General features: G+C 39.0%; 2 protein-coding genes across 15 annotated transcripts; one reads left to right on the top strand and one right to left on the bottom strand.

Moving 5' to 3' along the window:
• Positions 1-2,414: 2,414 nt before the first annotated feature.
• On the bottom strand, positions 2,415-80,608 carry si:ch211-285f17.1 (sickle tail protein homolog). 14 transcript variants are annotated; one of them, XM_058402809.1, is made up of 22 exons: positions 80,456-80,608; positions 70,325-70,620; positions 53,268-53,472; positions 49,317-49,515; positions 48,735-48,828; positions 37,889-37,981; positions 34,281-34,957; positions 32,186-32,293; positions 31,940-31,989; positions 25,430-25,596; positions 25,140-25,315; positions 22,866-23,002; positions 18,909-19,056; positions 16,987-17,389; positions 16,083-16,305; positions 14,930-15,255; positions 11,096-11,248; positions 9,264-9,368; positions 8,073-8,147; positions 5,334-6,893; positions 4,121-4,258; positions 2,415-3,210 (listed from the first exon to the last, which is right to left on the bottom strand). In XM_058402809.1, the coding sequence occupies exons 2-22, from the start codon at positions 70,496-70,498 to the stop codon at positions 2,725-2,727; spliced, it is 5,697 nt and encodes a 1,898-aa protein (XP_058258792.1). In that variant the 5' UTR covers positions 70,499-70,620; positions 80,456-80,608; the 3' UTR covers positions 2,415-2,724. The 14 variants fall into 14 exon arrangements, with proteins under 14 accessions (XP_058258792.1, XP_058258751.1, XP_058258743.1 ...); XM_058402768.1 differs by lacking the exon at positions 80,456-80,608 and adding an exon at positions 73,846-74,085 and having other exon boundaries at positions 37,937-37,981; XM_058402760.1 differs by lacking the exon at positions 80,456-80,608 and adding an exon at positions 73,846-74,084.
• A 14,266-nt stretch (positions 80,609-94,874) lies between these two features.
• Positions 94,875-97,669, top strand: LOC131361545 (OTU domain-containing protein 1). The gene has a single exon (XM_058402735.1). It carries the CDS (start codon positions 95,109-95,111, stop codon positions 96,396-96,398), a length of 1,290 nt encoding a protein of 429 aa, XP_058258718.1. The 5' UTR covers positions 94,875-95,108; the 3' UTR covers positions 96,399-97,669.
• Positions 97,670-103,392: the final 5,723 nt, after the last annotated feature.

Genomic DNA, 103,392 nt, shown 5'->3' with positions numbered 1-103,392 from the left:
TGTTGGACTCCGGCAGGGTTGTCCTTTGTCACCGGTTCTGTTCATTATTTTTATGGACAGAATTTCTAGGCGCAGCCAGGTGGTGGAGGGAGTCCGGTTTGGGGATCATAGGATTTCGTCTCTGCTTTTTGCAGATGATGTTGTCCTGTTGGCTCCTTTGAGCCAGGACTTACGGCATGCGCTGGGGCAGTTCGCAGCCGAGTGCGAAGCGGCTGGGATGAGGATCAGCACCTCCAAATCCATGGCCATGGTTCTCGACCGGAAAAAGGTGGTTTGTCCCCTCCAGGTTGGAGGGGTGTTCCTTCCTCAAGTGGAGGAGTTTAAGTATCTCGGGGTTTTGTTTACAAGTGAGGGAAGGATGGAGCATGAGATTGACAAACGGATTGGTGCAGCGGCAGCAGCAATGCGGTCTATGTACTGGTCTGTTGTGGTGAAGAAGGAGCTGAGCCGAAAGGCGAAGCTCTCAATTTACCAGTCAATCTACGTTCCTACTCTTACTTATGGTCATGAGCTCTGGGTCATGACCGAAAGGACAAGATCCCGGATACAGGCGGCCGAAATGAGTTTTCTTCGTAAGGTGGCGGGGCGTTCTCTTAGAGATAGGGTAAGGAGCTCTGTCACCCGGGAGGAGCTCGGAGTAGAGCCGCTGCTCCTCTACATCGAAAGGGGCCAGTTGAGGTGGTTTGGGCATCTGTTTCGGATGCCTCCTGGATGTCTCCCAGGGGAGGTGTTCCGGGCATGCCCAACCAGGAAGAGACCCCGGGGAAGACCCAGGACACGCTGGAGGGACTATGTCTCTCGGCTGACCTGGGAACACCTTGGAATTCCCCCGGAAGAGCTGGAGGAAGTGGCTAGGGAGAAGGAAGTCTGCTGCCCCCGTGACCCGGCTACGGATAAGCGGGAGACAATGAATTTAATGAATGAATGAATGAATGAATGAATTTCTACACTGTAAAACCTTCTGCTGTAAATTTAGTGGCATCTAGATTGCAAGTCACTTACTGTATTTTCACAAGACTATTGTAATCAGCTTTTACAGTATAGTGCAGTTATTACCCAAAAGTCCTACTGCAACATCACTTCATTTTACAGCATTTAATCATATTGTCTACAGCAACACATTAGATTTTTATAAGGCATACTGTAATTACTGTTTTTTAATACTGACTGAAGTACAGATCATTAAATAATAAAAAAAAGACCACATTTTCTTATTTGTCATAACATTAGTGGCAACAGAAAATTGAAAATCATTCTCTTGTATGAGGTTTACAACATTTGTAAAGCAAATGGCAAAAAAAATTGCATTTGTCAGTATTTTTTTTTTAAATAAAGTGCAATTAAAGTAGAATTAACAAAAACAAACAATGCTGTAATGTTAAAATTCTCCCTTAACCACAAATGTTTATTCTGAACAACAAACGTGAATAGTATAACAATTGAACTGAAAGATTTTCAGAAATATATTTTAACCAAGAAACTGAAAAGAGGCTGAAACACACTTACTTTTTGAATCTGGTTCCTTTCAATGTTTTTTCGGGTTATTTAAGGCAGTTTTTTTTTTGCCACTTTCTCATATCTAAAACTATATCTGGTTGCCTCAGATACGAAGTTTAGTAAACATTTTGAGAAGTACATTACATCAAGATTCTGAACTCAATCATCTGTAAAAAATAATTACAAGACAAAATGTTTTGCAGGTTTTGGATTAATGATTTTTTTTGGTCAGTCCTAAAGGGTGACAATTATGGAAGCGACTATTAAGCGACTACGACTAATCAGTCTACTACGTATGTTTCTAAGCACATGAAGAGAATTTATAACAAAATACAAAAACAGACAATGCAGATGACACACATGCAGATGTTTAATGTTTTCATACAGAATCTTGCCCAAATTTTTAAAGCTGTTTGGTTTTTAAAGCTCTACACAAACTAAAAAATCTATTTACAAAATCTGTGCAGGTATGCTTTTTCCTTTACATGGTATTGCATTATGTTTCTACAGATTCAGGATGACACAGAAATAAACTATGGTGCAGTATGCAAACTAAACTCAACTCAATCTCTGAGCAACAGTTACTATATACAGGGGTAGTACACTATTTATAAGAGCACATTTATTAACTTAAAAGCCACATTCTTATGGCAAAGATAGAGAATATTATATAGGTAGGTTCTGTTGGAGTATATTCATTCATTCTGAATAACAAGGATAGAAAATGAAACAACTTTGGCAAACAGGAATAATCACTATTGACATAACATCTTAAATACACTGGCAGTAATCTGAAAACACCAAAAAAACAAAACAAAAACAAAACAGGTACACTACTAGTAGCATAAACCAAACAAATTACCATTATTGCTGCATCCATCTGTCAAACTAAAAAGACCAACAGGTCAATATATATATAATATGAGCATCCAGTTCTATCTTGTATTTATTTAGGAATACTTTTGAGTATATAAGTATTCTGGTACCATGACTTAAAACACTTAAAATGGAGTGAGGATCCAAAAAAAATGTAATGTATGAATAAGCAAGAGCAACAGGTCTAAGTGGAAAAAATTAACACACTGAAAGTATACAGAACTGGATGTAATGTAACTGCAAAATAATCAGAATAAAACAAGAAAAAGGGTATACTGTATTTGAGCAAATTAGGAGCAGCACTACCTCATTAGGACAGAAGCAGAAATGATGGCAGAGCAGTTGAGCATTCTATGACGTGTCCTTGGTGCTTGTTGCTGTGGGAATAGCTGATTTCCCAGCACTCCCATTGTGTGGCCGACTGTAACTGATGAAGCTGGGCGTGTGAATAGTTCGGATACTCTTTGAAACCTGTGACAACATGGTAGGGGACAGAGCAGAGTGGGAAGAGGAAGAGGAGGAATATCTTCCATTTTGGGTCTGTGTGGATAAGGACAAGCTTTTAGTGTTGTGAGTGGACTGTGCAAGCTTAAGAGAACCATTAGAAAAGGAGGGAATCTGTGAGGAAGAGTTTGGGATTGAGCGAGGGTTGGGGATGGAAGACTTAGAAGAGGAGGAGGATGAAGTGAGAACAGCAGAGTGGTTAATGGAGTTAGTAGCATCAGACTGAGAAGCAGCTTTTCCTGTACTAGTGGAAAAAGCAGGGATTTTAGAGGCAGATATTGTAGGGGAAGTGGATTTTGGATCTCCTCCAGATCTTTTAGCAATTCCATTAGCCTGTAAACAAAGATGTCAGAAAACATGGATTTTCATCCCTAAGTTTAATTGTGATGAAGATGTTCAAAAACATTTAAATTACTCTCACAGGAGTTAACAGTTAATTTCACACATTATTAGAGACAGAAAAATACAAACAATCAACTGAAAGTCACACACACACACACTCTCTCAAAGGTAAGTACATTATCATCCTTTTGTTCAGGGCTGTAAGTAAAGGCTAAGTGTGAAAATTAGGGGAAAGTAAGAACATTCCTGTTTTAAGATCATTCATATTTTAAACTCAGGAATCCAAAGTGTGATGGAAACCAACCAGTTATACAAGACCAGAGGAGGCTCCAAGAAGAGTGGGAAGGTTTCCAGAAAGGATGGAGGTTTAGTAGGGGGTTGATCCTGGAATTGGGAATGTGGACTCATCCCGTGAGTGGTGAACAGGGGAAAGTGTCTGGGTTTAGTGGAGGAGCACCTTGACTAGCACAGAAATTAGTGTTATGGGAAACAATTATATTTGTAGTGTTGGGTGCAAAAGTGAAATGTACAATGTGATACAGTTTAAGGTAATAGTTCAAGCAGCATTTACGCAAAGCACAGTATAGGGTGAGAGTTAATAGAGTAAAAAATTTTACTCTAGTTAATAGTAAGGGTTTTTTTTCTTGTCACCCAAATAGCATCACAACCGCAAGCAAAATAAGCAAAAGCATTCCATTAATGTTATAACACATGCATCATGCCTTCAGCCACAGCCAACGAAAGCAGTCATGAACATCTCATCCAACATGACTGTCAGCACTGAGCTGATCACACAACGTACATGTCCCAGTTTCAGACTTTCTTTATTACTCTAATGCCTATTTTAGATATTGGTTTTGATCACTGGCTAGGTGGACCAATGGTCCTAGGATAAGGCTACCTGGCGAAACTGCCTCTGTGAATCTTGCAGCTTTAGCTGTTTTGTTGCCCTCTCTCTGTCTGAGGTGCCTGGTTGCTGCCTGGTTTTGGCAGACATGGGCACTGGCATCCGACTAGTAGGAGAGGCCACGTTGACATTCTGCAAGAGGGATTCAAACCAAACAGGAGAAAAAAAGATAAAATTAAAGAAACTCAAAATGTGGTGTATTGGAGGGTTTGTAGAAGAGAAACAATGTCTGCACAAAATCTCTTTGATATTCCATAACATTTAAATGGATATACATCAGGGGCCATGTTCACAAAGAATCAAACCACTAAGACTTCTTCTAAGTGCATCTAAAAGAGTCTAATTAAGAGTTACTCATTCATTCATCTTCAGTAACTGCTTTATCCTGATCACAGATGCAGTGGATCTGCAGTCTATCCAAAGAACACCATGCATGAGGGAATACACCCATCATAAGGCACCACACACACACACACACACACACCCTGACCAGGAAAAAGTGGTTAATGAAGTTGAATGACTATTAGGATTAACACACCCATTTTTTCTTAGCCCATTTTCTCAATTTGACCCTTTCTCAATTCCCACTTACTATCTAGCGCTCACCTATCACACAGCAGCTACCAACCAGGAAGGTTGAAGGCTAGCTTCTGCTTCCTGCATGTTTTACATGAAGCCAAACATCTTATTTTAAGTTACTGCTCATGCTACATCACAGGGAAGCTAAACGCACTTGGGGGAAAGTGCTAACTGCAAGTAACTACTTCTAGCCTTAGGATTTATGAATATGGCCCCAGGAGAGGAAATGATGCATGCAAACCTCTACACCAACAGAAAAATGTTGCTTGTGAACCTTAGGACCCATTTAAAAGAATGAGGGAAAAAGACAAAGTGATATAGTGTGCTTCTTAGTCTGTGAGTAATCTCTTTGGCTGTTTGAACCCAGTTAGAAACTCATCAGTGAATATATAAAGTGAGGGGTATAGGATCTTATAAAGTCACCCAAAAAACACCATATTAGACATATAAAGACATTATATTTACATATAGGGTTAAAAAGTATAGATCCCATAGTCATGAACTCTGAAAAAGAAGAGGAAGTTAGGGATCTGTGAAAGCCAATGGTTAGATTGCGATTACTGTGAGGAATAGGAGATGAAGAAACCCATAGTCTTCACTACCAAGGCGGTCAGAGCTAGAGAGAGACCTGCTGAGGAGGAGCTCTGGTGACAGACACTCCTGTTGTAGTGGTCACAGCAGGCCGAGGAAGAACATGTGGTTTGGGCTTCTTCCGAAGACTAGGGCGCTTGCTGGAGTTGGAAGTTTTGGTGGCCAAAGTTTTCTGAGGAGCTACTTTGTCTAAAGCCTCTGCTCCCTGGCTGCTATGGAGTTTAGAGCATTCATTGGGCAGCAGATCATTAGAAGACATTGGTCCCATTTCAATGATTGTGGTTTCAAGCTGTTTGATAGTCTGTTCAAGGCTATCAAGTGTCTTGTAAGTGCTCTTTCGGATCTCTTCTGTCCTTCCATGTGATTCTTGGGCAACAGAATCTGATTTTGTGTTATCCTGCTTAGAGCAAGAAATTTCAAATCTCTTTGTCTCTTTGTGTTGTTTAATCGTACCATCTGTTTCCTCCTCATCTTCATACACCACCACTTGTAAAGTCTTCTTGCCTGTCTTAGTACCAGTGCGGATGGCCTGTGTTAGAGCTGCCAACTGCTTTTTAGGGAATTTAAACTTGAACTTCTTCTTAGCATCCTGTTTGGCATCACTAGTAGCCAGTGTCACAGTCCCCCCATCAGATATCTGTGATGAAGAAACAGGGTTTGCCCCTTTTTGTGTTTTTTCACAATTCCTCTTAACCCTATCTTGTGCTACTTGTACTCCCCCATTTCTTTTATCCTCATCCTCTGTTTCCTCACTTTCTTCCTCTATCCTTTCTTCAGCCAACATTCTTTCTAGCTCCTCTTCACACTCAAAAATGGTGGAAAGGCGTTTGTAGGCTGAGCGTATATCCATTGGTTCATCAAAAATGATGATGACTGGCTTTTTACTGAATTCACTTTTTTCAGCAATATCACTCCCATGTTTATTCTGTGGTTTGCTGCCTACAGTCACAGTTTGCACATTTCCTTTTTTAGCATTTACAAGCTCCTGGTACTCGCCAGTGGACAAAGCCTGCACTTTGGTGTTGGTGATCATGAAGGCAATATTATCAGGTGGAGGAGGAGGGGGAGGTTCTTCTTCTGGTGAGTCAGGATTGAGGAACATTTCACTTTCAACTTCTTCATACTTGCCCTCCCTAGTCTTGGGCAAACTAAACACCTCCTGCTGATTTGCTGAACTCAACTCACCATGATGTGCAGGTACTTTAGAGTGAATGAGGTTAGGGCCACCCAGTGAGACTGGTGTACAAATTGCTGCTGGAGACTCCACTGTCTCCTCTATGCTAAGCTGCACCTGCGGAACCTTGACTATATGGACTTTCCCCTGTGTAGGGCTACCTGGGCCCTGTTCCTTTGCCTTGATTGGGCTTGAACAAGTCAGTGGTTTATATGGTAGATCACTAGGAAGGCTCCAAATGTTGTCTTGGCCATGGCCTGGGATACCAGATAGGCCATCTGAGGATACCAGCTGCTTGTTTTTGGATTTCTCATAAGTAGTGACATGTGACACCTGTGATGGGGATGACAGAGATGCAACTCTTTGGTCAGATGACTCCTCAGGAGGCTCCTTGGTGATCTGTGCTGTGACATAATAGATGACCTTTAAGGGTTTAAAGGTCACAGAAGGAAAGAATGAAAGTATTAACAGGGAGCTTCATACTCATGTAAGCATTTTTTAAATAATAGTTTAGTTATAATAATGAGTAAAATGACTGCCACTGAATTTACACAGGCAAAGAGTTGTAAGTAGACCTATGATAGTGACATACTATCATAGTGTATATACTATAATATACATAGTGTACACTGATCAGCCATAACATTATGACCGCCTGCCTAATATTGTGTTGGTCCCCCTTTTGCTGCCAAAACAGCCCAGTGTGCTGTGGTATCTGGCACCAAGTTGTTAACAGCAGATCCTTCAAGTCCTGTAAGATGTGAGGTGAGGCTTCCATGGATCGGACTTGTTTGTCCAGCACATCCCACAGATGCTCGATGCTGGATTGAGATCTGGGGAATTTGGAGACCAAGTCAACACCTCAAACTCGTTGTTGCACTCATCAAACCATTCCTGATCCATTTTTGTTTTGTAGCACAGTGCATTATCCTGTTGAAAGAAGCCACAGCCATCAGGGAACACTGTTTCCATGAAAGGGTGTACATGGACTGCAACAATGCTTAGGTAGATGGTACGTGTCAAAGTAACACCCACATGGATGGCAGGACCCAAGGTTTCCCAGCAGAACATTGCCCAAAGCATGACACTGCCTCCGGCATTCCTTCTATCCACAGTGCATCTTGGTGCCATGTGTTCCCCAGGTAAGCGACACACAAGCACCAGGCCATCCACATGATGTAAAAGAAAACGTGATTCGTCACATCACTTTTGATAGACACTGACCACTGCAGACCGGGAACACCCCACAAGAGCTGCAGTTTTGGAGATGCTCTGATCCAGTGGTCTAGCCATCACAATTTGGCCCTTCATCAAACTCGCTTAAATCCTTACGCTTGCCCATTTTTCCTGCTTCTAACACATCAACTTTGAGGACAAAATGTTGACTTGCTGCATAATATATCCCACCCACTAACAGGTGCCATGATAGATAATCATAATCAGTGAGATAATCAGTGTTATTCACTTCACCTGTGCTCATAATGTTATGGCTGATCGGTGTATATATAACACTGTTAAAGTATGTGATTATAATCTTCTGCCTGTTGACATTGAATGAAGGACAAAAGTAAACATGACAAATCAAGACTTGTAGATGCTTACCCCTGTATTTTGACGTACTGTGTTGTTGCCATTTTCATCCATGACAAGATCTTTGTTATCCTGGATTTCTGTATTCTGTTAGAGGTTTATGAGGAATAACATTATGTCAAAAAACCCATTCACTAAAAATAAACTACCTGGTGATATCTAGCATTTTTGTTTTTTAAATGACATCTTACATCATTCTGAACAAATAAATTACTGTTACCATTAATATAATATATCTGGTAACTTAAACATTTCTCTCTGATCTTTTGTGAATGCTTGTGTTAAGGGAAAAGGACACAACATTTCCAGAGCTATATTTCTCCATCTCGTAACCAGGTACCTTTCATATTTATTTTGACACAGTTACTGGATAATTCATAGTGGTTACTGTAAAATAAGTGTGCAATCTCAAAATCCTTAAACTTTAAAAGCCTTAAACTTTCAAAATATTACACCCTTTTAAACTTTATCATCGTATCTGAAAATGCAGTAATATATATTTAGTAAACGAGCAGAAATGCAGAGAAAAAGGCAATAAACTCAGAAGATTAAATAAGAAGGTGTACAGTAGGTCATGCTCCAGGTGAGAAGATCAGAGCAACTTACAGTAGAAGCAACTCTCCAGCAATTGCAATTTGCCCTAAATTTAATTTTTCTACTTACACAGTACTGATGTTCCGATAATATTAAATCAGTCAAATTGTCTATGAAAATTATGATTAATTAATATTTTATGGGTAAAATAACAATAACAAAAAAGGCCATAAACATGGTCAAACTGATCACTTCCAAATGTTCCAGTTTTGAGTATATAAACATGTATTTATGTTTTGAGATGTGTATATCTAAAAGTCTAAAAGAAAGAGAAAGTTTTTGTTTTCTTGAATGGTTTTATACACAAAGCCAATCTAGTTTCAAAAAAGTAATAAAAACATGCAAGTAAAAGAGATGCAAGAGATGAGAAAAGGTCTAATTTGATTATATGCTAAAAGTATAATTCACATTTTCATTTTGAATTAAATAAGTTAAAATCAGTCTTTGAACAGAAAGTCTGGTTTTGGTAAAGATATCCATCATAAGCGTGTACAATACAGTATGTATAAGGAAAACGGCAATAGGAAATTTTAAAGGCAGCCATCAGGGACAAGTAACAGATAGGAAGAAGCAGCTAGTGGGAGAGCTAAAAGATGGCATGCCCATTACCTTCTTATCTTTGAGAGGCAGTAAGGCCCCAGATCTTAGCTCTTTGACCTGTGGCTCTACCATACCTTTAGGCTCTATGTCCTTAACCAAACACTTCTGGAAAGCCTGAGAGGGGGAGAATATATGCAGGATGTTAGGGCCCTGTTCCTATACTGTAGTAACCTATAGTATATGGTCTGCCACCATGACAAACACCAGTCCTACCAACTCATTATTGTGCACAAACCAACTTTCTGTGGAAAACAGTTGTGTCCTTCATGCACACAAGCAATGCCACCATTTTGAATGAGATTTACATCTTGTCTGCATCCAGACCAGTTTAAGCTCTTAAATGAGGCAATGAAAACTTCTGGAACCACTGCTTGCTATCTTCAGAGATCTATTTTACTTCAACTGAAGTCGACCTGACTGTGTTTTTTGCCACAAAACAAATAAAACACACATTTCAGTGGTAAGTGGCCCCAATTAATTTCAAGATGCTCAAGAGTGACTCTGTGTATGTGTGTATATACAGTTGAGTGCAAAAGTTTGCATCCCCCTTACACCTTAAGTGAATAATCAAAACATCTGCCTCTGTTGCACAGTTCATCTTCAAAATAACCTTCCATAATCATTTATGACTATTATGTATGTATGGCCTCAATGTTAAAAGTCCAAAGTCCAGAGTCCAAGTCCAAATTTATCTTTAATAGCAAGCTCAAAAGTTTATATCCCCTTTGATAAACCCTCTAGGTATTTAACTTTAATATGTTAATTGGGTGCCTGATCCTTTAGAAAACATCAACAACACTTAATACTTGATGAGTGGCACCGGGTTAAATTAGGCATGAATTTTATATTTGCAAGTGGGTAGATCTCCAGGAGCAGTCTCAAACAACAATGGGATCAGGGAAACAGCTGTCAGAAGACCTAAAAATTAAATTGGTAAACTTTCATAAAGCTGGAGAGGGTTATAAAAAAATTTCAAAGCATTTAGGGATACCAGTGCCAACTGTGAAGACCATAATCCAGAAATGGAAGAAATTTGGACACACTAAGACTCTACTAAGGAGCGGAAGATCAAGAAAAATAACAAAGAGCTGCTAGGCAACTTGTGCGAGAGCTACGTAAGAATCCAAAACAAATAACAGGGGGCCTGAAAAAGTTCTTAGAAGCAAGTGGAATAAAAGTCCACATCTCCACCGTCAAGCGCAGTCTGCACAAGTCTGGAATGTTTGGGAGAAAAGCAGGCAGGAAGCCATTGCTTTCTTCTAGACACAAGGCAGCATGCTTAGAGTATGCTAAAGAGCATGTGAACAAACCAAATGAGTTTTGGAATAAAATTATGTGGTCTGATGAGACCAAAGTCAAATTATTTGGTCATCATTTGCACAGGTATGTGTGGCGTGAAAAAGAATACCATTCCCACAGTCAAACACGGTGGAGGCTCGCTGATGTTTTGGGGTTGTATATCTGCATCAGGCACTGGAGCTCTGCATAAAGTGGAAGGGAAAATGAATGTAGCCCAATATCAAAAGATTTTAAAGCAAAGCCTTCCACCATCAGTGAAAAAGCTAAAAATGAAGAGGCAGTGGATCCTTCAACAAGATCCAATGATCCAAAACACAAAGCAAAGTCAGCTCGGGAATGGTTTAAAAAGAATAAGGTGAATGTTTTGCCATGGCCTTCCCAGTCTCCAGACTTGAATATAATAGAAAACTTTAGATAGATTTGAAGAAGGCTATGCATGACAGACAGCCAAGCAATCTGGTAGATTGCATGTATATGCATGCGTGCACACACACGTACACACATGCACGCTCACACACGCACATGCACGCACACACACACACCTGCAGTTCTGCCACAATCTTGTCCCCATCATCTTCCTCTTCTAGAATGGCAGAAGGTGTGACAGGAAGAGAAGTGCACAGCTTGGGCTTTACGTCTGGAGAGCTTTTTGGTTTGTGCTGAGGTGCTGGATTTGGAGACTCAAATTCACCTTCCTGTGGAGTGAAATATTATTCTTTAAGCAACCATCTTGTCAGAATTAAATGTTAGTCTGCAAGACCTAGCCAAAAACATCCTAAAAAAACCCACCATAATTTAACACAATGGCCCCTCCCTAACACACAATTAGTCCTATTCAAGCATGAGAAAATGGTTGTAAAATAATGAAACTGTAAACCATGTAACATAGTTTAGCTACTGCCAAAAACAAGCACACAAACCAGGGATTATTGTCTATTAGTATATTTCAAGTATTCTCAAGTAATCTTATTAGTAAATATACCTGCCAGGTACACATGCACATACCAGCTACCGACACTCAAGTCAGATGATCCACCAAGTCTGACACGTTTTAAGTTATAATTTATTAAACATGCTTTTTTTCTGAAATACCCTGTTGTAGAGGAGGCATGGTCAAGCATCAGCTGCAAATGAAGAGGAAGCTTCTTGAACTGGAAAGCAACCGTAACGATAAATCTCACCTGTGTGTGATCATGGTCAGTTTACTTGTGTGTGCTTCCTTTCAGACAAAAAAAAAAAGAGTGAATCCAAGAGCAAGCTAAGAGGCTGCGTGTATACACACACCCCAAACATGCCAGTGCATAAGCTTGGTAAGTACTGATGAGGTGAATGCCCTGAAATACTAGAATGGTTTGAGTGTTGAAAGTGCACTGAAATGTGCTAGTTGGAAAAATGTAACCAGTTGGCACAAGTGTTCACCCATGGGTATGTGGCACTTTTCCCAATTCTAAGCTTTGTTGTGAACAATCATATTTTCAGGAGTATCATGCAAGCCTCCATGGGGTTCTCATCATTCAAACTATTGTATGAACAAAACCCTACAAAGTGTAAGATGTCCTGAGGAATCATTGAGAGGAGCAATCTAACATCAAAAATGTAAACCAGTACATTCTAGATCTAAAAGCAAAACTCCACACCTTGAGTCGCCAGAGAGGAGAATTTGTATCAGGCTCAAGAGCAGCAGTCCTGAATGTGAGATGGGTGCTCAGCTATGGGAAATGCTCTTTATTTCCAAAGTTATCTGGTTGCATACCACTTCCCTAATTGTTTTGCCAAAGCATAAGAAAAATGTAGACTGGCCTTATCAAATAGGGAGTACCTGATCTGGTCTAGTGGACAGAGGCATGTGAGAATGATTTTTATCAGGTAAAGTGATTTTATGTGGGTCAGTTGCATTCTCCTGGACTCTCTCTTTCATTTTGAAGGCTAATGCTTCAGACAGATAGCCAGGGTGTTATCCCTGATGGTGGAGGTGCTGTACATCAGCTAAAAGCTCTCTGTGAGTGAGAGCAAATACAGCATAGTGGAGAAAGAGTCTTGGCCATCAAGTGGGTGGTCCTCACCCTCCTGTACTACCTACTGGGACACCTCTTTACTCTCTGCTCAGATCTGAGTGTGGTGATGGGGGTATATCGGCAGCGGGGCATGGTCAAGTGTCAGCTGCAGACAGTGAGCAGCTGATTCTTACCTGTGTGTGAGATAAAGAGAAGGCAGTAAACCAGAGAGAGAGGGGGACAAAGCTGGCAGAGGTCTTGGGCTATCAAAATGATGAAGATCAGATTTTTTTTCAATCATCCTCTTTCTTTTTCAGACTTATCTTGTGTTTTATTGTGATATGTCCAGTTTTCAGTCTGGAATGAAGCACACTGCTCAAAAGCTATGTATGGGTGCTTGTTGATGGTGACAGATGTGTATAATATGTTTAATGGTTGTTTTGGTAACTTCCAGTTTATTCACAGCTTGTTACCAAGAGAGATCTGATCTGAAACTGTGGTGCTGAGATTTGCAACCATAACATAGTGTGATGGATTTTTTTATACTCATCTGCTAAAGAAACTATGAACTTATAAGGTGCTTATTGCCATTTAAACATTTTTTGAGAAAGACTTTCAGTCCAAATATAGAGAAAAGGTAACTATTACGGTTGATACATTTGCTTTTCTTTATGTCTTGAAAAGTCATATAATAGCACAGGATGCCCTGCTAGCAAAGTGTGAAAAGCTCACAAGCATTTTGTGGCTAGTGTTTTTTTAATAGGGGAAGGAAAGCTGTAAATCATGTCAGCAGTGTGCAGCGGTGTGCAGTTGGTCACAGAACTACCAGTCAGACCTGACAACTTCTTTTTCTTGTGTTTAATTATCACAAGAGCATCAAAAGACTTTTCCAAATTCAGGTGGACAGAATTAGCAGTGTCTGCCATGTTGCAACAAAAAGCAGCTAAGTTGCTAGCTAAGCCAACAAAGTTCCACTGAAGAATTTACTAACAGCTAGCTATTTAACACCCAAGAATTCAACGATACTAGTAAAACTGCTGCAGCTCCTCCAGCTCCAAACACTCTTCTAGTCTGAATGGCACTGATATTTTTGTTTGATATATCAGTAAAGTTCATAACCATAAGGTTCATCCCCTATGAGAGATGTTAATCATCATATGGAGAAGCCATGCATCCAGACAGGACAAAAAAGCATTTATGCAAATAAATGTTAAGAGTGAAATAAAATAGACACATTGCTAAAAATTTCATTGTTGCATATTAATAATATTTTAGAGTTTGCCCTTCCCATGTAGTCTTAAAGCAATTGCCTGCACAGTTAAGATAAAACATTTAGAACATTCAGGACTGTAGTTTGAGTTGGTAACTTAAGTCACATCAATATGTTCCTATGCTCACATGCCCACTGCAGGTGTTTTCTCTGGTGTACTGGGTTCAGAATGGGACTTCAGCTACGCAGCTCCATACACAGAAAGCAGTGACTGTTAGCACTTTTAACTTTTAAAGGTTAATGAGCAACTTTTTCAGCAATTTGTGCTTCAGTATCCTCTGTATCACACCAGACGGGATAACCTTTACTCCCCACTCACAGTAATGAGCCTTGGGAGCCTATGTTTGTACTTCCATGGATCACTTTTGTTACTAATCACTGCCTCCTGGGAATACCCAAAAAGATGGAGATGCCCTGACCCAGTCATCTAGCTGTTACAATTCGGCGCTCATCAAGTCACTAAGATCCACACTTGTCCATTTTTCATGCTTACAACGCAGTAATTTTGAAAACTGATTGTTCACTTGCTGCCTAATATATCCCACCTCTTTAAATGTGCCACTGTGATAAGATAATCAAACATTATTCACTTCATCTTTCATTGTTTTCATTGGCTTTTATGGCTGCTCAGTGTATTGCTTCATGAATAATCCTAGTTGTAATATGGTTTAATTTGACAGTATAAAAACTGAATAATTATAAGGTGTTCAGGTCGGTATCCTATGTTGTGCAAACCCTTTAATCTGCCTTCCTCTAACTTATTCAGGTTGTTCCATTGGAATGCAAGAGACTTGTTATACTATATTCTCATTTAATAAGTAATACCCATGCCCATCTTAGACTAATTCTTTGCCATAAAAAAATCTGAAAAATCCCAAACTGCTTCCTGTCTGCTCAGACATAATAAAAATCCATCAGCTATTTTGGAAGTAAGATGTATTGATCTACTTTAGTTTTTTTAATTTTCTGCTCCTTGGCTCCTGTGTGCACTAGGTTATGTGCAAGAATGAAGGCAGATACAAGTGACTACCATGTATGATGCATTCCCAGTTCACAAACACTGTCACCCAATTAAAAGCCAGAATACCCACATACACAAAAACAAACAAAACCTGTGTAGATCCAGACTCCTTCTTGCAGGAGTATACGACCTCTCCTGAGCGGGTGCTGATGACCCCTGTGCTGTTGATGTAGTTCCTGCGTGGGGGAGGTGGAGGGGGAGATTTGTTGGTCTTCTCTGAGCTCTGAATTGTTTTAGTGGCTTTATCCTGAGACTTTGGTGGTCTCTCCAAGCTTGTTTTGATTGACAGGTTTGGTTTCACAGGTTTACCTAACACTGCTGCTGCTTTAGCAGCCTTTTCAAATTGAGGTTTTAAAGCTTTATCCGGTCCAGTTTTAGTGGGCATCTCAGAGCTGGGCATATCGGGCAGCTTGTCTTCTGCAACACAGACAATACAAACATAATGTAGTATGGCACACGGGCACTTACTGACTACGGACGAATCCCCTTTAAATTTTTTTCAAGTAAAATTTTTGCACCAGTGCAAACACTGTCTGAACAATAAAACACTCTTTGCTAACATTTAACTAAATAGGAGGACAAATCTGTTCGTTGGTCTGAATGAGCAAAATGTGTAGAATGTGTTTTTGAGCACAACTGAGTGCTGGATAGATGGTATTATTAATTATAAAAATCTGTATTTAAAAAGAAATACTGTCTAATCTAAAGATACTATCAGATATATGTACTTAAAATAATTTAAGAAGATTGATCTCAAACACTTGCAAGTAAACTAAGCAAGCAAAAGTATTAACAGAAATAAATAACACATATATACATATTTGATTGCATGCCACTTGTTTGCAATAACTATCAATTGGATGAGCCACTGACATCAACTACCCCCTGAATGACCTGAACAGTCTAAAACCACCCAGTTTTTTCCCCTGATTAAATCTTTGGTTGTGTCAGAAATGTGTTTGAGTCACTGTCTACCAGCACAATGAATACACTCTATATGCAAATATCAGGAAATGAAACAAAAATTAGAGTTAGATCTATCATCCAATATTCACCTTTTAATCTCAAACCCAAATGCCTACAGTGTATAGCAAAAAAAAAAAAAATTAATTAAAAATAAAAAATTACAACTGGTCTCTCTTGAACACTCTCGAAGGGGATTGTATATTGGGTGAAAGTATATTAAGTACAAAATAGAAGAAGACCAAAGTGCAAGTGAGAAGTAAGTGGAGGATCTGACCGACCTTGTGTTGGAGGTGCAGAAGGCTTGGGTTTTTCCTCTCGCTCTTCTCTGGCAGAAGCAGGCACTACAGCAGGGCTTGACCTAATGCAACCCTCACCTATAACTTCCATGCTTGGTATTCCCCTCAGCATGTTGGCTTCTGCTTCCTGCAGCATCTTCTCAAACTCCCCCCCATCATAATGAGACATGCTCTGTCGCTTTTCTTCCCACTCTTTCTCAGCCGCCTAGACAGAGAAAAATACATGAATTACACCAATAATAATTAAATTATAATAAAAATAGACAGAAAGAGAGTAAGAGAGCTCGTATATGTATATGAAAGTTCATCTGTTCATCAGGGTGAAACTATGGTGAACACAATCAAAAAACCAAAAACAATGCACACAGCTCAATGACCTAACTATGTCTAAAGTGAAAAAGATTAAGTATACTATTAGAGGACTGACAATAATCTAGAACTCTCCATATGGCATTTCACCACAGAAACTAGTCAAGTTTACCAGAAAGTAGAGAGCTTCCAACTTCATTTTAAAATGCATTCATAAAATATTAATTAATTTTTCCACTGCTGTATTATGTAAACCTTTAAACTACAATTTACAACTATTCACCAGCTGTTTGTTTATGTACAGCTTTGTACAACATACTCTTAAAGATTTAGTAGGCTGGACTGGGTAGGGAGTGTATTAACAGAAAAAAACAGGAAATACTAAAAAAGATGTCTTTGAATAAAAACATATTAAAACTTTGCCAAACAGAAGAGAACAGAAAACTTAATAGCAAAATAAAAAAAAACTTAGCACTAAGCACTGCACTTTTTCTATTTGTCTATATTCACCTGAATATTTGCAATGAAGAAAATTTGTGGTATCTGCTACTTAATGTACATTTCCTCTTAAGCTCACCTCAATGGAAGGGGCTCTATTTTTGCCCTTGCTGTGACTTATGATCTCCTCAATAAATAGGCTTGAAGCTCCATTGCTGGAAGATCCATTCAAATGGGCAACGCTAAGAGCTGCTCCACTGCTGCTGCCCAGTGCTGGTGTGAGTTCTGGCTGAGCTGAGCTGCATATCTCAACATGCCTCTTGTTGCTGGTCTGCTTTGTAGGTAACTCAGGAGTGGGTGGGATATTACTCTGGGAACAGTGGGGTACCAGAGGCTGGGAGATAACAACCTCTGAACTCACAGAAGATTTCTGAGGCTCAAGCAAAGTGAGTGTGTTGTGTAGATCAGCAGGAGGCTCTGCCTCATCCACCACTGTTGTAATGACCGAATCTGAAGATTTCATTAAACCCACTGTGGCACACCTACAGAGTACAACCATATACAGGTTTAAAACAGTAAAGGGTCATTTTAACAAAGAACCTTGTAAGTAACTCCTTAGCAGCAGATTTAATAGACACTTACTCACTGAAGTTTAGGTTTTACAGCATTCTCCATAAACCCTAGAGTCTGATTTGTGTGATAATACATGGAGATTAGAAAGAAATTCTGAAATACTCAAACCAGCTCACCTAGCACCAACAACCATGGTCAGTGTTACTGAGATTAACACAATATAACAATTCAATCTCAAAATCAAGCTGTTTTTGTTAATACACAGAACTAATTGTTGGAGACTTATAATCCAGACTTATAATCCTTGATAATCCAGAAGACCCTCTGAGAACAACAGTTTTGTCCATTCTAGATTTAATAGGAGTTAATCAGAACACTCAAAATGGAGGTCTCACTCTTTTAAAGTGTGTCTTAGTCATAATATATGCACTTTGTCATGCTGCTGGGCCAAATGAACATTCACATCAGCTTCTGTAAATCACTAATCTCACAGAGTTATCAACTTTTCTTGGGTCACTGCCTGACCCCACAGAATCTGATCATGTGACTGAAATCCAGTTAAGAAGTTATTTATAATCTAAAATATACTGATGTGATATTAGATCAGATGACACAGAAGCTACGTAAGGGTTTGATCAAGATCCTATGACCTATAGCTGTCTATACCATGACACATCTTGATCAAACCATTGAGCCAGTATGAACAAAACTGAACAAAGACAAAGAGGTGAAAAACATAGTAAATACACTATTTAGCCACAGATATGTGGATGTCTTTATATGCAGTAGCATCAAGATTCCCCTTTACTGGAACCAAGAGGCCCAAACATGTTCCAGCATGGCAATACTCATGTCAACAAAATGTCTGTAAAGACATTTTTTTTCCAAGGTTGGAATGGAATAACTTTAGTGGCCTGCTAGAATCCTGACGTCAACCCCACTGAACACCTTTGGAATGAAATTAAATACCAACTGTGCCCCAGGTCTCCTTGGCCAACATCAGCGTCTGATCTCACTAATGCTCTTGTGGCTGTATGAGCACAAATTCCCAGACACACATTCCAAAATCTACATGAAAGCCTTCCAAGAAGACTGGAGGCTACTATATCTATAAAGGAAGGTACTTTAGTTTTATGAGAAAAACAGAAAATAAAAAACTGATGCCAATCTTACAGAGTAAAAATGCTTTTGCAAAGATGAATGGCAAAATAGCACTAAGTCAAAATGTGACAAATTTTTACCAAAAAGATTGAATGCTGTGATAAAATCTAAAGGTTGATTCTTATTGGCTTTTATTATAATTTATCAGCTGTAAGGTTCTGACATCATTTATCTTGGTTTCATTATCACAAAAGCCTGCCATTTTAACAGGGGTGTGTTATATCCACCATATGGGTGTGATGGTCAGGCATCCACAAATCTTTGGCCATATAGTGTATCTGTTCACAGTTTCACACAACAAACACACACAGACACACACACACGTACCTTCGCAAAGTGCTAAGAGTTTCAGTAAGTGATTTGACTCGTTTCAGCATGCTGTCCAGTTTGTGTGGCTCTTCTTTGAGAAACTTCACAGCCTCCACCTCCACTCGGAGCACAGCCCTCATTCGCCCTTGCAGTGCCGGGAACTCTCCTGATTAATTTTCCCGAGAGAGAGAGAAAGACAGAGACAGAGAGAGAGAGTGAGAGACCCAAACTCTAAATAATTACCTTTGCATCATGTAGCTCCTGTGGAAATTTGTGATAATTTGCAGTATATACAAAAATACTTTTGCAATCCTAGGATTTTCATACAGGTCTTTACAATGTTTATTTCAAAATATTCAAATGATTGTGATCCTCAATAATTCTCAAAAATATGTTGACATTTTTCAACACTATGCTCACCAAATATCACCAGTTTTAAGAATTTACACATACAGCTCTAACTCATGATTGCTTGCAGATCATATAGCTGGAAAATAAGGCAAATAGTGAAATTTCTTTTTCATTGTCCTTTAGCAAAACAAAAAAATTAATTGGACCATTTAGTCACAACCAATGTAATTAAGGAAAAAGTTTCCTAACTCGCTCCCTTCAAAAAAAAACCCAAAAGTGGCTCAATAATATTCAGATCCGGTGACTGTGCAGGCCATGGGAGATGTTCAACTTCACTTTCATGTTCATGAAACCACTGTCAGTAGTCTTGCTGTGTGTCTTGGTGCATGGTACCACCTTCAGGGTAAAATGTTTGATCCACTGTGTGCACATTGTCCTCCAGAGTGGTTCAGTAGTCCCTGGCAGTAATGCAACCATCTAGCACAAGTACATTTACATACACATTTCTGGCATTTGGCAGATGTTCTTATGCAGAGCAACTTTTTATAAAATAATAAAATTTTATCTTATTTTAAGAAACTGAGCAATTGAGGGTTAAGGGCCTTGCTCAAGGGCCCAGCAGTGGCAACGTGGTGGTCCTGGGATTCAAACACATCTTCTTCCCGTCAGTAGTCCAACACCTTAACCACTAACCTACCACAAATAGAGGGTCCAGGGAGCCTAAACCATCACCGATCTACCCCACACTTCACTCAGGGCATGCAACAGTCCAGGTTGTAAGCTTCTTTGTGGCTTTTCCACACTGTAACATTTCCAGATGTGGGAAAGACAGTAAATGTGGACATCAAGTTTCACCATTGTCCACAGCCCAAGGATTTCCGCTGCTGGCACCACTGAAACTGACATATGGCATTGGTAGAGTGACAAGAGGTTTTAGCAGCCTGACCTTGAATACAGACCCTGTGGAGCTCCTGACAAACAGTTTTGGTGGAAACAGGAGAGATGAGGTGGGCATTTAATTCTGCAGTGAGTTGGACAGCTGTAGTTTTATGGGGGTTTTTTTTGGTGGTATTCCAATATTACCCTGAATACTGTGGTGCCAGCAAAATGTGCACCAACAATTTGTGCTCTTTTGATCACTGTCCCAAATTATATTTTGTGAATTATAGTATTTTATGTACAGCTGTGCTACTGCATGGCTAATTCAACCTTCACACTCTGCTCTTACTTATGGAATGTGAAATCAATGTGGACTGGCCACCAGGCTGCACATATATAGGTGAGAAACCTTTAACACTATACTGTCCAGTGTTCAAACTCTATATGGATATATGCGCGCACACACACACGCACACACACAAGCACACACCTATAACTATAATACTGGAACTCATTCACCAATATGAGATACTTTGAGTGGCATTTCATTATTGTGCCTGTATTATTTTATGATGTGAATAACAATGGAGAAGGATAATTTAAAACTGATAAAACACGCACACAAAAAAATTTATATTTCTAAAAATGTGTAATTTTGTGGAGAACCCTGCAGAGACATGCTGTCCCTACACAGTGCATGATTTGTGGGGGTTCTATAAAGCAGAAGCCCATATGAAAGCAAATTTGATTTCGCAAAGATGTGGTAGAAATCTTTTAATTTAGCTCAGTCAAGCAGTGCTTGGGTCAGGTTAAAACTGAATAGTCCGTCTTCAATTAGTATCATGTTATAAACGTGGTATTTTTTATGTGAGCAGGGTTGTCATGTATTGCAGATACAATGCAGATCAAAAATGCAAGTTCCTTCATCCAGCATCAGGAGGATCCCACCAATTCTATCTACAGAGGCCACTTGGGTGTTTGTTCAGCCTTTTGTTATTTCAAGACTGAACTACTGCAACTTGCTCCAGGCAGATCTGCCTCTGCACACCATTTGAGCCCTGTATCTTCTCAAGAGTCCAGCTGCATGACTTATTTTAAACTTCACAGCTCTTTTGGATCTCTTGGGGTACATGAAAGACATTCTTCTTGGGTCTTCTTGGTCCTGGCAGCCAGGTGGTGAACCTAACTTCCCCTGACTTTTTTTGCTTAGTCTTAAATGAACATTAAAAATCTACTCCCACACTGTGCACTTGAAGTTTGCTTATCTATTTTTTTTTTTTAAAAAACTTGTCATTTCTTTTCATACTGTATTACATCAAGCTTTTGAATACAGATGGTACTCTTGGTCCCTGATGTGAGCTAGCATAAGAATGGATTTTTGGTGGAGACTACAAAGCACTCTGAAATACTAGATAAAGGCATCTACTAAATATAATTTAAATGTAATAATTCATGTGTGATAAAAGACAGGGTCCTTGTACATACTGTCACAGATGTACAACTTCTTCTATGCATGCTTTGAGAAATGAGACTCCTGGATACCAAATGTTGACGCATATATCACATGCTGACTTACGCTTATATGTCTTCCAGGAGGGTCATGTAGTGAAACATGATGCACTATTTACAATATACACCGAAAAGGCATAACATTATGACCACCTGCCTAATACTGTGTTGGTCCCCCTTTTGCTGAGAAAACAGCCCTGTGGCATCATGCACCGTGTATTCTGACACTTTTCTATTAGAACCAGCATTAACTTCTTCATGCAATTTGAGCAACAGTAGCACGTTTGTTGTATCGAACCACGCAGGCCAACCTTTGCTCTCCACCTCTCCAGTCTTAGCTGCCCATGACCCTGTAACCGGTTCCTTGGACCACTTTTGATAGATACTGACCACTGCAGACCAGGAACACCCCACAAGAGCTGCAGTTTTGGAGATGCTCTGATCCAGTGGTTTAGCCATCACAATTGGGTCCTTGTCAAACTCGCTCAAATCCTTACACTTGTTCATTTTTCCTGCTTCTAACACATCAACTTTGAGGACAAAATGTTCACTTGCTACCTAATATATCCTACCCACTAACAGGTGCCATGATGAGGAGATAATCAGTGTTACTCACTTCACCGGTCACTGCTCAGAACGTTATGTCTGATGTAGTTCTAAAGCAATCCTTTGTTTCCCCACTTTTTACTTGTGTTGAACCCAGTATGTTGATATCCACTTGTCAACATTTGACCACCAAATTTCTTCTATTTGGAATGTAAGACTGAGGTGTTAGTCTTGGAAAGTTAACAGTTACAGTGCAGTAGTGATAAAGATTTAAGTTTGCAGGCAAGATTTAAGTTTGCACACCAGCTAACTGCCATTTGTTTCTGCATCTTTTCTATTTATTTTATGTTTAGTTTTATTTTAACATGTATTTGGTTGCTGAACAGTGTGCAGATTTTAACACTGCAGTAATTTGCCAAGAGGTGAGATTCATGCAAATATGGCAGGGTGATGCATTCTGTCTAAAACTGCAACTGACAGTTATCAGTTTCTGGTGTTTGGTATGTTGTACTACATTAACACATTTTGGTAATTTTAACTACCATATTTTACCATTTGTAGTCTGATTTTTTTTTACCCGTTACATCTGTCTTTCTTTTACAAAACCCTGAAGCATATTTCACATGGCACACCTGGGATTTCTTTATAACAGTAGTGAATCATACTTGTCCCGGAAATGAAGTCTGTTACCTTTGAGTGATGCCAGACTTTCTCCAACCTTCCTCAGGCCCACTGCTCCTTCCTCTACTTCCTTCAGGGTGATCGGTCTCACAGATGTGGCCGAGCTCGAGTCCTTTCTCACAGACTCTATGTATTGTTCCAGATCCCTGCACACATGTTTAATGATTTTATGTTCATCAGCACAGACACGTCAGACCCTACATTATTATAACTCAAGATATTGTACAACAAAAAAATTACATTTATTAACAAAACTTTAAATAACGTAGACTGATCAGGAATAACATTATGACCACCTGCCTAATATTGTGTTGGTACCCTTTTTGCTGCCAAAACAGTGGCAGTGTACTGTGGTATCTGGCACCAAGATGTTTGCAGCAGTTAACAGTGTTAACAGCCCATTGTTGGCGCTTCTGGCGATGCACAGGGGTCAGCATGGGCACCCTGACTGGTCTGCGGCTATGCAGCCCCATACGCAACTGTGATGGACTGTGTATTCTGACATCTTTCTATCAGAACCAGCATTAACTTCTTCAGCAATTTGAGCAACAGTAGCTCGTCTGTTCAATCGGATCACACGGACCAGCCTTCGCTCCCCACATGCTTCAATGAGCCTTGGCCACCCATGATCCTGTCACTGGTTCACCACTGTTCCTTCCTTGGATCACCTGTCACTGCTCATAATGTTATGCCTGATTGGTGTATAATGGTATGTATACAGCTGAGAATTATACTTAAAGGTATACTTAAAGATAGAAAAAATGCTTATTAAAAGCTATGAGAAAAATTGTTATAAATATCACAGGAACTTTTAACAAGGAGTAGTGTTAAATCTTGGAGTATATCTTGTGTGAATTCAGTTTCATTGCTGTAAACTGACAAACCATGCCTCATTTGCATAGAGCCAACAGGCATGCACAATAAGAAAGAGATATGCAAAGCATATTTAGTACACTGTATTCAGTGTACTAAAAATGCTAAATAAAATTATATAAATTTCATAAAAGTTGAAAAACCTTAAGCAGTTCTCCAAAAGAAAACTCCAAAAATCTCCAAAAGAAAAAATGATACGAAAACTATTTGCTGTAAGACGATACAAATTATTTTCTGACATTTTGCTGACCACACATGAGTATGAAAAGCGATTTCTAAAACTAGTTTGCTTATATGAAATCTGTTTAGTGGAAAAAAAAAAAAAAAAGACTTTTACCTTAGTGTTTATGAACTGTATATGCACTGGCATCTGATTGTATTCATTCAAAAAATGTGCTGTTTTGCTGACAGGGCAGATGCTGATAAATCTTGTCAGTAAATTGGCTTGCAAATGTTTTACACATGCAGACCTTAAGTGTCAAATTGCAATTACATTTTTTTCTACTCTAGGTGGCAAGCAAACATCATTTCACTACACTCATTGTAATGTCATTTTATAAAATGAAAAGTAGGGCCCTCACATACAGGTTAACTAATATTTGCAAGCATGTAGTAGCCTCTAAACACTGCTTAAACACTCACAGAACATCTGCACATGACCCAGTGCACATGTGGCAAGTGGATCAGCCAACCTGCATCTGTTGGTTTATGTAGCAAGTGGAGATTTCATGCTGAATTCCTTACTGGCCTGTGTACTTTAGAACATGATTTTTAAAGTCCTAAATCCAAAGTCAGTGTTTCCAATCTAGTCCAAGTGATTTCAAGCACTTCTGATCTGTGGTGTTTTTATGACTGCAGATATGTAAACCACTTCTTGATAGAATGTTTGACTAAAGAAAAGAGGTTAAAATAAGTGTTTCTGGCTCCTTGGTGGAACAACAGATTTTAGGTTTGAATCCTGACAATGTATATACATTATATTTTTATTTTTATCGTGTGAATTTGGTCAAGTTTGCAGCTTCTCCTTGGTCCTGCTTGGAACCAAACTCGCCAAAGTTATACCTGAGAGTAACTTTACCCACTTCCTCCCCATACATCATTCTAATGGGTGATCCTCCTTCATTTTAGGAAGATTGTCTTCAATTGGTTTCAATTAAATGGTTATGGACATCCTTATTTGTTTAGGAAATCTGATTTATACTAATTTCAATGTATCACCTTAAGCTCCGGTCTAATAATTATTTATTCTGATATCTGTTTTGGTACATTCATTCAAAGTATCACCACAATCCATGCTGTGAATTTTGTTAGATGTTTATGACATAAAAACATAACTTCCTTTGTACAATATAACCTTGTAATTCTGTCCTTAGTAGGTAGAATACAACTGAACAGAGCTGTGTGCCTCACCCTAACTGCGAAAGAACTGTTTCTTCCATGCTGAGATATTTGTGTCTCTCTTCCTCGACTAGAGCTCGCTGTCTCTGTGCAGGATCCTCTTGTCGTCTCAACACTTCAGCCAGCCTTTCACTGATCTCTTGTTCAACATGTTTAATCTGAGCACGCACACACTCCTGATTCTGCAACTGGAAAAGGCACACCCACAGAGATACAGACATGATAATGCAAATACAACACAGAACAGGTGTAGTGCATGGAACACATTTAGTATGTACAAAAAGCCCATTTATTTACTGTACCTGGAGTTGCCTCATCTCCTGCAACTGGAGGCGTAGCCCAGAGATGTTCTTCCTGAAATGTAGGAGGTTCACGTGTAGTGGGATTGCACTAATGGGATGCGTTGGGTTTGAGTTACTCTCAGGTGTAATATTGGCAGTTTTGGTTCCAAGCACCGGAGAAGAAGCTCCTGTTCAAATACAGATTTTAAAAGCATCAGGGATCTAACTCTTAATTTATATAAGCATATAAATTAGATGGTCGATGTCTGGACACTTGACCATCAAACTTGTATGTCTTTGTACAACATTCCATTCCCTTTTGCTGGTAGAACAGCCTCCATTCTTTTGGGAAGGCTAGATTCAGACTAGATTTTGGAAAGCAGCTGCTAGGTTTTATAGGGTTCATTTAGACACAAGAGCATTACAGAGGTTGGGAATTGATTTTGAGAAGGCCTTGTGTACAGTCCTTGAGCCATAAACGTGAAAGCTTGGGCCCCTAGTCAATTTGAATTTTCCAACTTTGTGGCAACATTTTGGGTAAGGCCTACATATGGGTGTGAAGGTCATTTGTCCATATTTGTACACATACATACATAATACATTAAATACACAGACCCCTCTAAAAGAATTGGAACCGCATGGCCAATTATTTTGTGTTTGCTACAACTGAAAACATTTTGGTTTGAGATGAAATGAAAGCTGAAATCTATTATCACATTCATGTACTTATAGTTACATCCAAATGTGTAAAACAACTTGAGAACATGGCACCTTCAGTGACAGAACACCTAGGTTTTAGGTGAGCAAAATAATAGGAACCAGAGGTGGACAGTAAGAAGTACATTTACTTGAGTACTGTACTTAAGTACACTTTTTGAGTATCTGTATTTTACTTGAGTATTATTTTATCTGGATACTTTTTACTTTAAACTTCTCTACATTTGAAAGACAAATACTCTACTTTTACTCCACTACATTTCTGTCAAGGTCATTGAGTAGAAAGTAGTTACATTAATCATAGGATGATTCTTTTCACTCTTGTAGCGTCACATGTTGTAAAGTTCAGTGGTTTTCCATAATTTTTTGAACTCAATTGATCAATTGCTGACAAAATGGACAAAGATATGCTTTGTATATTATACACCACCAACGCATTGGTAATGATGTTAGTTAACACACAAAAACGTATGCTGTGTCCAAATCCTCATACTATGTGTCCTATATAGTATTCAAAAATAGAATTAGTATGCCCCAAATCATAGTATACTGAAAAGAGTATTCCAAAAATTCCTGGATGGTCTACTACTTCCGGTAGAAATTCAAAGTGGAGAACAATGCACACTCTAACGGGTAATATTGCCCACAACGCATTGCACACAGGAGGGAGGAGCCTGGAAAATTGTGTAAATGCATATTAAAACGATGTAAATGAATTGTGGAAATACACTATATTGCCAAAAGTATTCGCTCACCCATCCAAATAATCAGAATCAGGTGTTCCAATCACTTCCTTGGCCACAGGTGTATAAAATCAAGCACCTAGGCATGCAGACTATTTTTACAAACATTTGTGAAAGAATGGGTCGCTCTCAGGAGCTCAGTGAATTCCAGCGTGGAACTGTGATAGGATGCCACCTGTGCAACAAATCCAGTCGTGAAATTTCCTCACTCCTAAATATTCCACAGTCAACTGTCAGCTGTATTATAAGAACGTGGAAGTGTTTGGGAACGACAGAAACTCAGCCACGAAGTGGTAGGCCACGTAAACTGACGGAGCGGGGTCAGCGGATGCTGAGGCGCATAGTGCGAAGAGGTCGCCAACTTTCTGCAGAGTCAATCGCTACAGACCTCCAAACTTCATGTGGCCTTCAGATTAGCTCAAGAACAGTGCGCAGAGAGCTTCATGGAATGGGTTTCCATGGCCGAGCAGCTGCATCCAAGCCATACATCACCAAGTGCAATGCAAAGCGTCGGATGCAGTGGTGTAAAGCACGCCGCCACTGGACTCTAGAGCAGTGGAGACGCGTTCTCTGGAGTGACGAATCGCGCTTCTCCATCTGGCAATCTGATGGACGAGTCTGGGTTTGGCGGTTGCCAGGAGAACGGTACTTGTCTGACTGCATTGTGCCAAGTGTAAAGTTTGGTGGAGGGGGGATTATGGTGTGGGGTTGTTTTTCAGGAGCTGGGCTTGGCCCCTTAGTTCCAATGAAAGGAACTCAGAATGTTTCAGCATACCAAGACATTTTGGACAAATCCATGCTCCCAACTTTGTGGGAACAGTTTGGAGCTGGCCCCTTCCTCTTCCAACATGACTGTGCACCAGTGCACAAAGCAAGGTCCATAAAGACATGGATGACAGAGTCTGGTGTGGATGAATTTGACTGGCCTGCACAGAGTCCTGACCTCAACCCGATAGAACAACTTTGGGATGAATTAGAGCAGAGACTGAGAGCCAGGCCTTCTCGTCCAACATCAGTGTGTGACCTCACAAATGCGCTTCTGGAAGAATGGTCAAAAATTCCCATAAACACACTCCTAAACCTTGTGGACAGCCTTCCCAGAAGAGTTGAAGCTGTTATAGCTGCAAAGGGTGGACCGATGTCATACTGAACCCTATGGATTAGGAATGGGATGTCACTTAAGTTCATATGTGAGTCAAGGCAGGTGAGCGAATACTTTTGGCAATATAGTGTATATATAACTCTTTGTTAAAGCAGTGTTGCTGTTGGGTTGGTGTACAGCTAAAGTTGTGTAGCTGGGTTTTAAAGCAGGTTAGTTTTTTTTTTTCTGACCAGTCTTCATTTACAGACCATTTGATTGAAATGTGCATGAGTGGATACACAGATGTGTACAGGTACATCTCAAAATTTAGAATATAATGAAAAAGGTCAATATTTTTTGTCACTCAGTTCAGAAAGTGAAACCCATTTGCACATAGAGTGAAATATTTCAAGCCTTTATTTCTTGAAATTGTGATGATTATGGCTTACAGATAAGGAAAACCCAAAATTCTGTGTCTCAGAGAATTAGAATATTGTGAAAAAGTTCAATATTGGAAAGTCATTGTGGCACACCCTAATCAGCTAATTACCTCAAAACACCTGCAAAGGTTTCCTGAGCTTTTAAATGGTCTCTCAGTCTGGGTCAGTAGGCTACACAATCATGGGGAAGACTGCTGACTTGACAGTTGTCCAGAAGACAGTCAATGACACCCTCCATAAGGAGGGTAAGCCACAAAAGGTCATTGCTAAAGAAGCTGGTTGTTCACAGAGTGCTGTATCCAAGCATATTCATAGAAAGTTGAGTGGAAGGAAAAAGTGTGGTAGGAAAAGGTGCACCAGCAAAAGGGATAACCGCAGCCTTGAGAGGATTGTCAGGCAAAATCCATTCAAGAATTTGGGGGAGCTTCAGACGAATCCTAGACATGGCCTACAAATGTCGTATTCCTCGTGTCAAGCCACTCCTGAACCAGAGACAACGTCAGAAGTGTCTTACCTGGGCTGTGGAGAAAAAGAACTGTTCTGTTGCTCAGTGGTCCTCATTTCAGATGAAAGTAAGTTTTGCATTTCATTTGGAAATCAATGTCCCAGAGTCTGGAGTAAGAGTGGAGAGGCACAGAATCCATGTTGCTTGAAGTCCAGTGTGAAGTGTCCACAGTCAGTGAAGATTTGGGCTGCCATGTCATCTACTGGTGTTGGTCCACAGTCAATGCAGCCATCTACCAGGAAATCTTAGAGCACTTCATGCTTCCTTCTGCTGACAAGCTTTATGGAGATGCTGATTTCATTTTCCAGCAGGACTTGGCACCTGCCCACACTGCTAAAGGTACCATAAGCTGGTTCAATGACCATGGTGTTACTGTGCTTGATTGGCCAGCAAACTTGCCTGACCTGAACCCCATAGAGAATCTATGGGGTACTGTCAAGAGGAAGATGAGAGACACCAGACCCAACAATGCAGATGACCTGAAGGCTGCTATCAAAGCAACCTGGGCTTCCATTACACCTGAGCAGTGCTACAGGCTGATTGCCTCCATGCCACACCGCATTGATGCAGTAATTCATGCAAAAGGAGGCCCACCCAAGTATTGAGTGCATAGAAATGAACATACTTTTCAGAAGTTTGATATTTCTGTTTGAAAGATCCTTTTTTATTGATCTTATGTAATATTCTAATTTTCTGAGACACAGAATTTTGGGTTTTCCTTATCTGTAAGCCATAATCATCACAATTTCAATAGAAATAAAGGCTTGAAATGTTTCACTCTGTGTGATGAATCTATATAATATATGGGTTTCACTTTCTGAACTGAGTGACAAAAAATATTGACCTTTTTCATGATATTCTAATTTTTTGAGATGTACCTGTACTTTTTTGTTGGGGGTGGTAGGAGTGTGAAATTAAAAATGAAAATGATTATACCTGTCTTTTTTGTGAATTCAGTTGTTTAATTTCTATAGGTTTTGTAATATTCTAAAAGCTCTTAATTCCACAGATACTACAAACTGGTCAGTATATTCACTAGGTTGCTACAAAAGGTACTGTAAGTATTGCATACAACAATGCAACAATAATAAAGCAATGCGTTGACATTTACTTTTGATACTTAAGTACTTTTAAAAACAAGTACTTCTGTACTTTTACTTAAGTAAAAATCTGTCTTTACAACTTTTACTTGTAATGGAGTAATGTTTGACCAGTAGTATTTGTACTTTCACTCAAGTAAGGAAGTTGTGTACTTCGTCCACCTCTGATAGGAACAGTGAATTAAAGTTACTAATATTTAATATTTGGTTGCATGTCCCTTGCTTGCAATAACTGTAGCCAAGCCAGTGCCCAGCTGCCATCAGCAAAATGTTGCATTTGTAAAATGTGATGCCTCTAGGCTTATACCACAGCTTTTTTTCAGGTATTGTTCGTTTTGGAAATTTTCTCCTTTCATTCTCCTCATCAGGAGTTAAAATGCCTACAACAGCTATGATCTGGTACTTCCAATTTTTACCCTGATAAACTCCCTTGTGCCAGCAGTGTGTTTGGGGTCATTGTCATAATATATTCATAATAAAGTTTCTCCCAATTACATTGGATGCACTTCTCTGTATATTGGCAGAAAGAATGATTCTGCAGACCTTAATGTTCACATCAAACATCAGAAGGAAGAAAATGTGTGATCTCTGTGACTCCAATCTTGGCATAGCTGTTTGTGCCAGATGGCCTGGTTTGAGTAGTCCAGAAACAGCTGATTTTCTGTCATTTTCACACACAACTGTCTCTAGATTTTACACAGAACATTGAGTGAGCAACAGTTCTATGGGTGGAAATTTCTTGTTAATAAGAAATTTAATAAGAGAGGTCAGAGAAAATGCTTGATGTTGCCAGGAAGGATACAGAAATTCAAATAATCAGAAAAATCTCTCATCACAAAACATCGAACCTTGTGGTGGATGGGCTACAAAAGCAGAAGACCACAATATGTTCTTCTCTCAGCCAAGAGCAGGAATCTCAGGCTATCAAGGGAACAGGTTCACCCAAACTGGACAACCCATCTGCTACCAACGACCATGCTATGATTAAAGATCACACTTCACCTGTATTTGCATGATTTTATACACTTTGATGCTACCACATGACTGGCTAATTGGATAGCTGCATAAATGAGCAGGTGTAAAGGTGTTCTTATTAAAGTTGACTGTAAGTGTACATAGGCACAAAAGTTTGTTGACCAGTCCAGTCCAGCCTGCTGGGTAACATACATCTTACCCAAAGATAATAACATACAAATATCAGACTGCCTTAAGCAATAAGGTGTGGAAACCTGTTTATCTACAAACGAGGTATGCTGAACACAAGTACTCTTCAGGGTTCATACAGTTTGTATGAAGTGAAAATCCAGCACTTTCATGTATTTAACCAGACCATACCAATATAAGACAAAATCAAGTCCAAAAATGTCATTTTAATTTTGTTCTCATCAGACCAGAAAGTCTTCATCCAGCTCCTTCAGAGTTACACCTGGCCTCTTAGTTGCTTCCCTGACTAATGACATCCTTACCCAGTCACCGATATTTTATTTGTTGGATGGCCTTCCAGAAAGAGGTGTATTTAAATTCATGACATATAATCTCAATAAAGTCCATTTCAGTTCTTGCAACATGTGGAGAGGGTGAATACTATTGCAAACCACTGTACCTGCATAAACCCAGCATGAGTCATGACTTGGCAGAATGCTTGTAGGAGCACATATTTGCATGAGAATGAAAGTGTAGCTGTGTGTACATGTTTATTTGGTAACTTACACTGGGTGTTTGTGTAGCAAGTAGGAGAACATCTGATACACTGTGTTTTTGTATGAGATTATAAGATTGTTTGCATGCATTTATGCTTTCTTTTGGTGGGCTCTGCACTTTAATACATTATTGTCACATACACTTCACATGTAGCTAGACATGGAAAGGAAGACTAGATAAAAAAAGAATAACCAAGAAAACAAAGACACACGGTAAATGAAAACAGGAGAATGAGATCTCTGACCTGTGCTAGATGTGCTGTGTACAGGTGATCCTGATTTCACAGATCTGTCACTGAAATAACAAGACATAAATCATATAACAAATATACAAAAACAACACAACAAAAGTACAACACAACACTGGGTTACATGTGAACAAGCATAAATATTCAAACAGTTTACTAAATTAGTGTGAGCAGCCAGTGCATGCTGACAGTTAGTAGTTATGTAAGGTTATTGTGCTACACTACCGAGACTGTCCTGCTTACCTGCCATTCTCCCTGTCACCTCTGTTAATGCTGGGACCTTTTAGTAATGCATGCTGCACAAGGCCAGTCAAACTGGCTATCTGCTCCTCCATAGCCCTCATTCTCTCTCTGCAGAGAGAGAGTTAGTTAATTAATTAGTTAGTTAGTTAATTTAGTTAGTAGCACTTGTGTCTTCAACTTAAAGCTCTACTAAACAGCAGGTAGAAATTAGCAAAAAAAAATGAATTGATTAATTAATTTGATGACGTTTACTATTGAAAAAAATGTGCTAGCATGTTTCTTTTAAAATCAATATTTTTATCTATGTGAAAATGTTAAGAGAAGAGCTATTTCAATGTGCTCTTACAGTTCTGTGGTATCTGGATGTTAGCAGCAGATCAAGCTCTGTAAGTTGTGAGATGGGGCATGCATTATTCTGCTGAAATAGACTACTATTTATGTAGTCAATAACAATATTTATGTAGGCATTATGTGTCAAAGTGACATCCACAAGAAAGCCAAGATTTCCCAGCATCACATTGCCTTGCAAGACTGCCTTCTTCCAAAGAAGAATATCCTAGTGCCCTCTATTAGCCAGGTAAGTGGTGCACATGCACCTGGCCATTCACATGATGTAATAGAAAATGTGATTTATCAAACCAAGCCATTATCAGTCTATTGCTCCATGGTCCAGTTCTGATGCTCACATGCCCTTGAAAATTATAGGCAATTTCAGGGGTGGACAAGGTTCAAAATGGACACTGTGACTGCAGCTATATGACCCCATAGACAGCAAGCTACAATGCACTTTTTTGTTTGTTCTGAAATCTTTATTTACTAGCCAACATTAATTTTTTACAACAATCTGGGTCTTGTTAAAGTCACTAAGATGAACTGACTGTGAACCTGTTGTTTATTATATCCCAACCCTTGAAAGGTGCCATTTAACAAGAGAATCAATGTTATTTACTTTACCTGTCAGCACTTTTAATGTTATGGCTAATTACTGCATCTTCTGTAGGCAACAACAGGAAGGAGATGGCCTTTCATTAGTTCACCCTTACCAGTTACCTGCATCCTAATAAGGCACTCACAACAAAAATCTACCGGCCTTTTTTCATTCTCTCAACCACAAAATGTGGCCACATATAAAAAGCACAGTTTCTCTCCAGTGTTAGGACCAAAAGAGAACAGCTCACATTGCATCAGTGTAATATCAATGAATGCTCTACAGCTGCATCACATGTTTGTTCAACCTTTTCTTAATTTACTGTAAATCTCCATTCATATTTTGAGAGTATTTATTTGTAACACAGCATAGACAAGAGAAGCTAAGAGGCATCAAAATGTTTTGTTGCTCTTCTCCTAAGACAGCAGGTTATTAAGGTCTACCTAAGAAACAGGAAAATATTTAAAAGGAAAACATTTACGATAGTACACTTTATTTTTGTTGATATGGCTGCAGACACCAATTTGTCTGACAGATATTCAAATCATCTAACATGACATAATACTTTTTATATGCGATTACCAGAACTATTATCAGTTGTCCCAAGCCTACTGAACATATTCATGAAGACATGGGCCTTCCCCAATATGCTGTCACAAAGTTGGACACAAATGTCTTGAATGACTTTGTATGCTACAGCATCACAACTTCCTTTAAGTGGAACATAAAGGCCCAAAACTTGTTCCAGTATGACAATGCCTCTGCACTCAAAGCAAGGTCCATTAAGACATAGCCTGCCAAGGCTGGAGTGAAAGAACTCAAGTGGCCTTGCAAAGAGCCCTGACCTCAACCCCACTGAACATCTGTGGAATGAATTGGAACACCAACTGCATGCCAGACCAGAGCAGTAATGAGAACAAATAAGAACAAATCCCCATAGCCACACTCCAAAATCTAGTGGCCTTCCAATAGCAGTGGAGATTATTATAACAGTAAAGCAGTGTGAAATACCCAAAATGGAATGTTGTAGAAGCACATATAACTTTGATGGTTAGGTATACACAAACTTCTGGCCATCCACTGTAAATGTTTAAAATTGCATACGGTTAAGGAAACACAGTTATTTAGGCAGGATCCTCCCTTGTTTTCTCCCCAAAGGACACTTACCGTGCCTGAGGTTCACCAGGTGGCACCGGAGGGCCATGTCCCTGTAGATCAGAGGTCACAGGGGACCCCACTGCATTCCTGCCTTTAACCACAGCAATAGGCCCCTCCTTTCTAAATGATTGTCTAACAGGTGATGATCTTTCAAGACCCAAAGTGCCTTGACCTTGGCTGGCCTGGACGTCAATTATCCTCATCTCACCCATTCTGTGTGGCGACGGGGGTGGTGTCTTCCAACTCTTCTGTCGAAACAGTGAGTGATGCTCTGTCGACTCCATAGTCATTCCAGTAACGCCATAAGAACGGACAGAAGTGCGATGGTACCCTTGGTCCAGTGTTTCTGAGGATGGAGCATGGTGATGTAACAGAAAGGCATCACTGTAGATTCCCTCTCCTCCCCTTCCCATGCCTTTGGCAGAGACATCTTCATCTGGCTTGACATCACGCCGTTCAAGGATGGCACTGGGGCATGGCGAAGGTGAGTGGGAAGGCGTGGCCACTGGGTGGCCTGGTCTCTCCCGAGGCATAGTGGCTCCTCCCCCTGATGAGCGGGGACCAAAAGGGATGCGGGAAGGCAAAGCAGTTACCGGCTGAGGACTTGGAGCAAGAGATGGGCTGTTTGATGTCTGACGTACCAAAGGAGGAGCATCTCGACCTGTGTACATCACTTCTCTATGCATCTGAGGGGAGAAACAATATATTTAAATGTATAATTATATATACATATACATATATATATATATATATATATATATATATATATATATATATATATATATATATACATACACACACACACAATAAATATATAATATAATATAATATAATGTAATATAATATATTATATTATATTATATTATATTATATTATATTATATTATATTATATTATATTATATTATATTATATTATATCATATCATATTATATTATATTATAATATAATATAATACAATACAATATAATAATGAATGTTTATTAAATTATCCCCAATAGTCTATTCTCTACATTTCATAGCTTTTCTCTTGGTTGCGCTGCTTCCACTAGTGTATATTTATGATAATAGTATTTATCCAATCAGCCGGTGGCTGACATCATGTGTTGCCCGGCCTTCAGAATCAATAGTGCAGGCGTCCATAGCTTAAAATAAGTGGCAATCTAGGGGCCATCTAGCAGGCATACGATTACGTCAGCAATTTCCCGTCCTTTGATTGGATAATTGGAGTAGTCAGAGGCAGCAAACCGCACAAACTAAATAAAATATATGCACTACTCACAAAAAGTTAAGATATTCGGCTTTCAGGTGAAATTTCAGGATGCACCTAAAATGCACTATAACCTTTACAGGTGAACTTAATTTGACCTTCTCTACACTTTTGAATGCACATGTCCAACTGTTCAGTGTTTCAGTACTTTTTGCATTACTTGCTGTTATCTAGCAAGGTGCTTAACGGCAAAATTCACAACTGGTGTTTGATCCATGAATCGACCAATAAATTTTCTGGTTCAATTAGAATTGATATTTAAACTGTCCTCTTCATCATGCTGTTCACATTTTGACATCATGAGACCAAGACGACGCCTAACAATTGATCAACAGTACCTCACCATTGCAAGGCTTCAAACAGGATGTTCTCAGAGGGAAGTGGCCACTGAGCTTAGAGTGTCACAGAGTGTCATCAGCAGGTTGCGACAGAGATACAGAGAGACTGGAAGAATCACAGAAAGGCATAAAAGTGGACGTCCTTTGGCCACATCCCACGCTGATGACCGCTTCATTGCTAACAGTGCCCTGCGGAACCGGATGATGAATGCCACTCAACTCCAGGCACATTTAAGGGAGGTGAGAGGCACCCAAGTGTCACGTCAGACCATTCGAACCGTTTACATCAGCGTGGTCTGCGTGCTAGACGACCTGCAAGGGTACCTGACCACACCACCAGGCACAGGCGTCATCGTCTTGCATGGGCCAGGGAGCAGAGGGACCAGTGGGCCTCAGTGCTGTTCTTTGATGAAAGTCGATTCACGTTGAGCAGAAATGAAGGCCGCCAACGATGTTGGAGACATCAAGGAGAGCGCTATGCATCAGCCACTGTTGTGGTGGTGTTACAGTCTGGGCAGTGTGTCTACTCAATACAGAACTGCCCTACATCTTGTGAATGGTACAGTGACAAGCCAATACTACCTGAATAACATCATTAATCCAGTCATTGTGCCCCTGCATGAACAACACAGGCCTAATTTCATCTTCATGGACGACAATGCTCCAGCTCATCGAGGTCACATCATTAGGGAACAGCTGCTGGAGGCTGGGGTACCTCAAATGGAGTGGCCTGCACTTTCTACAGACATGAATCCCATAGAAAACCTATGGGATCAGCTGAGTCGCCGTGTAGAAGCTCGTAACCCTGCACCCCAGAAGCTCAATGACCTGAGGGCCGCCCTTCAAGAAGAGTGGAATGCCATGCCTCAGCAGACAATAAGTCGACTTGTGAACAGCATGAGAGGTCGTTGTCAAGCTGTAATTGATGGTCAAGGGCACATGACAAATTATTGAGACATTGACATTTTTTGTTGTGGTATATCCACCACTGTTGTTGGCTTTTGTTTCAATTAATTGTTAGAGATGAGGAAATTACCATTGCATGCTTCTACTTAAATGCCCTACTTTCATGATATAATATCACTGTAGCGTGAACGTTTTACATTTTCCATAAGTTTCACCCAAAACCCAAGTATACTTAACTTTTTGTGAGTAGTGTATATTTGAACTCACAATGGCTAACAGAGGAGAAGAAATCGATTTGGTCGCAGACATCCTTACAAATGCATTTCCAAGGCGGACTTTTCAAGAAAATCCTTTTGATTCTTCAAAATAGTTGGTAAGCTTTTTCAAGAACCATTTATGCTTCTGGGTTTTCAGTTTGCCTTCATTCCAGATCCCCGGGGTGGGCTGTGGGTGGGGTTTTTTTTGCAGCGTTTGGCTGACAATTGCAGAAAAACTGTAAAAATACAGCATACACAAAACAAAACCAAACACTCGGGACAGTGAGACGCGAAAAATGGAGAATTCTGCTTCCCTTTCCCCAACTGCGCACATAGCCAACAGCCAATCACAACCATGATTAAATGAATGGGACATTCCGAATGGCCAGACTCGTTCCTCCAGCCGTACTGTATTTTGATTTTCAGCATCCTCGCACCACACTTTCCTAAACAACACTACTTATTAACGTTTCACTTCATTTTAATTAATGTGTATATTTTGTAATTAATAATTATATTTTTATTAATAAATTACCTTATTTCAACATAAAAACAATTTACTATAAGGTTTGCGGATACCGCAATATATTGGGAAAATCCGCAAAAAAATGTATGTTCCAAAAAAAAATCTGCCATATACCGGGGCCGCGACAAATGAACCGCGGGGGTTTACTGTATTATTTATTATATATATATATATATATATATATATATATATATATATATATATATATATATATATATATATATATATATACGTACACACACACACACACAATAAGACTCATGACAACATTAATACATTAATAATGACTTAACAAAATAATTTCAGGATGCAAAGCAGTTACCGGTTGAGGAGTTGGAACAAGAGATGGGCTGTTTGATGTCTGACGTACCAAAGGAGGAGCATCTCGACTTGTGTACATTACTTCTCTATGCATCTGAGGGGAGAAACAATATATGTATGTATGTATGTATGTATGTGTGTGTGTATATATATATATATATATATATATATATATATATATATATATATATATATATATATATATATATATTTTACATACATTATTATATATATACATACATTATTATATATACAGGGGTTGGACAATGAAACTGAAACGCCTGGTTTTAGACCACAATAATTCATTAGTATGGTGTAGGGCCTCCTTTTGCGGCCAGTACAGCATCAGTTCATCTTGGGAATGACAGATACAAGTCCTGCACAGTGGCCAGAGGGATTTTGAGCCATTCTTCTTGCAGAATAGTGGCCAGGTCTTTGGGGCTTCTCCACACCGTAACTCTCCCGGATGTGGGAAAGACAGTGAAGGTGGACTCATCAGAGAACAATACACCTTTCACATTGTCCACAGGCCAAGATGGCTGCTGGCACCATTGAAACCGACGTTTGGCATTGGCACAAGTGACCAAAGGTTTGGCTATAGCAGCCCGGCCATGTACATTGACCCTGTGGAGCTCCCGACGGACAGTTTTGGTGGAAACAGGAGAGTTGAGGTGCACATTTAATTCTGCAGTGAGTTGGGCAGCTGTGGTTTTATGTTTTTTGGATACAATCCGGGTCAGCACCCGGACATCCCTTTCAGACAGCTTCCTCTTGCGTCCACAGTTACTCCTGTTGGATGTGGTTCGTCCTTCTTGGTGGTATGCTGACATTACCCTGGATACCGTGGCTCTTGATACATCACAAAGACTTGCTGTCTTAGTCACAGATGCGCCAGCGAGATGTGCACCAACAATTTGTCCTCTTTTGAACTCTGATATGTATAACCCATAATGTTGTGTGCATTGCAATATTTTAAGCAAAACTGTGCTATTACTCTGCTAATTAAACCTTCACACTCTGCTCTTACTGGTGGAATGTGCAATCAATGAAGATTGGCCACCAGGCTGGTCAAATCTAGCCATGAAACCTCCAACACTAAATTGGCCAGTGTTTCAGTTTCATTGTCCAACCCCTGTATATATGTATATATATATATATATATATATATATATACACACTATATTGCCAAAAGTATTCGCTCACCCATCCAAATAATCAGAATCAGGTGTTCCAATCACTTCCATGGCCACAGGTGTATAAAATCAAGCACCTAGGCATGCAGACTGTTTTTACAAACATTTGTGAAAGAATGGGTCGCTCTCAGGAGCTCAGTGAATTCCAGCGTGGAACTGTGATAGGATGCCACCTGTGCAACAAATCCAGTCGTGAAATTTCCTCACTCCTAAATATTCCACAGTCAACTGTCAGCTGTATTATAAGAACGTGGAAGTGTTTGGGAACGACAGAAACTCAGCCACGAAGTGGTAGGCCACGTAAACTGACGGAGCGGGGTCAGCGGATGCTGAGGCGCATAGTGCGAAGAGGTCGCCAACTTTCTGTAGAGTCAATTGCTACAGACCTCCAAACTTCATGTGGCCTTCAGATTAGCTCAAGAACAGTGCGCAGAGAGCTTCATGGAATGGGTTTCCATGGCCGAGCAGCTGCATCCAAGCCATACATCACCAAGTGCAATGCAAAGCGTCTGATGCAGTGGTGTACAGCACGCCGCCACTGGACTCTAGAGCAGTGGAGACGCGTTCTCTGGAGTGACGAATCGCGCTTCTCCATCTGGCAATCTGATGGACGAGTCTGGGTTTGGCGGTTGCCAGGAGAACGGTACTTGTCTGACTGCATTGTGCCAAGTGTAAAGTTTGGTGGAGGGGGGATTATGGTGTGGGGTTGTTTTTCAGGAGCTGGGCTTGGCCCCTTAGTTCCAGTGAAAGGAACTCTGAATGTTTCAGCATACCAAGACATTTTGGACAATTCCATGCTCCCAACTTTGTGGGAACAGTTTGGAGCTGGCCCCTTCCTCTTCCAACATGACTGTGCACCAGTGTACAAAGCAAGGTCCATAAAGACATGGATGACAGAGTCTGGTGTGGATGAACTTGACTGGCCTGCACAGAGTCCTGACCTCAACCCGATAGAACACCTTTGGGATGAATTAGAGCGGAGACTGAGAGCCAGGCCTTCTCGTCCAACATCAGTGTGTGACCTCACAAATGCGCTTCTGGAAGAATGGTCAAAAATTCCCATAAACACACTCCTAAACCTTGTGGACAGCCTTCCCAGAAGAGTTGAAGCTGTTATAGCTGCAAAGGGTGGACCGACGTCATATTGAACCCTATGGATTAGGAATGGGATGTCACTTAAGTTCATATGTGAGTCAAGGCAGGTGAGCGAATACTTTTGGCAATATAGTGTATATTATATAATAATGGAAAATCAGCATATATCTATGAAATGGCAAAATCACTGGTCAATAAAAAGATGTATCAGGCTGGTATAATACAGACCAGTACCACTTTTCTCTTTTCTTTCTAAAGTCCTTGAATGCATCTCCAAGATCCCAAAAGGTCTGGCTTAAAGCAGAACATTCCACAGAGACTGCCCTTTTGACCGTCATTGAGAAACTACATGCTGCTATATCAGCCAAACTGTGATCAGTCCTCATCCTTCTCAATCTTTCTGCAGCATGTGACATGGTCAACCACAACACTCCCTTGTCCACCCTCAAGAGTGGAACTTGTGGCACAGCATGGCAATGGAGATCAAAATCTACTGCACACAGACACACAGTGGTGTCCCACAAGACTCAGTACTTGGCCCACTTTTTTAAAATTAGCAACCACAGTGATTCACAGTGTGAATTTGCACAATAAACAGAATACTACAAGCTTGAAAATATCTCCATTAGAATGTGAGATATGATCTTTTGAAGTTCGGAAATTTCATAAAAATTTCAGAACATTTTCTGATATAAAAGGCTTAGAAGCAACTGAAGCACCATGGAACCGTTTTCAGCGATTTTATAGATTTTCTTTAAAAACAAAAAATCTTATTTTGGATATATAAACATGAAGTTTTTCTTTCCATCTCTGCTATTATTTTTAATGTTTGACTGCATGTAATTAAGATATATACCTATATAACTGATGCTGAATGAGTTTTTAACTTATTTTCTATGACATTTTGTTACTTTTGTAATATGCATATCAATAAGGTAAACAAGAATTATGTACACTTCCAACAGTATTAAAGTTCTTTTTCAACATTTAAAATATCGCATCACTTTTACATTACAGAACATTTTCAAGATTTAAAAGAAATAAATAACACCTTAGTTCTTCGCTGTTAACTTCAGAACAATAAACAAAACTACTCTTTAGACTCTTAAGCTATGATAATACGATAACAGATATAACAGATATATCATTTAATAATATTCCTTGGTTTCCGCTTAGAGTATGGGAATTTTAACATGACCCGATGATGGTGGAATCTCCAATCTCGCTTGACGCAGAGGAAAATGCATGAAATTGAACTCGTATGCAATCAACATTTCTCAATCAAAACTTCATCATTTTAAAAAGGAAAGTTTGCCGTTTTTAATGATACATACTTTTTATTTAAACTCTGAATGGTTTTTGAAATATTTGAGGTCAATTTTGAATAATTATATAGAAGTTTATTTTTGGAGTAGGAAGGTGCGGCAAATACCATTTGAAAGCTCATTCTTTTCTCCGATAAGTCAAAATAATTTAAATTCAAAACCAGACAGATATCTCTTCATGGACGGCAGTTCATCAAATAAAACTTAATTCCACTGATTTCAAAACTGGTGTTCATCCCAAGTGATTCACCCCTATGTCAGGTCTGATCTCCCCTCCTGGCACGGCACAAAACCTTGAGGTTCCAATGGACAATCATTTGTCCTTTTCCTCACAGATTGCTAATCATTACCTTTACAATTTCAGACGGATTTGTCCATTTTTATCCACATAGGCTTGTTCAGTCCCATGTCATTTTGAGACTGGACTACCGCAACTCGCTACCACAAGAATGCCATTCAACCTCTGCAAATGATCCAAAATGCAGCTGCGTGACTTTTCAACCATATCACCCCTGTTTGCTGTGCACCTTACACCTCAATTCACTTAACATACTCTGCACTGCATTATGCTCCCTCAGATCCTCTTGCACTGCCAGATAGGTCCCACCATCTCTCAGGATACAAGGAAAGTATGCATAAAGACTTTTCTCCATTCTGGCACTGAGGTGGCGAAATGAACCTCGCTTACATGTCCAAACAGCTGAGTCACTACCAGTCTTCAAGAATCCACTCCTGCTGTCATGGATTTTCCAAACCCATGTTTTTAAACTCAATATGATAAAGATATCAGAGCTCACACATTCTCAGTCAGTGAGCTCAGCTTTTCACTATTTACAGACTTCTTACAACTTACAGACAGCAGATAAATTTAATACATCAATACCTCTTGCACCAGGAAATTCCACATTAAGTTCCACATAACCTAAAGAGAGAAAGGCAATTTAGTCTGAATATGCCTAGATTTATTCTGAAAATGGCTAGAGCGAGAGAGAGCGAGAGAGAGAGAGAGAGAGCGAGAGCGAGAGAGAAAATGCTGGGTAGGTAAATGTGCTCAGGGCAGAACATAAATAACACTATCTGTTGCAGATTGCCATTGGCACAGGAAGCACACACAAACAGCCTGTGCTGACACAACCACATATGCAGGGCCACAGACATTTCTCCACATTGCTCTATATTGCTGTGAGGCTGTGGATACTAAATCAGTACATTTTCCTAGTCGGCTTAAGAACATCAGAACAGAGACAGAATCAGCTTTCCTTCCTTTTTGCCTCAGCAATGAGCATCAGGAATATCGGTGACAGCAGCGGCACTGGCTAAAAGTGAACCTATCTAGAATGAAATTCTGGCAAAACTGCTTTCTGGCATTAAATATGAAGTGCTGTTGTTTGTACCACATTTTTAAAGTATGTTTAATATCATAGTAAGATTTATACACACATCTGAATTCAAGTAACTGATATTTATGAACTTTATATAAGAAATATTAATATCGGTTAGGTTTGGTCACATCATCTACATTAGGGTGGAACAATATGATTAATTCACTGTATTCTAAAAATACTTTTCAAATTTTTGGTACATCATGTTAGTTTGGTTTGTTTGTTGTTTGACACACCTGGAAATATTTATTTATTTATTTTTTATTTTTATTAAAATACACAGAAAGCCATGCATTGGTTTAAATGTAAATAAATGACTGAAACCTTTATGTTTCACATCTGTTGAAAGTTGTTAACCACCAAATAGAGACAAAAGCAAACAAAACAAAACTCCTTTTGACCTGTAGTTTTTTTTATGGCATTCTTTGAAAGGTCAGACAGTCAGTCTCTTATTGTTAGGCTCTCTATTCTAACAATCAAGGCTTTATTTCAGTGTTGAGTCAGATGCTAAACCAGAACCACACCCAGCACAGGTGTCTCCAGTCAATTTAGTTCAGAGATACTGCAGAGCAAAGTTAACTACACACAACTTAAATCTTTAACTTTGTTCCAGTCTAAATGACTTGTGTAAATATCCAACATGATTTGATGTGTGTAACAGTTTCACTGAACATGGAATGGAAAAGTTGTCTTTTTCAGTCTCTGTACACAAACACAACTGCTATCAGCAGGTGAACTGGTGTGAACTGGGTGCCTTATTTTACTTTATTATTTCTTATTACATAATAAGGAATAATGATGGTATATTTATTTTGAAACAGATTATAATATATAATTGTGTTCTATGTTCTAGGGATGTTCAATGCAAAGTAGAGAAGAGAACATGGGGGTTAAATACATTTTTTTAATTCTACTATTCAGTGTGTAAAATAAATTTAGTCACATAAATATCTAAGGGAATGAGGGTAATAATATCGGCTGAGAAAAATATGGGTGTGAACTCCTAATCTGTCAAACAAGGTAATAAGGCACACAAACACACATGCATACAAAAATAGAATCTGCTATCATATATTGCGTAGAGATTTGGCAATAAATTGTAAGATATAATATAATTAATATATTATATATATATATATATATATATATATATATATATATATATATATATATATATATATATATATATATATATATCTATCTATCTATCTATCTATCTATCTATCTATCTATCTATCTATCTATCTATCTAGATAGATAGATAGATAGATAGATAGATAGATAGATAGATAGATAGATAGATAGATAGATAGATAGATAGAGTCATGTGTTTTAAAAAATCTAAATTTTCTTGTGAGGAAAAAGTAAGGACACCCCCCACATTTATTTGGCTTCATTTAGCTTGGTTTGCTCTTTATTGAAGTGAGAGGTATCCCCATGATGAGATCCAAAAACTCTCTGAGAACTCCAGAAAGAAGATTGTTGATGCTTAGGAGATAGCAATCTGGTAAGGGATATAAAAAGATCTCAAAAGTATATGTAATCAGCCATTCCATTAGCCAGAAAATCATTTACAACTGGAGAACATTTAAAACAACTGTAAACATGGCCAGGTCAGGCCGTCCAAGCAAATTCACCCCAAGAGCAGACAGCAAGATGCTTCCAAAAGACGTCTCCAAAAACCCTAAAATATCATCATGGGACATACAGTAGCGTTTGCTACATTTTTTTGCCAAAGAGCATGAATCTATAATCAGAAAGAGACTACACAAAAGAGACTACTTTTGTTGAATCATAGACAGGCATATGATTAACCAGTTATATCAATGATCATGAAGTACATATGTAGGCTGCTGTGTAGGAGCTTAAAACTGGGTGAGGATCAGACAAACTCTGCTACTAATGTGAGGCTGTGGAAGACAGTAACAAAACACAAGTCATACTGAATCAGCAAGGTTTCTCACTGGCACAAAAGACTGGGGTTTCAAGATGTGCTGTTTAAGCTATTTTGAAGAAGCACAAAGAAATAGGCAATGATGAGGAGTGTAGACACAGTGGTCAGCCAAGGAAACTTAATGCAGCAGATGAAAGACACATCATACTTCCCTTCAACATTGGAAGATGTCCAGCAGTGCCAGGGGGTTTTGGCTAGATCCACATTCAAGCACCCTAAATTGCAATCAAGTGAAATCTAATAAAAGCAACCCCAACTGCACTTTCTGAAAACATATGACCCAGTTGAAAGGTGGAAAGGAATTTAGATGCTCACTGGATTATCATTCTCTCTCTCTCTCTCTCTCTCTCTCTCATGCACGCATTCACTCACACACACACACACACACACAAAAAAAACATTTGGATTTGACCTTAATATGATTTAAAATGCTTTCAGTATTTGTTTTCCTTCTCTTCATATATGTTATATTACTGCTCTGCTCCTGCAATTATATTACAAACACAGCATGTCTGTACAGATGCCTGGCTGAATCTGATGCTTATTATGCTTGTGCTTATTAAACCTGTGTTAACATATCTGATTTGACTGCAGGTGAGAGCTTTGTGTGTGGGCGTGTGCGTTTTCCATCAAGCACACACACACCACAAGTGTAAACTTTTACAGTCTACGTAGTGTGTAGGCAGTCAGTGGGTCCATGTTAATGCAGGGAGAATTAAATTAAAAACATTTTAACATGGCCAAAGTTCTTTTTTCTTCTTTTACATTTCCTTTTATAAGGAAAAATTGAGCTTACATGAAAACATCATGAACTAATTAATTATAAACAACTGACTGAATAATTGGGTATGGGGAAATGAAACAAAAAAATTGAAACCAAAATTATGTGGACAGTTAACAGTGATGTTCTTCCCCATACCATTGCCACAATGTCGGAAGCAAAAGATTTTCTAAAATGCACTTAGGCAATGTAGCATTAAGAATTTCACCTTCACTGAAATTAGGGGGGAGAAACAGTACAATAAAGCACCTGTACAAAAGCAAGGTTTATGAAGGTTTACCAAGGTTTTGGCAGCAGAACTTGAGTGGCCTACACAGAGCCCTGACCTCAACTACTCTAAACACTTTTGGGATGAACTAGAACACAATGCCTACAACCAAACTCCAAAATCTAGTCAATCCCTCCCTGGGATTAAAAAAAAAAGTGATCTAGATCACAAATCTAAGATATGATGTAATTCAGGCATACAACATATAGTAATTGAGTTACCAACAATATAATTTAGGGCATATTGTAAAATAAGGGTGTTGGCCTAATGCCATATATGTAATTTATTGCAATAATTTTTATAAAATATCTGTCAAATTACGTCCAATTCTTTGGGTGAGTTTATTATGTTTACAATTCAGGAAATAAATTATGAATGTATTAATAATTAATGCACACTACGGCATGTCTGCAAACTAGTGAGATAATGCAAATCTATTCATTTTCTTATATTCATTACTGTGATCTGATCCCTCAGAAAATGTGTTCATAACGTTTTCTTTTACAAGGGTAGGTGAAATGTGTATCATGTGAAATAACATTTGAAATTAATATTACAAAAAATGATTTCTTTCATTGCATGAAGCTGGTCATCACACCTGATTTATTCTTTTCAAACAAAGGCATTAGTTACCTGGAACAGGATAAATGAGCACTTTGCCAATGTTGAGTGAATCGGAGTTGGCAGCGGGTACGAGGAAAGCAGTTGATTTGACAGCACAGTGAAGTGCAGAATTTTAAAAAGTGCTTACTACAGTTGCTTCACTACAGAGACAGGCTATTGCCTGTCAGTACTAAAATCAACTGAGGTTAAAGTTAAATTGTTGTATCGTTGCACAATTTGCCAAATGTGCAACCTGATCAAGTAACTCAACACCACACTTGCAGTTGTGAAACACTGAAAATCTTAAACAGAATGAGCCCAACAAGGACATACTGAAATCACTGCACAACAGTGACTCATACATATACATTTGTTCACCTTAGTATCTAATTCACTTTGAGTTTGAGAAATTACAACAGCGGTTGTCTGGAGTTACACACAATATAGTTCTACAGGGCAAGCCCAGAATACTGAAATGGTTTCTGTCAGATTAGGGTGTGACCACAGTTCCAGGGCGTAATACACTGAAACTACAGAGGCATCTCTGCATTGTATTTGAAAATGAATTTCTTTTGAAGTTTTTGTTTATGTCCATACCATCTGGTTCAAGTGCAGCAATTAATACATACAGAAACAGGCAATATAGACAGTACATGGGGAGAGGGAGAGGGAGAGGGAGAGGGAGAGAGAGAGCACAATTAGCAGGGTCATTTTCAAGATATTTTCCATTCTGTCCAACATGTACATCAAATGTAATGCAAGCAGTGGGCAAACACAACTTGGAAGCCAAAGATCCATATATTCATTTCTATAAAATACAGAAAATTTCTCCAATTCATAGTCTGTTAGCAGTTTACTGGCTTTCCCTTTGGTTTGGCACCCTGGGTATTCAGAAAGGATGTGCAAGTCACCGTAATGCCCTCTGTCCTGCCAAGGTTTGAACACAGGGATTATTTATAAGTAAGCTGCTCAGTAAATATGGAATACATACAGAAGATGTCTCCAGTATACTTCAGACTTATTTTACTTCTAATATATTTCTTAGACAAGCTACTCATTAAGGTGCCAAATACAAAAGTATCTGCACTTCATTGCCTATAAAGTTCATCTTTTCATTTGATTCATCAATGTCCAGCAATGTAGGTTCAAACATACAAGAATTCACCATCACGCCTGAACCTGCACTAATATCCTGAAGTTCTTTTGTCTAGAAAAAGGGTAGTCTTTAGACAATCAAAAGACAAACCATGCTATTAGACCATATGTTACTCTTGTGGTAAAAACTTTAACTATGTTGTTACACTGCTGATCTGTCCGTTAGTAATGGTGGCTCACTGGACTCTGAGATAAGATGAACTACCAAGCACATACAATGTACATGTGCAAATGAAGTTTTTTTGTGTGCTTATCCTTTATAAAACGCCAGAGCTGTCTGTAAAGTCACAAGACGACAAATATTTTAATTATGGTTTAAACAAAACATAACCCTTAAGGCAAAACAATCCAATCAAACATGTATTAGCACATGGTGGTCAAAGCCAGACTGCAGATTGGACAGACACTGTAGATCAGACACACTTACAAACCAGGAAATGGTTATGTTCGTCCCAAGCATTGTGGGATATTAGGAAAGGTTTCTGAGGAGGAATAAAGCAGGGGAAAGGCCTTTGACGTCTATTCTGAGCACAATAGAAGGACACACAAAGTCCACACCAATCCCCGTAATAAGACTTGGGAAACAAAGCAACAAATATCTGGGGAGTCTTGGAAATCTAATTCTTTATAGAGAGCAAAGAGAGGATTTGTTACAGGGTAGTGAAATAAAAGTGACGAAAAATCCAAATGTGGTTTGCTGCCAGATCTAATCTCACACAAAGAACACACAAAGAATCCATTAAAACCCCAATGTGTTATCTATATATAAATGCTAATTATTTCTGATTAAAATTATTCATCATGGGAAGGTAAAAAGTTACTGAAATCCATTGGATTGGAAGTCAAATTAAACTTTTTTTCTAAGCTGTTGCCAGTTATTCAAGAACACATTACTTAAACCAAAACAAATGAATCAATTATTAAACTGTTGTGCATTGAGCATAAAATTAAAAACATATAAACCTCTATAACCTGTTTATAAACCAGCTGATTTTCATATGAATTGATATAAAGACACATTTCAAATAACATACATATTTTCTTAACCAGCAATGTTAAAAAAAGATGATTTGATTGATTCTAGCACTCACCCTAGCATCTCCAGTGGTGGGTCGAGCTGCATGGCTGAAGGCATGTGCTGGGTCCTTGTGGTAAACCTTCAGACATGAATGATCTGTGATGCTCCTGTAGAAAGAGAAATCCAAACCGTTCATAAATGGCACCCAAACATTACCATCAGACCCTGGCCTAGTGTGCTGATAATCATTTTGGATCCTGATCCAGATATTGCAGGGTAGATAAGGCATGAAGGCAGATCAATGTGAGAAAGAGAAGAGAGATGGGACAGTATTGTATGAGGGCAACAGGCAACCAGAATAAAGCTTTCTGATTATTTAGTAAAACTCTGGATGGTACCCTGTCCATGGTTTCCCCTCCCATGATTTCCCCTCCCATGATTTCCCTGGAGTAGGCTCAATGCTCCCCATGATCCTGCATAAGTGCAGATCTGGACTGGTTTCATGGCCATATAGAGTTCTGGTGAACTGCCCCACCCCCAACAAATTAACAAATTGGAAATTTGTGACCATGTCTTTCACATTTCAGTATTATGGTATAGCATCATGACATTATAGAGTAAATGATAACAACCATAACACACACACAAAGCATACCTGACATCATTCAGCTCATAGTACATGTTTCTCATGTCATCTTTGACATAGATAGCTGTGCTTGGCGACTCAAGCATTTTCATGCTGAGATGCTGTGGGAAGGCGCTGACGAATAAAGCTTGCACTGTGTCTACAGTTGTGATCTCATTGGGCATCCGAATTTCCTTTGTCTCATCACCATACTGCAGGTACAGCACACCTGAAAGGGGAGAAAGGGGGGGAGAGAGAGAGAGAGAGAGAGAGAGAGAGAGAGAGAGAGAAAGATAGTGAGAGACGTATAAACATATAGAACATGGTGCTATACCCTCTCTTAAGTTTGGAGAAAGATCAAATATTATTTATCTGGAGGTCACATTTTAAAAATCCAGCAGCGTTTGTGGGACTTACTCCTGCTGCAGAACTATGAAGCTGTTCCTCCTCCAGCTGTGTTAACAAGATATATACTATATACAGTATGTTTTTCCCACACATGTAGCTGGCTTTTCCTAATTAAAAGGAGTAAAGCAAGACAATGTATACAGGTGAACCACTTTTCTACTCTAATTTTAAATGTGTACTATAGTAATAGCACAGGCTCATTCTCATTCTCTCTCTCTCTCTCTCTCTCTCTCTCTTTCTCTCTCTGGCAGCAAGGTTATCAAAATTCTCAAGTCATGTTGGCAGACCAAAAGAATGTACTTAAAAAAGCCAAAATGTTGTTCTGCTTTCCAAATGTATGGATGTGCTTTAGTGTGTGCATGTTTGGCCAATAATTTTCTTACTATAATTAATTACCATAATTACATACTAAATAAATAATTAAAGGTTTACTGCTTAAAAAGATTAAGGGAACACTTAATCTTCACAGTATAACATCAAGTTTTCTTAACTTCAAGGATAACAATATGTCCAGTTAGGACATCTTAAGTGAATGTAAATCAGTTTCATTTGAAAATGAAAGTGGTTTTGCAGATGGTGGCCACAGACAATTGCTCTCTCCTTATCCTCCTTGACTGATTTGTCTCTACCTTTGTGTTTTTGTTAGGGTTTTCCCAGAACAGCTTCAAGAACATTGAGGAGATATAGGGAGAGGGTCTGTTACACGAGAAGAGCTGGACAGGGCCATAGAAGGGCAACAACCCAGCAGCAAGACCAGGATCTGCTCCTTTGTGCAAAGATAAACAGGATGAACACTGCCTCATGACCTCCAGCATGCAACTGGTGTGCATGTTTCTGACCAAACTCTCACAACCAGACTCCATGAGGGTGGCATGAGGGCTGATATCCTCTAGTAGGACCTGTGCTCACAGCCCAGCACAGTGCAGCTTGATTGCCATTTGCCAGAGAGCACCAGAATTGGACAGTCTGCTATTGGCACCCTGCTCTCCTCACAGATTAGAGCAGGTTCATACTAAGCACATGACAGATGTGAATGAGTCTGGAGATGCCGTGGGAAATATTATTCTGCCTGCAACACCATCCTGCACAACCGGTTTGACAGTATATACATACATATATATACATACTCCACTGGAAAGAGTGTACAGTTTCAGATTCCCCTGGTTGTTCACTTTACACAGGACCAGTTCCATGTATGAAGGAAAAGGGGCGGGGCAGATAAACAGAGCATTAGCCTGTGCATGCATTAGCCCGCTAAGCCAGAAGGAATTACTTTGTGTCAAACTTTGTGCATGTGAAAAGTAGAACCAACACAAGCATTATTTTTACAAACTCTCCATCAAGACAAAGAAAATGCCAGAGACTGAGATAAGTCAAAGCACAGCTGTTCTAAAGCACGAGACATGTTTAAGACAATACAGCAAGCACCTTGGGATTAGATGAGTCCAAATCTGTACTTGAGTCCTCTAGACCTATATCCTATGAACAAAAAGAGAAATTAAACTCTAGATGTAACACCCAACTGAACTTTAAACTTAGTCATATAATTAGTTAAAATTTATTTAGTATTTCCAATGATCTATTTGTTTGAGGGATTTTTTGTGACTTCTATATACACTTTGCAAACATTTAACTTTTCCAATCACCATATCACTGACAAAAAAATAAACTGATGAAAAAGATGTATTAAAAGGGTTAACTAGAACTAAAAAAAACTAGAAAACTAATATGTATGTTTTTTTCAACTATTCCCACAACTGAAGCTTTATTTCTGCTGCCATGGATGCAACTTTAAGTTCTCGTTACACCATCAAATATGCAGCATAAAAACTGCTTTCACTGCATCCCTCTCCCTCTGCTGTTCTAACACTGCTCAAGCATGAAGACCTACCTCTTCCTAAAAATACTTAAACTAGCACTTATAAAACAAATAAATAAATAAAAATTTGATTGTGTGCTCTCCTCTATTTACCTTCAAACAAAGGTGGAGGCTGATGGTATTCTTATTCTGTGTCCTAGTGAGCTGGTATTGATGTAGTCATCGATAGAGACTTCAAAAGCACTTTTTTTCTATGTCGCTCTGGATAAAGGCATCTGCCAAATGCCATAAATCTAAATGTAGAATGCTTATAATATTTCTCTTAAACAAAAAACATAAATCTGAATTGGATTAAAAGGCAAAGATGGACGGAGAAGAATCTATTCAGCTTTAGACCGCAGGCTGCAGCTTGAGTGTGTTCCTGCTGTCTCTATAAACGAGAAACAAATGTTCGGCCCAGCCAAATGGGGACGTTGTATGAAAAGGACGGCTTAAGCAGAGTAACCCCAGATCACAGATGCATCAAAAATACAGCTTTAAGTAATTAGAACACAAACATACTATAAAAAATCGTCTACAGCTCAGGAACTAAACAAACTTTTCTACAGAGCAACTAAATAATGCTTTATAACAACATTACGTCAAATATGAAAAATTCCAAAAGTGTCTAGTTTCTGACAACAACAATTTTTTCCTCACAAAGCAAGCATTTTTTAATGTAGATTAAAAAGTTAAATACTTTAAAGCCGGAGTGGAACAGGCCGAGCTTCCAAACAGCCCAGAATTAGAGCAGAACAGAGAAATTGCAGTTGAAGCTTTGTTTTTATTAATGAAAGCTAAACAATGGCAGCATCTCTGTAGAGGGTGAATACTTCAACTTCAGTCAATAGAGTGAAACGCATACTTACTGCTGCTCTCCACAGTGCAGAAAAAACACACCTTCTGTCTATCGGTTTAAAGCTTTGTGATTTCACTCCGTCTATTTCTCTACAATGTTCCTTCATAAGCTTTATTTGGAGAAGAGATCTTTTCCCGACGTCCCTCCCCTCTCTCTCTTACTCTGACTCTTTCCAGCTGTTTTTCATTTAAACCAACCAATCAGCGCTTTGGGCTAAATGGAGTCTACTATTTCAAAGAGAGTCTTTGTGTGTGTGTGTGTGTGTAAGTAAGTAAAGAAAGGTAGGTGTCTTTTGAGCACTGATGATAAAAAAAAACCTAAAAGAGGGTCTGAAAGAAAGTGAAGTTTGTGTGTGCACAGCAGTACATGTGCCTACCCACAAGCTAGCGCTAGCCTGTAATAAGTGCCTGTGTGCGCATAAGTACACGCTCTGATCTTACTGGCTGGATGGAAAATAACAAAATTGCATTCACCCTTATGACTTGCATCCACACATCCACACACACACATCCACACACACTCAAACAAAATCATTTTAATGGCGACAGAAAAGTGAACATTTGCGGCAAAAATAATCTACTGTATACTTTAAACTGTCATCACACCATCTGTAATTCAAAGACTGTATTTAAACTGCAATTCAATTTTGAATGTTCTGCACTTTCAAGAAACATTTGCCTCTATAATTTTAAATAAATGCAGTGACTGTTTTCTATTCAATTCATTAATATTTTTTGTATTTTTAATAATAATATGAACAGTCACAATGTCACATTATAACAAAGTCTATCTTGCGAAACTGCTAATGCCATGTTGCACAATTTGAATGATTTTGTATGTTTGTGTGTGTATGTACCTAGTGAGCGGTCCTTGGTCTGGTTAGCAGAACGCACCACAGGAAGGCTGGCCCGGGAGCGGGAGCCACGGGTGAAGGCAACGGGCACTTCATACTCCGACATGACCTCTAAAGTGTCCAGAGACACCGGCAAGCCAAGATCTGGCAGATCACTGAATGCTGGAACGAGACTTGAGCACACCACACCTGCCCTGGCACACCGGTTCTGGAGGCAACAATGGAGAAAGACATAAAAATAATACAGTTTATCGTTAATAAAATGTCCTATTACACCCAGTGTGACATATCACTTCAGCAATCTAGATCACCACAACAAATTTTTCTTTCACCCCAAATTTCATACACTAATTTAAATCCAAAATCATTTGGTTTGGAAAATGCATTAAAACACACATACAGCTGAACGCATACTGTAGAGTAAGGACCACTTACACTAGCATAAGAAAACAGTCATCAACATAGAGGCAAAAACAAGCATCCATTCATAATCCATTCAGTCCTCTTAATCAGTGCAACATCCAAACACACAGCATAGAAAAACATTTTGAGCACACAACCAAAAACAGTCCTTACTAACAAATCAATTTATCTTTATCCTATTTCTGCATTTACGAGATTAATAATGTGGCCTTCAGTCACCTGATTTATGTATTTTATATTTAAGCTGATTTCAAAAAGACACCTAAATTTCAGCCCAATAATTCAGGTTATCAGACAGATCATTGGTCATTTGGTATTTTTCAGTTATACGTTGGCATATGTGCAACAGAACAAGTTAGAGAAAAAGAAGGTCCAATAAAAAAAAAAAACTATTAAAAAATATCCGAACAGCCAAATATGTACAATTAAAGCAACTAGAGTGCATCTGGCATCCTTAAGTTAGTTATACCTTTTAATGGGAAAAAATAACTGTTTTTGATCATGAGCTCAGACGATCATACCATGACTCAGGCAATACACAAACTTGTGCCAAACAAAGCATTGGTTTCTTTCACATCATGGGTTTGGACGGATACACACACCCACACATGCCTACATACACAAACGTTAACTGGGGTGCATGTGCTTTACTGCTCTGGCATTTACTGACTCTGGGTCGATGAAGTGATTCAATTTTTAGCAGATATCTCTGAATGTTAAGTTCACACTGCAGTGAAGATAACATCCCCTGCAAACACTAGACACAGAGAGACAAAGAAAATGAAGGAAGAAGCAAGGGAGGACATATGATTCATTAAAGAAAATCATAAACATAAGATAGAATGAACAAACCATTTATACATTCTAATTCTGGAGATATACAAGCAAAAGCTTCATTCATTCATGCACTTATGAGTCCAGTCACTTTAGCTATTTCTCTCTTTAACAGTTCACAGGTTTCTAATGACTGCGTTATACTAGCGACAGTGCTTCCAGAGAGCTAGTCTAAGGGCCACCATGATCTAGTTTTGTAGAAAAATAATCTGAATTAAACCTAATAATAATAATAATTGTGGCAAAGTGCATACAGTGTGTTAATAATTTACAAGATCTTATTACTCCTCGCACTGCACCTCGCTTTCTCACATCCACTAGCACTGCTCGACTGGTCCTACCATCTCTCCGGGTAAAAGGTAGGTATACATCTATACTCTTCTCTGTTCTGGCACTGAGGTGGTGAAATGAACTTCCCCTAGATGTCCGTACAGCCGAGTTACTGACCGTCTTCAAACGACGACTGAAGACCTACCTCTTCCTGAAACACTTTATTTATTTTTTACTTATTTTTCCCTGTTCTTATGTTATATGTTTTTGTTACAAACACAAACACACCAACTCAATTTTCGGCAAATAGTATCCTAAGTCTGTAACCTATTGAACCAGTGTTGATATATTCACTGATAGAGACTTTAAGCACTTTTGTACGTAGCTCTGGATTAGAGTGTAAATGTAAATTTATAGACATATTGCAAGAATTGTGAGAGGGAAAGAGGGATTATGAAGTGGATACACCAGAAATGTATGTTCACCACAATGACGTTTCCCATGGAAAGGCTAGAAATTTTACTAGTATTACTGCTAGTATTTTACTGTAGCTGTGTTCTCCATGCTTGGGTGAGGGCAAGTGGCTATGATTTGTTTTCTTTTTTCCTTCATCATATTTCTGACTAGATGAATATGATGCTTCATATCCTAACATCAGTCTTTAAGCATGTATGTTTACATTCATAAGGAAAATTAAAGACATTTATCTGACAGCAATAATGTTTGCTTGTAATCTATCACAAATGCAGCAATATTACAGTGGAACAGTTTACAAGTAGTTTTAGAAAAGCTTGATTAACTAACACATGCATGTTTAATTTTATTGTCAGAATGAAACCACTGACCGGTGACGTTAATAATACGATTAAATTCTTACAGTGATCAAGGGTTGGGATATGTGAAGCAGCAAGTTGACAGTCAGTTCTCAAAGTTAATATATTGGAAGCTGGAAAAATTGGCAAACAAAGATCTGAGCGACTTTTTCAAGGTCCAAATTGTGATGGAGAGATGACTGTGTCAGAGCATCTCAAAAATCTTGTGGTCTTGCAGGACTTGTGGGTGAGTGTGCATCACTGACCACTGGGGCACCAGGCTGCACAATGGGAAGAAGGAAATCCAGCAGAGCCAGTGTGATGCCTTGGGCAATGTTCTGCTGGGAAATCTTGGGTGCTACACTGTTGTGTAATTCGCATCAATTCATACTCATAATTAGCAGAATGTGTAATGTGATGTATCCAGAAAAATAATGTTACTGTTTTCAAATAAACATGATATATTCCATATTTAGTTTTTACATAAAATTTGTCAAACATTCTTTACATTTTCTACAAATTCTTAAACTATTTAAAGGACATCCTTCTCCAGAGTCAAAAACAACTCTGTACTTTTTTCTATGGACATCAAAATTCTATATACAGTGATCCTAAAAGTCACCTGAAGCCACATATGTGTGAGTGCACACAGTTAATTACATTTGCTGAACATCCAAGTGCAACAACCTATATAAATTTATTGTAATAAAGAATCCTTTGAGTTGTCCCAAGCCTGCCTCCCATCTCCTCATTTCTCCCTGAGCCTTGGAAAACATTACATTAGTTAGAACATCAGGCTCAGCTCGAGCTGAACGGTGCTTCCACTGCTCCAAGTCCAGGTGGAGGACCAACTAACGCATTCCCGCAGCAGCCACGAGAGCCACCCCACACGTCACACTGACAAAAGTGCACCCACAAAACAACCCAGAAGTGTTCATGGACCTCCTTGTGGTAGCTGCAAATGTGTGGGGCTAGCCCTGTTCCTCGGGGGAAGTCTGCTTGCGGCTGCTGTCGTCTGGAGAGGCACAGCCTGTGGCCCAACAGCTGCCAGTTGCAAACTGGATGGAGTACCCGGAACTGACGTGGGCAGTATTGCAACGGGTCAGCCACAACCTGGAACAGCAAAGTCAGTGCTGCTGCTCACTAACATTTAGCAAGCTCTGCCACCCATTTAAATTCACCAAAAGAGAGCATGGTGCTGAGAAAGTAGTTGACGTTGTGGTACTGGAGCAATTTGTCGTCTGACCTCCGGAGGAGACAGTGGAAAAGGTTACAGACTACAAACTGTCAACTACTACACTGCAAATGAAACCATTCCACTTTCTTTTACAAAAGTTTGCTATATGGGCTCAGTTTTGTCTATTACTGCCTTTATCCAATCAACATCCAGTCATCAGCTGTAAAAACAATCTGATACCAGCGTCTACAGGCAGACTGACATTGACAACAGCTACAGTTCTCAGTCCAGTCTATTATTAAAAGCATCTCAGCAGGACATCTGTATCACTGTTTGAGGATTGCCTGCACTTCAGATGATCTGGCCTTATCTGACCTTGCCCAGTCAAAGACATGCCATCTTTCTTAATAGTAGTCTATAGTTTAATGTGTCAAGTATAAAATTAAAATATATATAAAATGAAAATGTGGCCCGCAGAACAATAAAAACTGAACTGCACTAGAGTCATACTGAAATCCATTTTTGTTTGTATCTACTTGTAATCTACAGTTTTCTATTACTTACTCATATAAAGCATATGTCATAGGTTGCCAACCATGGTATTAATGAACCCCCATCCTGCATATTTTAGTATTTTCCCTACTCTGTGGTACAGTAATCCCCCGCTATATCGCGGTTCATTTATCGCGGCCCCGGTATATCGCGGATTTTTATTTGGAACATAACTAATTTTTTTCACGGATTTTCCCAGTATATTGCAGTATCCGCAAACCTTATAGTGAAGTGTTTTTATGTTAAAATAAGGTAATTTATAAATAAAAATATAATTATTAATTACAAAATATAAATATTAATTAAAATGAAGTTAATAAGATAAATATATAAATATTAATTAAAATGTTAATAAGAACATATAGCGTTGTTTAGGAAAGCGTGGTGCGGGGATGCTGAAAATCAAAATACAGTATGGCTGGAGGAACGAGTCTGGCCAATCGGAATGTCCCATTAATTTAATCACGGTTAGTGATTGGCTGCTGGCTATGCGTGCAGATGGGGAAAGGGAAGCAGAATTCTCCAGCATCCCAGTTCTTCGCATGTCACTTTCGTTTTGTGCTGTGTACACTTTTTGTTTTGTTTTTTTACAGTTTTTCTGCAAGCCCTATTATGTCGCCCAAACACTCTGCACCTTCTAAGGCTTCTGGCAAGGAACATACATGCATACAGTACTCACTATATATTTGATATTTCTACGAATTTACCCCAAATCCATCTCAGTATATGCTTGCAAATGTTTTGTGTGTGTGTTTAAAGAGTGTGGGAGGGTCATTTACGGTTTAAACAATTAAAAATCTGGGGGTGGCGTCCGTGTATCGCGGATTTTCGTTTATCATGGGTGGGTTTTGGAACGTAATATGTAATATGGAAAGAAAATTAAATTCATCTTGGTTCTATTTGTGTAGCATTTAAACTCTATTTTTTTAAAATCATTATTGTTATTATTATTATTGTTGTTGTTGTTTATTTTATTTCATGTGTTACGTAGACCAAAGAGTACATTCAGTCGATATTCGGTCTTACAGTATGTAAAATCGGATGTTTTAACTATATTATATCTGCTATACCAGGTTCTTTATGCCAACAAAGATAGTTTTTCGACACAGACTAGTCATCTCTGAATTTACCTCATGCCTGCACATGTGGACATACTTATTTTCTTACAGAGAATGACTCAGAAATCTTTGTGTGTGCTAATTTTGTTGCTGAGTGCAAACAGCAAAGCCATCATCTTTTGTCTTTGACCCAACACATAAAAACTTATAAAGGTCACAGCTGGAACACAGTCTGTTCTTTTTATCCTGTTTTTGTCTTGCTGAGGGGGTTGGATTTAATGCCCTAACACTTCTTTTAAGTCTTAGTTTGCTTCACATACAGAGACATACAGAGACCTTGATGTGCTCAGTGACTGCTTCTTATTCGTGGGACTTGAGTAATGAGCTTGTTGAAGTCTGATTATACAGAAGCATTCTGACAATGTGAACATAATGCAGGAATGCAGCTCAGTGAGAGTCCATAATCTAATTAATAACTATGGCAAGATGTATTTTCATCACTTTTTTTCAGACTTTATTATGTAGCCTGCTGAATGTGTTGTTCCATACACAGACATATCGAAACAAGAGTATTTTCTCCTTTTCTTCCAAACCTATTAGACTGATTGTTTAAACAATTAATAGCTCTGGATGTCTATTATTTTGTACTCTGGGTTAGACCATTCAAGTCTGCATTTGTTCTACCAACATGAAGTCCACAGAGCACTCAATAGGAAGAGAAGCAAGTCATTTTAAACTGTAGAAAAAAATGAAAAATTGATCAGAGCTATTGCACAAACACTGGGCATAACCATAATAACAAATTGGAATGTCTTGAAAAAGAAAGCAGACTGTTGACCAGCCAACAGTGGCCAAGGAAAACAGCAACAGTTGATGAAAAAGCATTAAGAGCTGTAAAAAAAAAAAAAAAACAAACAAAAAAACACACACTACAATAACAGTGACATCAACAACAACCTCCATCATCCAGGGAAGTTATCACAAATCGATCGGTTGAAGAAGCCATACCAAAAGATGCAAACCACTCATCAGCAATATGATTCAGAAAGCCAGACTGAAATTCAAAAGAAATCCTGGAAAGTTCTGGAAACAAGATTAACCTCTGCCAAAGTGATGGAAAAGCAGAGGTTTGAAGAAATAAAGCGTCTGCTCATAATCACAATTATATGAGCTCATTGGTCAAGCACGGTGGAGGTGGTGTCATGTGGCTTCGACATGCATGACTGCTTCTGGAATAGGCTCACCAATCTTTATTGATGATGTAGCTCTTGATAGGAGCAGCAGAATACATTCAGAATTCTACAGAAACATTCTGTCTGCCAATTTACAGAGCAATCTAACCTAAATTGGGAGGTTTGCTACCATTTTCTAAATTGTTTAACAGTTACTGTTCCAATGGACTACATAAAAACATGGTTTACCAAAGTTGGTTGTGAATTTCAACTGACCTGCACCGAGCCCTCACCCCAACCATACTGAGGGATGAATCAGAACTCCTGAAGGTTGTTCAAGCAGTAAAGAGATTAAATCCTCATAAATAGTTTAGAAATAGGATGTCCAACAAGGACAATGTGATGATCAGGTATATACACACATTTTGCCATAGGATGCATAAATTCGAAATACAAAAACAATGGTTATATGGGTTGTTGTCGTCATACCTTTCTACTTCTTTAAACCGACTGCAGACATCATCAATGTGGATAAGATGGATTTTCCAAGTTCCTAAAATGTGCCACAAATCAGTCCAGTAAAATGTTCTGCTACATAGAATTACATTGTTTATTTATAGGTGTTGTTTCCCAGGGATTTTAGGATTGCTAGTTCAATAATTGTAACTCTGTGTTGTTCTGATTGAACTGGCTGATCGCTTGGCAAAAAGTATGAATGCAGTTGTAAAATCTGAAATTACATTATGTCCAAGATGGCCACACATAGCAGATACATGAATGGTGAGATACTTGAACATATATATATATATTTTTTAATTCAGTTGAATTGACATGGAATAACATTGTATATCCAGATGTTTGTGGACACCCGACACTCACACCAAATTGTGGGCATTCCCTAAACCATTGCCACAAAAATAATATCACACAGTTAAGCAGGGTGTCTTTTTGTGTAGAATTTTCTTCACCAAGGGGCTCAAAATTGTTCCAACATGAGTATGCCCCTGTGCAAATACTGAGGTCCCTATAGACAGGATTTGCCAATGTTGGAGTAAACCAACTTGACCGGCCTGCACAGAACCCGGACCTCAATCCCACTGAACAACTCTGGCTTGAATTGCAATGTTGACTATACCCCAGGCCTTCTCACATAATAGCAATGCCTGACTGCACTAATGCTCTTATAGCTTAAATGGGCAAATCCCCATAGCCACACTCCAAAATCTGGTGAAAAGGCTTCTTAAAAGAGTGAAGGTTTTTATAAAAGCAAATTATGTAGGTTATTGTTATCTATCTAGATTTACCTCCTAAAATATGCAGTTATTTTTGCAAAAACACTATGCATGTCATTCAGAACAACTAAAATTTCAATACAATTTCTTTTATTCTGCTACTAATGACCACATTTGAATTTAGAGGAAGAATTTATTTGTTTAAAAATATTGTTTAATAATTGTGGATTTTTGCTCATCTACCCAACTTTCTTTCAAGCCATCATGCACCAAAATATTTGATGAGGTAAGCATGTTGGAATGACAAAACAATGTGTTCATATTTCAGCTTATTACAATTATTATACATGAATAATGACATAACTAATATCAATTTTATTCTGCATATATTTAAATTTCTCCTGCTAATTTTTGATAACCATATGAATATATCAGAGTAGAAGAATGTTGGGCTAATCATCAGTATTACTAGTAATGCAAGTTCATGTCAGAAATCCTCTAAGAAAACACAGAATCATTAGGATTCTCCATGAAGCCATGACAGAACACACAATGAAAGTCAATATTGTGCACAATACATTGAAAGCCTTTATGGTGCTTTATAAGTAAAATAAATAAATAACATTTTACACCCTAGTGCCATCAAAACAGCCCTGACCCATCAAGGCATGGACTCTACAAGACTTTTCAATGTGTGCTGTGGTATCTGATACCAAGACATTAGCAACAGATCCTTTAAATCCTGTAAGTTGCGAGGTGGAACCTCCATGGATCATACTTGTCTGAGCATCTGTGGGATGTGCAGGACAATCACACTGATATCTAGGGAATTTGAAGGCCATTCCTGAAGAATTTTTGCAGTGTGGCAGGACACATCATACCGTTGAAAGAGGCCACCGCCATTAGGGAATATTGTTGCCATGTAGGGATGTACCTGGTCTGCAACAATGTCTATAAAGGTGATATGTGTCAAAATAAAATCTACATAAATGCCAGAACCCAAGGTTTCACAGCAGAACACCTCCTCCACTAGCTTTCCTTCTACCCATCGTGCATCCTTGTGCCATCTCTTCCTCAGGTAAGTGAGACACATGCAGCAAGCCATCCACATGAAAAATAAAACATGATTCATCTGATAAGGCGACCTTCTTCCATTGCTCAATAGTCCAGTTCTGATGCTCATTATAAGTGATTTTGGCAGTCAACAGGGGTCAGCAGCACAGGCAGCTGCTATGCATTCTGACACCCTTCTATCAGAGCCAGAAATAACTTTTTCAGCAGTTTGTGCTACAGTAGCTCTTTGGTAGGATTGAACCAGACGGGTAGGACTTCGCTTCCCAAGCATGTAAAAAAAATGATCTCTAATAATGAGGTGTACAGTGTTTCTGAAGTTCAATTGCTTGTATATTTATCATACTGTATCAGTGTCAGATTGTGATATGGTGTTTAAAATGTTCAACCTAGAAAAAACCTGCAAAAAATTATGTTAATTTAGAAATGTGACAGAATATCATTTTGGCATTTTTCATATGGTAATCATGTAAATTCTTTAAAACTTCTAAATCAAACTTTCAAAGATTTAGGACAAATGTATCTGACAAGAACATCTCTGATTTTCTTCCTTGCATGTTCTTTTCTTGACTTGGCTCTGCTCAAAAGTAGCCAACACAGCATGCTTAACAAAGCACCCATGAATGGGAATTGTGCAGCCAAAAATAAGTCCATGACCCTAAAATAGCTCTCAAGCAATCTTACATTCACAAACTGTCAAAAGACTCCAGGAAAAAATAAAGAAACTCTTTCAGAACAGAGGCTAGGAGAGCTGAAGGTCGCTCACTGATGGGTGTCGACAGTCATGTCTATGACAGGCCACTATTAATTACGTGGTAGTTTAGTGGTTAAGGTGTTGGACTACTGATCAGAGTTTGAATCCCAGGTCCACCAAGTTGCCACTGCTAGACCCCTGAGCAAGGCCCTTAACCCTCAATTGCTCTGCTGTATAAAATGAGATAAACCGTAAGCCACTTTGGATAAGGGCATCTGACAAAAGCCGTATACATGTAATTTTAAACTGAGAAAGCGATAAAGACACTGCTTGAGCTTAACAACTGATGCTACAGTTTATGTGATATGCCTCAGGATCTCAGAAAAGAGTGGTTACTCTAAAAATACCAAACATTAACATAATTTACTCTAAAAAAAAAAAAAAAAAAAAAGGTTCAGTTAACTTCAGATCAGTATAGCCGAGGTGCTGGCTTAATTTTGTGTATACAATCAAGTTCCTTATTGCTTACAATATAATAGGGGGCAAGACATGCATAATATTTTGTTCATCTTAGATTTGTTCCATGAGTCATAAAAGCAAGTTGAGACACAACACCATGATAACCAATTCCAGTCACTGACAGTATACTTACAATGAAGTTGGGACTGTATGTACCACACTGAAAAATGATAAAGCTCTAAATGTGAACAAATATAAAGAACGCAAGGATATTAAGAACTGTATTTTATTGCCTTTTATTTATTTGTTGCAGGCTATATGTTGTCATCGTCTGTGAAATAGGGGTGCAACTACTGATTACTTTTGTAATTCCATTATCTGATCAATTAATCAAATAATTAGATAAAAATATATGTGATTATCAAATAATTTGTAGTTCAAGAAAAAGCACATAACAGAATTCATTCTGTCCAGAAATGCTAAAAAATGTTGAAACAGATTTTAAAACATATACATAAAATAATTACCTTAATTAATGCAATGTAAGCTCCAACTGCTAGTTTCACCAACTTACATTTTGCATTTGTTATAATAACTTACAAGAATGGTGCTCAAGCCATAAAACATCAGAGTGGTTACAGATTTTGATAAAATCTAATTTCAAGTATAGAACAAAATTATTCAGAATGAAAAATCTCATCACCTTATAGCCCAAAGTGTAGATTTTTTTGTTTTATATTTAGTCATACTATTTATGATTTAGTTAGAAATTATTTAAATAACCTCAAACATTTGTCTTTTTGTTTTACACATGCAAAGTGCAACTATTATAATCTATGCACTCAGTATTGATCCTATAAGTATCCTATAAACATTGAAGCAGAGGATTTTCAATTAGATTTGCAATCAGTTTACTTTCAGCCCTACCATAAACACTAACTACATCCACATCCGTGTCTCTCTCTCTCTCTCTCGCACACACTCATTTTATATGCCAAAAAAAAGGTCACACCCTCTAATATGGACTATTTTGCTTTGATTACAGCACACATTCCCAGTGGCATTATTTCAGTCAGCTTATGCAAGGTCAACACATTTATTTCTGCCATAAGTTGTGTTGCTTTCTCTGTAAAGTCTTCTCCTGATGGTCACGCCATATGTGAAAATCATGTCTTATTCTCCCTGAACCACTTGTTCACAATTTGAGCCAATGAATCCTGCCATTATTCATAATTCACATCAACCATTGTTACTGCTGTGTACATTCCACCAGATGCTAATGCCAACCTTGCAATGAAAGAACTACATGCAGCCATTAGCACACAACAGTCAACTCATCCAGATGCTGCTTTTATTGTTGCGGGTGACTTTAACCACTCCAGCTTAAAAACAGTGCTCCCTAGATTTCACCAGCACGTTTCCTTCCACACCAGAGGAAATAAAACCCTGGACCATGTTTATTCCAACATACCTGGAGCTTACAAGGCTACCCCCCTCCCCCACCTGGGACAATCGGATCACCTCTCTTTGTTCCTCTCCCCTGCATATTTACCACTCATCCAACGTGTGGGGCCAACAGTAAAGACAATCAAAGTGTGGCCAGTGGGGGCAGACACTGAACTTCAGGACCGGTTTCAACACACCGACTGGAGCATGTTTGCCACTCAGGCGACCTGTGGTTCCCACTATATTGAAGGCTACGCTTCCTCTATACTGGATTACATTAACACCACGACAGACAGCGTCACCACCCAGAAACAGATCACCATGTACCCAAATCAGAGGTCTTGGATGAACAAAGAGGTTCGCCTCTTACTGAAGAGCAACGCTGCCTTTAGATCTGGTGATGCACAGGCCTACAGTACAGCCAGGGCCAATCTGAAGCGGGGCATTAAGATGGCCAAGTACTGCTACAAGCTGAGTATTGAAGAACACTTCTCCAACTCCAATCCCAAGCAGATGTGGCAGGGCATTCAGGCCATTAGCAACTACAGGCCCATCAACCCTTCACCCCTGTCTACTGATATCTCCTTTCTCAATGAGCTAAACAACTTCTATGCTCGCTTTGAAAGGGATAATCTGGAGCCAGCAATCAAAATCGAGCTCCTGGCAGACGTCCAGCCACTCACACTCTCCACTAATGATGTCACTGCAGTACCAAGCAGGATCAATGCATGGAAAGCAGCAGGGCCTGACGGTATCCCCGGGCGCATCCTCAGAGCATGTGCTGGGGAGCTGGAGGGGGTCCTAACAGACTTATTCAACCTGTCTCTAGCCCAAGCTATTGTGCCCACCTGCCTTAAGACCATCTCCATTGTGCCTGTACCAAAGAAATCCACTGCATCCTGCCTTAATGACTACCGCCCAGTAGTGCTCACCCCCATCATCACTAAGTTCTTTGAGCAGCTGGTCCTGGCACACCTCAAAACCTGTCTTCCTGCCACCCTTGACCCTCATCAATTTGCTTACCGTAAGAAAAGGAGCACGGAGGACGCAGTTTCCACAGCACTGCACTCAGTCCTCTCTCACGTGGACAATAAAGACACCTATGCCAGAATGCTTTTCCTGGACTTTAACACTGTCATCCCTTCCAAGTTAGTCACCAAACTTGGAGACCTGGGCATCAACGCATCACTATGCAACTGGCTCCTGGACTTTCTGACCAACAGCCCCCAGGATGTTCGGATAGAATGCCAGTGCTCTTCCACCCTCATCCTTGGCACCGGAGTACCACAAGGCTGTGTGCTGAGTCCCTTCCTCTACTCTCTCTTCACCTATGACTGCAAGCCTGTACATAGTTCCAACACAATTGTCAAGTTTGCAGATGACTCCACAGTGATTGGACTCATCAAAGACAACGATGAGTCAGCTTATAGAGAGGAGGTGGACCGTCTAGCTGAGTGGTGCGCTGGCAACAACCTGCTGCTCAACACTACAAAGACCAAGGAGCTCATAGTGGACTTCAGGAAGGAGAAAGGTGACACACACACCCATTAATCTCAATGGAGAGGTGGTGGACCGTGTCAGTAGCTTCAAAATTCCTAGGTATCCACATCTCAGAGGATCTCTCCTGGACTACCAACAGCTCCAGTCTGGTCAAGAAGGCTCATAACACCTGAGGGCCCTGAGGAAGAAACATCTCTCTTCAGACATCCTGGTGAACTTCTACCGTTGCACCATCGAGAGCATCCTGACCAGCTGTATCACCGTCTGGTATGGGAACTGCACTGTGTCAGCCCGGAAAGCACTGCAGAGGGTGGTGAAAACTGCACAACGCATCGTAGGAGTTCCACTTCCTAAGATCGAGGACATTTACAGGAAGCATTGTCTCACCAGAGCACGCAAAATCATAAAGGACTTTTATCACCCTGCCAATAGACTCTTTGCCCTCCTGCCTTCTGGGAGGCGCTACAGGAGCCTCCGGACCAAAAGGTTTACGAAAACCTTTTTCCCAAAGCTGTTTCTTATATTGTTTATTGTATATTGTTTATATATGCAAATTATTTATTGTTATATACTTATTATATATGCTAATTATTTGCACTGTGAAAATGCACTTCTGGTTAGATGCTAACTGTATTTCGTTGCCTTGTACCCACATGTGCAGTGACAATAAAGTTGAATCTAATCTAATCTAATCTAATCTAATCTAATCTAATCTAATCTAATCTAATCATCATCTTGCCTGATGGCACAAATATGCCCATGCCATTAGGAAATAAAAAAAATCTATTGATTGATAATCCTGGTCATTCAGTATACTCAGGGTGCATCACTTCATCCACCTCTCCTCTTACACTGATACTCCCATCACTCTGGAACAGGGTAAATCTGGACTCATTAGACAACATGACCTTACTCCAGAGTCCCATCTTTATGTTCCCTAGCAAACTGAAGTCTTTTTTTCTGACTTGACTCAAAGATGAGTGGATTTTTTAAGGTTACACAGCTGTTTAATCCAAATCCGCTGAGTTCTTTTGGTAATATGTGTGGAAATGCTCTTACTTTCACTCTTATATTAACTGTGAATTCTACTGATGTTTTTACAATTTGATGTAACCAAACATTTAAGATAGCGGCAATTGCAATCATGCAGGATTTTTTTTTCCAACTACATGTCTTCCTTGAAGATGAGTCACTACTATCCCTCCAGGTATTCATAATGCAGTTCTTAACCCAATTTTAGTTGACTCACAATCTCCTCTGTTTTCTTTGCTCGACACAAGCCAATCGTTTGAACCTTCTGAAACAGTAACATCTTTTTCCGCAGCTGCAGAATATATCTACTCACTACATCACTTAGGGTTAAATAACTTGTTGCCAGCTTAAGCATATTAATCGCCGCATTAATTAACCAATAAAAGACTTTTACTTTTTGCTGAGTGACGACATACATGCACCACTGATGTTTCCTGATGTGTCTAGAAAAAAATCTATTTTGTAACATGTTTGTAAAAATACAGGTGAATGTATGCTGTGATCAATCAGGAATGTAGTAACATTCATTTAATGCACCTCGTTTTGATTATATGGGTCAAGTATTAACTTCATACAAAAACATGGTGCGATGTATTTCTTCGACACCTTTTTGACCCCGACTTTCTGTTGGTCAACAGGCAAAAAACATACAAGACAAACAGTGTGGAAAAATTCATTTGTAGCGCTACTGAAGTTACTCCCGGAAATTACTGCCCAAGAAAATGCACTGAGGTCCGAAGAGAAAAGTTGAATTGAAGAGCCGCTCACAAAATACAGTGAAACAGCGGAGCTCAGAAGTTTATGGATATATCTCAGGCACCTAAAACTATTAATATTGTATGTTAAATCAGTTCAAGACCATATGGTGCCATTGGCATAGTACTATTCTGATGTATTATTCAAGACGGTATTCTGTGATTTACTTAGCCAAAGGGGTGCTTTTTCAAGACACCTGGACCATTAGCAACAAGTCGCATGGCTATACGTTCCGCCATGATATTTCTGACATTACGTAGGTAATATTAGGTTCATCCTCAGCACGAAAACACAGCCTTGGCTTTTCTAAGTCTCCTCTCTCTCTCCCGCGTCATTTCAGAAGCACTGTCTCTTGGGTTACTTTATCAACAGCAGCTACAACAAAAGCTCCTAAAATCCGCCTCTTCTCCGCATACCAGCCAGGCAGACACCACATTAAAGGAGCGCAACATTTTTCACCATACCTTTATTGTTTCTCGTGATCTTGGAAGTAATTCCTCGGATGATTCTTCCTCAGTAAAAATTAAAACTTTTCTTTTCCCCTACAAACTCGTCTGTTGAGTAATGCGCCATGCCGTCGCTCTCATACCTCTTCCCGGAAAATTCGCGAGGACAGCGCGCGTGCATGTGTGCTGGATTACCACAAGCTGAAACTAGCCCAAAATCTGAAGTGCCCAATAACTTTTTACTCCCTTCCAGTATTCAGGCAACAGAGATAAGCCTGCTCGACCTAATGGTGGCGATATAGCTAAAGTGTTACAGTGAAAATTATTTTTTCACACTAATTTCGTGTGTTCTCCTTTAAAAAAAAAAAAGCCTCAAGCCACCATTTAGCTCTGTCCGCTTAATTTTATTTATTTATTTATTGATCATTTTAATATGCCAAACCTACTTTCAACAATTCCTAGAATACTTTAACCTATTTTCACAAAATTTGTGTCAAACCACTGAGTAGAAGTTTGTCCTCAGTAATTATAAAAAAACAACACCGTTGAACTTTGTAAACAATCTGGCCACAACATGGCATTCAGGAGGAGGAGGAGGAGGAAGAGGAGGAGTCTAGTTCACTCAGAGCAGGATCACGAAAAACTGCACGGATTCGATGCTGTGAGCACAGCGTGGGGCGTGGCGCTGACCACACAAGGGGCAGAACTAAGACCTGGTAACTCTGATCAAGCTCAGTTTTGAGATAGTGGAGGTAAAACAGCCCCAAGACATGAATCTTGATTCCGTTCACCAAATTCACAAAGTTGTAGCTTAAAAGGTTATGACTTTTGGTTATTGACCGGAAAGTCGCCAGTTCGAGTACCAGCACCAGCAAACTGCCACTGTTGGGCCCTTGAGCTGTATCATAGCTGACCCTGCGCTCGGACTCCAACTTCTTAATCTGGGGTATGAGAAGAAAAGTATTTCACTGTGCTGTAATGTATATTAGCTAACAAATAGAGGCTTCTTCGTCCACCGAGTCGTTCAGTGACCCTTTTGTTAGATTTTTACACCAGTAGGTGGCGCCAGTGTTATTATTAGAGTCATTGTTTAATTCACTCAAATATTCATTTTAAAACACGAGTTTTCAAGGGACAAGTTCTAGTATTACAATTTATTAAAACTGACATGTCAAATCTACAAAGAGATGGTCAAAATTTGATGTCCATGCTGACTAGCTTTAAAAGAGTGGTCATGACTGAGAATCTGTAGATTTACTTTATAGCATTTGGCAGATACTTTTATCCAGAGTGATTTATGTTTAATTCATTTATATGCCTGAGAGTTTGAAGGTTAAGGGCCTTGCTCAATGGCCCAACAGTGGCAGAGGTGGATTTCAGATTCTCATTCTAGTTGCAGTAATTCATCTACATTTTATATTTTAATTACATTTACTTACATTACATTTTGCTTATGATGATAAACATGATTAACCAATCAGGAGCATGAATTTTTACTGTTTACAAACTCAGGTGTAGTACAAGGAGTACACATTAGAAGAGAAAAATAAGTTTAAGCACACAATTGACTAGAATGTCTTTGTATGCTGAAAATCCCCTTCACTAGAACTAAAGGGCCTAGCCCAAACATCTTCCAGCATGACAATGACCCTGTGCACAAAACAAGGTCCATAAAGATCCAAGTAGCCTGCACAAAAACCTGACCTCAACCCCACCTAGCACCTCTAAGCTGAATTAGAAAGCCAACTAGGCCTTCTCATCTGACATAGCTGAATGAACAAAATCTAAAATCCACAAAATCTAGTAGAAAGCCTGTTATTACTGCAAAAGGGGAAGTGTTGTAAAGGTAATGTCATAAAGGTATTTTATTTTCTGTCCCTATTAAATATTTTGTGACAAATTCTGTCTGGTATCCACCCAAAATACATGCACGCATCACACTTACACCTGAATATTAGAGGTTGCTATAACTAGCCTAATTTCAAAAATGTAGTTCTTGCCCTACTTGTTTGTATGTATAATACCAGCAGGGCTTATCAATAGAGGGATTAACTGAGAGATGATAGTGAGCTACTAGAAGAGAATTTTTGTAAAAGCTGGGCTGTATGCGTGTTCTGGACGCTGACCTGCTCTCGAAGTCTCTCCTGGTGGCTTATGATGACTGAAGCATGGTGGGGATACTTTTGCTTCAGGTGCTCCAAGAAAGTTTCTCTCTTTTTGTCCATGTCTGAAGGCTGCATGGACAGAATTTCTTTTGAGCTCCTTGCCCCTCCCATAATGGGGTGACAAGGCACAGCCATGTGTCTTGACTTGCAGTGCCTGGACTCTTTTTCACACAACACAGTGCCACCTGAGGGCTGCTTGCTGTGGAGGTGCTTGGTGTCCTTAAGTGATGTCACCTTCAAGTTGTCCTTTAGATGCTCTGGAAATAAAAGAAAGGGTATTATAATAAAGTAGATCTTTAGGGGATCTGTTTATTTAGTGAAAGAAACAGTGCTGGGATCCAACTAAAATTCCTCAGTGATTTGGAGGTTGGGGTCAGAGTGCAGGAGTGGGCCATAGAGGGTTTAAGGGTCTTAACAACCCCAGAGCTTTTAAGGGTCTTAACAACCTATAGCCTTGACCACTTGGGCCACCACTTTCCCCATACTGCATATAATATTGATAGCTACATACATTCAGGTGCATAACAAAGCTGTGTACTACAGTATATTGGAGATGAAATTATTCTTTTTTTTTTTTTACTTTGAGTTTACAAAAAAAGAAGAAAACAAAGCAGAACAAAAGACAAGATCAACTTAATAATACAATAGATAAAAATTAATAATAATAATGGCAATTTAAAAAGGGGGAGGGAATTGTGGATTAGGAAAACAATGAAAATGCACAATCATTATGATACAATAGAGTTTAACTGATGAAGAAAAACAAAAAAATGCTAGAACTAAGATTAAGTCTATGTCCAACAATAAAACATGTTCCCTGATTGCTTGAGAGGGCCCCAAGCTTAATTAAACTGACTAGGTGAGCCTCTTCTAGAATGTTTGATTTTCTCCAAATTTAGAAAAAAAGAGGACATCATGAATCCATTGTGTTGGAGTTGCAGTTGGACTCTGATCCTTCCACTTCAGCAATATTAGTCGTTTGGCTAACAGCATGATAAAAGCTATACAATCAGACTGTATCTTTGTAAGATGATATGATACAGGAGTATTTCCAAAAATGGCTATCAATGGGAAAGGGAAGATCGATTTACCTAAAAAAAACAGAGACAGTTTCAAAAACAGTGGACCAGAAACCCCTAAGCTTTATACAGGACCAAAACGTGTGCGTTAGAAGCTGGGATAAACCTACAGCGATCAGAAGTAGGATCTAAATACTGAAAGTGCTTAGATAGTTTCAGTGTACACAATGTACAACTTTGCACTGCATAAGTCCATGTCTTGCACAAACTGAAGACTTGTGTATTCTTTAAGACTGATTCCCAGTCCTCATCAGAAATAACCATCATCAATAGTCATCTTCCCACAAAGCTTTTATTTGGGAGGGGGATGTATAGAGTGGGGCCAAAATTTTACAGTAAAGTGTCAATATAATGCCTTTCCATCTTGGAGGGTCCTCCAATAAACTGCTCACACATCTGCTGAAATGAACAGAAAGCCCCCTCATGGTACAAGTCATTCATTTCCCTAATGCCTTTAGATGCCAAGATGTCAATTATTGACTTATCAATTATTGAAGAATTGAAGACATGATTAGAATGAATAGGAGATTTAGGGGACATAGTTTGCCATTCGAAATGACATCTGTTTCCAGATTTTAAGTGTAGCTCTTAGATTAGATTAGTAGCAAATAGATTTTTAGTGAATGTGTTGCAGAGAAAGGAAAGAGGAGCATAAACTAAAGCTGCTAGGGAAGAAGGCAAGCATGAGGCAAATTCAATAGCTATTCATGATAGGGCATCAGCCTCAGGATCTTCATACAGCCAGTGCAGTATAGGGCAAATATTTGAGGCCCAGTAATAACAAATTAGGCAAAGACATTCTGCCTAGTGACTTAGGACATTGCAGAAGACTTAGTCATTCAAGCAGGTTTCCCATTCCATATAAATGAGGTGAGAGCGCTATCAAGCCTATGAAAAAATGAGTTCGTAATAAACACTGGGATGCACTGAAACAGATAGCTGAACTTAGGAAGCACATTCATTTTGATAGAATTTATTCAACCTGATAATGGGAGCAAGGCCCATCAATTTAAATCCTGTTCAACCTGTTCCAATAAACGGGGGAAGCTCTCAGTAAAATGTTTAGAAAAAGTATTAGGCACATGTATAGCAAGTTATGTAAATGAGTGGGAAACTTTAAAAGGGAAAGAAGAGGTAGAAAGCTCCTGGGCAGCATTAATGATAGGAAACATTTCACTTTTCTGTAAATTCAATTTATAGCAAGAGAGCCTTCCAAACATGAGGCAAGGATTTAGACGGGTCAGAAATAAAATCAAGTTATTTCTTCTCTTCTTCATCTCCTTCTCTTCCTATGATTCTGGTTCAAGTTTATCTTTGTCTCAAATTTAAGTTTTTTGGAAACTTTTATCTGGTCTTCCTGTTATTGAGTCTAACCAGTGGTTTACATCTTGTGGAAAACCCTCTGTACATACTCTGGTGAAGGCTCAGTTGCTGATTTTGACTCAGATCTTTATTCTGCCAACTGTTGTAAAGGTTTTTTTTTTTTTTTTTTTTTTTTAAATACATTTTTTTTTTAATCATTTGGAGGGGTGTCCCAAAACTTTTGGCAATATAGTGTAGTTGATTTGGCCATACCTAATGTTTTTGCTATCTCTTTGTTGGGTTTGTTTTTACATCTCTTTGGACCTCATTTTGAGAGTTAACAGCAACAGATTCCAATTCCAAATGTGAACTTGTAAGTGGAATAATGAGGGAATAATCACCACTTGGCTGTGGAACAGCTGAGCAGTCAATTATCCTAAAACTTACTTCCCTTAAAAAGTGGAGAACCTCAAAGAAATGAGATCTTATTATTTTTTTGTAATTCAGCTCCAATATACTGTGGTAGACAGCTTAAATAACAAAAACTTTGTCAATATCTAAATATTGATGGACCCAGCTGTATTATATACTATACATTGTTCTTGCATTTAGGTATTTTAACAACAGTGTCTTTTATAAATGCATATAATTTTTACCTATTTATTTAGATAAAGATTTGTTTTCACAAACCACCAGTAAATGACAGTGTCATTCTTCTTCTTTGATAGACAAATTTTAATTCAGACATCTCCAGTAACTGGCAAGTACAGTTAGGCAAGGTGCTTGGCACTGTTTATACTAATTTATTCCAGAACTGTTAATTTGTGGCATTTGGTACAGTTTTTGAATTTTGAGTTTTATCAAAAGCTTTAAAGCTATAAGCAGTAATTACAGCATTAATGTGTTTGCTAAGTATTTATAGTTAGTGTCGTGCCATTTTGTTCCTAGTGCTATTTATAGACACACACACACACACACACACACACAGAGTGACACCAATTCTAGCCAGCTGACCAAGCGAATCAGTGAAAATACACACCATGGAAACAACAGAACCTTGTTGTTACAATGTTAGCTACTTCATGTTCTAGCAGTCATTACCTTGATCAGGCGAGTTACTTCTGCACTTCACCACTTCCCCTCTTTCTGCAGTTATTTCCATTTCAGCAAGACAGTTTAGCAAACCCAATATCTGATCTGAATTAGCAGTTAGATATCCAGCATCTTACATGACAAAAGCTAAATGGCTTATGAAACGTTTTAGCTGATAACTGGCAAGATGAATTAAAGAAACCTCTTTTAAAGCACCCTCATTTGGCATGTGTGTGTTCCCAGGGTCTGCTAAAAAAAAGTGATAATGATGCCAAGATTAAAAACAGCCCTTCACCAACAGGTGTCAGAGAAGCTCACTCTATTACACTCCCCTCTGATTTTTCCCCTGCTTTGGCCCCTTATGTTCAATCATTTACAAACACACACATTGTGCTTCTATGAGGTCGGTAAAAGGCAGGGTGTGTAATTCTTACACTGTGAAAAAGACAGCTGCCTGTCTGTATTTCCTGGAATGTATCATTTACCTTATTTGTGTTTGTATCCTAATTTGTATCAATTGCAGGTCCAGATTTGTGTGTGTTTATTCATCAGTAGATGAAATTAGTCCTAGGGGTTTCTGAATCTGAATGTGAAAAATCTGTGAGAACAAAAAGGTTTTGTATGTAGAAATTCAAAATTCACATAAAAACAAACTCAGGGGAATATAACAAATGAAAAAATACACATTTACACATAAATTTGCATACTTCTGAAACCAGCTCACATTTTAAGCAGTCTTTTAAGAGTCTCAGTCCTTTTCATTCAGCCCACAAATCTCCCCTGAAAATGAGTATGATGCTCATATTGAAAACCTTTCAACACACTAAACACTGTATGGCTGTGGGGGCATGGGTGAGCATCTGCTGTGGATAGAGAAAAGTCAGGTAGAACTGGTGTGTGAAGATCATGACAGACACATCATATGCACACACAAATACACATGCTCAAACATGGACAGAGTGTTCATGGATTCTGACCCCGAGCCATGTTTGTGTCTATGACATGTTTCAGTCCTTGCCTGATTGATCTGGAATGAACTGCATATTACTGATCATTGAGGGCTTGATGAACTAGGGTTTTAATCAGAATTCATTCCAGTATAGCCTTCTGATTCTAACTGTTGTTGAGCTGTTTGCATCTATACTTCTATATTATATCATTTATTTTTTGTTACCTAAATAAATTTTCATATTTCATATTCTCATGTAAATCTTGTTGATCTCTAAACCCAGGTATCTTCAATATGTAGCAAAACAAAGAATTGACCATACACAGTCACTTGTATAAAACATTAGCTAAGGTTCACTGGCTAAAAGTTTATTAATATTATGGCACCATTAAATAATTGGCATATCAGTCCATGGTAGGTTCAAGTCAATGCTTGACATCACAGAGAAAAGTCACTAAAACCTTGTTTTAAACAGAAAATATGACTTTTGCTCTGTTAGAAAATTTGAGCCACAAACCAACATCAGCCAGTCACTCCAAGTGGAGTTAACCATTTAGTAATTCTCGGTCAGAATCATACTATCATACCACCTTATGAACTTGTCCAGAAATGTTTCTTTATCATAGTGAGAGAGAATAGTAAGGCAATTAATGACATATTCACAAGACAGTGGAACATACTTCAGTTCAGTCATCTCTAGAACTCGTTCAAGCTTTTATTGCTTTATTATCACACTGGCACCCTCTGGTGTTAGGAAAGAAACATTAACCACTAACTGTTTTAGTACAGCTCTGCCACCCTTTTAAGTCTACATAGATCATATATGACCTATTAAGCAATTCTGTTAACTCAGGTAAAGTTACATTGCAGAGCTATCTGAACAGCTAGTATATTCATTTGACCTTTTAAGTAATTGGAATGTGGACTGAGAGAGAGAGAGAGAGCATGCCTTAAAGCTGCTGTTTTAAAGGGAACAATTTGAGTGTGACTTCATCTGCTGCAGGCCACATCACAAAGTGCCAGTGTCAACAGCATCAGAGCATGCAAGTGATGTAATACAGACTACAGCCACACACTTTCTGTCATGTATATTTCTATTCCAAATTACTTCTTTTTATTATCAAATGACTATTGACAATGTGATTTAGCACACACTGAATCCTACGTCAATTCCTATCAGAGCAAACTAGTGTGTTAGAATGTGAAATGCTTTCTAAGATGAAGGTCAACCTCTAACCTGAAGATTACATAATATCCATTACTATTTGCTTTGTTACTACTGCAGCATCATATGATTGAAGTGGTGATATTTGATTTATGTTGTTACAGAACTTTCTGAAGAAGTGAACTGTTTAATTGAATAGTTTGTATCTAACTCCCAAGGGTTGTCGATGGATTCAGGTATTACACATGTTCACTGTAGGTCCTGAATAATTCATAGTAGTTACTGGAATGAAATGATCAAAAATAAATACCAGATTAAGCTGGGAAGACAAGCAGTTGAATACTATTTAACAAATATATTAAATACAAATTTAATTAAAATATCAGCCAAATGAGTGTGTATTATAATTATTCTTCTTCTTATTATTATTATTATTATTCAGCTTGAATGAATGAAAGAAGGAAGGAAGGAAATATCTGCTATATAAAAATAAGTTTCCAAGAGAGTTTAGAGTGAATTGTTGAGCTTTCCTGTCAGGAAAAAGACAGGAGGGAAGCTAGTTTAAATATTTGAGCAATGTATGAGGAACAGATCAAGAACATGATATCTGGCAAGTGGTGTTCCCATTGTTTGTGTTTCCTCAAGCTTTTTCTGCTTCCTGCTATTGAGGGCTGAATGCTGAAAAACCAGACTGAAATAGCCTTGAAAGTTGTTAGCAGAGTATGTAAGGACTCACAGAAAGCACATTTTGTCCTTTGTAACAGCCATTTCAGCAAAATTCCTGTGCAAAATATTGCCCTCATTTGTTTTATTATTTAGTAAATTTGTGTGTAAATATTTTCTCATAGTCACAAAGCCAAGGCTAACAATAAGGCTTATCCAGGGGGGCACCCTGGAGGTCAGAGAGGTTCACCAACCTTAGCAAGACATCTACCGAGAAGCCTGCAGAAACTCTGGTTATAGAAGACTCTATTGTATGACATATATATACATATACATATATATACATGATAGTTAAAGATAACTAAGGGCGATACTGTAGAGGTGTTTAAATAAACAATGCAGATGTCTAAATTTATAACATGCTCTGGCCCCATCCCAATGTGTTGTAGTGATGTATTTTATAGCAAGTCACTGAACTGCTTGATGTCCAAATGGTGCATTAAAAACAATACTGGCTTTATAAATAATTAGGACTGCATTTTAAATCAGATCTGTTAGGAAGGGCCCAAATCCATCACACGCAGGAAGGTGCTGCCCTCATTTCCTGTAGCATAGCTCATAGTATTAGCGTAGCCAAAAGACCATTCAAAACCATTAGTACAGCAACATTTAGCAGCAATTAGCAACATTTTCTTCACCATAAAGTCTCTGACATGTCATTTACTTAATTCAGTTAATTAATTTCTATGTTAAAAATGGCATTAAAGCAACACACTTCAATTTTTACTCTTTTCTTTCTTCAAATGTAGGACAGTCGTAAAAAGCATTTCACTACATGTCCTACTGTGTATGATTTTGTATGTGATGAATAAAATTTGAATTTGAATACCACTCTAGGAGTTATGTATTTATAGTGAATAGCAGCATGGCTCTAATTATCGTAGCTGTGACAATATAGTAGTATAATTATATCCAGTATAACTGCACTCATGCATGTGTAATATAGCTTAATCAGACACTTGCTAAGTAACTTCTGCTTATTTAATCTGAAGTTCATAAAGTACTTCTGTTAGGTCCTCAGGCACCTTGAATTAAGTTTTATTATTATTATTATTAAATAGTAACTTGGAATAACTGTGCACATCTAATGACAATAAGATGACCTATTCTAAAAAATAACATATATACTTTAAAGTTACTTTTACACACAGCAGCAGTTGTTCACCTGTCAATGACATATTAAGAAATACTAATTGCAGAATATTTATAGTGTCTGCAAAAAATCTGGAACAACAGGTTTTTCATTTTAATTTTACCTACAGACTCTGTCTGAGGCATTACCTGGTAGCCCATTGGCTATGATTCTCTGCTGATTTTACACAGGTACATAGTTATGTATTTAAATTTCATGTCTGAGCATGGTATGGAAAGTCACACATCACTTGCCAGGTTGTACCTATAACACTATCTGATTTGGGCATAATTTGCCGTATTATTCTTTTTCTGTGTGAGAAAAAATAAGCTAAGAGGTATGAAAGATTTGTGTCATGTCCCTGACTCCTTGGCTATGCCTAGCAAGTATCTGGGAAAGCTAATGACCTTCTCCCTAGGACCACCCAGCCATCAAGCCAGAAGTCCTGTCCAAAGAGGGAGAGAGCAGCAGAAAATAAATCAATTAGATTCTTTCACCACAAGTAATCTAAAGACAATACGGCTATAATCAAATTCATATGCTTTTCTCTATAATCTAATTTATGTTTCTCTGTTATTAACCAGGCTGGCTAGGCAGTATTTGGTGATGACTACAATGTTGACCTGCCAGCAGTCTTGCACAAGATTTTGTTACAAAAAACTCATACTTGCATTAGACACTTGCTGATTATTCTTCTTCTTCTTCTTCTTCTTATTATTATTATTATTATTATTATTATTATTATTATTATTATTATTAGGGGCCAAGCACTGAAGGTGCTATGGTGTAATTGTTTGAATTTTTCACTATTATTATTTTTCACATTATTATACGTGAAATGGCGATCTATAGAAACTTTGGTGGATTTTTATGAAATTTTGCACATTGATAGAGGACAGTTCAAAGTATCCAGGCATGAAATTTGAGGTCAATCCATCCATTTCTGTAGTGCCACTAATGGAACAAACTTCATAGTACATTTTTGCTTATAACCCTTGAACCAAAATTTTTCAAAAACCTACTTTAGTATGAAGTACCAACTTTAGTATGTATCAGTCAATTCTGCCCAAAAGTTATTAAAATAGTTTTGCTGGGGCAAACAATGTAGGCGATGTTGTCCAATGAAAGTCCATGGCTAAGACACCAAAACAAGAAGTGAGTAAATTTGGTGTATTTAATACTAAGGGCAATATTGGCTAACCACCATGTTTCATGAAATCGCTATACCAGAAAAACAAAATTCAAATGCCTATTACTTTGGAACCAAAGCAGGTGTTTCAACCAAATTTCTTGTGCATCATCACAGTAAAAGACCCTAGCTGAGAAACATGAAACCTGTGTGTTTGCCATTTTGGTTTTTTTGAACATCTTGCTATTATTTTTTCTCAAAGGTTTTCTGTGGCAGACCATAGAAGCCCTAGATGGAAGTTGGTGGAATCTGACACCCAGTCCAATTATCAAATTGCAGTAAATTTTTCAATACATTTTGTGATTCAGATTTCCGCTGAATCCCTGGGCTATGCTTTCATCCAGTTTCCTTGTCCAGTCCAAAGAAGCCTTACTTCTACCTCTACTGTAATGTAAATTACAACTGTATACTGTTATTGTCATACATGTAAACATATATGGGAAATAAAATTATTCTGATTCTGAGAAGGGGCACATGGCAATGAATGCGCACTCTTTTTTCCATTGCAGCTGGTTTGATTGCAGTCTGAAATGCAGGCTAACACCTGTGTAATGTGCAGATGTAAAGTAAGTCATGTATTGTGCTGGCAGTGGTGCCAGCACAATACACCGACACAATAATATACACCTACACAATAATAACACCGACAAACCCTACACAAGGTGTTCAAGAACAAATTAATGTGGGGGAAAAAAGTGTACTACAGACCATGCTGAAGGTCCAAATAAATTTAGTGACCTTTTATACACACATGATTAAAATTTACTCCTACAAGACAAATATGAGCCTTTCTCAAACAAGCAGTTAGATACACAGTCACTAGCAAAGGTATCTGTATTTTCTATACTGTGTTATATACACTTTCATTCTATACTGTTCATGGGAAGTGTCCCAAGACCTCCAGATGCAAATACACTTGGAAAAATGGGAGGAAACATAGCAGCAGCCTTTCCCTGCTTGACTGGAAAACTGTCAGAGGTCCAAAATCACAGAGATATTTAATTCCCATTTTACAAAGCATCAGTTTAATGATGCACCATTTAATCAGTGATTAATATTAATATTAAAAAAATATATATATTACTAAAGTATATTATCAGACCAGGTAGGAGAAGTGCCACTGTGAAGCATCAGTGGGGGTCTGACTGACACAACATTGTTCATGCAAAAAATGGAAATAAATGACCAATGTAACTATAGGTTATTATGTATCATTTGAAAGTTAAAGGAACAGGATTATATATACCATGATGCAATGTCCAGTCCTACCTAGCCAAGGATCATCTTTGTACAACTCTGGTCTGCCAACAGAATCCTTCTGGTTTAGCAACTAATCAAAAAATGTATCTATCTAGTAACACTATTAACAATAAAAATGGGTTATTTGTGTGGTGTAAATATAAATGTTCTGTAACATTTTACAAGGAGAGAGCTGAACAGTGTGTAATGTATATAACTTACCATATCTGCTCTTTGTCAGCAATCCAAGAAGAAAAAAACTAACTTACAGCCAAAAAACTTTTCTCCCTGCTAGAAATTGAGTAGAGAGAGGAGTGATATTTCTCTTTCTCACTTGCTCTCTCACACATACGCTTCCTGGAAAGTCCCTTTACACAAGCTCAAATCAGCCCTCTCCCCCCACTTCAGCCTAAGCATATTATTCATGCAACATGTGTGTGTGTGTGTGTGTGTGTGTAATTCTTAATGTTTTGTACCTCTCTTGGTGCATGCCTCATCTCACATATAAAGAGGAATAAAAGAAGGTACAAAGAGAGGAACATGAGATGGATACTGCAGCCAAGTGTTTAGGATGGAGTAAAAGTAAATGAAAAGAGAGAGAGGTAAAAGAAAGCATGTGTAGAAGGAGCTCCTATGGAAGTTTCCATGATCCAAGCTGTGTATGAGTATTCTATGGACCATAGCTCTTTCTTTCTCCCATCCCTCTAAATGCAGACTGAGGGATACACAGGATCATACAAACAGACTTAAATTTAACCCTAACCCTTTCTCAACCCTAACATATTTCTTATCAATGGCGGCCGGTCAATAGAGGGCGCTTGGGCGCCGCCCCCTTAAAGTTAGCCAGCGAAGACTGCTTCTATATTTTAATAACGAAATAAAATCCTTTAGTAGTACTATTCCACTGTTAGTCATATTATTATTTATTTAAAATTAAAATGTATTTCATTCATTTGTGTGTGTGTGTGTTTAATGATTACCTTCATTACTTCATTACAGATAATAAACTCACATTGAACTCAGATTCACTGATTTATAGTAGATTTATTGCATGCTTTAATAGTTGACTTTAACAGTAACATTTTCAATATTTTATCTTAGCAGTAATGATACATTACCTGATAAAAGGCTATTTATAGTCCTGCATTTCTAACAGTTTGATTTTAAGTGTGTTTGCCTCCCCCCAATTTTTTTGCACCAGTTGACACTGTTTCTTACCCTATCCTATCCCAACCTAAGGTGCATAACTCTAGTCCTTTCTTAACAGGGTGAGAGAAGAGATTGAAGAACTATGATGTTAAGCAGCTTGTAGAACCCAGTGGGAGAGGATGTGAAGGAAGACTCGTGAGGAAGACTTGTGAGTTTAAGCAGAGCTCTGGGCTGACCTTTATTATTTAAATAATAATTAAAATCTGATTACTGATTTCTTTTTATCACTTTTGATACCACAAATGGCATCAATAAATTAAATTTCAGTAACATCCATGCACCATAAACTTGTGGGATCTATCTGGATATGAACAGATTTATTCATAAAGTATTTGTACAAGTATTTATACACGAAATGTGGTATTTATGTAAACACTATTTTTAAAAAAAACCTGATATGATTAAAAAATATATAGCTTATTCATGCTCCAGAGTGTGTGTAAATTTAGGCAAGAGAAGACTAACTAATGTAAACCTCAACTTTATTGACTTCAAATCATATACAGTAATTGGAATGGATTGCTGCATTGCTATGTATGGAATACACTATCATGGTTTTGTATTACTTTACGGCATTTAGCAGTAGAAGAGGAACCTTAGCAACAATAGCACACAGCCCTCACCAGACTTTTGTCTACAGCTGCTGCACTATGAACAGCCCTTTACTGACCTTCTTTTGCAAATCAATATGTGCAAAAAAAAAATGTGCAATTTAGTATTTTCTATATAATGAATAATACTGTACTTAAATTTGTTGGCTAGCATTTGGTGTGCCATCCTCTAGTAAACTGCACTTCTAGTCATATCTCTCAATATGTGCATTCCAAGCATGAGGGAGCATATTCACAGCCACTGTGAGTGGGCAAGAGAAACCCTAGTGGCACACCAGTGCAAATTCAATATGGCAACTAACATTTCATCATTGCCAGTCCAAACCCAGAAAAGTGTCACAGTGATGCCAAAACCTGGCCTTTTTTGGCATTTCTCACGTTTAATTATAACATGGGGTGAGGGTTCCTTCAGCTATGCTCCAAGAGCTACATGAACTCTTTGCTCCCAGAACTTTTCTCTGAGTATATTGGTGTTACAACACTGAGTTAACAAGATTGTGTTCAATTGTGATGCTGTTGTCAAAAGGTTATCAAATTCTTGAGAGATTACACATATCTGTGAAGAAGGTGGATCTGATTTGATACTCAGGGTAAGGAGGAGTTGGATGCAATAGATATAGAATCCATTTGCAGGGAGTTTTAAAAAAAAAAGAACAAAACAAACAATCCAAATTGGAAGGCAGAATCAACATCAGAAAAACAAACACAAACCCAGAAAAAACAATCCAAAAACACAAAGAACAGAATACAATCAATACACAGTGAAATGTGTATTTCCAAACAATGGAAACAATGAATGGTTCAGTATTTAGATAACTGATAATAATTTGCATTGTGTATTGGCATGAGCATGGTTTATATATACATTAACCCGGATGTGGATGGTGTAACCCGGAGAAAATAATCCAGTGAGGATGGGGAAGTGGTGCTGTTAAAATCAGTCTTTAAATTTTATGGGTCCTTACCCACTTTTCATAGGCCTGTGGCCCATGGTTTGTCTTTCACTGCTACCAGTTTAAATGATATTGTTATCTTAAGTAACACTTCAGTGGTCTAAGGAAGCAAAGATGGCTTTCTGAGACAGCCTATGTTGCATTACCCTGAGTTTAATCAACCATTTACTTTGCAAACAAACACTACTGAGTTAGGCGCTGGAGCCATATTAATGTAGGGACCACTGAAAGAACAACATCCTGTGGCTTGTTTTGGTAGTAAAATCTTCTCTAGGGAGGTCCAATATTCCACCATCAAAAAGGACTGCTTGGTTGTGAAATGACTTGACACTCTGGAAACACAAAGCTCTAGAGTGGCTGGAGAGAACTAGCCATGCAGCCTTTTTGGTTTTCTTGTGCACCATGTTCCACTGACAGCCAATGTCACTGCTGACTTCCTCCCTGGTTTTGCCAGCAAAAATTCCAAAATTGGTGGGTGAGATGCTTTACTATGCAGCCACATACACAAAGTGAACGCACACATGCACTCACATTCTCCTCTCTTATTACTACTACACTGTGTTTTGTATTTTAGTTTAGATTTACTCTATTTAATGATTAGACATTTGTTGCAGATAACTTCAGAATAATAGTAAGTAAGTAAGTTGTCTTTATTTGTCACATATACATTACTGCACAGTGAAATTCTTTCTTTGCATATTCCATCCTTGGAGGGTTGGGGTCAGAGCACAGGGTCAGCCATGATACGGCGCTCCTGGAGCATGTGTGTGTGTGTATATCCAGGGTTATGGTATGTAGTATTTTAACAGAGATCCAAAATTCATAATCACAGTTTGTTCATTGCATTTACACCGATCAGCTGGGTTTTAAAGCAGGTTAGATTTTTTTTTTCTGACCAGTCTTCATTTACAGACCATTTGATTGAAATGTGCATGAGTGGATACACAGATGTGTACAGGTACATCTCAAAATTTAGAATATAATGAAAAAGGTCAATATTTTTTGTCACTCAGTTCAGAAAGTGAAACCCATTTGCACATAGAGTGAAATATTTCAAGCCTTTATTTCTTGAAATTGTGATGATTATGGCTTACAGATAAGGAAAACCCCTCATTTCAGATGAAAGTAAGTTTTGCATTTCATTTGGAAATCAATGTCCCAGAGTCTGGAGTAAGAGTGGAGAGGCACAGAATCCATGTTGCTTGAAGTCCAGTGTGAAGTGTCCACAGTCAGTGAAGATTTGGGCTGCCATGTCATCTACTGGTGTTGGTCCACAGTCAATGCAGCCATCTACCAGGAAATCTTAGAGCACTTCATGCTTCCTTCTGCTGACAAGCTTTATGGAGATGCTGATTTCATTTTCCAGCAGGACTTGGCACCTGCCCACACTGCTAAAGGTACCATAAGCTGGTTCAATGACCATGGTGTTACTGTGCTTGACTGGCCAGCAAACTTGCCTGACCTGAACCCCATAGAGAATCTATGGGGTACTGTCAAGAGGAAGATGAGAGACACCAGACCCAACAATGCAGATGACCTGAAGGCTGCTATCAAAGCAACCTGGGCTTCCATTACACCTGAGCAGTGCTACAGGCTGATTGCCTCCATGCCACACCGCATTGATGCAGTAATTCATGCAAAAGGAGGCCCACCCAAGTATTGAGTGCATAGAAATGAACATACTTTTCAGAAGTTTGATATTTCTGTTTGAAAGATCCTTTTTTTATTGATCTTATGTAATATTCTAATTTTCTGAGACACAGAATTTTGGGTTTTCCTTATCTGTAAGCCATAATCATCACAATTTCAAGAAATAAAGGCTTGAAATATTTCACTCTGTGTGATGAATCTATATAATATATGGGTTTCACTTTCTGAACTGAGTGACGAAAAATATTGACCTTTTTCATGATATTCTAATTTTTTGAGATGTACCTGTACTTTTTTGTTGGGGGTGGTAGGAGTGTGAAATTAAAAATGAAAATGATTATACCTGTCTTTTTTGTGAATTCAGTTGTTTAATTTCTATAGGTTTTGTAACATTCTGAAAGCTCTTAATTCCACAGATACTACAAACTGGTCAGTATATTCACTAGGTTGCTACAAAAGGTACTGTAAGTATTGCATACAACAATGCAACAATAATAAAGCAATGCGTTGACATTTACTTTTGATACTTAAGTACTTTTAAAAACAAGTACTTCTGTACTTTTACTTAAGTAAAAATCTGTCTTTACAACTTTTACTTGTAATGGAGTAATGTTTGACCAGTAGTATTTGTACTTTCACTCAAGTAAGGAAGTTGTGTACTTCGTCCACCTCTGATAGAAATAAAGATAAATATAACTATAGCAGCAGATGACAGGTTGAGGTAGTGCAATAAGTAATGAACAATATAAATTATGTGTGTGTGTGCGTGTGTGTGTGTTTCTTGGTGATGGAGCTGGTGTTGCGTGACCAGGTGAAGTTCTCCGCCAGATGGACACCAAGGAATTTGGTGCTCTTGACGATCTCCACCGAGGATCCATCGATTAACAGCAGAGAATGGTCACACTGTGCTCTCCTGAAGTCAACAACCATCTCTTTGGTCTTGTCGACATTCAGGAAGAGGTTGTTGGCTCTGCACCAGGCTGTTAGATGTTGCACCTCCTCGATGTTGCATGCTGACTCGTCATTCTTGCTGATGAGACCCACCACGGTCGTGTCATCGGTGAACTTGACGATGTGGTTGGATCTGTGCATTGCTGCACAGTCATGAGTCAGCAGAGTGAACAGCAATGGACTGAGCACACAGCCCTGAGGAGCTCCAGTGCTCAGTGTGGTGGTGCTGGAGATACTATTCCCGATCCGGACTGACTGAGGTCTCCCAGTCAGGAAATCCAGGATCCAGTTGCAGAGAGAGGTGTTCAGGCCCAGCAGGCTCAGCTTCTCAATCAGCTGCTGAGGGATGATTGTGTTGAATGCTGAACTGAAATCTATGAACACCATTCGAATGTAGGAGTCCTTACAGTCCAGGTGTGTGAGGGCCAGATGGAGGGTTGTGGTGATGGCGTCGTCCGTGGAGTGGTTAGGACGATACGCAAACTGCAAGGGGTCCAGCGAGGGTGGTAGCTGTGACTTGATGTGCCTCATGATGAGCCTCTCGAAGCATTTCATCACGATTGGTGTGAGTGCAACGGGACAATAATCATTGAGGCAGGAAACCGTAGACTTCTTTGGCACAGGGATGATGGTCGTTGTCTTGAGGCACGTTGGGATGAAGGAGCTGCTCAGAGAGATGTTGAAGATGTGAGTGAAGACATCTGCTAGCTGCTCTGCACACTCCCTGAGCACTCTGCCAGGAATGTTGTCTGGTCCAGCAGACTTCCGTGGGTTAACTCTGCATAGAGTTCTCCTCACGTCAGCTGTGGTGACACTGCTGGGTCAGAGCACTGGGTCATTAGGAGGAGGGATGGTCTTCCTCGCTGTTGTGTTGTTCTGTGCCTCAAACCGAGCGTAGAAGTCATTCAGCACATCTGGAAGGGAGGCATCACTGTCACAGGCAGGTGAAGTTGTCCTGTAGTTGGTGATCGCCTGGATGCCCTGCCACATGCGCTGGGAGTCTCCGCTGTCCTGGAAGTGGCCGTGGATTCTCTGGGCGTGTGCACGCTTCGCCTCTCTGATGGCTCGGGACAGTTTGGCAATTTTGAACATTTTGTCCTGAAAGTTGATGTGTTAGAAGCAGGAAAAATGATCAAATGAAAGGATTATGAAGTGAGTTTGACAAAAGCCAAATTGTGATAGCTAGACCACTGGATCAGATGATCTCCAAAACTGCAGCTCTTGTGGGGTGTTCCCGGTCTGCAGTGGTCAGTATTTATCAAAAGTGGTCCAAGGAAGGAACAGTGGTGAACCAGCGACAGGGTCATGGGTGGCCAAGGCTCACTGATGCACGTGGGGAGCGAAGGCTGGCCTGTGTGATCCGATCCAACAGACGAGCTACTGTTGCTCAAACTGTTGAACACGTTAATGCTGGTTCTGATAAAAAGGTGTCAGAATACACAGTGCATCACAGTTTGTTGCATATGGGGCTGCATAGCTGCAGACCCGTCAGGGTGCCCATGCTAACCCCGTGTACTACTGAAAGTGCCAACAATGGGCATGTGAGCATCAGAACTGGACCATGGAGCAATGGAAGAAGGTGCCCTGGTCTGAGGAATCACGTGGATGGCCAAGTGCGTGTGTCGCTTACCTGGGGAACACATGGCACCAGGATGCACTATGGGAAGAAGGCAAGCCGGCAGAGGACCTTGGGTCCTGCCATCCATGTGGATGTTACTTTGACATGTACCACCTACCTAAGCATTGTTGCAGACCATGTACACCCTTTCATGGAAATGGTATACCCTGATGACTTCTTTCAGCAGGATAATACGCCGTGCCACAAAGCAAAAATTCCAAATTCCCCATATCTCAATCCAACTGAGCTTCTGTGGGATGTGCTGGACAAACAAATCTGATCCATGGAGGCCTCACCTTGCAACTTACAGGACTTAAAGGATCTGCTGCTAACATCTTGGTGCCAGATACCACAGCACACCTTCAGGGATCTAGTGGAGTCCATGCCTCGATGGATCAGGGCTGTTTGGGCAGCAAAAGGTGTCCATAATAACATAATATCAGGCAGGTGGTCATAATGTTATGGCTGATTAGTGTATAATCTCAGTCAGGAAGCCTAACACAGGGATAATATATACTCACAAAACAGGCATAGGTCAAAAGGTGACAAAATGCTAAACATATAAATTAATCAGGAATGAACTCCCCCGTAATCCCCACATGCTTTAAAGAGTCCATTATTGTTCCTGTCCCAAAGAAACCCCATCCTGCTTCCCTCAACAACTACTGCCCTGTAGCCCTAACCTCAGTAGTGATGAAGTGCTTTGAGCGGCTGGTCAGAGACTTCATCATCTCTTCGCTACCTGACACACTGGATCCACTACAGTTTGCTTACCACTCGAACCACTCAACAGATGATGCCATTTCCCACCTCCTTCATACATCACTCACTCACCTGGACACTAGAAAGGGGAACTATGTTAGAATGCTTTTTGTCAACTACAGTTCAGTGTTTACCACTATAATTCCCTCCACACTCACCACCAAGCTGGAGCACCTGGGACTCAGCCCATCTCTGTGTCAGTGGATCTCCTAACTGGCAGACCACAGGCAGAAAGGATGGGCAGACATGTCTCAGCCTCCCTCACCCTCAGGACTGGAGCCCCCCAGGGTTGTGTTCTGAGCCCCCTGTTGTACTCATTGTACACGTATGACTGCGTGGCCACTACCAACTCCACAATCATCATCAAGTTTGCTGACGACACTGTTGTGGTCGGACTGATCTCTGACAACAATGAGACGGCCTACCTGGAGGAGATTAGGAATCTGGAGAACTGGTGCCAGAGGAACAACCTCCTCCTTAACGTCGGCAAGACAAAGGAGCTGATAGTGGACTTCAGCACAAAGCAGGAATGGAACTACCAGACCCCCGTGATCAATGAGAGCCCAGTGGAGAGAGTGGACAGCTTCAGATACCTCTGTTCACATCATGCAGGACCTGTCACGGTCCTGTTACATCAACACCGCGGTGAAAAAGGCCGGGCAGCATCTCAGTGCTTTCGCTCCCTGAAGGCCAATACAGAGAGACTGAGGAGAAGCTTCTTCCCGCAGGCTATACAGACTCTCAACCAGAACTCCACATAGGACTCAACTGATTGGACTTGCTATGTTTCCTTCACACATGTGTTGGAACACACCAAACACACCAAAAACAACCACTCTGAACATTTGCACACTGCACAGTACAAAACAGTACAGTGAAGTACATAAAACATATATACATATATAACACATTTCTGGTTCTGTCTACATATAAAGAGGACTACAGTGCACAACTGCACTTTAAAGATGGACAATACCGCTGCTGCTCATCATTTCATTTCACTCCATGACCACCCTGTACTGCTGCTGTCTGCACATTGCACACTTCACACACTTTATACAGTTTATTTATACAGATCCATTTTCTTACATTTTTATATATTTCTACAGATTTCCACTTATATTTCCATTTATTCTTTATTTTATTTATATTTTATTTTATTTTATTTTATTTTATTTTATTTATTTTTATAAAACTGCAAATTTTATATTTTATATTTTTTATTCTTCCTTTGGCATTCTACCTCCTTATTTCCTTTTCCTTTTCAAGGTCACAAACAGTCGTGTAAGCATTTCACTGCATATCATACTGTGTACGATTGTGTATGTGACAAATAAAAATTTGAATTTGAAACTCCCAGGTGAGAACAATGACAAAAAACTAAATACAAAAATAACTAATAATACTAAATGCAAATAATTTATTTTGGAGCAACATCACAAACTTTGCAAAAATATCATAATGACAATTTTATGATATAGCAACCACACATCTGGCTCTCGTACATTTATTCAATTTGATTACAACTTTTTATTTCAGATCAGTATCAATTATTAATAATTACAATTATTTAAAGTACATTAACTGTTAAAGTACATTGACTGTTATTGAGCTACAGCCGTTTTTAAAGGCCACTTTTAGCCTCTTTTTATCATCATAATATATGGTAAAGCTCTTTCTTGTGAAGTTATATTTTTTGCATTTTTATAGTTGTACTCTGTAGCCTAGCATTCAATAAATTCTGCAGAAAAAATAGGTGTGCTGTGTGGGACAAGAAAATGGATGGATATACTGTATATAGTGGAAATTACAATGAACTTAAGAATATAATACTTATTTTCTTTGTTTAAGGGGACATTAGTAAGACCCCCAAAAAAACTTTGTTTATGCACAAAGAAAAACTGGGATACAGATCTTCCAATATAAATCTTTCACCAGTCTATTCCAAACTAAAACTAAACTATACAATTTGGACTGTAAACATTATCATATCTATATCTCCACTAAAGACGCAAAATGCAAAAAGAATAGTAATTCCATTTGAATTTTGGCATGCTCCATGCACAATGCTGAGGAAATTGAACAGCAAATGGGAAAATTACTATTGCTATTTCAGTATGACAGGGTCATATATCGTAGGATATGAGAGATGCAATTGCAAATGGTCTTTGCTCTTCCATTTGTAATTTTTCGGACATTGTATGTTCATGTATATGAAAATACAAAAAATAATACATGATTTGCATTTTCTTTTGAATTATGTCATAATTTATGCATGCACAAATAGAAAATGCAATTACAAATACAATTTACTCACAATTTAATCTTTTAAAGGCTACTTCCAGCATGATAATATACCATGTCACAAAGCAAAAGTCATCTCAAACTGGTATCATGAACATTACATTGAGGTCAGTGTTCTTCACTGGTCTTTTCAGTCACCAGATCTGAATCCAGTTGAAACCTCTTTTGGATGTGGCAGAATGGGAGATCCTGAATGTGAAAAATCTCCAGTAATTGCATGATACAATCATGTCAACATGAACCTAATCTGAATCAACATCTTTTTGAATCCTTTCCACAAAGAACAGGCACTACCTCTTATTATATTTGCCTACTTCTGTATTTCTGTACATCTGTAGTTTCATAGCAGTGACCAAGTTCATGATTTACTGTTTGTAGTGAGGACATCACATTACTAACTGGTGCCCTGAATCAATGTTGGAATATAGAAAATAGATTTTTCTCTGTACATTGTAGGTAGACCTACACTGTCTGCGTTTGAATTTCCCCGTGTTTGCTGAATTGATTTAATTTAATTCAGATTATTTGCTTTAAAACAAGATCTTGGTGCCCATGGACTAGTGGACTTGAACATCCTCAACCGTGTTCTAGAACTAGGCGTGAAAATCGTATAGTTTTGGCGTTTTCTCGCGTGTATGGGACAAAACGTAGTAGTGTGACCCTTTTGAGGTTCCACGTGTGTTTACTCTGGCAGAGCGCGTGCGGTGACGGAATGTGCACTTTGTACAAACACGCGAGGTTCGGCTCGTAGTAAAGAGCTGACTGTTAATGAACAGAAAAATGCTGCTCTTCTTTCACGAAGGATTTTATATGGATTTTTTCTGCGCCTTTTTGTCTTTCTTCATCTATAACTTTAATTTATCTATTTAAATGTCTCTCTTTCTTTCTTTCTTTCTTTCTTTCTTTCAAATTTGTAAATCGTTAAAAACGTTTTTGTTGAAACAGTTCTGCAGATAAATCTGACACACAGTTAGAACATTTTTGACTTTCATATCTTTGGCTCAGACGAGATTTCTTGCAATCTGACTCATATGATTCATAGCCTCACAGTAATACCAAAAATATTACGAAATGCACTGGTTTTGTTTGTTTGCTTGGTTTTTGGTAACTCCATACTCATATTGTTGTACCATCCTAAAAACTGGGCATAACACAACGTCTGTTTTCCAAAACCAACAAGCAGATAGCCTACAGTATATACTTAATTTCGCCTTTTTGACAGCTGTCTCTGTCTTCTGTATATGTGTATGTTATGTGTTGGATGCCTATGAGTGCATAGGCCAGCAGACCTATGACATCAGAGACCAGATGAATGAATGGTTGAAAATAGCATGAGTGTTCTGAACTTCACATGGCAGCTGTGTGACATCAGTCGACTCAAATTAAGCATGCTACATTGCTGGCCAGGATTTCGTTTCAATCCTTGGCAACAAGAGTAATACCAGAAATTTAACTTCTAGAGGGTTCATTCCTAATAATAATGAATGATTTGTGAAGATATATATTAAATATTTTATTATAACTTTTCATGTGACAACACTGAAGTAATGGAAGTGGAAATGTCCAAATTGGGCCCAAAGTGTCAATATTTTTTGTGGCCACCATTATTTTCCAGCACTGCCTTAACCCTCTTGGACATGGAGTTCACCAGAGCTTCACAGGTTGCCACTGGAGTCCTCTTCCACCCCTCCATGATGACATCACAGAGCTGGTGGATGTTAGAGACCTTGCACTCCCCCACCTTAGGGTTTAGGTCTGGAGACATGCTTGGCCAGTCCATCACCTTTACCCTCAGCTTCTTTAGCAAGGCAGTGGTCGTCTTGGAGGTGTGTTTGGGGTCGTTATTATGTTGGAATACTACCCTGCGGCCCAGTCTCCGAAGGGAGGGGATTGTGCTCTACTTCAGTATGTCACAGTACATGTTGGCATTCATGGTTCCCTCAGTGAACTGTAGCTCCCCAGTGCCAGCAGCACTCATGCAGGCCCAGACCATGACACTCTCATCACCATGCTTGACTGTAGGCAAGACACACTTTTCTTTGTACTCTTCACCTGGTTGCCGCCACACACGCTTGACACCATCTGAACCAAATAAGTTTATCTTGGTCTCATCGGACCACAGGACATGGATCCAGTAATCCATGTCCTTAGTCTGCTTATCTTCAGCAAACTGTATGCAGGCTTTCTTGTGCATCATCTTTAGTAGAGGCTTCTTTCTGGGACGAATGCCATGCAGACCAATCTGATGCAGTGTGCGGAGTATGGTCTGAGCACTGACAGGCTGACCCCCCACCCCTTCAACCTCTGCAGCAATGCTGGCAGCACTCATATGTCTATTTCCCAAAGACAACCTCCGGATATGACGCTGAGCACATGCACTCAACTTCTTTGGTGGATCATGGCAAGGCCTGTTCTGAGTGGAACCTTTCCTGTAAAACCACTGTATGGTCTTGCCCACCGTGCTGCAGTTCAGTTTCAGGGTCTTGGCAATCTTCTTATAGCCTAGGCCATCTTTATGTAGAGCAACAATACTTTTTTTCAGATCCTCAGAGAGTTCTTTGCCATGAGGTGTCATGTTGAACTTCCAGTGACCAGTATGAGAGAGTGTGAGAGCGATAACACTAAATTTAACACACCTGATCCCCATTCACACGAGACCTTGTAACACTAACGAGTCACATGACACTGGGGAGGGTAAATGGCTAATTGGGCCCAATTTGGACATTTCCACTTAGGGGTGTACTCACTTTTGTTTTTTATATATATATATATATATATATATATATATATATATATATATATATATATATATATATATATATATATATACACACTATATTGCCAAAAGTATTCGCTCACCCATCCAAATAATCAGAATCAGGTGTTCCAATCACTTCCTTGGCCACAGGTGTATAAAATCAAGCACCTAGGCATGCAGACTGTTTTTACAAACATTTGTGAAAGAATGGGTCGCTCTCAGGAGCTCAGTGAATTCCAGCGTGGAACTGTGATAGGATGCCACCTGTGCAACAAATCCAGTCGTGAAATTTCCTCGCTCCTAAATATTCCACAGTCAACTGTCAGCTGTATTATAAGAACGTGGAAGTGTTTGGGAACGACAGAAACTCAGCCACGAAGTGGTAGGCCACGTAAACTGACGGAGCAGGGTCAGCGGATGCTGAGGCGCATAGTGCGAAGAGGTCGCCAACTTTCTGCAGAGTCAATCGCTACAGACCTCCAAACTTCATGTGGCCTTCAGATTAGCTCAAGAACAGTGCGCAGAGAGCTTCATGGAATGGGTTTCCATGGCCGAGCAGCTGCATTCAAGCCATACATCACCAAGTGCAATGCAAAGCGTCGGATGCAGTGGTGTAAAGCACGCCGCCACTGGACTCTAGAGCAGTGGAGACGCGTTCTCTGGAGTGACGAATCGCGCTTCTCCATCTGGCAATCTGATGGACGAGTCTGGGTGTGGCGGTTGCCAGGAGAACGGTACTTGTCTGACTGCATTGTGCCAAGTGTAAAGTTTGGTGGAGGGGGGATTATGGTGTGGGGTTGTTTTTCAGGAGCTGGGCTTGGCCCCTTAGTTCCAGTGAAAGGAACTCTGAATTTTTCAGCATACCAAGACATTTTGGACAATTCCATGCTCCCAACTTTGTGGGAACAGTTTGGAGCTGGCCCCTTCCTCTTCCAACATGACTGTGCACCAGTGCACAAAGCAAGGTCCATAAAGACATGGATGACAGAGTCTGGTGTGGATGAACTTGACTGGCCTGCACAGAGTCCTGACCTCAACCCCATAGAACACCTTTGGGATGAATTAGAGCGGAGACTGAGAGCCAGGCCTTCTCGTCCAACATCAGTGTGTGACCTCACAAATGCGCTTCTGGAAGAATGGTCAAAAATTCCCATAAACACACTCCTAAACCTTGTGGACAGCCTTCCCAGAAGAGTTGAAGCTGTTATAGCTGCAAAGGGTGGACCGACGTCATATTGAACCCTATGGATTAGGAATGGGATGTCACTTAAGTTCATATGCGAGTCAAGGCAGGTCTTTTACTAGGCAGGCGAATACTTTTGGCAATATAGTGTATATATATGATTCGCCTATTTGATGGCCATCACACCCATGTGTGGGCTTTTCTCAGACTGTTACCACAAGTTGACAAGTTGGAACTACACAATTGATCTCAATAATGCTTTTGTGGCTGAATGGTGGCTAAATCTGTTGATCCTTACCAAATAAATAGTTTATTGTCAATTTAATATATATAAGGAAGCTTGCAAATTCAATATAATATATATGAAAGCAATACACTTTAAACTGACAATGCATTAAATGAGTTTATCTCACAGGTAAAGACTAAAAAAAAGAGCCAGAAATGTAAATTCACCTACTTATGCTAAATGCGCCTAAAACAGACTAAAATTGAAGTGCACTGTTCCTGATTCTGAGGTAAATAACTGCAAACTGGAAATGCAGCTGACCGGTGACACAGCTCCAGCGGTATGTGCATTAAGTGTCTCCTCTCCTTACGGCACTGGTTGTATTTAGAAACGTTTACAGCCCATTGGCGCTCCACAGTCACTGGCCAGTTTAGGCCGGCTGCTGCGTAGCTCTCCGGAGTGGAGGAGCACGGTTTCTTTCACTTCTAAATTTAGCAGTCACTGACGCGAGAAATGGCTCAACGATGACGGCGGGAAGAGTAAGGACCCGGAAATGCGCCCACAACCATGCTACCGTGAATAACGGAAAGTATTTTTAGCACATGTTATCATCTTGCGTTAACGCGTAGTATAAAGGGAAGACGCGCAAAATGCAGTTGTACAGCAGCGCGCTAACACACTACCCGGGCTCGTCGCGAAAATTCCGAGTGACTATTACTGCGAGTTCCGGCAACACAGAGTTCGAATCCAGTTATAACGCCGTTAAGGAAACCAACGCAGGAGATTCAGGCGGGGAGAACTGTACAGACACCAACATGCCCGCGTTTTCGTGCTACGAGGCCTCACTGAGGCCCGTCTTCTACACATCCAAAGCGGAGATTGTCATTACAAGGCCGAATGGCGTGGAGAAGTGTGTCCCTGTTCAGATCACGAAGGATCTGCATAAAACCGTAGATGTTGTAGATGTGTATAGAACGCCGTGTACAGAGAACATCGATCAATCAGTTGGCGATTTGAATAGTGACCTTGCTGAGCGTAGAAGAAGCAGCCTGGACATTTCTGAGGATAACAATGACATAACTGAGAGCAACTCACTCAATTTTCATAGCTTGTTAAGAAGAAATGATGGTAGACTGCAAAATGAAGAACTAGTGGTGTATGCCCCTGAAGACATTGGAACTACAAAAGGTTTTTCACAAAGCATTCCGTTCACTTGCAAATGGGAAAACTCATCTGAAATATTTCAAAGCCAAAGTAACCTGAAATGTCAGCAGAAGGAGGATGACGAAATGTTAGATGACCCAGTGTTGCAGCTACATGTACTCCGGGAGCATGCAAGCAGGAGTGAGCTCAATGAGAAGGTTAGCCAGTACCTGGCTGAGGTGGAGAAACAGAACAAATACCTCCAAGAGAGCAAGAAGTATCGTTTTCACATCATCCCAGATGGAAACTGTCTCTATCGGGCAGTGTCAAAAGCAGTATATGGTGAGCAGTCAATGCACAGTGAGCTACGAGAGCACACAGTACATCACATTGCTGACTATCTGAATGAGTTCATTCCTATTATAGAAGGTGATGTGGGTGAATTTCTAATTAATGCATCACAGGATGGTGCCTGGGCTGGCTACCCAGAGTTACTGGCCATGAGTCAAATGCTGAATGTAAACATCTACCTGACTACAGGAGGCAGTCTAACAAGTCCCACTGTCTCCACTATGATACACTATCTGGGTCAGGAGGACTTGACAAAACCAGCTATTTGGTTGAGTTGGCTAAGTAATGGTCACTATGATGTGCTGCTGGACTGCAGTCTGCCCAACCCAGAGTATGATGACTGGTGCCTGCGGACACAGGTTCAGCGCCAACACGATGAAGAACTAGCCAAGTCCATGGCGGCTACTCTGTCCAAAATGTACATTGAGAAAATTAACCTTAAGTAATCTTTTTAGTTGCTGGAATTTGTATTTTGTACAACACATTTCTGGAGCTGTGGTGTTTTGATTTTTCAAAACTGATGGCTTAAATGACCTAAATCTTTAGAAAATATGTAAGTGTATGTATGTATGTATATATATATACATATATATACTGTGTTCTTTTTGAAAACGGCTCTGCAGGGTATATTTCCATATCTTTCCACAAGTGCCATGGCACCATTTTTGTAAACCAAAGTTTGTTTATGAGGTTATCAGAAATGTTGGTCACATTTCAAACAATATACAATCTGACTTGTTACATTGATTGATTCGATTTAAGAATTACTTTACAATTCGATTAAATTAAATAGAATTTTATAAAAAAAACTCTGCATGATCAGAGACTCTTAAGAGACCATCCAAATTGCAATTTTATCAGGCACCCTTTACTGTGGAATACTGTACTGCTATCTTATCCTCATGCTGTATTTTTATAGATTAGTGGGTTACACTTTATCAAGTGTTTTTTATTTCTTTATTTATTGTAGTTTGGTGTATTTTTATATTGTATGTTGCATTTAAGTGCAGTGCACATTTGGAGTGTAATATGCAGAGCAAGTGCATGAATATTGTCATTGTGTACATACCTTTAAATAAATACTTTTTTGCATATTTTCTTACTATTATTTCTTTTGCAAAAAGGGTGTAATAAACTATATGTAAAACATATTGCATTTTCTGTAACCTATCATTTCTGTAGCTGTTAAAATTTGGTTTATAATGGCAATTTTGTCTGAAATAAAGTATATATTTTCTAATCAATTGTTACTTTTTTTTCTTTTTCTTTTTTTTTTTTAAATTGTTAACCAGTTTTTTAGGAGCGGATGGTGGTGGTGTTTGTGTTAGAGAAATATGGTGGGTGTGTGTTCATGCTGGCAAAAGCCCCAGGCCTAATTTCAGGTGGAACCTGGAATTGCAGTTCAAAGGCCCAGATGTACTTCTTATGGATATTCCAGTTTGAGAGTCCAAGGTTAGGTTTTGGGTACGAGGAGTTGGAATTAGTGGTGACCATCCTGTCACCTGGTACAGGTGATCACTGATGACTGTATGTATTTTTTTTGTTTTTTGTCTTACCATATGTAAACAACTTTTAGGATATTTTCTTGACTATAAAATGGTTCTAGGTGCTTGGTATATAACCTGTAAAACCATCTTAACTGTAATGACCTTATATATGTTTTGGGGTAGTGTTTTATGTAATAAGGCCTGGATTTCTGCAGATTTAAAAAAATAAATTAGTGCTCAACTCCACTGTCCTGTCTTCTGGTAGTGTGCTCTTCTTCATATTTTACCATATTGATTGGATTATGATGACGAATAAGAACTGTAATAAGCTCTTTAAAATAAATAAAGTCTTTCTCAGAGTACCTTCACATTCTATGTACATCACATACAAATCTAGCATAGAAGAGGAACTTTCAGAGAGTTAATTTGGCATTAAGTTAAAATTGATTATGTAACTACAGAACTAAATGTTACTCAGGGAGTCTGAGAGTTTGTCATTGCAAGTTTGTATATAACAGAGGCATGTCACACTGTGGGGTTTATTTCCAAGGACAGAACAGTTACCAAAGATTCTGTCCTTGGAAATAAACCCCACGGTGTGACAGTGGGTTGTAACCAGGGCCGGACTGGGACACAATTACACAGCATGAACATCAAAATAAAACATTTACATTTTACATGAGTCTGCACAGAGCATTATACCAAGCATTTATGCCAGAAGTCCAAAGCTGCTATTTCCTCTCTACTTCTCACTCATAAATGTACTCTAACTGCAGAAGAGAGGTTAAACAAAACTTTCAGCTTTGAAGGTCAGTAGATTGTGCAAGACTTCGCTGCTCTTAGCAACTTTATCAGTGATGTTGTCAATGTCAAATCCAACAAGTATCTCCCTCTCAGTAGACATTAACATGAAAGCCTCAAGGTACTCCTGATTAATTGAGGTCCTAAGTCACAAGCTTCAATGTGGAGAAGCTTCTTTCACAAGCTACTTGTGTCACAGACAATGTCAGCAAAAATGTGTAGCCCAGTTCAGTGACATGATAGGCATCAGTGAGAAGGTTGTGTTTAGACAGCAGGATATGGCAACATATTGCACAGTTTTTGCAAGTTGAACAAACTCTGTTCATCAACTCCAAGCCCTCTTCAGCACTTGAAAGGTTGGCATCTTCTCCTGAGAGCTCCTTCACTGTCTTTACACTATAGCTGTCCAAAGTTGACATCTTCAGCCTATCCCAGTGTGCTGCAAAGTTTGTCAGCTCTGCCTGCAATGTCTCCACTGTGGCACAATCATCAAAATTGATCAAACATTTGCTAAGCTCCACTAGAAATGATTTTGGGAGCCCTTTCTTGTATTTCAGCAAAATTGTTAGGATCCATGCAAGCAAAATCTGAACACAGAGCTGCACTTGCTGTGTATCGGTGGTAGATACTATCTTGGACAGTGTCCATGATGACATTGTGGACTTGGACTCTGTATTCTTTCAGAGAATCTGAAAGTGGCTCAACTTCTGCCATCTCACCTGGCATTTTCCTTTGCTTTTTTTCTGGGAGTTTTATGGGACTCGCATATGAATGTGGCGGTGTCATTTAGCAGGAAGAAAAGTGATGCACTTGACACTACAATTCCAGTTGTGTCTGCCAACACAAGATTAAGTATATGTGAATAACAACAAACATGGACTTGTGCTGGTGCCTCTTGTGTGAGAAGTGTAGAAAATCCCTTGTACTGGCCATACATGTTTGCAACCCCATCTGTTGAGTTGCTAATGCATTGTCAATGTATATTCTCCAGAAGAAGACTCACGTTCAATGTCTCCAATTAGTTTCTCATTGATGATCGGTCACATATCTTAGTACAATGGCACAATGATTCTTAGCGGTCAAATCTTGTGTTGTATCCATTTGTACTGAATACATTTCAGCTACCTTAACTTCTTTAGCAATTCTTTTTTTAAGAGACTGATAACACTAATGACTTTGTTTACTGTCGTCTTGTACAGCAAAGTCAAAAGGGAACCTCTTCCTTTATGTCCATTTTCATGCATCTTTTTTACTCTTTTCAATGCAATTACTGACGTGTGCTTGCAGACAGGCATCATACTTGCTGAGCAGCAGTATTAATTGTAAAAAATTTCCATGATCTAAAGTCAAGTCTTCTAAGGAATAAGCACTCTCGTGTTTATCACCACGATAACTAAGGCCCCGCTTACAAAATGACCTTGATGACATTAATCACACGTTGCTTCTTCGTACTTTATGCGCTGACATCTGTTTTTCTGTCAGTAGACTACCGATATCTCCCTTGTTTGCCCTGAGAAAATAGGCCTCTGCACTCTCTCTTTGGATTTTACTCCCTTCATGCTCAGCAATTCCTTGATGAACATGTTTCCATGCACTCATTCCAACTTTGATGAATGAACTATCACTGGCTGAGGGTTTGGCAAATGCCGAATAGAAACAGTATAAAGAGTGTGACTCTTCACAGTATGTCAACCATTTGCTATTTATTTTGTCTTTGCTGAAGAAGATGTTAGGAATGACTTGTTTTGAGCTTTGCTGTAGACGGTAGCAAAAGAAGAGATCTAAAACGGTACCCTCAGTTCCTTTTTCCTTCTCCTCAATTTCCCTAATATCTTTCTGCGTTTCACTTCCACCAGGATCATCAGCCTGGAAACTTACTGGAAACTTAAACCAGTCATCTCAATTGCAAAAAGTGTCCCTTTTTTTATTTACAGATAAAGCTGACCTGCACTTGAAGCCCAGAACAGATCAGAAATTTTGCAACATTTCGCTGCTTCTTCTTGAAGCGCTTTCTTTTTCAATGCCCTTTCCCTTTCTGCTCCACCTGGCCGCTTTCTCTCCATCCTCACATGTCTCTTTAACCATGTTGGCGGAGGTGCGGAGAGAACATAAATCAAACCGTAACATTGCCAGTCAAAACAAACAGATTTAGATTCATGAATGAATTAATGTTTTTATTATTATTGAGGTAATTATTTGAATGCTGAATTCAGAAATGATCACTTTAGTGCGTGTGCTGCTTGCTGGCAGCAGGCCAAATCAGTCGCCAGGCCACCAGGAATCCTCCCAGTGCTCCCAATGGCCTGTTTGACCCTTGTAAGTATACTCAAAATCTAGGAAATTCCATTAAATACAAAAATAAATAAAGTTATTTTAGCTGTCTACTACAGTATACTCAATTCAATTACATTTTATTTGTATAGTGCTTTTAACAATGCCCACTGTCACATAGCACTTTACAGAAATATATAAATTCAAGATATAAATGTGAAATTTAAATTCACCTCTAATAAGCAAGCCTAAGTGAGGCAAGGAAAACCTCCCCGAGATGATATAAGGAACAAATCAAATCTGGGTGACAATGGATAGTGTAATTATAAAATAATATATATTGTTTCTTTTATAACTGTGTGACTATATGGTCAAAAAGTTTAATTATATAACCAAGAGATTCATTCAAGTTATCAGCTGTTCACTGACGAACATTTGAGTGCAAACTGTTTGTGGCAAATGCAGTCCAAAGCCATCTCCATGGTTTATACTATACCCAGGATAACAATGTGGGGGCCATCCTCAGTGGCTCCAAGTAATAAGAAGTCTAACCAGAAGTAGGGCATCAGGATGTATCAAGCAGGTCTGGGGAGCAGAAGGTGTCAGGATCACTGGTAAGAGTAGCATGTATTGCTTGACCAAGAGGGAGAGAGAGAAACACACAATATTAGATATGCTTGTGATCACATATTGGTTGAGGACAATGTACATTAAGTGCAAAGTGCAAGAGCGAGAACATCCAAACATCCCATTTCAACAAAACTTTGAAAGGCCATTAACCCTGCATAGCTGCCCCTTTATGTAAGAAAAAAAATTCACAAAACGCTTGACTAAACAGTCTAGATATGAGTCCAGAACACTTATTGAAAGATTGTTATATAAATTTGGGGCTTTGTAAGAGAAAGCTCTGCACCTTTGGATCAATGTAGGCATGACAGATGATGGCAGAAAATGGCAGAACAGTTCGCTGTTTGGTACTGTGGTGCAAGACCAGTGTTCAGTTCGGTTCAATAAGTGTTTGGCCAGTAGTATTTCATAATCAATGCGAAATTTGAATGGGAGCCAATGTAGTCTGAATAAGATATGGTGATGTGGTCATATCTTCTGGTTCTAGTTAAGACATGCTGCATTATGGACCAACTAAAGCTTGTTGATGCTCCTACTGGAAAAACCAGACAGTAAGGCATTACAATAATCAAACTTAGAGGTAACAATTGCATAAACTTTTTTTTTTTTCTTCATTGTGTAGTGACATTATAGTTCTTATCTTGGCAATATTTTTGAGATGGCAAGAAACTCACGGCAAATGATTCGGGAACATGGGAAATATAGGGCAGGTGAAATAAATAACTCAAAGGAGCATTAATTTAAGCATTCATTTGGGAGAATTAACATCCAAATTGGTTAAATGGTGTAGGAGTTACAGAACTCAGTTGTGCAGTAATTCCTTCCTGCCAAAGCCTTCCTGCCAAACTCAAGCACAAAAGAGACTGCTTGCAACAGCAGTTCAAAAACAGCACCATGTTTTTGCCACTTCTCTGAGAGGTTGTTTTTGCCACTTCTCTGAGAGGTTGTTGCAGCCTAATGGTGGCTATTTACCTGATTTAGTTGTGAATACCCTTAAACTAAAGCAGAATATCCGCAGCTCAGGCTCATCTTTTTTTTAACTACTGTAGTAGATAGATAAACAACTTTGTTAATGTCCAGATATTTATTGACCTGACAGTATTATTTTCCCATTCAAATTTATTTACATTTGTATTTGTAAAAGGGTTTTTTGCTCCTATCTGCAGTTTTTATAGATAAATTATGAATGAACTCAAAATTATTTATTTTTGCAAAGGTGGCATCTTATCCCAGTACCATGCTTAAATTCACTGAGCTCTGTAGTGTAAGAGGTATGTCCCTATACCTTTGTCCATATAGTGTTAGCAGGTTATCATTGGGCAACTTCTATGTACAGTTGGTGATCCAAAAACAATTTGGGTTTTATAGAGAATTATAATTTATTTGTTTATTTGCCAAGGCCTGGGAGCAGACAAGCAAGATAAACCAAATGCATTTTAACTGCAGAGTTGTCACTCAGATTTCACAGTGAGACTATGTCTGTTCCCTGAACTAAACAAAAATCTAGAAATTCTCAGAAAGCTTGTTTATTTACGTGATTAGCATAAAATTAGATAATATTAAATGCACAGCCAACACCTTTGATAAGCTGGCACTGTTAAATACTAGATCTTTTACAACTAAAGCATTAATTCTTTATTTATTACTGATCAGATTTTATTTTACTGTGTTCAACATAAACATGGATTAAAACAAAAGAGTATGTAGAATGTATGTAGAGATAGATATATGCTTCAGCCTTGTATAACTGGCAGAGTAGCAGGTGTCACAGTTATTTATAATGATAATCTAGGTATCACACAAAAATTCAACCTGTTAGCAGTTCTTTATTCTAACATAAATGTAGCCACAGATTTTAAGATTTTATTTAATTTTCACAGACATGGGACCACCACAGACACATGCATACCAGCAATATATAACAGTATACATGACTATACTTACAAAGGCAATATAGAAAATATCAGGCAATAAATTCAGACTATAATCCCAACTCTGTAGATAACAATATAACTATATCAGTTCAGCAATAAGAATGTTTTGGTTCCCTTCTCTCTCTCTCTCTCTCTCTCTCTCTCTATCTATCTATCGATCTCTTCTGGTTAAAACTATGATTACTTTCTTATTTACACAATTACGCTTTTTGACCATATAGTATAGAGATGAACTAGTTGTAATTGAAATTACAGTATAATAAATATTTAGAACTGAGAATCTGTTGTCACCCAGATGAACACTGTCACCTCTGGCATAG

The sequence above is a fragment of the Hemibagrus wyckioides genome, linkage group LG01 (genome assembly GCF_019097595.1).
Source record: "Hemibagrus wyckioides isolate EC202008001 linkage group LG01, SWU_Hwy_1.0, whole genome shotgun sequence".
Classification (NCBI taxonomy): domain Eukaryota; kingdom Metazoa; phylum Chordata; class Actinopteri; order Siluriformes; family Bagridae; genus Hemibagrus; species Hemibagrus wyckioides.
The sequence above is the reverse complement of the archived record's forward strand: the minus strand, read 5'-3'. Positions and strand labels throughout refer to the sequence as shown.

What these genes read in the sequence shown, in the direction of transcription:
- si:ch211-285f17.1 (XM_058402760.1), bottom strand. Translation starts at nt 73,906, where the DNA reads ATGGAAATAACTGCAGAAAGAGGGGAAGTGGTGAAGTGCAGAAGTAAC. An exon ending in AGGAGATGAGGCAACTCCAG is followed by an intron (nt 25,316 to 25,429) that starts GTACAGTAAATA and finishes TGCCTTTTCCAG; the next exon opens with TTGCAGAATCAGGAGTGTGT. An exon ending in CCAGAGCTCCTCCTCAGCAG is followed by an intron (nt 4,259 to 5,333) that starts GTCTCTCTCTAG and finishes TCCCTCTTGCAG; the next exon opens with AATGTCAACGTGGCCTCTCC.
- LOC131361545 (XM_058402735.1), top strand. Translation starts at nt 95,109, where the DNA reads ATGCAGTTGTACAGCAGCGCGCTAACACACTACCCGGGCTCGTCGCGA.